General features: G+C 39.6%; 2 protein-coding genes across 4 annotated transcripts in view; one reads left to right on the top strand and one right to left on the bottom strand.

Moving 5' to 3' along the window:
* The window catches only part of DPY30 (dpy-30 histone methyltransferase complex regulatory subunit), a 12,734-nt gene extending 46 nt beyond the window's left edge, over positions 1-12,688 (bottom strand). Inside the window, exons 1-5 of one of the 2 annotated variants that reach the window (XM_047782334.1) lie at positions 12,450-12,688; positions 12,279-12,350; positions 12,145-12,192; positions 4,506-4,648; positions 1-291 (exon numbers count right to left, since the gene is read on the bottom strand). The exon at positions 1-291 is cut by the window's left edge and continues 46 nt beyond it. In XM_047782334.1, coding sequence (XP_047638290.1) covers positions 219-291; positions 4,506-4,648; positions 12,145-12,192; positions 12,279-12,314 — 300 coding nt within the window. In that variant the 5' untranslated portion in view covers positions 12,315-12,350; positions 12,450-12,688 and the 3' untranslated portion in view covers positions 1-218. The remainder of the gene's footprint in view (positions 292-4,505; positions 4,649-12,144; positions 12,193-12,278; positions 12,351-12,449) is intronic. The other variant, XM_047782333.1, reaches the window with a different exon arrangement.
* A 12,894-nt stretch (positions 12,689-25,582) lies between these two features.
* SPAST (spastin) lies at positions 25,583-100,778 on the top strand. 2 transcript variants are annotated; one of them, XM_047782331.1, is made up of 17 exons: positions 25,583-26,280; positions 46,754-46,840; positions 49,099-49,182; positions 58,064-58,159; positions 62,708-62,895; positions 64,763-64,896; positions 65,166-65,259; positions 80,785-80,859; positions 81,911-81,982; positions 83,588-83,663; positions 84,164-84,255; positions 84,685-84,764; positions 87,340-87,382; positions 89,464-89,543; positions 91,809-91,879; positions 94,085-94,125; positions 100,488-100,778. In XM_047782331.1, exons 1-17 carry the CDS (start codon positions 25,866-25,868, stop codon positions 100,608-100,610), a joined length of 1,851 nt encoding a protein of 616 aa, XP_047638287.1. In that variant the 5' UTR covers positions 25,583-25,865; the 3' UTR covers positions 100,611-100,778. The 2 variants fall into 2 exon arrangements, with proteins under 2 accessions (XP_047638287.1, XP_047638288.1); XM_047782332.1 differs by having other exon boundaries at positions 25,595-26,280; positions 46,757-46,840.
* The last annotated feature ends 14,957 nt before the right edge of the window (positions 100,779-115,735 follow it).

The following is a 115,735-nucleotide window of genomic DNA, read 5'->3' as shown; positions in this document are numbered from 1 at the left end:
AAAGACAATCTGAGAAAAATTGCACCGAATACACTCATTAAATAGTATGTAATTAAATCAATAAGGGACGTATGTTTTTCTCTGTAATTCTGGAAATAAGTTCTGCTGTCGTGAAGGTCTTATACTTCCAAAGGAGGGGACAATCATGGCAATTAAAGCTGCCTCTTAATCTTGTAAATCTACAGTAGAAACCAAATTGTTCTGTTCTTCCCAATGAGTCAGTTTCGATCTTCAAACTGTGCCTTGTTTTTTAAAAGATATGATGCTAGAAATTCAATGGGATTTGGTGGTCTGTAAGGGAAAAGAAATCCAAAATTTAGAAATTTATATTCGAGATATGCTTATTTAAATGTATTGTTCCATAAAGAAAACACAACTTTTTCAGTTTAATTTCCATTTTATACTCAAAGGCCATTTATAGTAAGTATGGTAAATGACACAGGCAAACAAATTAGACAACAACATAGTTTAAAGAGACAAATTTTTCTACGGCTTAAATCTGGTTATGAACTCAAGCTTCAAAAGTTCATTGACAACTGGATGATGACCCCAGGGGGAAAACTGATTTGAAGGAGTCACAAAGGTGGCTTCTGGGGTGCTCACAATATTCAGTTTCTTTTCTTTTCTTTCTTTCTTTTTTTTTTTTGTCTCTTTAGGGCTGCACCTGTGGCATATGGAAGTTCGAAGGCTAGGGGTCAAATGAGAGCTACAGCTGCCGGTCTACACCACAGCCACAGTAACGGCCAGATCTGAGCTGCATCTGCGACCTAAATCACAGTTCGTGGCAACACCAGATCCTTAACCCACTGAGCAATGTCAGGGATCAAACCTGCATCCTCAATGGATACCATCAGATTCTTAACCCACTGAGCCACAACAAGAACTCCAGTATTCAGTGTCTTTTTTTTTTTTGCCTTTTCTAGGGCCGCTCCTGCGGCATATTGAAATTCCCAGGCTAGGGGTCTAATCGGAGCTGTAGCCACCGGCCTACGCCAGAGCCACTGCAACGAGGGATCCAAGCCGAGTCTGTGATCTACACCACAGTTCACGGCAACGCCGGATCCTTAACCCACTGAGAAAGGCCAGGGATTGAACCAGAAACCTCATGGTTCCTAGTCGGATTCATTGACCACTGTGCCACAACGGGAACTCTGAGTATTCAGTTTCTTGATCTGAATGCAAAATATGTGAGTATCTGAAAATGCATCAAGCTATATCTATGATATATGTAATTTCTTTTCCCACAGCCACAGCAAGGTGGGATCTGAATCCGATCTGTGACCTACATCACAACTCAGGGCAACACCCGATCCCTGACCCACTGATCGAGGCCAGGGATTAAACCCACATCCTCATGGATACTAGTCAGATTTGTTTTTGCTGCACCACCATGGGAACTCCCATAATTTTCTAAGTATTATCCTTTGATAAGAGTACAAAACCAAGAAGTTCCCTGATGGCTCTGTAGGTTAAGGATCTGACATTGTCACAGCTGTGGCTATGGTTACTGCTATGGCTTGGGTTCAATACCTGGCCAGTGAACTTCCACGTGCCTTGGGTGTGGCCAAAAAAAAAAAAAAAAAGAGTATGGAAACAATATATGTTTGTTTTGAAAATGGATACCATGGCTAGATGAACTCCCCAAGGGACTAATTAAGGAAGCAATACTCATTTGGACAACAAGCTCTGCTATGTTTCTTATTAGAAAGTCACTGGTATTGTGACTTCAAATATTTAAATCATTAATAATTATAATGTTGCCACTACACAGCACACCTAAAAAGTTAAGCACTTTTTAAAATTAAAAGGTGGGGGGAAGGGGAGTTGGAGAAAGGTGGTCAAAAGGTATAAAATTCCACTTGAAAGTACTAGGGGTGTAATGTACAGCATGATGACTAAAGTTAACACTGCTGCATGATACATGGGAAAATTGTGAAAGAGTAGAACCTAAGGTTCTCATCACAAAAAGCAATTTTTTTCTCTTCTTTTTCGTGTATTTATGTGATAATAAATGTTAACTAAACCTGTGTAATAATCATTTCACCATATATGTAAATCAAACCATTATGTTGTATACCTTAAGCTTATATAGTGATGTATGTCGATTGTTTTCTCCAGAAAACTGGGAAAAAAAATTTTAATAAGATAAAGAGGTGTTGGGAGTTCCCACTGTGGTAAAGTGGGATTGGCAGCATCTTGGGAACGCTGGGATGTGGGTTCGATCCCCTGTTTGGCACAGTGGGTTAAGGATCCAGTGGTGCCACAGTTGCAGCTTAGGTTGCAACTGAAGATCGATCTGATTCCTGGCCCAGGAACTCCATGTGCCATGGGGTGGCAAAATAAATAAATATAAATATAAATAAATAAATAAATAGAGGTTCACTTCATATTTATCACTTTCACATATGTTATTCTTCTGATAAAACAAGTGTGAAGATGACAAGTTTATTTCTATAAACCCTACTATAAAAAGGAATATTTAGAATTGATTTACAATGATCTTAAAATGTCTCTTAGCACTTTAAACAGCCTTTTGAGCTAACCAGAAACAAAGCTCATCACATAATATTTATGATTAATTTGATGAATTATTTTGCTAGGACACCTTACTTAAAAAGTGTATTTACTCAACTATAATAGACAAAATAAAAATCTTTAAAAAAGTTATATTTACTGGAGTTCCCATCATGGCTCAGCAGAAATAAATCTGACTAGCATCCACGAGGATAAAGGTTCGATCCCTGGCCTTGCTCAGTGGGTTAAGGATCCAGCACTGCCGTGAGCTGTGATGTAGGTTGCAGATGTGGCTTGGAGCCGGCTTGCTGTTACTGTGGTGTAGGCCGGCAGTTACAGCTCCGATTTGACCCCTACCCTGGGAACCTCCACATGCTGCAGGTGCGGCTCTAGAAAGACCAAAGAATAAATAAATTGTATTTACTAACAGTACATTACTTAAAAACACCTTCAAATTTTTTTCTTCTATCATTTAAAGTAATATTTAGAATTTCTAATATATTGGCCTTCTTTAGAGAAGGGATTAAAAACATATAAAAGATGACCATATTTTAACTGACAGTAGAAGAGCCAAGACATATCTTGTAGTCATACATAAATCCTACTTTATAAATATAACAATCCAAAACAAATATTTAATGCTTATTTTGTTTTTAAATTTAAAACTAAGTAATATCCCTTCTCTAAATCAATAACTCACTCTTAGTGTAAGATAAGGCGTTTCCTTCAAGTTTCTTATGAAGTTATGTCAGTTTGCTACAGTGTTCTTTATCAGTCTTGGGGAAACCGTAATTTAAACCCAATAAACGCTGACTATGTAACTTACAAAAAATTTCCTATTAGATTTATTTATACAAAAAGAACTTAGGTAGAATTACTGGGGAAAGACATGTACAGAAGAGAGGAAAAACTGTAATCTTGCTAACAAAGAAATAAAAATTAAAACAACTTGGCCAAAAAAAAGTTTATAACACTCATGCTGTTGAGGCTGTGACGACACTGGAAGAATACAAATGAGAAACTTCTTTAGAGAAATATGATGCTATTTGTTAATCACCATAAAAATAGTCATGTCATTTGAACTAGCAAACCAACTCTTGTTTACTCATCCTAAGAAAGTAATTAAACAAAAGCAAAAGGGTATATGCTGCAGCACAATGGGATCTTGAGAGCACTGGGACACAGGTTTGATCCCTTGCCAGGCACCGAGGGTTTAGGATCTGCCGCTGCCACAGCTGTGCCTTAAGTTGCAACTGTGGCTTGGTTATGATCTCTAACCCAGGAACTCCATATGCCTTGGGGCAACCAATAAAGGGGGGGAAAAAAAAGCAAAAGCATATGAAAACAGATAAATTGCATGGTGATCGATAATAATAACAAGGGAAATTGGACCTATATGTTCAACAACAAGAAACTGGTTGAGTTAATTGTAGTATTATTCTAATTTTATTACAATCATACAGGCTCTGTAGAGATATGAAAAAAAAGTTTTATGTTATAATTTGAAGTAAAAAGGAGATATAAAATTACATGAATACCAGAGTTCCTGTTGTGGCACAGAGGAAACAATTCAACTAGGAACCATGAGGTTGTAGGTTCAATCCCTGGTCTAGCTCAGTGGGTTAAAGATCCAGCGTTGCCATGAGCTGTGGTGTAGGTTGCAGACACGGCTCAGATCTGGCATGGCTGTGGCTGTGGTGTAGGCCAGCAGCTGTAGCTCCAAGTAGACCCCTAGCCTGGGAACCTCCATATGCCACGGGTGCGGCCCTAAAAAGGAAAACAAAACAAAAACATGAATACCATGATCACAAACATGCATATAATCTAAGACTAGCAGACAAATAAGTGTCTGAATTGAGATTAATGCTGGCTTCTTTAAAAAAATTCTTTGTATGGTAAAAAAATAACTATACATAACTAATGATATTTCAACTAGAGAAGTTTTATTTTGCTTTTTCTCATAAGTCCATTTAAAGACACTACTACCTTACCTTTCCTTTGCAAGCACAGCAAGTCCTTGTAATAAGATAGGCACAACTGTCTGATCCAGATAGGCACGAGTTGGCAAAGACTGGAGGTCCACTTTCTGTTTTGATGACTTTTCTGCATTAATTTTCTCATTTTCTACTATCCTCTAGTGAATTAAAAAAAAAGCATGAATATTAAAAAATAACTAGACTATTTTGTATGCAAAACCAAAATTAATGGAAATATAACACTAATAGAAAAGGTAAATTGGGAGTTCCCGTTGTGTCTCAATGAGTTACAAACCTGACTAGTATCCATGAGGATGCGGGTTCGATCCCTGGCCTCGCCTAGGGGGTTAAGGATCTGGCATTGCCATTAAGTTGTGGGGTAGGTTGCAGAAGCAGCCTGGATCCGGTGTTGCTATGGCTGTGGTGTAGGCTAGCAACTGTATCTCTGATTCGACCCCTAACCTGGGAACTTCCATATGCTGCAAGTGCAGCCCTAAAAAGAAAAAAAAAAAAAAAAAGAAAGAAAAGGTAAATCAATGACTAGAAAGCTGGGATTGAACTGCAAATCTGCCAAAATAAAACCAGACCCATCTCTAAATTTCATCCCAGTATTATCTAAAGGCACCATAATATCTCATTCTTTTAATGTCATTTCTCCAGATCCTACACTTTTTCTCTTTCTTTCTGCCATTTTAGGAGTAAATACAAGTCCTTTTTTTCTTTTTTCATGAGAATACCTTTACACAGTGTGCATCAAAATATCTGGACACAACACTAAGTAGTGCTGAATCACTGCGAGAAAACTAGACCTGTTTAAATTCTTTCATCACAGATAGCATCCTCTCAGTTTGATACTAATATGACTTGAACACTTCTGGGGAGTTCCCTGGTGGTGCAGGAGGTTAAGGATCCAGTTGTCACTGCAGCAGCTCTGGTCACTGCTATGGTGCAGGTTGGCTCCAGGGCCAGGGAACTTTCACATGCTGCAGGTACAGCCAAAGCAAACAAACAAGCAAACAAATACTTCTGTAACACTTGCTAAACTCCCCTCTTAATAGAGAGCATGCTTCAGGCTCAGAGACTTCAACTGGCAAAATTTATTAGCAATGTTTCATATTCATTGATTTCATTTTTGTGGTTACCCTCTACTACAATGAGAGTATTTTCCCACTTACGTTACTTTCTTTTGGACACACCCACAGCATGCACAAGTTCTCAGGCCCACTGAACCCCAGCCACAGCTGTGCCACAAGTCACAAGTGTGACAATGCCAGATCCTTAACCACTAGGCCACGAGGGAACTCCTATGTTTTTAAACAAATGTAATTATGATTTTCAAAAGTAAACAAATTTAAGAAAAAAATATCAATAGTAGCCAAAAAAGCATAAATGATTGATACAGAAAAGATCATATTTAAATTACATTTAAATGATGTTTAGGAAATGATGACATATACCCCCTACTCCTAAGAGTCCCCCAAATTCTGGGCATTTCATATAGATTCATCTGACATCCAGAGTAGCAAAAACTACTTTACTGAAAAACTTTGCCACCTTCTGAAAATCTACCATTTTAGATTTTTTTTTTCTTTCTAGGGCTGCATCTGCAGCATATGGAAGTTCCCAGGCTACGAGTCGAACTGGAGCTGCAGATGCCAGACTATGCTACAGCTACAGCCACAGCAATGCCAGATCCAAGCTGAATCTGTGACCTACACCACAGCCCACAGCACCACCAGATCCTTAACCCACTGAGTGAGGCCAGGGATTGAACCCTCATCCTCATGATGTTAGTCAGGTTCTTAACCAGTTGAGCTACAATGAGAACTCCACCATTTTAGAAATTCTGAAATAACTGGCTCTCTCAAAGACAAAACACTACTACTAAAAGCACTTTCATTTAAATGAACTTTTCCCCAATTATACGCGAACTGGATATGAGTCAGTAATAAAAAAAAAAATTCTACACAATTTTTTAAAGAAAATTTTATTTTGTAAAAGGTGAGAAAAAAACTTTAGGCATATAACTACAACATATTTCCCGAAATACTTTCCAGAACTATGTCAGGTACTTCTAGTTTTGTTTATCTTTTCAATCTAATTTTTGGACTTAATAAAAATAATTATCTAGACGTATTTAATGTATGAAACAGCCATCTATTCGGCCATGAATTAAGAAATTTAGGAGTTCCCATCGTGTTGCAGTGGTTAACAAATCCGACTAGGAACCATGAGGTTGCGGGTTCGGTCCCTGCCCTTGCTCAGTGGGTTAACAATCCAGCGTTGCCGTGAGCTGTGGTGTAGGTTGCAGACGCGGCTCGGATCCCACGTTGCTGTGGCTCTGGCGTAGGCCGGAGGCTACAGCTCCGATTCTACCCCTAGCCTGGGAACCTCCATATGCTGCGGGAGCGGCCCAAGAAATAGCAACAACAACAACAACAACAACAAAAGACAAAAAAAAGACAAAAAGACAAAAAAAAGAAAGAAATTTATTATCCATCAGTTAATTGCAACAAATACCCATACACGATTAAAACTAGTGAGTTACATGACATTCCGGTGCCTTCCTTCACTAAGGAACAGCAATGCCTAAGCAACTGATAGATCCTATAATAAACTCCTTGACCAAATCCTCTCATTTATTTCATTTAGACACTTACTTTATATCCACTATGTGCAATTGCTATGCTTAATTTTACTTAGGTCAAAATCCTGAATTAATCTGAAAAAATATACAGTTAGCCCCTGAACAACACGGAGGTTTGGAGCACCAACCCTCTCTGCTCAGCCAAAAATCCACATATTACTTATGGTTGGCCTCTCTTACAGTCCTTTCCTCCATATCTGTACTTCAGTACCTACAGTTCCACATAAAAAACAAGATTAAGCTTTTAACAGTGCAGAACAGTGATCACAAAAAATGGGGGGAAAAAAATGAGATGAGGCCTATGACTGCCCCAGCTTACTGCATCCTACTTGGAGAACTTATACAATGAAACCCAGGGAGAAGGAACCCAAGCAGACCCTCTCAGTCTCCCTAAGTTGAGAAGACAGAGTTTAAAAGTGAAAGAGACCAACTGAACCAAAACTTGCAGGGCAGAGTACTGAAAAGGAGAGTTTCACAGAGAGGAGAGGTGCACAGAAACAGACTAAGAGATTGCCTTCCAGTCTTCAAGTGAATACTTCTCAGAGCATGATTGTGAAGAAACTACCCAAGGCCAGGGGAAAAAAAAACACTTGGGGAGTTTCCTCGTGGTACAGTGGGTTAAGGATCTGGCACCGTCCCTGCAGAGGCTCATGTTGCTGCTGTGGCACAGGTTCAATCCCTGGCACATGAACTTCCACATGCCACAGGCTCAGGCAAAAAAAAAAAAAAAAAAAGGGATCTGAGAATGGTTAACTCATTTGCTGGGTGGGAGGGTACCAAAAATACAAAGAAACTACCTACATATCTTTAAATCTTGTTCCAAAGCCTCCCTCTATGTAACTATGCTAATAAAAGCTAACATTGTCTTTTTTTTTTTTTTTTTTTAAGTGCTGCATCTTCAGTATATAGAAGTTCCCAGGCTAGAGGCTAAATCGGCAGGGTAGCCACTGGCCTCCACCACAGCCCTAGCAACACAGGATCCAAGCCGAGTCTGCGACCTATTCCACAGTTTGAGGCAATGCAAGATCCTTAACCCGTTGAACGAGGCCAGGGATCAAACTCATGTCCTTAGAATACTAGTTACCAGTGAGCCGCAACAGGAACTCATAAAAGCTAATATTAAAAAAAGAAAAAAGAAAAAAAAAACCTTGGAAAACGCAGGATACATAATCTGTGGAACTCACACAGGTCAGGAGTAGTTCATGTTCCTGTGACCCAGAGGGGGAAAACTCAAAATGAAATACACAAGAGGAAAAATTAAGCCTAAACTAAAGGCTCATCTGGTCCCTAAAAAAGCTTAAAGGCAAACCTCAAAAGGATCAAACTGTTTCCAAGTAATTTAACTGTCCTAGAACAAAGTTCAAAAATATCTGAAGATATACAAAAATAACCAGTACTCGACAAGATAAAGTCCACAATGCCCAGCCTCCAATAAAAATTACCAGATGGGGAGTTCCCTTGTGGCACAGTGGGTTAGGGATCTGGCATTGTCACTGCAGCAACTTAGGTCACTTCTGTGGCACAGGTTCGATCCCTGGCCTGGGAACCTCCACATGCCATGGGTGAGGAGGAAAAAAGAAAAAAAAACAAACAAGATAACCATAATCAAATTATTTAAAACCAGTAAGAAAATCTTTTTTTTTTTGTCTTTTTGCCTTTTCTAGGGCCGCTCCAGCGGCATGTGGAGGTTCCCAGAATAGGGGTCCAATCGGAGCTGTAGCTGCTGGCCTACGCCAGAGCCACAGCAACACGGGATCCGAGCCTCGTCTGCGACCTACACCACAGCTCACGGCAATGCCAGATCCTTAATTCACTGAGCGAGACCAGGGATCAAACCCGCAACCTCATGGTTCCTAGTAGGATTCGTTTCCATTGTGCCACGACGGGAACTCCAAGAAAATCTTAAAAGGCCAGGAATTGTGGCTCAGTGGGTTGAGAACCTGACTAGTATCTATGAGGATGTGGGTTTAATTCCTGGCCTCATTCAGTGGGTTAAGGATCCATCATTTCCAAGAGCTGCAGCATAGGTCACAGACATGGCCTGGACTGGCATTGCTGTGGTTGTGGCACAAGCTGGCCGCTGTAGCTCCCATTCGACCTTAGCCAGGCAACTTCCATGTGCTGCACCCGTGGCCCTAAAAAGAAAAAAAAAAAAATCTTCAAAGGACCAAGAGAAGACAACATGGAGAAGCAAAAATAAGAATGATAGCAGACTTTTCATAGGAAACAATATCAGCCAAAAGACAGTGGAGCAAATCTACACTCTGCAAAAATACCTCAAAAACAAGGTTAAATAATTACCTTTTAGACATTCAGAACCTTTAAGAATTCCTTATCAGCAAACCTCCACCACAAGAAATATTAAGGAAAGCCCCTCAGAAGGAAGGGAAATGATACCAGATGGGAAGCTGGATCTACACAAAAGAATGGGGAATCCAGAAAAACTATATGAATAAATATGAAACACTCCTTTCTCTTACTGTTTAAATCTCTTTAAAGAGAATTGATTTTTTGTTTTTTTAGGGCCACGCTCGCAGCATATGGAGATTCCCAGGCTAGGGGTTAAATCGGAGCTGCAGCTGCCAACCTACTTCACAGCCACAGCAATGCCAGATCCGAGCCTCGTCTGCAACCTACACCACAGCTCACAGCAACACCAGATCCTTAACCCACTGAGTGAGGCCAGGGGTCGAACCTGTGTCCTCATGGTTACTAGTCAGATTCATTTCCACTGAGCCATGAGGGGAATTCCAATAACTGACTTCTTTAAAGAAAAAAACAAAAGTAATCAATTGAAGGGTTATAACATATACAGAAGTACAGTATATGATAACAATAGCATAAAAGCCAGAAGAGAAGAAATGGAAGGATACTGTTGTAAGGGCCTTACACAATACATACGGTACCATTTGAAGATATTATATGATACCATTTGAAGGTAACTTGTGGGAAATTAAACTTTCATAGTATAAATCCTAAAAAAAAAAAAACCTAAAAATGTATAAGTCAATAAAATGGAACCATAAGAAATCAGCAGCAGCTGTAGAGTAGTGATTTCCAGACTTAGAGATATCACAAACAAATTAAAGATAAAATAATATAGAAGTTCTCTGGTGGCCTAGTGGGTTAAGGACCCAGCATTGCCACCACATGGCACAGGTTCAACCCCGGCCTAGAAACTATTGCATGACACAGGCACAGTCAAAAAAAAAAAAAAATATATATATATATATGCACACACACACACACATTGCAATAAATGAAGTCTTGCTAACTTTATTTTACCTAGTAAAAACTTAGAAATAAATAAGCATAATTTTTTACTTTACTATCAACATTAACACATAAAAGAATGGCATTTTAAAATTCTGAAAAGAAAACCAATTACCAAATAATGTATCATCAGCAAACAATCACTCCACTCTCATTTTTTTTTCTCACTTTACCATGGAAATTGGTCTGAGAGTTTGAGTAAAAGCATTCAGTATCACTGCTCTACTGTATCATGGCTCTGCCTCCATATATAAGCACCATCAAGGAAAGACTGTGCTGATGCCTAAAAAGAAGTCTCTTAAATGACTAAAACACTAAATGGCATAGAATATCCTCACCTGATTCAGCATAGCAGTTCAATTAAAACCTGCCTATGGGAGTTCCCGTCGTGGTTCAAGGGTTAATGAATCCAACTAGCATCCATGAGAGTTTGACCCCTGGCCTCGTTCAGTGGGTTAAAGGATCTGAAATCGCCATGAGCTGTGGTGTAGGCTGCAGACGCAGCTCGGATCCCACATTGCTTTGGCTCTGGCTACTGTGGCTCTGGTGTAGGCCAGCAGCTACAGCTCCTATTCAACCACTAGCCTGGGAACCTCCAAATGCTGCAAGTGTGGCCTTAAAAAGACCAAAACAAAACAAAACAAAACAAAACAAAAAAAAACTGCATATGTAAAGAGAGATTCGCTTAACAATGGTATCAAATCAATAAACATTCCCAGCAATTTTACAGGCAGAGTAGTCACTGCACATGCCAGCAAACTCTAGGACTTGGTCAAGATCAGCAATTTAATTTAATCCCACCTCAAAAATGTCAACCTGCCTAGGTTTAACACACAGCTCTAAACTTACCTCCTGGTGACCTTAGACAAGTTACTCAACTTCTCTGAGCCTTGTAATACAGGCTGAAAATGTTAAGTTACTTCGAAGTAGGCCTGGTACATAGTGAAAGGGCTAAATATGTATTAGCAGTTGTTACTATTATTACTCTGCTTGGAAATGCTCCTATTCTCATTTATCCAAACTTAATTACTGATAGTCATTTTTTTTTTTCCCCTTTGGTCATAAAACACACACATCTTTAGAAACTTTATTTTCTTAGTCAATCCCACCTAGGTCTAGTTAATTCAATTGTTTCAGCATCTATTCACTCATCTACAAAGTAACTTTTACTATTAGATAGCAACCTCTTAGCACATATATAAATAGGCTTTATAAAAGTAACCTTCTTTTGCACTTTTTTTGACATGTACTCTTTGAATTCAGACTAACCAACCATGTAAGGTAAAAAGAGTGTCTACTCTCTGTTATAGCCTCCAACACCTACAACTGACATCTGTAAAGATTCAACATTTACTAAAAGCTGACTTCGCCAGCACACAATTCTAAAAAAACAATGGGTTTCTTAATTCTGATGTGCGGTTTTTCCAATGCAATATTCCAACAGATGAACTAATGGCCCCCCAAAAAACAATTCTTACAGTCTCCTTTAGTAATGTATGTTTACTTCTCTAAATCATTTTCGAAGTCCAACCTCTCAACTCTGAGCTAATTTGTACGTCTGCACACCACGAAATAGAAGTACCACTAATAAAACGAGCTGCCCATAATATGATACTACTTGGTTCACGACGATAAAGTTTTCCTTTGTGCAAAGCAGCCCGGTAAAAATAGGTCCCAAGTCTTCTCCAGCTCATAAGAGACATAAAGATACGGCATAGGAACTGGGCAAGTTACCTCGACATTGTCCGTGAGACCGTACTCAGAATGGGGATTTTCTGCAACCTGGAAAACAAATCACAGGTCACAGAAACATCAGCCACTCTTTCTTTGCCGCACACGGCCACCCTGAATCCAGGGCCTCCTGGTACCTGCGTCTGTCCCTCCAGCATCTGCTCTGGCTCCATGACGGACCCTGCAAGTCACAGTCCCCGGATACCAGTCTTGGAAAACAAGAAAAACCGTAAATTACTCGGGAGATTTCAGACCAAGACTCCAGGATGCAGTCCAGCCCAGCCCCCGACCCCGACCCTCACCCCCACCTGGGCGCGGGAGCACCCGGCGCAGTAGGGGAGCAGGTGAGACAGTCCACAACTGAGTGCCCGCATCAGGTCCGGAAGCTCCGCGATAATCGCAAGAGCCTAGTAGAGGTGGGGGAAAGGGGAAAGGGGAAAGGGAGCTGATTACCCGCGCCCAAGACGTTCGTTCCTAAGAACCCGCACCGCACCACCAACTCCCAGCACAAACCGCTTCCGCCGTAAGTGACGGCAGTAGCACGACTGCGGCGCCTGCGCAGAACTCCCCAGCGGCCCCGAGCTGGGAGGTACCCGTACGGTTCTGAGTCTACCAAGCCCTCTGCTTTTAGTGGAGTCATGATCAAGGTGTGCCTCCGAGATCTGCGAAAGAATCGCTCCTCGACCTGCCTACCCAGAGCAAGCGCCACCCCAGCTGCAGATTCAGTAACCAGGCCAACTGGAAGGGGTTCGTCCGGCCAGCCCTCGGTGCTGCCTGAAAATTTCTACCAAAGCTCTGCCTCGAGAAGCCGAAACCACTTACTGGATAGTTCTTGCTAGAAAAATCACAAACCCAAATTCAACAGTCTACGAAAGAATATCAATGTTTTACTCTAAAGCCAAAGTTGAGGGAAGAAACAATGTTTAAGGGTTTCGTAGTAAGCTTTTATTCAAGTCCTTAAATATGTGAATAGGCACTGTTAGTGCTACTTTACATTTGTATCAAGGTTAGCAATGTGCAACTGGCTTTCCAAACTGTGATACTGTTGATACTATTGTATTTTTTTAACAATGGGTTTTTTGGTTCGTTTTGTCTCTTTGCTGTTGCTGAGGCGTGTGGAAGTTCCTGGGCCAGGGACCCCACGCCTGCCACAGCAGCAACGCCAGCTGCTGCAGTGACACTAGATCCTTAACCTGCAGGGCCACAAGGGAACTCCAATAGTATTGTTTTTGTAAAAATACAAAAGATAATTTGCCTCCCAGACACATTTGCAAGCAACAAACAGGATCTAGTAAATTGGATTGTTTTAATTCCAATAAGTTCCACTTATTTTATGTAAATATGTGATACATTGAAGTGCCTGCCTTAGAGTCAATAATCACATTTGTATCTGCACTTTATAACTTGAAAATTTTAAATTTCATATAAACTATTTGGTTACTAAATTATGGTATATCCATAAAATAGAATAAAGCATGACACTAGAAATATGGAAATATTTGTGATTATAACATTAACATGTTTTAAGGTAGAATACAAAGTCATTTTACTACTCTGTAAAGAGTACACGACTAAAAACCTAAAGTAAATAAAATTTGTTTAGGAGCTGGACTTGTAAGTACATTTTAGGTACATTTACAAAGTTTTATAATGTATACTTGATTAGTATTGTGATTGGAAATATCTACCATATGGCATTTTGGATTTTTCATGTAGTACTGATATGTTCTGAACATATGTAGAACTGATGCAAAAATGGAGGTGCTTATGTACAGGATGTAGAAACTGACTGGTACATATGTGAATTCAAAATGAGATTAAATGTTTTTCAAGAATGGTAAATGTAATCTAGTAAAACCAGAGAATAACTAGGAAAACTAAAGAGAATAGTTATGTATATTGTTTTTTTTGTTTGTTTGTTTGTTTTGTTTTTGCTATTTCTTGGGCCGCTCCCGCGGCATATGGAGGTTCCCAGGCTAGGGGTAGAATCGGAGCTGTAGCCACCGGCCTATGCCAGAGCCACAGCAACGCGGGATCCGAGCCACATCTGCAACCTACACCACAGCTCACGGCAATGCTGGATCCTTAACCCACTGAGCAAGGGCAGGGACCGATCCTGCAACCTCATGGTTCCTAGTTGGATTCATTAACCACTGCGCCACAACGGGAACTCCAGTTATGTACATTGTTATATATATCCAAATATCTCCCAATACTTAGTAAGCACTCAATAAAAACTGCCAGGGAGTTCCCTTTGTGGCTCAGTGGTAATGAACCCAGATAGTATCCATGAGGATGTGGGTTCCATCCCTGGCCTCACTCAGTAGATTAAGGATCCCACGTTGCTGTGGCTTTGGCATAGGCTCCAGCTGCAGCTCAGATTCAACCTCTACCCTGGGACCTTCCATATGCCCCAGACGCAGCCCTTAGAACAAAAAAAAAAAAAGGCACAAGTTCAACCCTAGGCCCAGCACAGTGGATACAGTGTTAAAGGATACAGTGTTGCTGCAGCTGCAACATAGGTCACAGCTGTGGCTTGGATTGCATCCATAGCCCAGGAACTTCCATATGCCATGGGTGTGGCCATTAAAAAAACAAACAAAAAAACCTTCCAAATTAAATAAACAACAAAAAATAACAAAACAAGAAGAAAAATTTAGGATAGGGATCTTATTTTATATATCTTTATGCTTCACATAGTGCCTGGTACATCATATTTACACAGCATATATTTAATTGATTCATATTCAAAATTGGATTTTAATTAAGTAACTGATACTACTGGGAAAAGGACAGAATATGAAAATGATTGCTGAAGGAAATAGCACAGAAAAATTAACTATAGGCCAGGTTTCTCTCAATCTAGAGAAAAGTTATTAGTGTGGTTTACAGAAAAAGCTTCACTAAAGTTTTTACATTTACAACATATTAATTGAAACATTCAGAGAACAGGCCATGGCAGCAGAGAGCAGGGCAAAAAGTAAAAATAAAAATAAATAAGTGCTGGAAATTGAAATAGCAAGAAAGTATACGAAATAACACATTCAAAATACTGCAAAAAGCTGGTTTGATATGAAATTTAAAATTCTAAAGAGGATGGCCCATCATTATAACAGAAATTTGCAATATGGAGAGTGTGACAAATTAAAAGAAAATTAAAAGAATGAGAACAACATTGAACTTTTTTTGGGGGGGTGTCTCTTTAGGCCCCCCCACCCCCAGCATATGGAGGTTCCCAGGCTAGGGGCCCAATCAGCCTACACCAGAGCCACGGCAACGCTGAATCCAAGCTGAGTGATGATGAGAACTCCAACACTGAACTCTTGTTTGGACTTGCAGTACCAAACTTCGTTGGGGACTCCTCTCATCTGCTTCCATTATGTCTTTGTTAGGTACTTCATCCTGCCTAAACACAGATTTTTGAGTTCTTCAAAGACAACATCTTATTATATTCATCTTTGTGTATTTGTTTCTTATATTTGATAAATATTTTTTTAAAAGAAAGAAATTTATAGGAAAAGCACCAGAGTGCTAGTCCCCAACCTTCCTTTCTTTCTTGAAGTTTAAGGGAGATAGTAGTTATAAAATTCTAGTTCTAGAATGTAGAAGAATAAAAAAAGCTACTTCACTCTCTTTTTACAGATGTGATGCAAATTCCATTTGTAAGACATCAACATTTTTAGACAGGCAGTACCTATTTAGGAATAATACAGCATTTATAGTAAAGAAAGACTATATTTGGAATTAGATAAATATTAAAACCTGGTTCCTATACTTGTTTGCCGTGTGTAAGTAACTCTTCTGGGCCTAACAATTCTTCATAGAATCAAATGAGATAAAATAGATGAAACCACTTTGTAAAGTGATGTTATATAAATGTAAGTGAAACATTCTGTTTTACCTACGTCCAAGAAGTTCATTACTAAAATATTGTTCTATTTAGAATAAATAAGCAATGAAGTCCTACTGTATAGCAAAGGAACTATTTCCAGTCTCTTGGGACAGAGCATGATGGGAGATAATATAAGAAAAGAATATATATATGAAAGGCTGGGTCATTTTGCTGTACAGTAAAAATTGGCACAACATTGTACATCAGCTATACTTTAATAAAAATTAAAAAAATGAAATTTCCATGAAGTTCCCATGGTGGGTAAGGACAGCAATCCATGAGGATGCAGGTTCAATCCATGGCCTTGCTCAGTGGGTTACGGATCCAGCATTGCCATGACCTGTGGTGTAGGTGACAGAGGTGACTCAGATCCTGCATGGTTGCGGCTGTTGCATAGGCTGACAGCTGCAGCTCCAATTCAATCCCTAACCTGGGAACTTCCATATCCTCTGAGTGCAACCCTAAAAAAATAAATAAGTAAATAAAAATTTAAAAATCCATAAAATGTTGTTCTACATTGTTGTTGTAGTTGCTGTCCGGGTTTTTTTTTTTTTTTCTTTTAAATAATTTGTAGGAAAGACTTTGCTATGGCTGTGGCACAGGCCAGCAGCTACAGCTCTGATTTGACCCTTAGCCTGGGAACCTCCATATGCCATGGGTGCGGCCCTAAAAAGATGAAAGACAAAATAATAATAAGAATAAGAATAATTTGTAAGAAAGAAAGTGCTCAGAGAAATAACATGATCCAGGGAGTTCCTGTTGTGGCTCAGCAAGTTAAGAACCCGACTGGTATCCATGAGGATTCAGGTTCTACACCCTGCCTCACTCAGTAAGTTAAGGATCCAGTCTTGCCTCAAGATGCAGTGTGTGTAGTTCGAAGATGTGGCTTGAATCCAGCGTTGCTATGGCTATGATGTAGGCCAGTGGCTGCGGTTCCGATTTGACCCCTAGCCTGGGAACTTCAATATGCGGCCTGAAAAGGAAAAAAAAAAAGATGATGTGCATGTGTGCGTGCGTGCACACACACACACACACACACACACACACACACACACAAATGGGTTTGCAGAAAAATACAAAGGATACTGAGTGTAAACGAACCTTACGAACACAGTTAGTGTGGAGGGACATCAATTACCTCACAAGACCTAGAACTATATTTTCCAAATTTGGTAAATTGCTTTCCAAGGAAGTATCTTTTGTTGCCCAAAATAGTTCCCCAGTCTTCACTACAAAACTCAATGCCCAGGCGTGCTTACCCCCATCCCCATCTCAGAAATGTTAGTGTACCAAGGAACATACCAAGTGGGCTTTTCAAAGACATGGATACACTATATTCTTGACTTTTATGATACACTTGGCTGAGCAATGAGAATAATAAAATGAAGGAAAAGGCTAACTTTAATATCATTTCCCATTTCCAAATTGTCAATTACTTTAGCCATTTCTCATGAGGGGCTACATTACTAAATGATTTTCTATTTATTTATTTATTTACTTACTTATTTTAGGACCTCACCCACAGCACATGGAAGTTCTCAGGCTAAGGACTGAACCAGAGCTGTAGCTGCTGGCCTATGCCACAGCCACAGCAATGCGGGATCCCAGCCAGCTTTTCAACCTACACCACAGCTCATGGCAACGCCAGATCCTTAACCCAATGATCAAGGCCAGGGATGGAACCTGCATCCTCACGAATCCTAGTCGGGTTCCTTAACCACTGAGCCACAAAGGGAACTCCTAAAAGTGTTAATTTTAAATGTTATGTCTTCTTTATACAATCCAAATGACTATCAGTGCTTAAATTTATAAATAGGTTGTGGCTTATGAATAGATACACCATATTACTTCGATTCTTTTAATTTTCAGATACCCAGAGCCATTCCATGTTAACTTATATTGAAACCATTTCTCTTCATTAAAAATTTTTTTTTTCTTTTTAGGGCCACACCCTCAGCACGTGGAAGTTCCAAGGCTAGGGGTCCAAGAGGAGCTGCAGCTGCCGGCCTCCACCAGTCAGAGCAATGCAACATGGCTGGAACTAGAGACTCTCATACTAAGTGAAGTAAGTCAGAAGGAGAAAGACCAACACCATTAGCATTAAAAGAAAATTCCTCCAGTTCACACTTTCCTCTACCCAAGTATTTATGGGGCATATGCAGAAAAAAGTTAACATAGCAGGCTGGAAACTGCTAGCCTTAGAAGGCCTGCTTGCAAAACTGGCTGGTGTCTAGGAATTTGAACAATAAACACTTCCCTACACTAGTATAAAACTTTCTGTAAATAATGAGAGTGGCTCATTATGCCTAAAATGATTGTGCAAACTATATGGTTTATGCTAAGTACCTGCTTTCATTGTAGAAGTCTGGTGTTTTGGTGTGTGTTAGTAAGAGGGTGCCTACATGATCAGGGGACAGAGGTTCTCATGAGTGTCCCTGATAGGCAACATTGCTCACATGTTGTCAGAACTCCTTGCTGGAGAAATTGTGCCCTTTTTGGCTCCACTGAGAGAAGATTTTTAAAAGCTGATGTAGGGAGTTCCCCCTGTGACTCAGGAGAAACAAATCCAACTAGCATCCATGAGGATGCAGGTTCGATCCCTGGCCTCACCCAGTGGGTTAACGATCTAGCATTGTCATGAGCTGTAGTGTGGGTCACAGAGGCAGCTCAGATTCTGCATTGCTATGGCTGTGGTGTAGGCCAACAGCTGTAGCTCTGATTCAACCCCTAGCCCAGGAACTTCCATATGTTGCAAGTGCAGCCTCAAAAAAAAAAAAAAAAAAAAAAAAAAAAAAAAAGCTGGAGTTCCTGTCGTGCCTCAGCGGAAACAAATCACAAATCTGAGTAGCATCCAAGAGGATGCAGGTTTGATCCCTGGCCTCGCTCAGTGGGTTAAGGATCCGGCATTGCTGTGAGCTGTGGTGTAAATGTCAGACTCAGATCATGTAGGCTGGCAGCTACAGCCCTGATTTAGCCCTTAGCTCGGGAATCTCCAAATGCGCAGGTGCGGCCCTAAAAGGACAAAAAAAAAAAAAAAAAAAAAAAAGCTGATGTAAAGTTTCCTCCAGACTTTGCCCCATGTACCTTTTCTTTTAGTATCCTTTTGCTGTAATAAATCGCAGCTGTATGGCTGTATTGTTTTTCTTTTCCATTTAATAAGGGGATACTGCTCTCCAACTTCTCAAAATCATCATTATTCATTTATATACATATACATTTTTTTGAATGCCATGCGCACACATGGAACTAATATGTGTTATGTGTCTGACTGCTATTGCTAGTTGCTATTTGAGTTTCTTAGCCATTGTATTAGACTATAAACTTGCTCTTATTCCCTACTATATCCTGACACCTTACTCATCACTTGGCATCTAGTTTGTGCTTAACATCTATTTGTTGAACAAATGAATGAATAATATATGCAATATTATACGCAAAACAGGCAAATGTTTAATTGTCCACAGCTATGTTTTTGCTTATAAACACAACTGTTGGATAATAATTCCCTAATTGTTACTCTTCTCTTCCCATTCCCTACCTCCAACCATGTCTTGTGTTTCTCTCTTTTAAATTTTGTTTGTTTTTTCAAAATCAATCATCTCTTCAATTAGGTCTAAGTGCACTTTTTTTGTTTTTTTTAGGACATATAAAAGTCCCCAGGCTAGGGACTGAATTGGAGCTGCAGCTGCCAGCCCGCACAACAGCCACAGCAACGAGGGAGCTGAGCTGTGTGTGCGACCCATACCACAGCTCACAGTAATGCTGGATGTCCAACATACTGAGCAAGGCCAAGGATGGAACCCAAGTCCTCATGGGTACTAGTGGGGTTCGTTACCGATGAGCCACGATGGGAACTCCCTAAGTGCACAATTTTATTTTACTTTTTTTTTAATTGAAAAGAAGTCCTTAGTAGTTAACACTGGTCCTTACTCCAAATAATTCAGCATCTTTGAACTGAAGGTTTAGGAGGTCCCGTCGTGGCTCAGTGGTTAACAAATCTGACTAGGAACCATGAGGTTGCAGGTTCGATCCCTGGCCTTGCTCAGTGGGTTGAGGATCCAGCGTTGCCATGAGCTGTGGTGTAGGTCACAGACGCCCCTTGGATCCCATGTTGCTGTGGCCCTGGTGTAGGCCGGTGGCTACAGCTCCGATTACACCCCTAGCCTGGGAACCTCCACATGCTGCGTGGGAGTGGCCCTAGAAAAGGCAAAAATAAATAAATAAATAAATAAATAAATAAATGGAAGGTTTAGATAGTTCCTTAGAGACTTCTGAGAGCTAAAAAAATACATATACTACATATATATATACATAAAACTATTTAGTGGTAGTTACTTTCTAAATAAATTAATGGGTTAAAGTGATAAAGTTACCAAATGTCCTGGATTAGTTGGGACAGTACCCAGCTCCTCCTTTTTGTCCTGGTGAAACTGGCCCAGATTCCATTCAAGATTAAGTAGTCTTGCAAGTTTTTGCCATCTCAAAACTCGGAGGCTGTCACACTGTGGGTTAAATAGCTGAGAAGGTTAGGATCTTCAGTTCAAAGAGATTACAAGGCTCGGGTAACATCCAGGCACTATTTTTCTTGAGACAAATTAAGAAAATTGTTAATTCAGAAAGTGGATTTGATGGGATATAATTCCAAAAGGCAGAAACGTGGACTGAGATAATAAAAAATTGAGGCAAAAGGGCCTGAATTCTGGAATGGCACTGTAAATATAAGAGACAAAAAGAAGCAACAGCTGGAGTTTCTGTAGAGGCTCTTCGGGACACAGACACTGTCTCCATGAGGATTCGGGTTCAATCCCTGGTCTCAATCGGTGGGCTAAGGATCCAGTGTTGCTGCAAACTGCAGCATAGGTTGAAGATGCAGCTCAGATCCGGCATTGCTGTGACTATGGCGTAGGCCTGCAGCTACAGCTCCAATTCAATCCCTAGCCTGGTAACTTCCATATGCTGAAGGTGCAGCCCCAAAAAGAAAAACAAAAACAAAAAAAAGTTATTGAACTCTCTTATATTGTAGGTGTTATATAGGAGGTTTTAGATGTCTTCTTTCATTTTGCAATTTAATTCTTATTTTATCCATTTTACAGATGAGTTAAACAACTTTGATCCATATCACACAAATAGTAAGTGGCAGAACCATAATACCATGATCTTTCTTTCTTTTTTTGTCTTTTAGTCTTTTTAGGGCCACAACCGAAGCATATGGATATTCCCATGCTAGGGGTCGAATTGGAGCTGTAGCTGCCAGTCTACACCACAGCCACAGCAATTTGAGATCCAAGCCTTGTCTGCGACCTACACCACAGCTCACGGCAACACCGGATCCTTAACCCACTGATTGAGGCCAGGGACCGAACCCAAGTCCTCATGGATGCTGGTTGGGTTTGTTAACCTCTGAGCCACGATGGGAACTCCCAAATTCCTTATTTTAAAGAATGGATACAATAATGTTTAAGGCAAGTAGTGATGATTGAACTGCAACAGTACAAGTTAACCTGCCTTGCTTAAAATGTGTGTTCAGTAAATTTCAGCTGGTAGTCATCATCAACATCATCATTGTTGCTGTCGTCACCTTAAATTTTTTCTTCCAAAGACCAAAAAAAAAAAAAAGGAGTTCCCGTCGTGGCGCAGTGGTTAACGAATCCGACTAGGAACCATGAGGTTGCGGGTTCGGTCCCTGCCCTTGCTCGGTGGGTTAAGGATCCGGCGTTGCCGTGAGCTGTGGTGTAGGTTGCAGACGCGGCTCGGATCCCGAGTTGCTGTGGCTCTGGCGTAGGCCGGTGGCTACAGCTCCGATTCAACCCCTAGCCTGGGAACCTCCATATGCTGCGGGAGTGGCCCAAGAAATAGCAACAACAACAACAACAAAAGACAAAATAATAATAATAATAATAATTTCTTCTTCTTCTTCTTCTTCTTTTTTTTTTTTTTTTTTGCTTTTTAGGGCTGAACCCCCGGCACTGGAGGCTCTCAGGCTAGGGGTCCAATTGAAGTCAGAGCTGCCAACCTACACCACAGCCACAGGAACACCAGATCCCAGCTGTGCCTGTGACCCACGCCACAGCTCATGGCAATGCTGGATCCTTAACCCATTGATCCAGGCCAGGGATCAAACCTGCATCCTCATGGACACTGGTCGGATTTGTGCTCTCTTGGAAGCCAGAAGCTATGTAAAGAAGTCTGGAAAACTCTGCTGGAGATACATACCCCAGCTAATAGGCACCATCAGCATCTGGATATGTGAATGAAGATAGCTAGGCCACTCAGCCCCAGTCAAGTCTGTAGCAGATTAAGACATTCACATGAATGAACCGGGGCAGAAGAACTACCCAGCCAAAGCCAACCCAAATTGCTGACTCACAGAACTGTGAGTAAATAAATACCTGTTATCTTTGTTTTGTTTTGTTTTTTAGGGTCGCACCCATGGCATATGGAGGTTCCCAGGCTAGGGGTTGAATCTGAGCTGTAGCTGCCAGCCTACACCACAGCCACAGCAACATCAGATGCCAGACTTATCTGCAACCTAGACCACAGCTCACAGCAATGTCGGATCCTTAACCCACTAACTGAAGCCAGGGATAAAACCTTCATCCTCATGGATACTAGTCAGGTTTGTTAAACACTGAGCCACGATGGGAACTCCAATACCTGTTATCTTAGGTCAGTAAGCTTTGGAGTGGTTCATTACACAGCAACAGATATCTACAACAATTACCATGTTTGATCTGTTTTTCAAATTGTTAATACTTATGAAATGAGTACCATAAGCAGGCATCAGTCTAAGTGCAGAAAGTGAGCCAATTTAAGAGTAATAAGATCTGGTGTTGCCGTGAGCTGTGGGGTAGGTCTCAGATGCGGCTCGATCTGGCGTGGCTGTGGCCCTGGCTAGGCCAGCAGCAATAGCTCCGATTAGACCCTTAGCCTGGGAACCTCCATATGCCGCGAGTATGGCCCTAGAAAGGACAAAAAAAAAAAAAAAAAATTCCAAAAAAAAAAAAAAGAGGTGTGTATCCTGTTGTGGCTCATCAGGTTAAGAACCTGACATTGTCTATGTGAGGATGCAGGTTTGATCCCTGGTCTCACTCTGTGGGTTAAGGATCTGGTGTTGCCATGGTTATGGTGTAGGCCTCAGCTGGAGCTCTGATTCGAGCCCTGGCCCAGGAAAGTGCCATATGCTGCAGTTTTGGCCACACACACACACAAAGAATACATATAGTATGAGTAGTATGATTATATTTGTAGAAGGTCAAAACGAGGCACCTATAATAACATATTTACATATGTTAATGTATGCAAACATACTAAAGTGAAAGAAAAATATAAGTACAAAATTCAGGATCGAGCCTTCCTTTGGAGGGGGGAAGAAAGAGTTTGAGGTTAGGGAGGGTCTCACAGAATGCCTCAAGGAACTGGTTGTATTAAAAGAAATGCTAGTTATTATTTTTCTTTAGATTACATATGTTATACAGCTATTCCTCAGTATCTTCAAGGGTAGGGTAGGTTCCAGAAACACCTCCTCCGGTACCAAAAGCTTGGGAGTTGTCTTGTGGCACAGTGGGTTAAGGATCTGGCATTATCATTACAGTGGCTTGGATTGCTGCTGCAGTGCTGGTTCAATCCCTGGCCCAGGAATTTTCACATGCCACGGGTGTGGCCATAAAAAAAAAAAAAAAAAGCCAGAGATGCTCAAGTCCATGCCATAATATTTCTGTATAACCTACACACATCCTACCATATAATTTAAATCATCTCTTGATTACTTGCAATACCTAATACAATATAAATGCTATGTGAATAGTTGCAGGCTATGTGGCAAATTAAAGTTTTGCTTTTGGGAACTTTCTGGAATTTTTTTTCAAATATTTCTATTTGCCATCAATTGAATTTGGATGCAGAACAATGGATATGGAGGGCTGATTGTGTACATCTTGTTTACACGATCTCTACATAAACTGAATACATTTCATACAACAACAAAAATACTATGGGGTTCAGAAGAGGGAAGACAGTGAGTTCCCATCATGGCTCAGTAGTTGACAAACCCCACTAGTATCCATGAGGATGCTGGTTCAATCCCTGGCCTCGCTCTGTGGGTTAAGGATACAGCGTTGCTGTGAGCTGTGGTGTAGGCTGAAGATGTGGGCCGGATCTGGCATTGCTGTGCCTGTGGAGTAGGCCAATGGCTACAGCTCCGATTAGACCCCTAGCCCAGGCAGCCCATATGCCATGGGTGTGGCCCTAAAAGGACAAAAAAAAAAAAAAAAAGAATGGTCTATTGTTTACTTAGCAATATGTCCACTGTAAGACAAAAAGAAAAAAAAAAGAATTTTAGAATAAGGAACTGGCAGAAAGTAAGTACAGAGGTAGGAAAGGGGGTAGGGAACAAGAGGAAGGAAACAGGAAGGTCACTTTTGCAGAATCTATTTGCAGGGGAGTAGTGGTGGGAAATAGATACAGTGTGGCCAGAATGTGGAGATTCTTGTAAGAATTTGTAAAACCCACACTGTAAAGAGTGGAGACTTTCTATAAACTAGGATTCCTTAGTTTTGGGCAAAAACAATTATGTCTAACTCAAGCAAAAAAGAGCAAGATAGGGAGACAGAGAGAGGAGGGAAGGAGAGATGGAGAGGGAGCAAGAGAAGCAGAAAAATCAATAAATAGACAGAATAGTTATTAGATGGGTTACCCAGTAAATGACCAGTCCAGGAATCTGGTAGTTTTGGGAATCTAAATGAAATGAACTGATAGAGCGGCTCTTGAGAGCACTCATTTCTTACGATGATTTTCTGTCCCAGTGTCTCCAACTAAGATTCCAGTTTCTAGGACAGTATGATTAACCTCTGTGATTTAGTAGGCGGCTTTCCGTGCTTGTAGCTCATTAGAAAACAGGCAGCGGAGGTAAGCAGTAGTTCTCCAAAGAAAGAGACGTCTAACAGTTTAAAAAAAGAAAAAGCAAGGGAAAAAACAAAAAGCCCAGTCTGGATTCCTCAGTAAACTATAGGACGATTACAGCCCCAAACCTAAGAATTTCTTTACTCAAACAATTCTTCGGATTAGGTATCTAAACATACACTAATTTAATTAAATCTCTGGAACCGATGATTTGATTCCAATGAGGTAACATCTTCGTTTTCGGTGACCTTAAGTTTTTATCCCTACAACAGCTCTCCTTTCAGATAATAATTCCCAGATTGGGACCCATTACTTCCGCAATGGAACTCATATCAATCATTCCTCGTGGAAGATTGGCAGAAAATGTTGAAAGAAATATAAGAAAACGAGGTCTCTGCAAGAGAGCCCTGCCGCAGCGGTCGATTTCCTGAGTCGATGTCCTAGGTGCCCTGCTAAGGAGCTCCCCGGGGCAGCGAAGTTGACTGGCCACCGGTCCCTTAGGACGACGTAGGCTGAAGTGCATATTGGGAAATGTAGTTCCCCGGGGAAGCGATAGCGAGGCAGGGGCCCGCACACGCGCACTAGGAGCTCAGGTCAACAAAGACGGAGGCGTTCGCGCAGGCGCCGAGAAAGACACGGGAGGGCGTGCGCGTGCACGCGCGACCGCCGCTCGGAGTTACCAAACCGCAGAGAGGACGGAGAAAGGGAGGGGCAGGAGCTACCGACCAAAGGAGGAGGAGAAGGGGTTGTGCTCCTGACCTAGCGAGGAGAAAGGGGCGGGGCCGTCCAGCTGCGCGCGGAGGTGCAGAGCTCCTGGGACCGGCGGGCGCGCGGGGGTCTGTGGCCCTTGCCCTCCCAGTAGCCGCCGCCGTCGCTTGACCGCCGTCGGTCTGCGGAAGGCGGGTTATGGCGGCGGCGGCAGTGGGAGCTGTGAATGAATTCTCCGGGTGGACGAGGGAAGAAGAAAGGCTCCGGCGGCCCCAGCAGCCCGGTGCCTCCCAGGCCTCCGCCCCCCTGCCTGGCCTCCTCCCGCCCCGCCCCCAGGCCAGCCCCTCCGCCCCAATCGCCGCATAAGCGGAACCTGTACTACTTCTCTTACCCGCTGTTCTTAGGCTTCGCGCTGCTGCGTTTGGTCGCTTTCCACTTGGGGCTCCTCTTCGTGTGGCTCTGCCAGCGCTTCTCCCGCGCCCTCATGGCCGCCAAGAGGAGCTCCCGGGCTGCGCCGGCCCCGGCCTCGGCCTCGCCCCCGGCGCCGGTGCCAGGCGGGGAGGTCGAACGAGTACGAGCCTTCCACAAACAGGCCTTCGAGTACATCTCCGTTGCCCTGCGCATCGACGAGGACGAGAAAGGTAACGGGGGTTGAGGGAAGGAGGCGGCGGCGCCGGGAATAAAGCGGTGGGGTCGCCGAGGGAGGGCATCACCTGCGTTCTTTTTCTGCGGGAACCGGCAGTGCCCCCCGGAATTGAGCTGCCCCGCGAGACTACTCCCCATGGTTAGCCCCTCATCCTCTGCGATTCTCAGTTAAAACCCTCTTCCCTTTTAGGCACCCTAGCCGTAGATTTTGTTTCATACAGACACTAGTCTGTCCTTACACTTCTGCATGACCCAGCCCCTATAAGACACCCAGACGTGCTGGTGACAGTGACAGTTGTCCTAGAGTGACCAAACAAATCCTTTCCAGCCCTGTAAACAGTGAGTGGCTTCCTCTGAGCCAGGTTTCCAAAAGGTTTTGATATCTAAGAAGCTGTGCCTTGTTACAGGCTTTTAGTGAAAGGAGAGTACTGTAGTGTCAGGAAAAAAGAACAAATGGTGAGTTAATTTTGAAAGGAACAGCTGCATATGATTACAGCCGAATTTGCACTATTTTTTAAAAGTTTCGTGTCAGTCATTTTATCAATATAATGACTTCCAAGTATTTTTCAATAAAGTTCTATTTTAGAGTAAAACTTTTGCCCAAGGTTGATTTGTTTGATCTCATCTAAATGAGTATTCCAGGGTAATCTCTAAATTTCTAAATTGAAAGTTGAGCGAATAGGTTTAACCTATACATACCATTTTACAATAAAATTTAAAGATTTATGTTACTGAATGAAAAAAGCAAGGATACTACATCCTTCAGATTTCTTTTATGCTAACGTTTTTTAGTCTTTCTATGTGCCGTGCACTGTGTCTTCTTAGCTTTGTATTAATCTGTTTAATCCTCACAGGTGAAGGTACTGTTAGTATCAGCATTTTACTTAACAAACCGAGACTCAAAAGATTAAAACAGGTCATTCCAAACCTATGCTAATTACTAATGAAAGAAGTTTTTATGAAAGATGACAAATGAAGTTAGGAGTCTTATAACATTTTGAAAATCCCTCTTTTCATTCCAGCTCCATTATGCTGAGATCTTTTCCCTCTAACTTCTCATTTGCATTGTCCATTATTTAGAAGACTGCCATCATCCCTTCCCAGAGAGGCACTGCTTTATTGCACTTTTCTATTATAATAGAGTCTTCTGAAATTTACTAATGTAAGTCAAAGCTGTTTTAGAATGCCTGCAAATACAAAGAAATTTTGTTAACACTGGGTTAAAAAGACACTAGACTCTTAGGTTTAAAGAAAAATCAGTTCCCTGTTAGGGGTAAAGAATTGAAGTGAAATTCAGGCCTTGGGTTTCATGCTGGTGACTTATCTTTGGGTATCACATATATGCCTGTATCGCTTATATTTAATTCCTATTAAAATACTTAAGTGTAAATTGGCCAGGAGGGAGTGGGAGGTGGGAAAAAAATAGATAAAATACTTAAATGTAAATTATTTCAGCAGCCTATGTACCACATATTTCACTCTCTTTCAGTTGATAATATTTCTGTTCAAAGGTTTTGTTTTATTTCTACATTAGTTTCCAAAGTGGACATCGGAACAGGCAGTTTTAGTTCTACAACTGATGCATTATATACAAAAATAAATTAGTTCAAACTGGAACAAATTAGTTATATTAATGTTCCTTTAAAAGTGAAGTAAAACTGATAGTAAAACTATGGTTCTATCTCACATTTTTCATTTAGCATATTGAAAATTTTTGTACTTTAGCCTTAATTTAGTAGTTGCAAGAGTTCATATTTAAAGTCTGTTTGCCTCTCAACCACCCTTGACAGTATTATTCCGGGAGAATTTCATTCTCTTTTTTCTCACTGCATCAAAATATTTGTGAATAAATAGCAATGAATTGGATAGGCAGTCTAAAAAGATTTCCTGACTCTGTGGTTAGCCCCTAAACCATTAAGGGGCTAGTAGTGTCATGCATTCCCTTTCCCTTAACGACTTAGCTGCTAAATGTACTGAAGGCCACTTTATTTCATCAGGTGAAATGGGCTATTTCAGACTGTAATGATATTAGTTAACTGAAACATTTGATGCCTTGAAATAATAAAGGCCAAATTAATTCATTTTAATAAAGTGGCTTATAAATGTGGTTTATATGGTGACTTTATTTTTGAACTTGATTCTTTTTTATGGCATACTCAATTTATATTTATAAAGGCCTAAATTTATCTCAATTCAAGCTATTTTGAGTAGAAAATAATAGAACAACAAATTCCATTTACCTAATGTAAGGCGATATGAAGTCTCTTCATTAAACCAAACGTTTATTGGCTATCAGTTAATTTGCAAAGCTCCGCATCTAGATGTTAACTTCAGAAATAATTAGCTCAAGACAATATTTGTTATATGATCTATAAATGTGTGTAAATTTTTATGTACATACATACAAAAAATAAGTGAATACTCTCTTAAATGTTGTTAAATACAAAAAGATGTCACAAGAGTTCCTGTTGTGGTTCAGTGGTACATATATCCTTCATTTTTTCCCCAATGAGTTAAATTACTTGTGGATATTTTCTCTATTTAAAAAAATTTTGGGGGGGGGATCATACCCATGGCATATGGAAGTTCCCAGGCCAGGGATCAAACCTGTGCCACAGCAGTGGCTGAAGTTACAGCAGTGACTGAAGTTGCAGCAGTGACAACACTGAATCACCAACCCTCTGCGGCACAAGGGAACTCCAGTGTTTTCTTTAATTGTTGAACATCTTTGGAAAATGATAACCTGTGATATCCATTGTATCTATGGAGAAACTAGAACTTAAAGAGCGAACTCACAGCAGCAGAACCAGGGACAGAGTTTGGATGAACAGACTCGTAATTTATTCTAAATAGGTTCTGTTTTATAATTCCAGGGGCTCTGTGGAATACTGGGGGGAGAAGAGGAGGCTGTAATAGTGATTTCTTTGGATTAATCAGAACATGATCTAACAGAGTTTGTGTGGCTCCTGCAGGTGGATGAGTCTGGGATCTCTCTGTGTCTCTCTTTTTTTTTTTTTTTTGGCCACGTCCACAGTGTGTAGAAGTTCCCAGGACCAGGTATTGAACCTGTGCCGTAGCAGCAGTCCAAGCCGCTGCGGTGAGAATGCCGGATCCTAAACCCACTGTGCCACAAGGGAACTTTTGTGCCTGGGATCTCTTGAGTAATAAAGTAGTGCAGGTTCTCTAGGTGTGGTTCAGTTACCTCAAATATGCAGGACTTGACAGGAAGAACCCAGGGTGTTGTGTGAAAGAGAGAGAGCCTGTTTTCCAGGATATGATAGAGCTGCAGCATTTGCCATCAAGGAGAGAAATTGTCTAAATAAACTCCCTTTATACTTATTTCTAGTCAATCTACATTTTAAAACAGAAGATTTTCTAAAGAAATTAATTGCCATATAATTTTACAATTTCATGTAATCCAACCCTGCACTTTATTTAAAACGCACACAAACTACTTGCTTTTTTTTCAGAAGATGAAGCTAGAAAGTAGAAATTACAAGTATCAGATTTGGTATACTTTCTTTTACACCTAAAAACTGCTAGACATCATTTTGAAAGAATTGATTTCAGACATTTTCTTGGCTTTAATTTCTGCTTTAAATGTTTCCATGATTATCCCGCATTGCTGTGGCTCTGGCGTAGGCCGGTGGCTACAGCTCCAATTTGACCCCTAGCCTGGGAACCTCCATATGCCGCGGGCGAGGCCCAAGAAATAGCAAAAAGACAAAATAAATAAATAAATAAATGTTTCCATGATTAGAACAAGGGAACAATTGGAGTTCCCATTCATGGCTCAGTGGGTTACAATCCTGATTAGTATCTATGAGGAAGCGGGTTCCTGCCCTTTCTCAGTGGGTTAAGGATCTGGCATTGCCCCAAGCTGTCATAGGTTATAGGTCATAGTCTTGGCTTGGATCCTGAGTTGCTGTGGTGTAGGCCAGCAGCTGTAGCTCTGATTAGACCCCTAGCCTGGAAATGTCCATAAGCTGCAGGTGTGGCCCTAAAAGGCAAGAAAAAGAAAAAAAGAACAAGGGAAGAACTGTTTTGATGCATGAATAGTCACACAATATTATACTTCTCTGAGAGAATAACATTACCTTTTATTAAATACACAGTATACATCTCACATTTGTCTTTAAGACTATTTAGTGACATTTACACTTAGACAAAAGGGCAGCCACTTTTGGGAACCTCATCCCTTGTTTTTAGTTGTTTTTTAATTGAAATTTATATTCTTCCTAATATAGAATACAGTTGAGCTCTATAAAGTTAACCTGGTAATGAGATTCCTAAGATTATTGTCAGTTATCCCGCTGACACTTAAGGGATGGTTAGTAAATTCGTATTAAATTATTAAAGAAGGATCTTCCTTAGCCTTTCCTGTCTTTTTTCTACTTTCTTATTCTTTGTGCTCCATCCAGTAGTACTGGTTATTTAAATTCTGGCAAAGTATAGCTTCCTGAATTTTCTACTAGTTTTACTTTCTCTTGAGCTGTATAATGTCAGTGAAGGTATAAATATCCTGACCTAGCCTTTTTTCCTCTCGCTTTGTGAATTATTAACAACTCTTCATGCTGGACATCCTATAGAATAAAACATTTTTGAGCACACTCACATCTCAGTGGTTTATTGTAAATGAAGAAAGAAAAATGTCAAAATCTATGATTTTGGGACTAATATCTTAGAGCTATTTAGGTATAGCATAGACATATTATACTTATTCACCTATCTTTTCTGTTCTTTTGTGGATATTTTGTGTTGCAGTAGAGAGGGAGAGAATTAACTGCTGTTCTTAAGTGGATTTTATCAGTGCCTTTTGATGAACCATCATCACTAGGAACACCGATGACTAAACAAGTGGGATCGACTACTTACAGAAACCAAAAGAACACACACTGGGAAAAAGTGGTGTATCAGGAAAATGGTGCTAGAAAGAACTTAAAGCATTTGGGCTTGTATTAGGTGATTTTTTTCCCCCTGGGCTGGGGACTGAACCCATATCACAGCTGTAACCAGAGCCATAGCAGTAACGATGATGTATCCTTAACCTGCTGAGCCACTAGGGAACTCCTATGATAGGTTATTTTGAGGAGAATTTAAGGAAGTAGGATTTTGTTCTGATTGGATGCTCTTAGAAATTATGATTAAGTATCTTAAATCTAATCCAGAAAAAGGGGAGACTAAAGTGAGGATAAAGCTGCAGTTAAGAAGTATGCATTGGGGGAGTTCCCGTTGTGGCGCAGTGGTTAACGAATCCGATAGGAACCATGAGGTCGAGGGTTCAGTCCCTGCCCTTGCTCAGTGGGTTAAGGATCTGGTGTTGTCGTGAGCTGTGGTGTAGGTTGCAGACTCAGCTTGGATCCCGTGTTGCTGTGGCTCTGGCGTAGGCTGGCAGCTACAGCTCCGATTCGACCCCTAGCGTGGGAACCTCCCACATGTCGTGGGAGCGGCCCAAGAAATAGCAAAAAGACAAAAAAAAAAAAAGGAAGCATGCATTGGCCTAAAGAGGGGGATATTTGATGTTCATGGCTTGGACAGTGTTGATTTTTTGTCCGTGTTTAGATATGATATGACATGATTTTAGAGTGGTCTTGTTTTTGTCTAGAATCCGTCGTGATCTTGGAGTGATCTAATTGTCTAATGTTGATGTTCTGTGAGATTGTTTATAGTCAACACGAAGGCCTGTTGTAATGTCAGGTCAGTTCCTTGTTATACCAAGGCCTAATTGATGGGACTAGGCCATCTCCTGGATGTCAGGGCTGCTGTTCTTTTTTTCAGCTTTGAGGGCCTAGTTTTATACTTTTTAAATAGCAGTGCCCCCTTGTTGAAATTGACATTTGAATTCTATACAGGATCTTGGGCAAGTTACTTATTACTACACTGAGGTAATGTTTGTAAATACCTAGTACCTGCACATAGTAGATCCTCAGAAAATAGGATTTTTTTTTTTTTTTTTTTTTTTGCCCCATGGCAAATGGAGCTCCTGGAACAGGGGTCAGATCTGAGCCACAGCCTTGAACTAAGCCTTAGCTGTGCAATGCTGGATCTGTAACTCACTGTGCTGGGCTGGGATTTGAACCCCTGTCTCAGTGCCCCCAAGATGCTGCTGATCCCTTTGAGCCACAGCGGGAGCTCAGAAACCATTATTATTAATTTTACAATTCTTTTAAGTTTATAGCCTCTGTAGAGTTTATATTAGAATATTGTTAAACTTTGATACATAGTTTTTATTACCCTCTTTAGGAATACAGCAGTCTAAATGAGATTTGAGCAAGGAGGAGAATTATCTCAAGAGTGATATTAAAATTTTTTTGCTAATTATGACCCTTAGTTCAGAAAAAAATAGTTGGAAGTCTCCCCTTAGCTTCACTTAGTTTCCTAGCTTTTTATTACAAAAGGAATCAAATTAGTTTTTCATGCTCATGTATGAATGCAAGCTCTTGGTAGAGAATTTGGAAAATACTGGAAATGCACAGAAGAAAGTTAAATTACCCACCAGCCATAGTAAATATAAGAGGCTTTTGGAGTTTCTGTCATGGCTCAATGGTTAATGAATCCAACTAGGAGCCATGAGGGTTCGGGTTCGATCCCTGGCCTTGCTCAGTGGGTTAAGGATCTGGCGTTGCTGTGAGCTGTGGTGTAGGTTGCAGATGTGGCTTGGATCCTGCGTGGCTGTGGTGTAGGCCGGTGGCTACAGCTCCAATTAGACCCCTAGCCTGGAAACCTCAACATGCTGTGGGAGCGGCCTTAGAAAAGGCAAAAAAGAGGAGTTCCCATCGTGACTCAGTGGTTAACGAATCTGACTAGGAACCATGAGGTTGCGGGTTCGATCCCTGGCCTTGCTCAGTGGGTGAAGGATCTGGCGTTGCCGTGAGCTGTGGTGTAGGTTGCAGACGCAGCTCGGATCCCGAGTTGCTGTGACTGTGATGTAGTTCGATTAGACCCCTAGCCTGGGAACCTCCATATGCCTCGGGAGCAGCCCTAGAAAAGTCAAAAAGACCAAAAAAAAAAAAGACTTTTAAGAAAATAAATTGAAATTCCTAAAGTTTAGAGAAAATGTTTAAAACTATAATGATTTCTTTACATGTGATTCAAAACCTTTCTAATTAAATGGGAAAAATAAATCTTTAGTTTAGAAATAAACCTTGACATTTGAACATGAAGCAAATATGGCCTTTTTGCTAAATTAAAACAGTGGAAAACATCCTGTTGGTATAGTGAACTAAGAGAGGCTTTATCATTGGGCTGTTAGGAGTCCATTGTTGTGGCTCAGTGGTAACAAATTGGACTAGTATCCATAGGATGTGGGTTTGATCCCTGGTCCCGCTCAGTAGGTTAAGGATCTGGCGTTGCAGTGAGCTTTGGTATAGGTTGCAGATGAGGCTCAGATCCAGCATTGCTGTGGTATAAACCGGCAGCTGCAGCTCCAATTAGACCCCTAGCCTGGGAACCTCCTTATGCCACAGGTGCAGCCCTAAAAAGACGAAAAACAAAAACAAAACCATGGGGCTCTTAGTCTGATGGTTTCTGTGGTTTATTAGGGATTAGCACACATTAAAAAACTACTGTAAGATTTTTAAAAATACCTATTACTCTGCTAGTTGTGACAAGTTGTAGGAAAATAGATATATTTATTCCCTGGAATTGTTAGTAGAATAATGCTTAAAAAGGACTAAATAGATAAGTAAAAACATTGGGCTTTATGAGGAAAAATAGAACTGTGCATACAGTTCTAGAGTAGAAGGATTTATATTTATCAACAAATTTACTAAGTATGATAAAAGTAATTTTTACATAGGTCTTCATTATTTAAAGTATTATCCCATAACCTATTTTTATCTTTGCCACAACTCAGAGTTACACAAAAGCGATGTCATCTTGTTTTTAGGTAAGGAAAACTGAAGCTCAGAGATGTCCTCACTTTCCTAAAGTCTTATAGCTATTAAATGAGGGAGCAAGGGTTTAAATCTCTGTCTTCTCTCTCTTTTTTTTAGGGCCGCACTCACACCATGTGGAAGTTCCCAGGCTAGGGCTACATTCAAGAGAGCTGCAGCTGCCGGCCTGTGGCACAGCCACAGCAACTCGGGATTCTAGCTGCCTCTGCAACCTACACCATAGTGCATGGCAATGCTGGATTCCTGACCCACTGAGCAAGGCCAGGGATTGAACCCGAATCCTCATGGATACTAGTTGGATTTGTTTCCACTGTACCACAGTGGGAACTCCCAAATCTTTGTCTTCTAACTCACATATTTCCAAACTGATATCCTCTCTCTTCCCAAACTACTCTTTTTTTTGTCTTTTTTTTTTTGCTATTTCTTTGGGCCGCTCCTGTGGCATATGGAGGTTCCCAGGCTAGGGGTCAAATTGGAGCTGTAGCCCCTGGCCTATGCCAGAGCCACAGCAATGCAGGATCCGAGCCGCGTCTGCAACCTACACCACAGCTCACGGCAACGCCGGATCGTTAACCCACTGAGCGAGGGCAGGGACCGAACCCGCAACCTCATGGTTCCTAGTCGGATTCGTTAACCACTACGCCACAACGGGAACTCCTTTTTTTTAATTTTATTTTTTAATTTTTTGTTTAATTTTATTTTTTTTGTCCTTTTAGGGCTGCACCAGTGGCATGTGGAGGTTCCCAAGCTAGGGGTCTAATCAGAGCTGTAGCTGCCAGCCTAAGCCACAGCCACAGCATTGGGGGATCTGAGCCATGTCTGCGACCCACACCACAGCTCACGGCAACACCGGATCCTTAACCCACTGATCGAGGCCAGGGATTGAACCTGAAACCTCATGGTTCCTAGTCAGATTTGCTTCCGCTGCACCATGATAGGAACACCCCTTATCTCTATTTAAAGATGGATATCATGGCGTTCCCGTCGTGGCTCCGTGGTTAACGAATCCGACTAGGAACCATGGGGTTGCGGGTTTGATCCCTGGCCTTGCTCAGTGGGTTAACGATCCGGTGTTGCCGTGAGCTGTGGTGTAGGTTGCAGACGCGGCTCTGATCCCGCATTGCTGTGGCTCTGGCATAGGCTGGCAGCTACAGCTCCGATTAGACCCCTAGCCTGGGAACCTCCATATGCCACGGGAGCGGCCCAAGAAATGGCAAAAAGACAAAAAAAAAAAGATGGATATCATCAGTATTTCTGTTGCTTGTACAGTAGCCCACACTCAAAAATTAAAATAATGCACAAATACACAAAGTGAAAATCTGTAATCTTATCTAGGGAGATGATTACTGATAAGTTCCTGACTTTGTCTAGTTATATAAATATTTATTAGAGGAAAAAGAATGGTATTACATAGAAACATTTTTCACTTAATGTTTGGGGACTCTCTTTCCATTTCCATATATTTAATCTTATTCTTTTTTCCAGTTTAAAAATATACTTTTATTAAAGTATATGTATATAGGAATTCCCTCTGTGGTGCAATGGGATAGGCAGCATCTATGCAGTGCTAGGTGGGGGTTCAATCCATTGCCCAAGACATTGGGTTAAAGGATCCTGCATTGCCACAGCTGCAGCATAGGTTGCAACTGTGGCTCGGATCTGATCCCTGGCCTGGGAATTCCATATGCTGTGGGGTGGCCAAAACCAAAACAAAATATGTATAAATAAAGTACATAGTTAGTGTATTGCTTAAAGAATTAGCAAACTGAATACAGCAGTTTGAAACCCCACCAGGTTAAAAAAATAGAATATCACTCCAAAAGTTTGCCTTTCTCATGCTCCCTTTTGCTCACTACCTTTCCCCACCTTTTACAAATATATTTACAAATCTAACTTTTTTTTTTTGTCTTTTTTAGGGCCACATCCATGGCATGTGGAGGTTCCCAGGCAAGGGGTCTAATTGGAGGTGTAGCCGCTGGCCTACGCCAGAGCCACAGCAACTCAGGATCCAAGCCGAGTCTGCAACCCTACGCCACAGCTCACAGCAATGCCAGATCCTTAACCCACTGAGCAAGGCAAGGGACCGAACCCGAAACCTCATGGTTCCTAGTCAAATTCATTAACCACTGAGCCATGATGGGAACTCCAATCCTAACTTCCTAACACCGTAAATCAGTTTTACCTTATCTTGAGCTTTATAAATGAAATTGTAAAGTGTATGTTCTTTTTGTGTATGTCTGCTTTTGCTTAACATTCTCCTTGTCATGTTAATCCTTGGGGTTACATGTGGCAGTAATTTGTTCATTTTCATGAACCAGGGGTCAGCAAACTGCCTGTAATAGGTTTTTTAGTATTTTTTTTTTATTGTGGTAAAACACAGATAACAAAATTTGCCATTTTATTTTATTTTATTTTTTTGTCTTTTTGTTGTTGTTGTTGTTGTTGCTATTTCTTGGGCCGCCCCCGCGGCATATGGAGGTTCCCAGGCTAGGGGTCGAATCGGAGCTGTAGCCACCGGCCTACGCCAGAGCCACAGCAACGCGGGATCCGAGCCGCGTCTGCAACCTACACCACAGCTCACGGCAACGCCGGATCGTTAACCCACTGAGCGAGGGCAGGGACCGAACCCGCAACCTCATGGTTCCTAGGCGGATTCGTTAACCACTGCGCCACGACGGGAACTCCAAAATTTGCCATTTTAATCATTAAAGAGTGCAGTTCAGTGACATTAAATACATTCACAGTATTGTGTATTCGTCACCGCTAACCCCCTTCTAGAGCTTTTCATCATCCCAGATAGAACCTCTGTACCCATTAAATGATAACTCCCCATTTCCCCCTATCCATTTCCCCCCCAGACCTTGATCAGCTCTGTTCTGCTTTCTCTATGAATTTGCCTCTTCTGGGTGCTACATATAAGTGGAATCAAATAATATCTGTCCTTTTCTGTATGACATTACACTTAGCATTTCAAGGTTTATCAGCCATATTGTAGCATATACAGATTTTGTTCCTTTTTAAGGCTAAATAATATTCTGTTTTATGTATGTACCACACTTGGCTTATCCGTTCATCTGTTGGTAGACATTGGATTGTTTCAATTTATTGTGAATAATACTGCTATAAACATTGGCCTTCTACTCATTTCTGAGTCCATCTTTCAATACTTTTGAGTCTAGCCTGGGAGTAAAATTGCGGGGTCATGTGGTAATTCTTATGTTTAATTTTTTGAGGGATTGCCAAACTGCTTTCAACTGCAGCTATACCATTTTTGCACTCCCAGCACCAGTGCACAAGGGTTTCCAATTTCTCCACATTTTCAGCAATTTTTTTAAAATAGCAGCCATCCTAATTAATGTGAAGTGGTATCACATCATAGTTTTGATTTGCATTTCCCTAATGACTTAGAATCTTGAGCATCTTTTCATGTGCTTGCTTATTGGTCATTTGCATATGTCCTTCTTTTTTTTTTTTTTTTTTTTTTGCTTTTTAGGGCCATAGTCAGCATATGGAAGTTCCCAGGCTAGGGTCAAATTGGAGCTTACAGCAGTGTGGGATCTTTGACCTACACCACATTTCACTGTGATGACGCTGGATTCCCAATCCACTGAACCGGGCCATGGATCAAACATGTATCCTCATGGATTCTAGTTGGATTCATTTCCACTGAACCACAGTGGGGACTGCCTCATTTGCATATCTTCTTTGAAAAAATGTCTATTCAAGTCCTTTGCTTATTTTTTCATTGGTTTGGATATTTTGTTTAACCATTTAGTAAATACTTAAGTGCTCTTTTTCAGGTATTCAACACTCATATAGGGATGTGATCCATTAAAACCTTAAGTACAAAAATAGGCAGCTGACTATGTTTGACCCTTGGGCCATTGTTTGTCCTAGATTATGTGTTTCACTTGTAGTTCAGATTACTGGCTAATAACTTCAGCTACAACTACAGCCACTGATTGTCAAGCTTTGGCCACCTGATTCTTGTCTTGATTTGATGTTGTCTGGTTGGTTGAGTTTGAATGTTATATATGCCCTTGTAGGTAAGAGGAAAATGTGTGAGGCAAACTAAGAACTGTTAAAGTATTTTGAAGGCCTTTTGTGTGATGAAGACCATTGTAAGGCTTGAGTTTTCTGCGATAATTTAGTCAAAAGGGTGATCATCAGAGGTTATGGGCTGTAATTTTCCCTACCTTAAGGGACTGAAGTGATTTGAGTATGATTTCAGCCTTTATGCAGCCTGGCCTAGTTTGTACTCTTCACTGATGCTGGGTCCCAACCAAAATCCTGGAATCTTTGACACTAATTATCCTGGGCATGTCCTGGAATCCATTTTTTGTTAGCTTTGTTCCATGAAAATGCTGTGCTTAGTTTCTTGGTCACTTTTACTTTCAGAATTGACAATTGTTTCAAGCAAAAGAGTGCCTCAAGGGAGTTCCCGTCGTCGCTCAGTGGTTAACGAATCCTACTAGGAACCATGAGGTTGCAGGTTCAATCCCCGGCCTTGCTCAGTGGGTTAAGGATCTGGTGTTGCCGTGAGCTGTGGTGTAGGTCGCAGACGCAGCTTGGATCCCACGTTGCTGTGGCTCTGGCGTAGGCCTGTGGCTACAGCTCTGATTCGACCCCTAGCCTGGGAACCTCCATATGCCGCAGGAGTGGCCCAGGAAATGGCAAAAAAGACCAAAAAAAAAAAAAAAAAGTGCCTCAAATGGTAGGCTCAACTCTGTTGGCTTTTCTCTTTTCCTTATTTTGGTAATTTTTGAAAATAGCCATTCTAATGGGTGTGAAATGGTGCCGCCTTCCTAATTTTGGTAATTTTCACTGTTTTGAAAACTCTTCTATCCCTTCAAACAGATATTTATAAAAATATTTTTCTAAACTTACTCTTGTAATAAGAATTTTAGTTTTGGTGTTATAATCCAAGTTATAGCAAATTTTCTTGTACATAAATGTTACACTATTGCTCTTTAAAAAAATCAGATTTATTGAAGTATAATTTACATACAGTAAAATTTACCCCTTTTAGGGATCTGTAGTCCAGTGAGTTTTTGACAAATAGGTGAGTAAACCATCACCACAAACAATATATTGAATGTTTTATTATCCCCACAGCTCTTTTGCCTCTTTGTAGTTAAGTCTTTTTACTTTCCCCTTAGCCCATGGCAATCATCAATCTCATATCCCTATAGCTTTTTTTTTTTGGTCTTTTTTAGGGTTCCACCCATTGCATACGGAAGTTCCCAGGCTAGGGGTTAATTGGAGCAGCTGCTGCCAGCCTATACCACAGCCACAGCAATGCCAGATCCAGGCTGCATCTATGATCTATGCTGCAGCTCTTGTGTCTGGTTCTTCTCACTTAGCATGTTTTGAGATTCTTCTGTGTTCCTACATGTGTCAGTAGTTTGCTATGTTTTATTGCTGAATAGTAGTCTGTGTATGATTGTTCCACAGTTTGTTAACCCATTCATTAAATGGTTGTCTAGTTTTTAGCTGTTTTGACTAAAGCTGGTGAACTTTTATGTACAGGTCTTTGATGATTTCATTTCTTGGGCTAAATACGTAGAAGAGGGGATTTCTGGGTCATGGGGAAATATATGTTAATGTCATAAAGAACTACCAAACTCTTTTCCAAAGTTGCTGCATCATTTTGTATTCATACCTCCAAAGATGTGAGAAATTCATTATAGTTTGTCTTGTAATTTTTCCATTCAGAATTAAAATGTAGTTTTAATATGTAGTTCCCTAACAGCTAATGATCTTAAAACATCTTTTCTTTTCTTTTTTTTCCTTTTTTTTGGCTGCAGCTATGTTATGTGGAAGGTCCTGGGCCAGGGATTGAACCCATGTCACAGTTGCAGTCTGCACCACAAGCTGCAGCAACATCTAGTCCTTAATCTGCTGCACCACAAGGGAACTTCCTTGAACATCTTTTCTTGCTCTTATTTGCCATTTTTGTTTCTTCTTTGGGAAAGTGTGTATTTTGATCTTTTATACCCTATTTTTAATAACTTTAAAAAATCATTATTTTGTAAGAGTTCTCTATATATATGGTCAGAAGACCTTTTTAGATGTGTTGTTTGGCGATTATTTTTCTCCCAGTCATTCTGTGGCTTGTCTTTCCATTGTCAACTCTGTCTTTTGAAGGGCAGACACTTCTAATTTTTATGAAGTGTGGTTTATCAGTTTCTTTTCCTCTTAAGGTTTGTGATTTTTTTTTTTCATGGCATATGGAGGTTCCCAGGCTAGGGGTCTAATCAGAGCTACAGCTGCTGGCCTACGCCACAGCTACAGCAGTGCAGGATCCAAGCCACGTCTGCAAACTACACCACAGCTCATGGCAATGCCGGATCCTTAACCCGATGAGTGAGGCCAGGGGTTGAACCCCCAACATTATGGTTCCTAGTCTGATTCGTTTCCACTGCACCACGACGGGAAATCCTGGTTTGTGATTTTTATATTCTAAGAAGTTTCTACTCAATCCAAGATCACAGAGAATTTTGTCTATGTTTTCTCCTATAAATTTTGTATTTTTAAGTTTTACATTTAACTCTGTGGTCCATCTCAAGTTAATTTTTGTACGTCGTGTGAAGTTTTTTTTCATGTGGACGTCTGTTATTTCAGCATCATCTTTTGAAAAAGCTGTTCTTTCTGCATTGAATTACCTTGTCATCTTTGTCAAAGTCATATCAGTGATGTATGTCTGGGTCTGTTTCTGAACTTTCTCTTCTGTTCCATTTACCTGTATGTCTGTCCTTTCTCCAGTATTATGCTTTTTTTCTAACTACTCAATGAATTTTATTACATTTATAGGTGTAGAGCAATCATCACAACCAAATTTTATAGCATTTCCATCCCAAACCCTCAGTGCATCCCCCCATCCCCAACCTGTCTCATTTGGAAAACATTAAGTTTTTCAAAGTCTGTGAGTCAGTATCTGTTCTGCAAAGAAGTTCATTGTGTCCTTTTTTTAGATTCCACATGTAAGTGGTAGCATTTGATGTTGGTGTCTCATTGACTGACTTCACTTAGCATGATAATTTCTTAGTCCATCCATGTTGCTGCAAATGCTGTTATTTCTTTCCTTTTAATGGCTGAGTCATATTCCATTGTGTATACGTACCACATCTTCTTTATCCACTCCTCTGTCGATGGACATTTAGGTTGTTTCCATGTCTTGGCTATTGTGAATAGTGCTGCAATGAACATTGGAGTACATGTGTCTTTTCGAGTCATGGTTTTCTCTGGATAGATGCCCAGGAGTGGGATTGCTGGATCAAATGGTAATTCTCTTTTTAGTTTTCTGAGGAGTCTCCATACTGCTTTCCACAGTGGTTGCACCAGCTTACATTCCCACCAACAGTGTAATAGGGTTCCTTTTTCTCCACACTCTCTCCGGCACTTACTGTTTGTAGACTTTTTGATAATGGCCATTCTGGCAGTGTAAGGTGATACCTCATCGTGGTTTTGATTTGCATTTCTCTAATGAGTGATGTTGAACATCTTTTCATGTGTTTTTGGGCCATCTGTATGTCATCTTTGGAGAATTGTCTGCTTAGATCTTCTGCCCAATTTTTGATGGGATTGTTTGTTGTTTTGGTATTGAGCTGTAGGATTTATTTACAAATTTTGGAGATTAATCCCTTGTCATTCGATTCATTGCAAATATTTTCTTCCATTCTGTGGGTTGGTTGTCTTTTCGTTTTGTTCAGGGTTTCCTTTGATGTGCAAAAATTTTTTAAGTTTAGTTAGGTCCTGCAACCTCATGGTTCCTAGTTGGATCCATTAACCACTGAGCCACAAGGGAACTCCTGTTTTTGTTTTTTTTTGTCATTACTCTAGGAGGTGGATCTGAGAAGATGTTGCTGTCGTTTATGTCAGGGAGTGTTTGGCCTATGTTTTCCTCTAAGAGGTTTATGGTATCTGGTCTTATAGCTAGGTCTTTAATACATTTTGAGTTTATTTTTGTATACAGTATTAGGAAGTGTTCTAATTTCATTCTTTTACATGTGGCTGTCTATTTTTCCCAGCACCACTTATTGAAGGGGCTGTATTTTCTCCATTGTGTATTCTTGCCTCCTTTGTCATAGATTAGGTGCGTGGGTTTAATTCTGGGATTTCTTTTTTTTTTTTTTGTCTTTTTGTCTTTTTCCAGGGCCGCACTCGTGGCACATGGAGGTTCTCAGGCTAGGGGTCCAATCGGAGCTGTAGCCACCGGCCTATGCCACAGCTATAACAATGTCAGATCTGAGCCACATCTGTGACCTGCACCACAGTCCACAGCAATGCCAGATCCTTAACCCACTGAGCGAGGCCAGGGATCGAACCCACAACCTCATGGTTCCTAGTTGGATTCCTTAACCACTGAGCCACAACGGTAACTCCCTAATTCTGGGATTTCTGTCCTGTTCCACTGATCTGTATTTCTGTCTTTGTCCCAGTACCATAGGTTTTAATGACTGTAGGTCTGGAGTATAGTCTGAAGTCAGGGAGCCTGATTTCCTCCAGTTCCGTTTTTCTCAGGGTGGCTTTGGCTATTCTGGGTCTTTTGTGCTTCCAAACAAATTTTGAAATATTTTATTCCAGTTCTATGAAAAATGTCCTTGGGAATTTGATAGGGATTACATTGAATCTGTAGCTTGCCTTGGGTAGTATAGTCATTTTGGTAATATTGACTCTTCCATTCCAACAGCATGGTACCATCTGTTTGTGTCGTCTTTGATTTCTTTCATCAGCATCTTAGAGTTTTCAGAGTACAGGTCATGTGTCTCTTTAGGTAGGTTTATTCCTAAGTATTTTATTCTTTTTGGTGCGATGGTAAACAGGATTGCTTCCCTAATGTCTCTTTCTGATCTTTCATTGTTAGTATATAGAAATGAATTGTGTATTAATTTTATATCTTGCAAATTTGCCAAATTTGTTGATGAACTTTAACAATTTTCTGGTAGAGTCTTTAGGATTCTCTAGGTATAGTATCATGTCATCTGCAAATAGTGATAGTTTTACTTCTTGCTTTCCAATTTGGAATCCTTTTATTTCTTTTACTTCTCTGATTGCCATGGCTAGGACTTCCAAAACTATGTTGAATAGTAGTGGCGAGAGCGGATATCCTTGTCTTGTTCCTGATCTCAGCGGGAATTTTTTCAGCTTTTCATCATTGAGAATGGTGTTAGCTGTGAGTTTGTCATACATAGCCTTTATTGTGTTGAGGTAGTTTCCCTCTGTGCCCACTTTCTGAATGGTTTTTATCAGAAATGTGTGTTGGTCTCTAGTATTAATGTAGTTAATCAACTATCTGTTAACCAAAGAATATGAGGTAATTGAGTAATTATTGAGCGTGTGAGTTTATTTGTAATCAGTCATTTCATTTGCCTCCATTAATGTGATAAAACTCCTTAAAAGATTTTGTTCGGATGTTACCAGGGAGAACTGTCATACATTGTTGTCAGGAGTGTCCCTTGGCATGAGCACTCTCAAAAAGCATTTTGTTGGAGTTCCTGTTGTGGTTCAGTGGATTAAGAACCCAATGTAGTGTCTGTGAAGATGCGGGTTCGATCCCTGCCCTTGCTCAGTGAGTTAAGGATCTGGTGTTGCTACAACCTTCAGTGTAGGTCACAGATGTGGCCTGGATCTGGTATTGCTGTGGCTGTGGCTTAGGCTGGCAGCTGCAGCTCTGATTCAACCTATAGCCTAGGAAGTTATCCACAACTTGGCTTTAAACAAGAAAAAAAAAAGGAGCATTTTGTTGATTTCTGGTAAATGGGAATATGTGATGAATTCATCAGTTGTACTTATGCATATACTCAAGAGGAACTGGTACATGTACATAAGGGGACAGGTACAAGAATGTTAATTGCAGCATTATTTGAAATTTTGAAAAACTGGAAACAACTACATATCTTTCAGTGGAAATAGTTGAATAAATTATGGGATGGTACATGATATTATACAGAAGTCAAACTGAATAAACTAGATCTCAATAAAGCAACATGGATCTTGGAGTTCCTGTCGTCGCGCAGTGGTTAAAGAACCCGACTGGGAACCATGAGGCTGCGGGTTTGATCCCTGGCCTTGCTCAGTGGGTTAACGATCCAGCATTGCCGTGAGCTGTGGTGTAGGTCGCAGACGAGGCTCAGATCCCGAGTTGCTGTGGCTGTGGTATAGGCCGGTGGCTACAGCTCTGATTCGACCCCTAGCCTGGGAACCTCCATATGCTGCAGGAGCAGCTCAAGAAATAGCAAAAAGACAAACAAAAAACAAAAAACATTTCAATAGATTCTTCATAGAAAACTGGAAAGTAAGCATCCAAATAATTTGAATTGGCTTACAACAAATTCTTAATAATTTTTTCATGTGTCATTGTTAAGTACTTATTCAGTATTTACTCTGGATCAAACTCTGCAAAATACTAATGGCACCGTATGTGGTAAGTAAGAAATTATCTTGTGCAAGGGGCTGAGTCTAGTTGATGACTTATTTGGAGAGTAGAGGGAGGAATAGGAGGTACACTCATAGGGGAACAGCATTTCCTAGTTGTGTGTTTTGTTTATAAGACTTCATTTGTTCTGTGCTATTAAGAGAGTCTTGATATTTTATTGGTTTTGAAATTTCAAATAATATTAAAGAATGACATGGGAATTTTTGTTTGATTAAATAGGAACATGAGTTGGGAGAAATGAAAAACAGTTCTTACGGATGATTTTCACCTTTGTTTTACTGTATTGTTGTATTAGCCACTTATGAGGCTTTGTAGATTCAAAGGACAAAGAAATAAAAAACAATGAAATTTGTGTGTAATTATTATCACTTTAGAGAAATATCCTATACATGTTTTGATTATGCTGAATTTTTAAGTCTTTTTAGAAGCTTAAATTTGGATCAAGAATAAACGTCATTATATGTTTCAAAGAAAATAGAAATGTGTTATTAAATGACCATGCTTGTAATCTCATATACCAGTTATCATGGTACAATCATCTGTTAAATAAAAACTAACTCTAGAAAGGAGCTACTCAACAATGGAACATATTGTATCTGATTTGAATACAATTAAACAGTGCTTTTTTCTCACTATTATTGAAATCATGTTAATTTTTATGTTTCATACATTCTAAAACCCATTTGTTTAAAATAAATTCTTTTTTTTTTTTTTGTCTTTTTGCTATTTCTTGGGCCGCTCCCGCGGCATATGGAGGTTCCCAAGCTAGGGGTCCAATCGGAGCTGTAGCCACCGGCCTACGCCAGAGCCACAGCAACGCGGGATCCGAGCCACGTCTGCAACCTACACCACAGCTCTCGGCAACGCCGGATCCTTAACCCACTGAGCAAGGGCAGGGACCGAACCCGCAACCTCATGGTTCCTAGTCGGATTCGTTAACCACTGCGCCACGACGGGAACTCCTAAATTCTTTTTTAATTTTCTTTTTTTTTTTTGGTCTTTTTAGGGCCACACTCATGGCATATGGAGATTCTCAGGCTAGGGGTCTAATTGGAGCTGTAGCAACTGGCCTACACCAGAGCCACAGCAACGCCAGATCCGAGCCGCATCTGTGACCCACACCACAGCTCATGGCAACGCCGGGTCCTTAACCCACTGAGTGAGCCCAGGGATTGAACATGCATCCTCATGGGTAGTAGTCAGGTTTGTTAACCACTCAGTCACATTGGAAACTCCTCATGTGGTAGTTCTGTATTTAGTTCTGAGGAACTTCCACACTGCTGTCCATGGTGGTTGTACCAGTTTACATTCACACCAACAGTGCAAGAGAGTCCCTTTTTCTCCACACCCTCTCCAGCATTTGTTATTTGATGACTTGTTAATGTTGGCCATTCTGAGCTGTGTGAGGTGGTACCTCATTATAGTTTTTGTTTTTTTGTCTTTTTTAGGGCCATACCCATGGCATATGGAGGTTCACAGGCCAGGAGTCCAAACAGAACTGGAAGTACCAGCCTATGCCACAGCCACAGCAACGCCAGATCCAAGCCACTTCTCTGACCTACACCACAGCTTGCACTAACACCAGATCCTTAACCCACCAAGTGAGGCCAGGGATCAAAACCGCATCCTCATGGACACTACATTGGGTTCTTAACCTGTGAGCCACAACTGGCACTTCTCATTGTAATTTTGATAAATTATTGAATAAAATTTATTTCTCTAATACAGCATTTTAGTGGCTGTAAGCATCAATACCATGAGATGATAAATAAAGGACTCACAGCTCTACAATTTTGAGACACAGGAGTTCCCTTGTGGAGCAGCAGGTTAAGGATTTGGCATTGTCACAGATCACTGCCATGGCCAGGGTTCAGTCTCTGGCCCAGGAGCTTTTGCACATCACAGTCACAAAATATATATGTATTTTGAGGAGCACTGAGGTCTATATCCCTCTCGTGCAGAGTAACATATACATTAAGATGCTAAAGGTACTCCGAAGTCACAAAATAGTAGTTTTCAGATTTATTTGATCACAACCCTTTTTTTCATTTATCTCCTAATGAGAGCATGCTTTGGAAAATGTTTATTCTCAGTGTATACTTGTGATTTATACAAATAATTATTTCTGTTTTAAAGTAGGACAAAAGGAGCAAGCTGTGGAATGGTATAAGAAAGGTATTGAAGAACTAGAAAAAGGAATTGCCGTTGTAGTTACAGGACAAGGTAAGGTTATATTTATTACATTTGTTTAGTAGCCGTCCCAAATTATATTCACATGATTTCTCTGACTTCAGATCCATTTATCCTAATAAAGGTATTTAATAGATTTTGTAATGTTATTGTTAATTTTTGTAGACTTACAGTTAATTAAAGCTTTATTACCTATGCTAAAAATGAAGTTATAACCAGAAACACTCAAACTTGATTACCTGTAGCAGTCAGACAGAAACCAGCATATTACTTGTGTCCTCCTTGGAACCACTGTGATATTTTAACCCTATTTTTGAGGCCTGGTTCTTTCCTCATTGTCAGGGCCGGGAAGGAGTGGTTAATCCAGACCCCCTTTTGCACTGTGGGTAATGCTTCTCTGCATGTTAGAATATGAGCTATAATGTCGTACTTTGATTCACACATGGCTTTTTAAAAGCAGAGCAGTTATTTCTCATCTTTACTTTTTCCTATCACATCAAATTAAAGATTAGAATCTAATATTATCTTTAAAAATACAGTGTTTCTTATGCACATTCTTTGTGCCCAAGCATCATTATATGTCCTTCATGTGTGATCTCTCTTAACTTTTATCATAACCCTACACTCTGAGGCTGCTACTGTTACCCTTAGTTTTCAGATGAAAAACCTAAGTTAGAAGAAGTAACTTGCCTGAGGTCTCATAGGCAGGACGTGGTAGAGTCAGGATTTGAACCCAGGCAGTCTGACTTCAGAGTCTGAATTCTTATACTGTGCTCTGAATATTGTATGGTATGTGGGTATCACTATTAAATAACTAAGTGCTTCAGCTTATTATAACTAAAATAAATTCAGGAGCAAAAATTATAATATGTGGGCTAAGAAACTTAGCTTTATGGACCAGTGCACCCAGTGGATGTTTTATCTGGCTGGCTGATTCTATTGCCTATTTCGGCTAATTTCCAGTAATTACAGTGTGTTCAATATTTAACATGCTTTTTTCTTTTTTGCTTTAACTGTTTCTCTAGCTACCGGTCTCCTGTATAAAGAGAGCACAGTAGAACAAGTAAATATGGAAGGTTGGGTCCTGGAGACTTCTATGCGTTTATGAGGAAGACTTTATGAATTATATACAAAATATATTTACTGTTCTTTGTCAAATGCATAGAAGAAGAGTTAAAAGAAAATGAGTTGGTTATAAGAAAAATAGTATTTCATTGAATCTAAAATGCCTTGGAGGATCTCCCATCGTGGCTCAGCAATTAATGAACTCGACTAGCATCCATGAGGACTCAGGTTCAATCCCTGGCCTTGCTCAGTGGGTTAAGGATCCGGTGTTACTGTGAGCTGTGGTGTAGGTCGCAGACTCAGCTTGGATCTCACGTTGCTGTGGCTCTGGTGTAGGCCACTTGCTACAGCTCCGACCCCTAGCGTGGGAACTCCGTATGCCACGGGTGTGGCCCTAAAAAGACAAAAAGACAAAAAAAAAAAAAAGCCTTTGATTGTACCACTAAGAAGAAAAGATGTTAATTAAACTATGACGCATTCTATTCTTTATCATGGAACTTGAATTTTAACCTTATTGAATATACTATCTTAATCTTATTTAGACATAGCTATAACAGAGGTATTAATACCTATGACCAAATTTGTGCATGCAGAGGAAGAGACAAACTGTGTTATGATTGCATCCTGGCTGATGGCATTTATAGGTTGGCAATGGTTGTAAAACATATCCCAATTTCAAAGTTTTTTAAATGTAGGGGAAAAAATATGTCTCAAAAGCCATGAAAACTATGAAATACCACAGTAGCTCTAAAACCATCCTAAGAAAATGTAACTGATATTTTAAAGTTATTATTTGAAAGTAATATTTTCCTTATTTCTTTTTATTTAATTTTTTTACTTTTTTGTCTTTTTTTTGGTCTTTTTCTAGGGCTGCACCCACAGCATATGGAGGTTCTGAGGCTAGGGGTCTAATCTGAACTATAGCTGTCGGCCTATGCCACAGCCACAGCAACTCGGGATCTGAGCCATGTCTTCGACCTACACCACAGCTCACAGCAATGCCGGATCCTCAACTCACTGAGTGCAGCCAGGGATCAAACCTGCAACCTCATGGTTCCTAGTCGGATTCGTTAACCACTGAGCCACAATGGGAACGCCAATATTTTCCTTATTTCTTTTTAAAGATTGTGACTCTCCATGAGATTAGTTGGTATGATTTATCTTAAAGCAGTATTAGTAGATAAAAGTAGATATTTTTATTTTTTTTTTCCTGCTTTTTCTTTCAGGTGAACAGTGTGAAAGAGCCAGACGCCTTCAAGCTAAAATGATGACTAATTTGGTTATGGCAAAGGACCGTTTACAGCTATTAGGTATCAATTAATGAATTGTATAACTGCAATGGGATATATTTGAAATCTGTCTTTAGTGAAACTTTAAAATGGAAATGGAAATAAGTCACTGGTCTTGAAAATGTATTCTAGGCTTTTTTTTTTTTTTTTTTTTTTTTAGGGCCACATCTGCGGCATATGGAGGTTCCCAGGCTAGGGGTCTAATTGGAGCTGTAGCTGCCAGCATACACCACAGCCTCAGCAATGCCAGATCCGAGCTGCGTCTGCCACCTACACCACAGCTCATGGCAATGCCAGATCCTTAAGTCACTGAGCAGCAAGTCCAGGGATTGAACCCACAACCTCATGGTTCCTAGTAAGATTTGTTTCTGCTGTGCCACGACGGGAACTCCTAGGCTTTTTTTTAACTTATGAAAATTTCTAACATGCAAAACTGAAGAGTATATTGAACTAATTATCCTTCACTCAGCTTTAATAATTATCAGCTCGTTATCAGAATTGATTTAAGACGGGCAAACTACAGCCCGTAGGCTAAATTCAGTTTACTATTTACTTTTATAAGTTGGCACAAAGCTATTCTCATTCCTTTATATATTATCTGGCTATTTCCATGCTACAGTGACAGATTGAATAGTTGATGCAGAGATCATACAGCCCTCAAAGCCTTTAAATGTATACCACTTAGACATACTTTAATATTTACTATCTGGCCTGTTTATATCCCAGCCCACTTCCCCTCACTTCATATACTATTTTGAAACAATTTCTTGACATCTTTTCATTTCATTTATAACTATTTCATATTGTATCTCTAAAAGATAAACATAATTTTAAAATAAAATTGCCAAAATACCATTATCACACCTAAAAAATAACTAGTAATTCTTTTAATACTAACATAAAAGTAATGGCCAACAAATGTTGTTTCCGAATTTATATAGAGTATATAATGTCCAGTCAGTATGTCATAATTTAACTAATTTTTAAATAATCGTTGGGAATCAGGATCTCAAGAAGATCCATACTATATGTCTCTTTTAATATTCAAGTCTGTTTTTCGTTTTCTTGAAATTTGTTTGTTGGTGAACCAGATCTTTGCCACATTGTGTTTCCTACAGTCTTTTGCTGCATGCATCTCTGTGGTGTCTTTTAATATGTCCTCCCTATAAACTGATAGTTGGATATAGCACTTATTTGGATCGAAAGTGCATTTTCACTGTTTAATGATAAGACTGCTTAATAGGTGGTTTTGTGTTTATCCATTAGCAGTTGTTGTGATGTTAGCAGCAGTGGATGACTTATGCCTAGTGACATTGTAGTTGTCATTTTTTCTGCATTCATCAGCTGGAAAAAGTCTGTAAAGAGAAACTTCTCATCTTCTATTTGATGGCATAGGTTTTAAAAACGTATTCTTAAAGTGTATCTACCTTAAAACAAAGTGGAACTAAAACCCACCCTTCTTGGGTGGTTCTACCGTAGCTTGATGTGGTAGAAGTAGTAGAAACTTGGTAAGCAGGCTGACTTTATTTATTTGTTGCTCTGTGGTTTTGATAAGTTATTTAGCATGTCTGAGTCATCTTTATTTCGTTTGTAATATGAAGCTAATATATAATTATAATCTCACCATATTTGTGAACATTGAATTGTTGAAAGAACCTAACCCATATTAAATACTCAAAAATACTCATTTTTCTTCATCTGCTTACCTGTGTGTAATCACGACCCCTGACTTGTGTACATGTATACACATGTATGTTTTAGTCATTTACTTGTTCATCCATTCATTCTTATATGGTCCATTGTGTTTATAAATTTTTTGCCCCATGTTGTTGAAAAGGAAACCCTTACTGTTTTCAGATAGCTAGCAAAGCAGTTTTTCCCTGGCTTCTGTGGCTGACAGTTTGCCTTCTTACTTCTTTTTTTTTTTTTTGTCTTTTTGCAATTTCTTGGGCTGCTCTCACAGCATATGGAGGTTCCCAGGCTGGGGGTCTAATCGGAGCTGTAGCCACCTGCCTACGCCAGAGCCACAGCAACTCGGGATCCGAGCCGCATCTGTGACCTACACTGCAGGTCACAGCAACGCCGGATCGTTAACCCACTGAGCAAGGGCAGGGACCGAACCCGCAACCTCATGGTTCCTAGTCGGATTTGTTAACCACTGCGCCACGACGGGAATTCCCCTTCTCACTTCTAATTGAAAGTTATTACTGTGTCAAATGAAATGACGTATTACCTCAAAGGTTGTACTAAAATAATTATCTAATTGTTCTAATTGGTTGTAAGTGCTTTAGCTATTACACCTTTTAGTATATGTACAATGTATCAATATATGTGCTGAAGATTATTTTTGATTATGGAACATTTTGTAACATGTTCCAAATTGAGTAATAGTTTTTAAATTTTATTTATTTATTTTTTAATGGCTGCACTTGCAGGATATGGAAATTCCCAGTCCAGGGGTCAAATTCAAGCTGCAGCTCCTTGCCTACACTATAGCTTGCGGCAACGCCAGATCCTTAACCCACTGAGCAAGGCCAGTGATCAAACCCACATTCTCAGGGGCACTGCTTTGGGTTCTTAACCCACTGAGCTGCATCAGGAACTATATAGTAGTTGATTATTATCTTTTTTTTTTTTTTTGCTTTTTAGGGATGTACCCACGGCACATGGAAGTTGCCAGGCTAGGGTTTGAATTGGAGCTACAGCTGCCAGTCTACATCATAGCCTCAGCAATGTGGGTTCACCCTTCTAATGTTTTATCACACAACTTCAAAGAAAAGATAAAAATCAAGAGTTTCCTTTCCCATCGTGGCTCCGTGGTTAACAAATTTGACTAGGAACCATGAGGTTGCGGGTTTGATCCCTGGCCTTGCTCAGTGGGTTAAGGATCCCACCTAGCCTGGCAACTTCTGTGTGCTGCAGCCCCAAAAAGCAACAAAACAAAACATTTGAAGCATCTCATGGATTTATAGACTTCTATTTATTTATTTATTTATTTTTGCTTTTTAGGGCCGCACCCAAGGCATATGGAGGTTCCCAGGCTAGGGGTCAAATCAGAGCTACAGCTTCTGGCCTGCGCCATAGCCACAGCAATGCAGCTTCCGAGCCGCATCTGTGACCTACACCACAGCTCACGACAATGCCAGATCCTTAACCCACTGAGTAAGGCCACGGATCACACCCACAGCTTCATGGTTAGTAGTCAGATTTGTTTCTGCTGCACCACAGCAGGAACTCCTAGACTTCTCTTTAAATGCAGCTTTGTAATTTCTTATTTGTGGTGTTAGCGGAGAGGACAAAAAGGGGATATATAATATAACATGAAACTAGGCATTGATGGAATTAATATTAGGATATTGTTGTCTGTTATCCTCAAAAGTGCTATGTCCATTTATGAAAGATTCTACTTTTAAAAAGAGAGGGGAGGAGTTCCCGTTGTGGTGCAGTGGTTAACGAATCCGACTAAGAACCATGAGGTTGCGGGTTTGGTCCCTGGCCTTGCTCAGTGGATTAAGGATCTGGCGTTGCCATGAGCTGTGGTGTAGGTCACAGACGCGGCTAGGATCCCACGTTGTTGTGGCTCTGGTGTAGGCTGGTGGCTACAGCTCCGACTGGACCCCTAGCCTGGGAACCTCCATATGCTGCAGGAGCAGCCCAAGAAATGGCAAAAAGACAAAAAAAGACAGAGGGGAGTTCCCGTTTTGGCACAGCAGAAATGAATCTGACTAGGAACCATGAGGTTGCAGGTTCGATCCCTGGCCTCGCTCAGTGGGTTAAGGATCTGGTGTTGCTTGAACTGTAGCGTAGGTTGCAGATGAGGCTCAGATCTGGCATTGCTGTGGCTGTGGCCTAGGCCAGTGGCTACAGCTCCAGTTCGAACCCTAGCCTGGGAACCTCCATATGCCACAGGTGAGGCTCTAAAAAGACAAATAAATAAATAAAAATAGAGGGTGGAGTAGAAGACATCATCAACATATTCTCGTATTCTGAGAATTCAGAATGTCTGGGAGTTATCTGTCAAAGACAGTAAAAAAGTGGCACAAATACATAGTAGAACATGTTTGAATATTATGTGCTGGTTAAAAAGTAGAGCTTTTCAGAGGTGGGATGCCTGATATGTATCTAATTAGAATGGAGATTGATACTGGGAGTTCCCCATGTAGACTAGTTTGAGAGGATACAGCCTCTCTGATAAAGATGGGAAGAGTTCATATATATTAAATGTCTTCGGTTTAGTGATAATGAACATTAAAGCAAAGCTTAAGTGTAAAACCTGCTATAGATAAAAAGATAATTTTGGGCAAGTTCCTATTGTAGCTTGGCAGATTACAAACCCGACTAGTATTCATGAAGACTCGGGTTTGATCCCTGGCTCTGTTCATTAGGTTAAGGGTCCAGTGTTGTTGTAAGCTGTGGTGTAGGTTACGGAAATGGTTTGGATCTGGCATATCTGTGGCTGTGGTGTAGGCTACAGCCAACACTTCTCTTTGACCTCTAGCCCAGGAACATCCATATGCTGCCAGTGCAGCCATGAAAAAAGAAAAAAAAGAAAAAGATAATTTTGGCATTAGCATCTTTGTATACTTGGCAGTTCCCCTTTTTTCTTTTAAATTTAGCTTCATTCAAATTCCAGTTATTAAGTCCTCACTCTTTATCAGATACAGTGCCAAGATATATAAACTGAATTTATTTCTTAACTTGGCAAATATTTTTTTGGGTGGTTACCATGTTCTAAGCGCTTAGGATGTAGACAAGGATCCCTGTGTCATACAGTTTATATTCCAGCAGGGGGAATACTGATAATAGGCAATAAACATAAAAAATAACTAAGTTATACCATATGTTAGAAGGTGATAAATATATGGAAAAAGGAAAATGTAAAACACGCAAAGGGGATTAAGAGTAGATGGGATTGCCGGGGCCGGGATTGACCTTGCTCCCTGAACTGCAAAGATGCTGCTGATTCGCATTGTGCCACAGTGGGAGCTCTTCCTAAAGTGTTTTAAGCAGACAAATTATATGGTAAGATTTTCCTTATAAGTAGATCACTGAGGTGGTTGTATGGGGATTGCATGTGAGGGGATCAGGAAGCAAGGTGACTTTTATTTTAAATCATTGGTTAATCCGCATGACCTTTAGTCATTCTATTTTTTTTTGCCTTTTTTTGCCTTTTCTAGGGCCGCTTCTGCGGCATATGGAGATTCCAGGCTAAGGGTCTAGTCGGAGCCTTACAGCAAGGCGGGATCCGAGCCGCATCTGCATCCTAAACCACAGTTCATGGCAACGCCAGATCCTTAACCCACTGAGCAAGGCCAGGGATCGAACCTGTAACCTCATGGTTCCTAGTCAGATTCGTTAACCACTGTGCCACGATGGGAACTCCGCCTTTAGTCATTCTAAAAGGGAGCATTAAACTAGGTGTATTTTCTTCCAAAAAAAAAAAAAAAAGAATTGGAACAAGTTCACATTAGCTGTGTCCTGCTGTTGTGTATTTTTGTTTTTGCGTGTATAAATCTACACATCCAAAAAACAAAGTTCTGTGATTTTTTATTTTTAGTTATTATGTATTAAAACTAAGGATTTAATTTGTTTTTTACTATATAATGAATGTTTATGTGAAATTTTGTTACATTTTATTGGAAAGAGTGTTAATTGATAAACAGGACATTTACAAATCGGATTTTTCTAATTTATGTCTTTTACAAACACAATGGTTTCTTTCTCAATATGGTGATTTGAAGAGTATTATCACTGAGAAAAATCAGATGACCTACCTGTTAACTAACAACAGCAACCAAAAAAAACGGGTTCCAAAGTATATTGTATCAGCCAGTTCTAGGACACAAAAGCTGTGCAATACTTTGTGCTTTGTGCAGAAAGGGTAGCTGCTATTTAACCTGTCCCAGAGGCCTATGTGGCTGTACTGTAAACCAAGCAGGGCGCCTGCTTGTCTGACCTTAGAAATAAAAGTTCAGGAGAGTTAGTATATATACTCGTGCTACGTTTTTGCATATATTTATTGACCTAATGCAGGAGAAAAGAATCAGTAATGATAACTTCGAGTATTTTAACAAAATAAATTTGGTCAGAATTGAGCCCCTCTTATGAATGAGGCATAGAGCAGGTACTTTATGTATTGTATTGTATTTATTTATTTATTTACTTACCTACTTAATTTTTAGGGCCACACCCGTGGCATATGGAGGTTCCCAGGCTAGAGATCAAATCGGAGCTATAGCTGCCAGCCTACGCCATAGCCACAGCAATGCAGAATCCTTAACCCACTGAGTGAGGCCAGGGATCAAAACCACAACCTCATGGTTCCTAGTTGGATTCATTTCCGCTACACCATGATGGGGAGTCATGTGTGTTATTTTATTTAATCCTTGAGACTTTCTGAAAGTTGACACTGAAGCAAGTTTATGTTAGTAAGTGGAGCAGGGTATTCACCAGCTAGCAATATGGATTGACTCTGCTGGGGAAAGAGAGTGCAGCAGTGGTGTGGAGTGGCAAGGAAACTCAACTTCTACACTCCTGGGCTTCAGGTGCTAGGCCTAGAGACCCAGATCTTGAAAGGATTTGTTGTCATTTGAAGTGAGGATATGGTTGAAACTATCCTTTAAAATGTTGGACTCGTTTAAAATTAGGTAATAGTAGTTTCCATTGTGGCTCAGCGGAAATGAATCTGACTAGTATCCATGAGGATGTGGGTTCAGTTTTTGGCCTCCGTCAATGGATTAAGGATCCAGTATGGCCGTGGTCTGTGGTGTAGGTCGCATACACAGCTCGGAACCTGTGTTGCTGTGGCTGTGGAGTAGGCCAGCATCTGTAGCTCTGATTAGACCCCTAACCTGTGAACTTCCGGATGCCTTGCAAAAAAATAAAGAAATAAACAAAAATAGGTAATATAAGGAGTACCCTGGTTTCTCAGTGGGTTAAGGATCCAGCATTGTCACTGCTGTGGCTCGGGTTACAGCTGTGGTGCAGATTTGATCTCTGACCTGGGAACTTCCATGTGCTATGGATGCGACCCAAAGAAAGAAGGTAATGTAAGCACATGCTACTGAATTTCAGAAGTTCAGGTATGAAAAACATCTATCATACTATGCTCATTTCCCCTCCCCAGGGGCAGCTGGTATTACAGTTTCTTTGGATCCTTTTTAGAGATAATTTTCACATGTACAAGTATACATGTTTGTCCATTTAAATAAGTGTTAGGGTGCTGTAGACACAGTTCTGCAGCATACTAATACCATTCGGCTTTGTTATGTCGGACATATGTTAGGGTAGCTGAGTACATGGCATTTACTAGATACTCCTTAGAGTTTCCTTCTGTGTTGTTTCTTCTTTTCTGAAATGTCCTTTCTACTTTTCAGATCCTTTCTCTGTAAAACCTTTTTAATGTTCTCTTTCTCCATCCTGCTCTTTCTACACAATGATTTTGATGTAGTAGATATTCTGAAAATATTTGATTTGATAGTAGTGATATGGAATTACCTCAGGTTATCAAACCTGAATAATGCATGTTTTGAAGATAGTTATTGTTCATTTCCATTGATATTTTAATGTCTCAGTTTTTACTAACTGTACTTTTTTAATGATTTTTATTTTTTCCATTGTAGTTGGTTTACAGTGTTCTATTAATTTTCTGCTGTATAGCAAAGTGACCCAGTCACACATACATATATACATTCTTTTTCTCACATTATCTTCCATCATGCTCTATCACAAGTGCTATACAGCAGGATACCATTGCTTATCCATTCCAAAGGCAATAGTTTGCATCTGTTAACCCCATATTCCCAGTCCATCCCACTCCCTCCCCCTCCCCCTTGGCAACCACAAGTCTGTTCTCCAAGTCCATGAGTTTCTTTTCTGTGGAAAGGTTTATTTGTGCCCTATATTAAATTCCAGATATAAGTGATATCATATGGTATTTGTCTTTTTCTGACTGACTTCACTTAGGATGAGAGTCTAGTTCCATCCATGTTGCTGCAAATGGCATTATTTTGTTCTTTTTTATGGATGAGTAGTATTGCATTGTGTATATATATCACATCTTCTTAATCTAATCATCTGTCGGTGGACATTTAGGTTGTTTCCATGTCTTGGCTATTGTGAATAGTGCTGCAATGTGTCTTTTTCAAGGGAAGTTTTGCCCAGATATATGCCCAAGAGTGGGCTTGCTGGGTCATATGGTAGTTCTATAATTAGTTTTCTGACGGTAACCTCAGAAAACTGAGGTACCTTCATACTGTTTTCCATAGTGGTTGTAACAATTTACATTCTCACCAACAGTGTAGGATTCCCTTTTCTCCACATCTTCTCCAGCATTTGTTATTTGTGGACTTATTAATGATGGCTATTCTGACTGGTGTGAGGTGGTGCCTCATAGTAGTTTTGATTTGCATTTATCTAATAATCAGTGATGTTGAGCACTTTTTCATGTACTTGTTGGCCATCTGTATATCCTCTTTGGAGAAATGTCTGTTCAGGTCTTTTGCCCATTTTTCAATTGGGTTGTTGGTTTTTTTCCTGTTGAATTTGTGTAAGTTCTTTGTATATTTTAGAGATGAAAGCTCTTATCAGTTGTGTTGTGTGAAACTATTTTCTCCCATTCCATAGGTTGTCTTTTTGTTTTTTTTATGATTTCCTTTGCTGTGAAAAAGCTTGTTAGTTTGATTAGGTCCCATTGGTTTATTTTTGCTTTTTTTTTCTGTTGCCTTGGGTAATTGTATTTTTAAAGATAATTTTATATAAATGCAAAACCCCTTCATCATGTAATGAATAACCTTGTAACACCTTGAATCATTTTTTATTTTCACATACACATTTTATTTTTTCATTATATATTTTTTCTTTTTGTTTATTTTGTTCTTTTTTACCCTTCTTTGTTGCATAGAGAAGCTGCAACCAGTTTTGCAATTTTCCAAGTCACAGATGGACGTCTATAATGATAGTACTAACTTGACATGCCGCAACGGACATCTCCAGTCAGGTGGGTTTAGGTTAACTAACATGTAAAATAATAAAGTTTGCATTCAAAGTAGAGTCCTACTTAACCTAAGTGTGTTGATTTGATTTAATAATGGTGGATTTGATTGGTTTTTGTTTTTGCAGGGCTGTATGGAAAGTGCAGTATCCCTTTCATTCGTGGTGTGTAAACATGTAACAGCAGTGTATAGCCATTCTCAACATGTTTTATTTGCATATTTTATAATCTCCAAAAATATGGGAGTTCCCGTCGTGGCGCAGTGGTTAATGAATCCGACTAGGAACCATGAGGTTGCGGGTTCGGTCCCTGCCCTTGCTCAGTGGGTTGACGATCCGGCGTTGCCGTGAGCTGTGGTGTAGGTCGCAGACGCGGCTCGGCTCGGATCCCACGTTGCTGTGGCTCTGGCTTAGGCTGGCAGCTACAGCTCCGATTGGACCCCTAGCCTGGGAACCTCCATATGCCGCGAGAGTGGCCCAAGAAATAGCAAAAAGACAAAAAAAAAAAAAAACAACAAAAAAACAAAACTAAAGCCAACTCCAAAAAAAAGTACAAAGAAAAAAAAATATGAAGGTTCATTTTCCTAGATTACTAGCATATTCTTTTCCTTCTATTTTATTTTGAGCTTTTTGGTTTTTTTCATGGGTAGCTATCCCAAGGTTTTTATGAAGGTGGTGTTTTTTGAGATAGAAATTTTAATTTTTCTTACATACCAATTTTTAGTGCATGTACATAATACATGAATGTTTTATCATAGTACCTGTTCAAAAAAATTTGAAGCTGAGTTCACACAGTGAGGAGAAACATTAGAATACTATTATTTACTGTGGTTTAGACTTGTTTTCTATGAACTTTGGGCATCGCATCAACTCTTAATTAAAGTAAATAATACTTTGGTCAAATTGTAACAGAAAAACCTTAGTTTAGACTATAAGACAACTGCTTTCTTTATTCATATGCAATAAAAACGTTTAAGGATTTTAATGAAGAAATAGCATGAGCAGATTTCTGTGTATGACAGAGGCAGTTGGTCATCAACTCTTTTTCTTGTGGCTTCACCTCTCCCTGAAGGAGTTCTCACTCTGGTTTGGTCTTTGGGTACCGAGCCCCACCTCAGTAGCGTATTCATTTTCCCATTCCTTCCTGTATCTGACTTCAAGCGCCTTTTCAAGTATGGAGATAAGTATTTTGTCTGTTTCTTTTAGCAAGGCTGTGAAGGACTGACATTTTCATAATGAACTTTTTGGAAAAAAAACAAATGTAAGCGTGCACCACATGTAAATAGTAAAGTTTCCAAAACACAAATTTGAGATCCTAATAATCCTACCAAGGTAAACAGCAAAATTTTCTAGCCCTGAAGAGCTGGTATGCCATTCCTTGATATCTTCTTCTTAAGTATTTTCTTCTACTTAATTCTGCATGTGAGAATTATCTACCATGTGGGGTTGAGTATGGGGAGCAACTTTCTCGTCTGGGACCCATTAAAAAAAAATCAAACTATCTTGTTTTATTTTTTGTTTCTAGGGCTGCACTTGCAGCATATGGAAGTTCCCAGGGTAGGGGTTGAATCTGAGCTGCAGCTGCTAGACTATACCACAGCCACAGCAACGCCAGATCCGAGCCACGTCTGTGACCTACGCCGCAGCTCACGGCAATGCTGGATCCTTAACCCACTGAGCAAGGCCAGGGATTGAACCCGCAACCTTGTGGATACCGGTTGAGTTCATTACTGCTGAGCTACTACAGGAACTCCCCAAACTATCTTATTTTAAATTTCTAGTTGTCTATTTTGTTCTTATTTTCTGGTTGGGGGGACATATTGCCTTTACAGTTAATTTATGCAGCACTGATGTGTGATACCCATTGAGCCTCAGTACATGAGCCAGCTTGTTTATACCTAGTTCATGAGTGTCCCTACTTAGGGAACATTCTGTGATACTTCACTTGGATGAGTACCTTCCACTCTCTTAGGAAATATATGCCAAAATCTACTTACTACTTCAATGTGTTATCTACATTGTCCTATTTTCAAGTCACAATTACTAGATGTGCAGAAAAATAGGAAAATGTGGCTCTTACTCAATAAAAAAAATCAATCCATAGAAACTCTTGACTCTGTCCACATGTTGAATTTAACAGATGAAGATTTCAAAGTATTTGCACAGATATATATGTGTGAAGAATTAAAAGAAAATATGTCATCTGTTAACAGACCTGCAGTCTTAGCAGAGAATCTGAACTACAGGATACAAACAATGGAAGTTTTTAACTTGAATATATAGTTTGTTGAAATAAAAAAAATTATTAGGTAGCCTCAATAGCTGGTTGGATATGTCAAATGAAATATTCAGTGACGCTGAACCGAGGTCAATAAAAATTACTAAATCAGATGACTCCACTATTCAGAAAGCACATTAGTGATTGCTTAGGGCCAGAGGTAATAGAAATGGAATACAGATGGATACAGGGAGACTTTGGGCTATGAAGGAAACATTTTGTATCTTGATCTTAGTAGCTTTTATTTTTTTTTTTTGGTCTTTTTAGGGCCACACTCGTGGCATATGGAGGTTCCCAGGCTAGGGGTCCAATTGGAGCTGTAGCCACCGGCCTACGCCAGAGCCGCAGCAACGTGGGATCCGAGCCATGTCTGCGACCTACACCACAGTTCACAGCAACGCCAGATCCTTAACCCACTGAGCAAGGCCAGGTATCGAACCCGCAACCTCATGGTTCCTAGTCGGATTCACTAACCACTGCAGCACGACGGGAACTCCTTAGTAGCTATTTTGCCAATATAGTTTACATTTTAAACACATGCAGTTTATTATTCATAGATTATATTCCAAATGTTAATTAAAAAATAAATAGTGGAAACAGTTAAGCTTATTGTCATTCCCTTGTTTGGATAACTTTCCTGCTGCTGCTTATAGGGTCATTTATCCATAGTTCCTTGAACATATAGTACAGAACTTTGCATTTATTTACTGGACATAATGTGTGATTAATTTACTCATAAGTTCCCTCATTTTTTTTTTCTTTTTTTTTGTCCAAAGACAAATCTGTGGCATATGGAAGTTCCTGGGCCAGGGATTGAATCCAAGGTGCAGATGTGATCTATACCACAGCTCCAGCAATGCTGTGTGCCTAACCCACTGCATCAAGCGGAAATTATACCCACAGTGCCACAAAGACAACACCAGATCTTAACCTGCTGCACCACAGCAGAAACTCCTCCCCCTCCTTTTTTTTTTTTTTTTTTTTTTTTGCGCTACACTCATGGCATGTGGAAGTGCCTGGTCCAGTGAACCCGGCAGCTGTGGTGACAACACTGGATCCTTAACCCAGTGCACCACAAGGGAACTCCTTAAATTCCCTTCTTTTGAGTTTCCTTAAGCCATCCATGTTAAGAGGTTTGATGACAAAATCAAATATAAGGTTTTTGTCTTTTCTCTAGGCTACCCTAATTTGGTGACTGATTTAATACGTATCTTCAGAGTAAACATTGTTATTAATGCACTGATGTTTTGTTATATAGTATGTGAGAATATTATTTAGAAGCAGTGAGATTTGAACATTCAGAAGTCTGTAATTCATGTAGAAGAGCACTGTGGGTAGGTCAGGTGACCTTTTAGACTTATTCAAAGGTGTTATATACATGTTTATTTACACATATGTAACTTAAAATACTTGGCATATTAAAAACTGCATCTTATTTTTGTCTTTTTTTTAGGGCCACACCCATTGCATATGGAAGTTCCCAGGCTAGGGGTCGAACTGGAGCTGCAGCTGCTGGTGTACACCACAGCCACCACAACCCGGGACCTAAGCTGTGTCTTCCGCCTACACCACAGCTCACAGCAGCACCAGATCCTCACCCACTGAGCAAGGCCAGGGGTCGAACCTGCATCCTCATGGATACTAGTTGGGTTCTTAACCTGCTGAGCCACTACCTACTTTCTTAATTTAAATCCAGAGATTTTAAACAAGTGGATTCTCAGTGATAGACGTTTATGTCATGCTCACGTATACTAATTGGGTTCGTTACCGCTGAGCCATGCCGGAATCTCCAAAAACCGTATTTTTACACCCTTTAAAATTAATTTTTAAAACTTTTTTTTGGCATACACTAGACTTTTATACTATTTTATAGTCTTAGAAGTTTGTACCCAAGTGCTATTTTTTTTCCCTAATGCCTTTGCTGCATTTTGTTTCTTAAATTTTTGGCAACTTTATTTGCATGGTAACATTTTTATATTCTCCTCATGTCCCCACAAATAAAGTTGTTTCTTTTTATTACAAGTACATATTCCTTATAAGAAAATTAGAATATACATCAGGAAAAGGAAAAAGCTCAATAACCGTCATCTTGTGCATACCCAGTAACAGGCCTTATGAACACTCTGGTATATATTATGATTGCAATCTTATTTTGAAATATTGCTGAGGTAAAAAAAAATTATCAGTCTCACAGATGTGTACTGGTCTTTATGTTACTTTTTATAATGTTTAGCTATAATTTTCTAACTATGATGATTTCATTTTTTTCCTTGCTAGAAAGTGGAGCTGTTCCTAAAAGAAAAGACCCCTTAACACACCCTAGTAATTCACTGCCTCGTTCAAAAGCGATTATGAAAACTGGATCCACAGGTCTTTCAGGCCACCACAGAGCACCTAGCTGCAGCGGTTTATCCATTGTTTCTGGAATGAGACAGGGGCCTGGTCCTACAACTGCCACTCATAAGGTATTTGGCGAAAGTAACTTTTTTTTTTTTTTGTCTATTTTCTAGGGCCGCACCTGCGGCATATGGAGGTTCCCAGGCTAGGGGTCTAATCGGAGCTGTAGCTGCCAGCCTACCCCAGAGCCACAGCAATACCAGATCCGAGCCACATCTGCGACCTACACCACAGCTTACGGCAATGCTGGATCCTTAACCCACTGAGCAAGGCCAGGGATCGAACCTGCAACCTCATGGTTCCTAGTTGGATTCGTTAACCACTGAGCCACAACGGGAACTCCGACAGTAACTTTAATTGCTGTGCTCTTGCAGATAGAAAATCTTGAAGGTGATATGTTTGCTTAAATTTATTACAAGTACATTATAATACCTTAGAGAATTGATGTCTCCACAACATTTAATATAGTTCTTCTATTTTTTAATTTTGATTTCTAAAAATCTATGTAGCAGTGGCACCTTACTGCTAAAAAGCAGATCTTTTAAATTCTTTTTGGGGAAGTTCCCGTCGTGGCGCAGTGGTTAACGAATCCGACTAGGAACCATGAGGTTGCGGGTTCGGTCCCTGCCCTTGCTCAGTGGGTTAACGATCCGGCGTTGCCGTGAGCTGTGGTGTAGGTTGTAGACGTGGCTCGGATCCCGCGTTGCTGTGGCTCTGGCGTAGGCCGGTGGCTACAGCTCCAATTCAACCCCTAGCCTGGGAACCTCCATATGCCGTGGGAGTGGCCCAAGAAATAGCAACAACAACAACAACAACAACAAAAATAATAAATAAATAAATAAATTCTTTTTGGTCCTAATTAGGCTTTTTAATAGTAATTTTGATTTTCTAGTCTGTTTTATATAATACTATATAGTTCATTTTAAATTTGTTATTATTTTAATTAAATTTACATAAAAATTTTATAGCATTAAATACATAAAGTTTTGTTACTGTTCTGTTTTTTTTTTTTTTTTTTTCCTTTTCAGTTGCTCCCATGGTGTAAGAAATTTTCTGAGCCAGGGATTGACTCCGAGCTGCAGCTGCAGTCTCTGCCACTCCAGGGGCAATGCTGGATCCTTAGCCCATTGCACCACAAGGGAACTCCAAGATTTGTTACAGTTCTAACAAGGATCAAAATTACATGACTGCGGAAGTTCACTTGTGGCACAATGGGCTAAGGATCTGACATGTTACTGCCATGAGTCTGGTGGCTGCTGTGGCATGGGTTTGATCCCTTTCACATGCTGTGAGTGTGGCCAAACAAATTACATGATGTCGTTGTCAGCAACATGTGGAAATTCATGGCCAGGAATCAAACCTGTGCCGTAGCAGCGACCTGAGCTGCTCCAGTGACAATATCACATCCTTATCCTTAACTTGCTGTGCTGTAAGGGAATTCTTTTTGTGTGTGTGTTTTTAGGAGGGCTGCACTTGCAGCATATGGAAGTTCTGGGCTAGGGGTTGAATCAGAGCTGTAGCCACCAGCCTGTGCAACAGCCACAGCCACACCAGATCCAAGCTGCATCTGTGATCTGCTCCACAATTGCAGCAATGCTGGATCCTTAACCCACTGAGCAAAGGCAGGAATTGAACCTGAATCCTCATGGATACTAGTCTGATTCTTAACCTGCTGAGCCACAATGGGAACTCTGAGCCCTTTTTTAGTAGTAACTAAACCTCTCTGGATAAAATCTTCTTTAAACTCAATTCATGCCAAATGTGGTTTTATAGTGAATGCCATTTTATCTTGGAGTAAAAATGAAACTTTTGGATTTTTGTAAACTTTTTTTTGCTACTTTTAAGCCTTTAATTCTGTGAACGTTAAGGTTAATTCACTTGTGAAAAGTATGAACATTATGTGTGTTTTCACATTAAAATTTTGTGTCTTTTAAGAGTACACCAAAAACAAATAGAACAAATAAACCTTCCACTCCTACAACTGCTCCCCGTAAAAAGAAAGACTTGAAGAATTTTAGGAATGTGGACAGCAACCTTGCTAACTTTATAATGAACGAAATTGTGGACAAGTAAGTTTTGTCATCTGAACTGTTTTATTTTATGGGGTTTAAAAATTTATCATGAGTGAAATAGATAATAAATACCTTGTCTGATTTATATGTTTAATTTTTATAATGATTTTTCAATTACTGTAAATGTAGAAAATCATTGCTTTACTGATTTCATTATAGTTTCACATTTAACATAAAAATTGCTACATTACATAGAACTTAGAGTTAATATTATAACAACTGAAGTATATTTCTGTTGTGGGGCTAACTAAAATTCTGTTTCTTAGTGGAACAGCTGTTAAATTTGATGATATAGCTGGTCAAGAATTGGCAAAACAAGCATTGCAAGAAATTGTCATTCTTCCTTCTCTGAGGCCTGAGGTAAGGACTTCATATTATCATTTTCCTACAGCATCATTCATTACTGAATCCATAGTGGCAGTGAAGAAATGTTTGAACTATACTAGAATGATTAATTCATATAACAGTAGATTTAATATTTTTTAAATGAAGAAACATTAGCAGTTGATGTTGACGAGTTATTTATGTTGGAGAGGAGAATAATTATAATGGTTCCTAATTCCCAATCCTTTTTGTTTGTTTGTTTGTTTAACCTTTTCAAATATTCTTTTTTTTTCTTTTTTTTTTTTGTCTTTTTGCCATTCCTAGGGCCGCTCCCTCGGCATATGGAAGTTCCCAGGCTAGGGGTTGAATCGGAGCTGTAGCCGCCGGCCTACACCAGAGCCACAGCAACTCGAGATCCTAGCCGAGTCTGCAACCTACACCACAGCTCATGGCAACGCTGGATCCTTAACCCACTGAGCAAGGCCAGGGACCGAACCTGAAACCTCATGGTTCATAGTCAGATTCATCAACCACTGAGCCACAATGGGAACTCCTCAAATATTCTTTATTGTTGGGGTTTTCTTCCCACTTACTTATTTATTTTGCTTTTTAGGGTCAAACCTGCAGCATATGGAGGTTCCCAGGCTAGGGGTCAAATCGGAGCTACTCTGCCGGCCTATACCACAGCCACAGTGACATGGGATCCGAGCTGCATCTGCGACCTACACCACAGCTCACAACAACGCCAGATCCTTAACGCAGTGAGCGAGGCCAGAGTTCAAACGTGCAACCTCATGGTTCATAGTCGAATTCGTTTCCGCTGAGCCACATAGGAACTCCTAAATTATTTTTATTTTTATTTCTTGTCTTTTTAGGCTGTACCTGCAGCATATGGAGGTTCCCAGGCTAGGGGTTGAATCAGAGCTACAGCTGCCACCCTACATCATAGCCACAGCAACTCGGTAACCTAGCCACATCTGCAACCTACACCACAGTTCATGGCAACACCAGATCCTTAACCCACTGAGCAAGGCCAGGGATTGAACCTGCATCCTCATGGATACTAGTTACGTTTATTACCACTGAGTCATGATGGGAACTCCTCCATTTTTTAAAAACTCGAGCTGTAGTTAATTTATAATGCCATGTTAATTTCTCCTGTACAGCAAAGTGATTCAGTTATACACACACACACATCCTTGTTTGTATATTCTTTTCCGTTATAGTTTATTATAGGACATTGAGAATATTTCTCTGTGCTATAGTATAGGATCTTATTGTTTATCTAGTCTATTTTTAATTAAATTTTATAGGAAAAGTAGGTAGTAGGAAATAATTTTTATATCAGGGTAAGAGATTTAAAATTAAGAGGCAGGAGTTCCCATCGTGGCGCAGTGGTTAACGAATCCGACTAGGAACCATGAGGTTGCGGGTTCGATCCCTGCCCTTGCTCAGTGGGTTAAGGATCCGGCGTTGTCGTGAGCTGTGGTGTAGGTTGCAGATGCGGCTCGGATCCCGCGTTGCTGTGGCTCTGGTGTAGGCCGGTGGCTACGGCTCCAATTCGACCCCTAGCCTGGGAACCTCCATATGCCTTGGGAGCGGCCCAAGAAATAGCAAAAAGACAAAAAAATAAAATAAAAAAAATAAAAAATTAAGAGGCAAAAATCATTCTGGAGAAAAGAAAAGAAAAATTAAGATAAAATTATTTAAAAGAATTATTTTAAAGGGTATTAAGTCATCAAAGTAAATAGAGAGCTGGTGAATGTTGAGACTTAAACCTCCATCCTTAAGGAAGTTAAGTAATCTTGCAGTTGATAATAAATTTTGATTTTCCATACTTAGCATTGTTTTGGATTTGCATAATTCACAGATTGCATATTTGGTGCTGTTCTGATAATGTTGTAAAACACAAATCTGAGGATCCATCCTTGATCAATTATTTCTCTTTTCCTTGAACCTTCAAATCTTAATGGACTCATTTACAAAATCTAGTGAAAATACATGTCATGTGATACATTGTAATGAATGCACTTTCTTTTTTCTCCCCCCCTTTTTTTTTTGCTTTTTAGGGCCACACCTGTGGCACATGGAGGTTCCCAGGGCTAGGGATCTGATCGGAGCTACAGCTGCCGGCCTACGCTATAGCTATAGCCACACCAGATCTGAGCCTCATCTGTGACCTACACTGCAGCTCATGGCAATGCTGGATCCTTAATCTACTGAGTGAGGCCAGGGATCAAACCCTAAAACTCATGGTTCCTAGTCGGATTTGTTTCCTCTGTGCCACGATGGGAACTCCAGTATGCACATCCAAGTGAATGTCTAAAGGTTGTGTGGCTCTATTTTTTTAGTTTCAGTCATTCTTTACTACTGTCATTGCATTTATAGCTCGTGAGTACCAACTATACTGGGAACTTACTATTTTTCAGGTCTGCTTTCTTTCTTTCTTTTTTTTTGGTCTTTTATCTTTTTAGGGCCATACCCGTGGCACATGGAGGTTCCCAGCCTAGGGGTCCAGTTGGAGCTGTAGCTGTTGTCATACACCACAGCCACAGCAACACCAGATCCAAGCTGAGTCTGTGACCTGTACCACAGCTCATGGCAACTCTGGATCCTTAACCCATTGAGCAAGGCCAGGGATCGAACCCGAAACCTCATGGTTCCCAGTTGGATTCATTTCCACTGTGCCACGATGAGAACTCCAGATCGGCTTTCTTTATTTGATTCCTTGCTCATTGTAAGCAGCAATATGTGTGCAATGACTGGTTTGATATATACTAATTGAGATTTTGCTAACGCAATAAAAAATTTGAGAATTATTAAAATAGAAATGATTTGTCCATATGTGATCTAGATTTATCTTCTGTACCATTTCAGGCCACACTTTGTGGAAACATATCATAGCTTACATTTTGGGCTTTTTACCTGGGGTTATGTAAGACTAGTGAATGTAGCAGAATGAGTATTGACAAAAAGATGCTTGTTGAAGAGATTCATGTAATTGTAGACCTGAAAAGGATTTTGTTGATATACTAGTCCTAAAACCTAAATTTCTTGCTCAGGATTATAGTTAAGTGGTAGATCTAGGAAATGAAATAAATAAAATACCCAAGATTAGACTGCCTCCTCAATGCTATAGCTACCATCTAATTCTTAAGTGTGGGTTTTAGTATTTATTAAATACTGTGCTTTTTTAGGGTATAAAAACATGTCTAGGAGTTCCCGTTGTGGCTCAGTGGTTAACGAATCCGACTAGGAACCATGAGGTTTCGGGTTCGGTCCCTGGCCTTGCTCAGTGGGTTAAGGATCCGGAGTTGCCATGAGCTGTGGTATGGGTCGCAGACATGGCTCGGATCCCGAGTTGCTGTAGCTCTGGTGTAGGCCGGTGGCTACAGCTCTACAGCTCCGACTCAACCTCTAGCCTAGGAACCTCCATATGCCGTGGGAGCGGCCCAAGAAATGGCAAAAAGACCAAAAAAAAAAAAAGTGTCTAAAATTGTAACGGTAGTAGGGAAATACCTGGACTGTACTAGAAGTCATTCAGCTTCTGCTTTACTCTTTTTTTTAATTTAATTTTGATTTTTTTTTTTACAGAATAAAATACATATATTTAAACACAGTTACATTCACACAGATTATTATATCATGGATCTTAAGAAACAGATTAGGAGTTCCTGTCGTGGCGCAGTGGTTAACGAATCCGACTAGGAACCATGAGGTTGCGGGTTCGGTCCCTGTCCTTGCTCAGTGGGTTAACGATCCGGCGGCCGTGACCTGTGGTGTAGGTTGCAGACGCAGCTCGGAGCCTGCGTTGCTGTGGCTCTGGCGTAGGCTGGTGGCTACAGCTCCGATTCGATCCCTAGCCTGGGAACCTCCATATGCCATGGCAGCGGCCCAAAGAAATAGCAAAAAGACAAAAAAATAAATAAATAAAAATAAAAAAATAATAAAAAATGTAAAAAAAAAAGAAAAAAAGAAACAGATTAAATGACTCCCTCTGGAGAAGTGGAATGGAAAATATGCTGAGACAAATAGGAAATTTATTCTATACTTTATCCCATTTTGTATGGCTTTCATCTTTACTATTTAGTATTATCTATTACATTTCAATTTTTCTTTTTTTTTGTCTTTTTTGTTGTTGTTGTTGTTGTTGTCGCTATTTCTTGGGCCACTCCCGCGGCATATGGAGGTTCCCAGGCTAGGGGTCGAATCGGAGCTGTAGCCACCAGCCTACGCCAGAGCCACAGCAACGCGGGATCCAAGCCGCGTCTGCAACCTACACCACAGGTCACGGCAACGCCGGATCGTTAACCCACTGAGCAAGGGCAGGGACCGAACCCGCAACCTCCTAGTCGGATTCGTTAACCACTGCGCCACGACGGGAACTCCAACAAGACATTATAGACCTTACATTGTACCATGAAGAGAAATGGTTATTAATAATACAACTGTAGAACTGTATTATTTAATTATGCAGTTGCATTATTTAATTATAATTATCATAAATTCTTTGATGGAGAGGAAATCAGAATCAGATCTAAGGAGACTTCAGCATTCCAAGAATGATGTGAAATGACCCCCTTCATGGTGGATTATGCACTTACTTACTATGCGATATATTTCTTCTCCAGAGATTCCTTGTTTGTATATCAATTGTAGATTTTTGGTTTGCAGTTATTCTGAAGTTTTGATATAAGTGTCTATATGTATATGAGATTGTTTTAAGTTGTTGTTCTCTTAATTGCAAGTTCATCTCCAGTGTTCTGCATTTGTGCCCACCTCTTCTCATGATTTCTGATTTTGGTGGTATAATTGTGCATGGATGATTTCATATCTTTGCTGTATATATACCTTTACTGGTGAGCCTTGTCATTTGTGGAATTTTTGTTTCCTGTTGCTGTCTTTTCTTTTCTGCCTAGAGAAGTTCCTTTAATATTTGTTGTAAGGCTGGTTTAGTATTGCTGAATTCTCACAACTTTTGCTTATCTGTGAAGGTTTTGCTTTGTCCTTCAAATCTGAATGAGAGCCTTGCTGGGTAAAGTAATCTTGGCTGGAGGTTTTTTCCTTTCATCACATTAAGTATATCATGCCACTCCCTTCTGGCCTGCAGAGTTTCTGCTGAAAAATCTGCCGATAACCTTATTGGGGTTCCCTTGTATGTTATTTGTTTCTTTTCCCTAACTGCTTTCAGTATTTTCTCTTTGTCTTTAATTTTGGTCAGTTTGATTAATATGTGTCTCAGGGTGTTCCTCCTTGGATTTATTTTATATGGTACTCGTTGTGCTTCCTGGATTTGAGTGAGTGATTCCTTCCCCATGTTAGGGAAGTTTTCAGCTATTATGTCTTGGAATATTTTTTCTGTCTCCTTCTCTCTCCTCCTTCTGGCACCCCTATAATACGGATGTTGGTGTGTTTAATGTTGTCCCAGAGTTCTCTGAGACTCTCTTCATTTGTTTTCAATCTTTTTTCTCTTTTCTGTTCTGCATCCGTCATTTCCACTAATCTGTCCTCCACCTCACTTATTCATTCTTCTGCCTCCTGTATTCTGTTGTTAGCTGCTTTTAGTGAATTTTTTATTTCAGTTATTGTATTTTGCATCTCTTCTTGTTTAAGTTTTATATCTTGTATTTCTTTGGTCTGCTTTACTGTTAACTTTTGGGAACATACCTGAAGTGGAAAATGAGGTGAAACAGAATATAAATTTACATTTAGGCATATTTCCATGGTAGGGCTATGATATTTGAAGAAGTTGGAATAATATGAAAATGCTAGTTGCAAGTTATTTCAAATACATTTGAATAGTTTAGCCTTGTGAGGGGCAAAAACTTTAGTAAATATACTAAATTGGGACTTGAGGTAGAGCCAGACCTCAGGGTTTGGACCATTTGCCTCTCTATCTTCATACCTGTCAACTGGAACTTTTAATGTATTTTTTTTTAAGTTTATATGATTTTTATTTATTTTTATTTTTATTTATTTATTTCTTGGTGGCCGTGTTTGGGGAATGAATATTTTTTCCATTATAATTGATTTAATTGAACAATTTTTTAATTCCTGATTCCTAAGACAGGGAATATGATTATCCTACCTAAGCTTTTCACAGTAGACACATAAAATGCATCATGGTGAGCCTGTGAATGGGTCAGACTTATTTCATAAATCACCTGCATTATGCAGCAAATCAGCTTCATTCTTATGTCCCCACAGTGGGGAGCTTGCATAGACCGTGATGGGGACATTGTCAGAGTGGACCGGCAAGTTGGGTAAGATAGGCATCATGATGAGCTTATTCATTCTTTAGTATGCTAGAATTTTTATTTCATAATAGAAATGCAGAATCATTATTAAGTCACAGAACTCTAAAAGTGACATTAAGGAGATACATAATGTTAAAAATATATTCTTGAGTTAATTTGTTATTAGATTTACTTCAAGTGTTTTAACCCTCGCTTATTCATGAAATCATGGACCTAGAAAGGACATTGAAGAAACTAGAAACTCCTGTCCATTCCCTGCTGTCAAAAGGGCTGTTTTATTTTGTTTATTTATTTATTTACTTGGTCTTTTTAGGGCCACACCTGAGGCATATGGAAGTTCTCAGGCTAGGGGATAAATTGGAGCTGCAGCTGCTAGCCTACACTGCAGCCACAGCAATGCTAGATCTGAGCCGTGTCTGCAACCTACATCATAGCTCCCCAACAGCAACTCTGGATCCCTAACCCGCTGAGCAGGGCCAGGGATTGAATCCACATCCTCATGTATGTTAGTTGTGTTCGTTACCACTGAGCCACAGCAGGAGCTCCAAAAGGATTATGTTTTAAGTTGTATTTTAAAAATAATTTTACTATACCTAGAGAATCCTAAAGACTCTACAGAAGGCTCATCAATGAATTTGGCAAAGTCACGGGGTACAAAATTAATACAAAGAAATCAACTGCATTTCTATATACTAACAGTGAAAGATCAGAAAGGGAAATTAGGGAAGCAATCCCATTCACCATCACATCCAAAATACCTAGGAGTAAACCTACTTAAAGAGACGAAAGACATGTACTCTGAAAACTATAAATGGTAAAAGAAATCAAAATGACACAAATAGATGGAAAGACATACCATGCTCTTGGATTGGAAGAGTCAGTATTATCAAAATGACTATACTACCCAAGGCAATCTACAGATTCAATGCAATTCCTATCAAATTACCAAGGACATTTTTCATAGAACTCGAACAAAATATTTTAAAGTTTGTTTGGTAGCCCAAAAGACCCGGAATAGCCAAAGATATCCTGAAAAAGAAAAATGGAGCTGGAGGAATGAGGCTCCCTTACTTCAGACTATACTACGAAGCTATAGTCATCAAAACTGTGTGGTACTGGCACAATGAGAAATATAGATCAGTGGAACAGGATAGAAAGCCCAGAATTAAACCCATGCACTTACAGTAAACTAATCTATGACAAAGGAGGCAAGAATATACAATGGAGAAAAGACAGCCTGTTCAATAAATGGTGCTGGGAAAACCAGACAGCCACATGTAAAAGAATGAAATTAGAATACTTCCTAATACTGTATACAAAAATAAACTCAAAATGGATTAAAGACCTAGATATAAGACCAGATACTATAAAACTCTTAGAGGAAAACATAGGCCATTCTCCAGCATAAACGACAGCAACATCTTCTCAGATCCACCTCTTAGAGTAATGACAGTAAAAATAATTTTTAATGTTTGGCCCAGCAACTTCCATGTGTCACGGGTGTGGCCATAAGAGAATAATTATACTTTTTAAAAATTGCAAATATTAATCTTTCAAAAAAATACAGGTTATATGGAAGAAAATAAAACACTCTTGGAGTTCATTTTGTGGCACAGTGGAAATGAATCCGACTAGGAACCATGAGGTTGCGGTTCAATCCCTGGCCTCGATCAGTGGGTTAAGGATCTGGCGCATTGCCATGAGCTGTGGTGTAGGTGGCAGACCCGGCTCAGATCTGGTGTTGCTGTGGCTCTGGCGTAGGCCAGCAGCAACAGCTCTGATTAGACCCCTAGCCTGGGAACCTCCATATGCCACCAGTGTGGCCCTAAAAAGACAAAAAAAAAAAGTTAAGATAAAACATACTATCTGACCCAAAGGCAATACTGCATTCCAAATATATCACAATGATCTGTCAACATTGTTTTCTCAAAAATTTTACAAGGAAAAAAAATGTATATATATTTTTGGTCTTTTTCTATTTCCTTGGGCCACTCCCGTGGCATATGGAGGTTTCCAGGCTAGGGGTCTAATTGGAGCTGTAGCCACCAGCCCACACCAGAGCCACGGCAATGTGGGATCCAAGTCGCGTCTGCGACCTACACCACAGCTGACAGCAACGCCAGATCCCCAATCCACTGAGCAAGGCCAGGGATCGAACCCGCAACCTCATGGTTCCTAGTCGGACTCCGTTAACCACTGAGCCACAGCAGGAACTCTGGAAAATATATTTTTTACCTTATTTCATAGACCTCTTTTTTATTCTGTCCAGCTTATTTCTCAGTATTATTTTGAGCTCTTGTGTTTATTTTTTTTCTCTTCTTAATAGTGCCATTTTCTTCCAGCTTAGTAGAAGAATATGACTCTTCTCCAGTTTAAAAAGTCTCTATCTACCTACTACTAAAACGTACATGAATTTCAAAATAAGATGTGTTCTTTCATTATACCAGCTTGAATATTTGCATTTAAAAGTTTTTTTGAACTCTTTAAGTGATAATCTTTAAAGCCAATGTTCTTTTTCATATAGAATCTGTATGTTGGTGTGGTATATCACTGCTGTAGGTTCAGTCAGTTTGTAGTTCTTATATGTTAGTCACTGTCAAGCTGAATAGTGTGTTGTTGTTGTTTTCCTTGTATGGGTTTTTTTTCCTCCTACAGTAAATAATTGTGTTACTTTTTCACTAGCTTAGTCTTCATCATACCAATTGATGGTTCATTTCAGTTTTCCACATGGTTGAGGCGATTAAAAATTCTGTTAGCTCATTTTTTTTTTTTTCCTTGGAACTCCTTTTCCTGGAACCACCGTTTTTTTTCCATTCAAGGCCACTTGTCAGAGTTCCCATTGTGGTGTAGTGGAAACGAATCTGACTAGTATCCATGAGGATGCCCCTTCGATCCCTGGCCTTGCTCAGTGGGTTGGGGATCTAGCGTTGCTGTGAGCTATGGTGTAGGTTGAGGATGAGGTTTGGATCTGGTGTTGCTGTGGCTGTGGCATAGGTCAGGAGCTGTAACTCCACTTCTACCCCTAGCCTGGAAACTTCTACATGTTGCAGGTATGGCCCTAAAAAGCAAAAAAAAAAAAAAAAAAAAAATTCTAAGACCACTTGTTCTTATTTCATAGCTGTTTCATAATCTTGCTTTACTGTTGTCATGAGACTTTCCTTTATCTTTATATCATATTGAATCCCTTTGTTTTGTGGATGCCTTATTTTCTTTATGATAGTTTATTTTCTTTCTATCATAAAGATACATCCTTCTATAAGTGCCTCAGAAGGGGTCATGTGAGACAATATTTTGAAATTTCACATATTTGAAAATATATTTACTCTCTTCCTTTGTTGATAATTTGATTAGATGTCATGATTTAGGTTGAAAACTATTTTCCTTTAGCATTTTGAAGGCATTGTCCTTTGTCTTCTAGCTTCCAGTGGTTACTTAGTATTAGAGGATCAGGAATCAGAAGAGTGTTGAACTTCATATTTTTACTTATTTTTTTATTTTTTGTCTTTTGTCTTTTTGTTGTTGTTGTTGTTGCTATTTCTTGGGCCACTCCCGCGGCATATGGAGGTTCCCAGGCTAGGGGTCGAATCGGAGCTGTAGCCACCGGCCTACGCCAGAGCCACAGCAACTCGGGATCCGAGCCGCGTCTGCGACCTACACCACAGCTCACGGCAACGCCGGATTGTTAACCCACTGAGCAAGGGCAGGGACCGAACCCGGAACCTCATGGTTCCTAGTCGGATTCGTTAACCACTGCGCCATGATGGGAACTCCTGAACTTCGTATTTTTATTTCTCAAAGCTTTTGGGATCTTTTCTTATCCCTATTTTCTGATATTTCATGATTTGCTTGATGTATTTTCTTTTTTTTCCTTTTCCCATAAAACACCTTCCTAAATACTCAATATTCAGTTTGGAAAAAGTTTTTATAATTCTTTGTTTTTTCCCCTTTATTTTCCTTGTTCCATCTTTCTAAAACTTTTTCAAGATGGTTCTTAAACCCTACTGAATTGGTCTTCTGATTTGTTTTTTTCATCTTCCCTCTTTTGTCTTAATTTCTTTGTCCTCTGTTGTACTTACTGGGAGTTTTCATTAAACTTATTTTCCAGCTAATTTCCCTGATATTTCAGGTACTATATCTTAGCTTCCAGAAACTCTTTCTTGTCCTCTGATTTATCTTCTTTTATAGCTTCCAGTTCTTGTTTCGTATAGGCATTATCTTCCTTTATGTCTCTAAGAATATTGATTATAAATTTTATGAAATTTTGTTTACTACATTCTTTGTTTCTTCCTCTTTTTAAAAAAAAAAAAACAAAAAAACTTTTTCCTGTTGAGAGCTTCTCTCAAATATCTGGTTATCCCGGTTTTCCATTCATAGTAAAGATGAACAATAAAAAGGTTGATTAGCACCTCTGTGCAGATAAGTAGAGCTTATTGACTAGTAGGAGCTGTTTGACCACAGAATGCTATTTGGTTTCTACAAATGTCTGTATCTGTAGTTTTTTTTTTTTTTTCCTGGAGTCTTTTAGGATCTTTAAAGGACTTTCTAGTCTCTTATTTGGAGACTGTAATCTTGACTGTTATGTCTAGAAACTGTTTAGAAGATGACTTAGTTTTTATTAGATTGAGCCAGTGAAATTACTGTTTATCGAGGTCCCAAATAGTTGACTGTCTTTTTCACAGATGACGTGATTGTCAGTGTAGAAAATCCCAAAGATTCAACAACAAATCTCCTGGAACTAATAAGTGATTATAGCAGAGTTGCAGGATACAAAGTTAATATACAAAAATTAATTGCTTTCTTACATACCAGCAATGAACAATTGGAATTTGAAATTTAAAAAGGTTGGCATTCCTGTTGTGGCTCAGTGGGTTAAGAATCTGGAAAGTTCGTATTGTGGCTGAGGGGTAACAAACCCAACTAGTATCCGTGAGGATGCAGGTTCCATCCCTGGCCTCGCTCAGTGGGTTAAGGACCCAGCATTGCCATGAGGTCACAGATGTGGCTCAGATCCTGCATTGCTGTGGCATAGGCCAGCAGCTATAGCTCCGATTTGACCCCTAGCCTGAGAACTTTCATATGCCACAGGTACAGCCCTAATGTACTCACTCTAACAAACAATGAAATGGTAATTCTATGAGGTGTTATTTGGTAAACATTTTGCAGTTTGAGATCATCATTTTGTACACTTTAAATATATACAATGTTATGTCAATTTATATCTCAATAAAGCTGAAAAAGAATTTTAAGCCTGAGGTAATCAAGATAATATGTCACTGGTGTAAGAAAGATCAACACAACAGATTAGATACCCCAGGAATAGATCAACACAAATATACTCAGCTGATTTTTGACAAAGGAGCAAAGGCAGTCGGATGGAGAAGATAGCCTTTTCCACAAATGGTGCTGTAGCAACTGAACATCACATGAGAAAAACATCTAGAGACACACTTTACATCTTTCACAGAAATTAATTCAAAATTAGTCACAGGCCTAACTGTAAAAGGCAAGCTAAGCTGTAAGCTCCTAGGCAGATAACATAGGAGAAAATCTAGTTGGATGACTTACTAAATACAACACTAGAAGAATGATCCGTGAAAGAAAAATTGATGTTGAACTTAATAAAATTTAAAAATTCTCTGTGAAAGACACTTGTAAGAAAATGAAAAAACAAGCCACAGACTGGGAGAAAATCTTTGCAAAACATATCGTAAAGAATTGGTATCTGGGAAGTTCCTGCTCAGTGGGTTAAGAATCCAGTTTTGTCACTGCTAGGATCACTGCTGTGGTGCGAGTTTGATCTGTAGTCTGGGAACTTCGACATACCAAGGGTGTAGCCACCTGCAAAAAGAATCAGTATCCAAAATATACAAAGAACTTGTAAAACTCAACAATAAAAAAATAAACAATCCAATTAAAATGTGGGCAAAAAGATTTGAATGGACACCTCATCAAAGAAGATGCAAAGATGAAATGCATTTGAAAAAAATACTGAACATGATTTATCATTAGGTAATTGCAAGTTAAATAATACGATTTCTCAGGATGACTAAAATTCAAAACTCTGACAATATCAGATGTTAGTGGCAATGTAGAGCAATAGGAACTCTTATTCATCGCTGGTGGAAAGTCAGAGTGGACAGCCACTTTGGAAGACAGTTTGACACTTTCTTACAAAACTAAACATGGTTTTTGCATGCTATCTAGCAATCACCGCTCCTTAGTATTTGCCCAAGTGAGACAAAAACTGATGTCAACACAAAAGCCGCACATGAGTATTTAAAGCCGTTTTATTTGTATTTGCTAAAACTGGAAGCAACGAAGATGTTATTCAGTAGTTAAGTGGATGAAGCAATGTTATGTCTGTATAATGTAATATTCAGCACTAAAGAGTGAGCTATCAATTGACAGAACAATGTAAATTGACTATAATGGAAAAATTTATTTATTTTTTGGCTATGGAAGTTCCCAGGCTAGGGACTGAACCTGCACCACAACAGTGACCTGAGCTACAGCAGTGACAAGGCTGGATCCTTAACCCACTGCACCACAAGGGAATGCCTATAACATAATTTTTCTTTTTTTTTTTTGTCTTTTTGCCATTTCTTGGGCCGCTCCCATGGCATATGGAGGTTCCCAGGCTAGGGGTCTAATCGGAGCTATAGCTGCTGGCCTATGCCAGAGCCACAGCAACTCGGGATCCAAGCCATGTCTGCGACCCATACCACAGCTCATGGCAACACCGGATCCTTAACCCAGTGAGCAAGGCCAGGGATCGAACCTGCAACCTCATGGTTCCTAGTCGGATTTATCAACCACTGAGCCACCATGGAACTCCCAACAAAAACAATTTTTAAAAAAGAAATGAGCTGTCAAGCCACCAAGATACATAAAGGAATATTAAATGCATATTACTAAATCAAAGAAGCCAATCTGAAAAGGCTAATATTGTATGATTCCAACTATGTGACTTTCTGGAATAACTATGGAGACAGTAAAAAGATCAGTGGTTGCCGAGGGTTCATGAGGAAAGAGGGAGGGATAAATAGATGGTACGGAAGTGGTACTTTAGGGTAGTGAAACTGTGATATATGAAACTGCATTGGTGGATATGGGACACAAATAGTGAACTCGAATGTAAACTGTGGACTTTAATGTATCAGTATGCATCAGCTGTATTACATGTACAGTGCTAATGCAGGTGTTAATAGTAGGGGAAACGGGGGAGGTGAGGAGTTATATGGAAACTCTTTGTACTTTTCATTAAATTGTTTGTAAACTTAAAACCACTCAAAACTTTTTTTTTAAGTTAATATCAACCAGTTCATATGGTTGAACATAAAGTACATATATCTTCACTCCTGAGCAAAGTCTTATTATCCTGGTGCTTCACCCTTGATTCTCCCATCATGCCTGGTATCTGTGAGTTTGGAGACTGTGGTTTAATTTCCTTAAAGAATAAAACTTCCCAGAGTTCTCACTGTGGCGCAGTGGGTTAAGAATCCAACTGCAGTGGCTCAGGTCACTACAGAGGCTCAGGTTCCATCCCCAGCCTGATGCATTGGGTTAAAGGATGGAGCATTGCTGCAGCTGCAGTGTAGGTCTCAGCTGCAGCTTGAATTCAGAACCTGGCCTGGGAACTTCCATATGCTGCAGGTGCAGCCATAAAATTTAAATGAATGAGTAAGTTAAACTTCCTCCTTTGGTTGTGGAAGAGGGGTACTTGCCAGAGTGCTCTTGGTAGGGGCAGGAGCATGGGTTCAGTTTTTAGTCATACAAACTTTTGAATCCCTTCTCTTCTTTTTGGCCGTCTCTCTTACTGCTCCTTTCTGTGGTACTTGATGCCTCCAGTTCCCGAGCTTTTCCAGGGCTTTTTATTTTTAATTAATTAACTACTTATTTTTTGCTTTTTGTGGCTGCACCTGTGGAAGTTCCCAGGCTAGGGGTCTAATCAGGGCTACAGCTCAGGGAAACACTGGATCCTTAACCTGGTGAGCAAGGCAAGGGATCAACCCGCATCCTCATAGATACTCATCATATTCTTAACCTGCTGAGCCACAGTGGGAACTCCTTAATTTTTATTTTTTATGGCCACATCTGTGGCCTGTGGAAGTTCCTAGGCCAGGCTATGAATCCAGGCCACAGCTACCACCTATGCTGAAGCTTCAGCAAATGCCGGATCCTTTAACCCATTGCGCCAGGTGGCACAGAGGATTGACCCGAACCATTGCTGTCATATTCTTAACCCACTCTGCCATGGTGGGAACTCCTTCTAGGGTTTATTTAGTGTGCTCCTTGTATCTGGGGATCCTTTCACAAACAGGTGTTTATGTTTTAGCTCCCTCAACTCTGTTAAATAATTTACCACATTTTGTCAATTCTCCATCTACAAAAACTTGTGTCCTCTGTTCTTTCCTGGATTTTTGTTTGTTTGTTTTAAAGGTTTATATCTTTTTTATTCATTTGCTTTTATTTTGGTGAGATTTCTAAAGCGAGTATAGAAGGAGACCTATGTTCAATGTCTTATTTATTCAATCTGCTTTTTTTTTTTTTTTTTTTTTTTTTGCTTTTTAGGGCCACACCCATGGCATATGGAGGTTCCCAGGCTAGGGGTCGAATCAGAGCTACAGCTGCTGGCCTACGCCAGAGCCAGAGCCACGCCAAATCCGAGCCATGTCTGTGACCTACACCACAGCTCAAGGCAACGCTGGATCCTTAACCCACTGAGTGAGGCCAGGAATCGAACCCAAAACTTCATGGTTACTAGTCGGATTCATTTCTGCTGCACCATAATGGGAATTCCCAGGTCTGCTTTTCATTTCTATCAATGAGGATTTGGTTTTACTTCATTTTATTTTCTTCTGTTTTTACTAATTATACTAATTTGTTGATTACATGTTCTCTTTTTTTTTTTTTTTTTGTCTTTATAGGGCCGTACTGGCGGCACATGGAGGTTCCCAGGCTAGGGGTCTAATTGGAACTGTAGCTGCCGGCCTATGCCACAGCCACAGCAACGCCAGATCTGAGCCGAGTCTTCAGCCTACACCACAGCTCACGGCAATGCCAGATCCTTAACCCACTGAGTGAGGCCAGGGATCAAACCCGTAACCTCATGGATCCCAGTTAGATTCGTTTCCTCTGCTCCACGAGAACTCCTGATTATGTGTTCTCTTTAGAGCTCTGGACAGCTCTCTTTGGAAGGATGCTGCTGTAAAATGGGTGCTTTTTAGATAACAAATAATAGTTTAACTGTCTGGGAAAAGTACCTCCAGAATCATAGTTGTGAGTTAAAGTATATATTTTTAAGTTGTTCACAGGGCTTAGAGCTCCTGCCAGAGGATTGTTACTCTTCGGTCCACCTGGAAATGGAAAAACAATGCTGGTAAGAATTCTTTTTAAATTTGCATGTTCTACTGAGATACTAGGGATATATCGAAAAAAAATTTTTTATTGCCCATAAAGTCTACTATTTACTTATTTATTGTCTTTTAGGACTGCACCCATGGCATATGGAAGTTCCCAGGCTAGGAGTCAGATGGGAGCTACAGCTGCCGGTCTACACCATAGCCACAGCCACGGCAGTGCAGGATCTGAACCGTGTCTGCAACCTACATACAGGTCATGGCAACACCAGATCCTTAACCCACTGAGAAAGGCCAAGGATCGAACCTGCACCCTCAAGGATACTAGTTGGGTTTGTCAACCGCTGAGCCATGACAGGAACTCTGAGTCTATTATTCATGACTTGCTTTTTGTTATAATATACCCTCTTAAGTTTTTTAGCTAGTTTTTAATGAAGAAGTAGGTGGAAAACCATATATGTTATCTTCAGTAATAATTTAGAGCTAGCTAAATTTAATAATGTAACTTTCACTATATTCCCAAGTTAAATAATAAATAGAAGAGCTTACTTTACTATATTGAGTATCTCCTGTGATTTTTTTTTTTACTATTTTAACAGCTTTATTTAAATAAAATAGCATAAGATGTCTTTTTTTTTTAATTGAGGCATAATTGACATACAACAAATATTTTTTTCCCATATCCTTTACCAAAAGTTTATGCCAGGATCTGGATACCCCTTTGTCCTGAATAGCTTTCCTAGAGGGAAAACATAGATAGGCAAAGAGTAATTTTTTCCCTTAGCTGTTTTTCTTTCTCTAACTAGTTGTCTTTCTCTAACTAGAGTAACACCATGTATTTTTTTTTAACCTCTGTCAGTTCTTTCTTAGAGTAAAAGAGTGTAAAAAGAAGCATAGCTCTTCCTAGACTTTTTCCTCATTGCTGGAAAGGAAACATTGATTACTATATGTTGGGAGTTGTGTCATACCTTATATTTTTACCAAAACTGTTCTAGTATTTAAATTGATCAAATGTGTTTATCTTTTTAAAGCAATTGAACTATGTAATATTTACCTTTGTGATTTTTAAAGGCTAAAGCAGTAGCTGCAGAATCTAATGCAACCTTCTTTAATATAAGTGCTGCAAGTCTAACTTCAAAATATGTGAGTATTCTCTTTCAAATATCATATTTTAAGTTACTGTCTAAATGTTAATATGTTAAGTATAAATAGTTATAACATTACACAAAAATGTTTTTTTCTGAGTTTTATATCTATTTTCTAGACATGATAAATATCACCTTTTTTTTTTTTTTTTTGTCTTTTTAAGGTTGCACCCTCAGTACATGGAAATTCCCAGGCTAGGGGTTGAATTGGAACTGCAGCTGCGGCCTACACCACAGCCACAGCAGCCCGGGATCTGAGCTGCATCTGTGACCTACATCACAGTTTATGGCAAAGCCAGATCATTAGCCCATTGAGCAAGGCCAGGGATTGAAGCTGCATCCTCGTGGATACTCGTCGGGTTAGTTGCCACTGAACCACCATGGGAACTCCCAAATATCACTCCTCAAAATACAAAGTTATGTGCATTTGTTAGACTCTTTTAAAATTAAAATTGTCCTGTCAAATGCTGTATTCATTTGCTAGGGCTTTGTATTAAAGTACCACAAACTGGATGACTTAAACAATAGAAATTTATTGTCTTATATTTTGGAGGCTAGAAATCCAAGATCAGGTATTGGCAGTATTCTCAATTTTAAAATTTTTTATTTATTTATTTTCAATTTTATAAATTAATTGAAAGTAACTATAAAATGATTCTCTTCCTGGTTAAATTTTGCTTCCAATGTGAAATTTTATACATAAAGTGGTTGTTAAAGTAGGTTTACCCACATTATGCACATACTATAACAGAAAACACTATCTTGGAACTTAGAAGATAGGAATTCCAATCTAAATTTCATATCTGAGCTGACTTTAAGAAAGTGTCACTTATAAAGGATTGATGTCATAAAGAGATGATCTCTTATAGTTCCTTCTGGCTCTGAGAATATTTTTGACGATTCTAAATCTAGAACCATTCCTTTTTTCCTTTTATTTAACTAGATTACCCCAAACCTCATGACCCTTTCGTTAGATGCTTTAGTGCATAGAATGGCTTTGGTATAGTGTCTCAGCCCCTGGGAATGTCTCAAGGAGCGCTCATAAAGCTCCTAGATCTAGAAATACTTTGGTACTTATTGCCAGTGATATTGTGAGAATATCTCTGTCAGTAAATATTGTGAGACAGTGATATTGTGAGAATAGGTTTTCAAGGTGTTCTTAGAGCAAGTTTTGTTTAGGAGAGCACGTTGCAGCTTACTGCTTCTGTGAATATACCCTGCAACCTAGGGCTTAAGGAATATGTGCTGCGTCTCTCTCTCTCCCCCTTAGTATTCCAGCTTCTCACTAGTTATAGCCCTAATAGCTCTTCCATTCTCAAGTCTTAGGGATGCAGAGTGAAGCACGACAGAGATATAGTTCATTTTTAAAAGTACTTACCAACTGTCTTAAATAATAAATAAGTGGTGTATTTTCTAAAATTATAAGGGACAATTCGGTAACATCCCTCCACCTCCTTTATCCCTCATTCCTTAAACCAAATCTTTGGTTGTTGCAAAGAAAGAAAATTAAATTCCTAGGTTCTAGACTTTCAATAGTATAATTTAAAAAGCTGGAATAACGTTGAATTTTATGGGTATAACACTGTATAATGCCTTGTTTTAGGTAGGAGAAGGAGAAAAATTGGTGAGAGCTCTTTTTGCTGTGGCTCGAGAACTTCAGCCTTCTATAATTTTTATAGGTAAGAACATGTTCTCCAACTAAGTTAGTTGAACAGTTGTAAAATTCCCCTCTCCAAATGTGAAAGCTGTGATAGGAAAGATTATTCAGAAGGAAGAAGTTTTAAAGAAGCACACGGTTAAAGACTATCTAATGAACTGAGTAGCATCCACTGTATTAATAACTTACAGTAAACTAGATTAATCTCAGGTGACTCATATAGCTTGGCCTTTGCCTTTTTTTTTTTTTTTTTTTTTCCTTGCCATGTCCAAAGCATGTGGAAGTTCCCTGGGCCAGGGTCAAACTGGTGCCACAGCAGCAACCCGAGCCGCTGCAGTGACAATGCTGGGTCCTTAACCTGCTGAGCCACATTGAGAACTCCCAGCTTGGCTTTTAATTAAAGTCGTATCCTTGTTTTATTATTTGTTTGTTTGTTTGTTTGTTTTTTGTTAAAGTATAGTTGACTTACAGTGTTCTCTCAATTTCTGCTATACTAAAGTCTTATCCTTGCATTTACTTTAGATGAAGTTGATAGCCTTTTGCGTGAAAGAAGAGAAGGAGAACATGATGCCAGTAGACGTCTAAAAACTGAATTTTTAATAGAATTTGATGGTGTAAGTATTGATTATGATTTTTTTTTTTGACTTTTTGTATTTTCTAGGGCCACACCCAAGGCATATGGAGGTTTCCAGGCTAGGGGTCTAATCGGAGCTGTAGCCACTGGCCTATGCCACAGCCACAGCCACAGCAATGCTGGATCCGAGCCGCGTCTGTGACCTACACCACACCTCATGGCAACACCGGGTCCTTAACCCACTGAGCGACGCAAGGGATCAAACCCACAACCTCGTGGTTCCTAGTCGGATTCGTTAACCACTGAACCATGATGGGAACTCCTGATTATGATATTTTTAAGGCAATAGATTTCAGTGTATGTATTTTCCTATTGAATGCCCCAAATTAGAAATAGTTGTCTTTATTATGTTTTTCTTTGTTTTTTTTTTTATTGTCTAAAAAGTACTGAAAAAAGTTTTGGCTTATAGGTACAATCTGCTGGAGATGACAGAGTGCTTGTAATGGGTGCAACTAACAGGCCACAAGAGCTTGATGAGGCTGTTCTCAGGTAGGGAGATTTACATAGAAACACACATTTATTTTATTTTATTTGTCTTTTTTAGGGCTGCACCTGTGGCATATGGAGGTTCCCAGGCTAGGGGTCGAATTGGAGCTGCAGCTGCTGGCCTACATCACACCAAGAGCAACGGGGGAATCCAAGCCATGTCTTCGACCTACACCTCAGTTCATGGCAATGTCAGATCCTTAACCCACTGGGCAAGGCCAGGGATTGAACCCAAGTCCTCATGGATACTAGTCAGGTTCGTTAATCACTGAGCCACGACGGGAACTCCAGAAACACACATGTTTATTACAGATGTGTTTATTCATATGTTCATCTCAAATTTCTCGTTTCCTTTGCTCTCAGTTTGAAGACTAAATTAATTATTTCCTCTCCGTGTCCATCCCATGGCCTCTTGTTACCAAATAAAGATTTTGAGGACAGGGCCAGCATGATACCCTGAAAACTATTTTTGACTTTATGGTTTTAGGCACATCGCTTATATCTTCTGGGTTGTATTAAAGTATCTTAAAACTCCAAATCTGATTTTTGTCCTCTTTTACTGGGGTTCATGAAAAGCTGATAAAAGGGAGCTCATGGGAGCTACATTCTTCTGTGTTTAAACAAATTTGTTCCTTTCCTATTGGAAGGACATTTTGACTCAGCATAAAGTTCTTAGGCCTCCTATTTTTTTTCCTGAGGAATTTGTAACATTGTCCTATTGTTTCTAGGATTGGATTGTTGCAAAGTGAAAATCTGAAGCCAGCCTGCTTTTATTCACATTAATATGTTACCTGGATTTTTTTTTTCTCTTTATTGGATACAGTTTTCAACTATTGAAATCTGCTTATTTGAAAAATACATTGATCTGTATTTTTTCTGGTATTTGGTGTTTGTTTAAATTGATAGTTTGAAACCTCCTTTGTTTGGGGCAAGTTATTTTGAATACCGCCTTTCTTTTTTTTTTCCCCCTAATATTTCCTTCTGCATGCAATTTATGCATTATGTTGCATATTTTGTCTTTCATATCTGTAATTTCCTTTCTAATCCCTTTAAACTCAGGTATTTTTTAGTTTGTTTTTTTTCTATTTTCATGTTTGTTAATCCTTATCTTTTCTTGGGCTAGTATCTAATCTCCTTCCTACTACTACTTTTTTTTTTTTTAAGGGCTGCACCCATGGCATATGGAGGTTCCCAGGCTAGTGGTCAAATCGGAGCTATAGCTGTTGTTGTCTATGCCACAGCCATGGCAACACCGGATTCTTAACTGGCTGAGCGAGGCCAAGGGATCAAACCCACAATCTCATGGTTCCTAGTCAGATTCATTTCCGCTGTGCTGATGGGAACTCCCTTCCTACTACTACTTTTGTAACCATTGTTTCTGTGGTCATTTTTGTTTTCTTTTTTATTGCTTTCTTTATCTCTGCAGTCCCATTTTTCATCTTCTGTTGTTTTATTTCCTTAAGCCCTTATATTTCATTGAGCTCTTTTATAGAAGCCTTTTTAAAAAATTAAATTATTTCATTTCATGGAAAGATATTGGGTCACAATTTTAATTTGCTCTGTGAACAAATCCTCTTATGTATGTTCTTCATCTTACGTGTTTTATGTTTATTCTATTTCTTTCCCTCTCTGTTGGCACTTTTGAAAAATCAGTCCTATGCTGCTGCCTGTTTTGCTCATCTTTTTTAATTGAATGAGAGAGTTTTCTTGGAAAACCTAGTTTTGGAAGGATAGTGTAGGAGAAGAGCCAGAAAAGTTAAGATTTCAAGCAAGGATCTTGAGTTGTTGTATGAATACCCTGGACAATGGGTAGTCTCCCTGACTCACAACAAAGCCCTACCTGTAAAAGAAGCGTATTTGTGTGTAAATAAGAGATTGGATTTATTTGGTCTTCTTCAGTGGAAGGAGATTGCTCACTGTAAGAAAGCTTGTCATCTTGCCAGACTGATGTCTTACAAAGATGATGTGTCTTTGAGTTTTCTTTGTTCAGCCTCACCTTCCTTGCCAGTCCCTTGCTACTCACTGGGTCACAGGATTTGCAGAGCAATTCCTCACATGCTTGTTTAAATGTGGGGAGGTTAGTTCTCTTACCTCTTAGAGTGCACTCTCTCCGTTCCTTCTGTGCTCTGACGGCCATGTCTAGAATCTGCAGTGGCAGGACCTATGTGTATTCATTCTCCTTTGTCAGCATAATTTTAACTGCCTGCCCTCTTCTTTATACATTTTAGTTCTGTAAATGTTACCTAGTTTGTTGATGATGGAGTTTACATTGCTATTTGTCTTGTCCTTATTGGTTTTAGTTATTTATAGTTTCAAGAAGACAGCAGAAATCTGTTTATTCAACTTTTTATATCAGATATTCTGTTTTAAAGTGTTAAAAGTATGTGTATATAAATGATTAATTCTGACAATACTAAATTAAGGGTTTTTAAACAAGTAATTCTAAAAATAACTTTTTACATTGTTGACTACTAAAATGTATTCAGATGCCTTGAGCATTATACTTAAAACTTTGTTCTTGCTGTCTGCTACTTAAACTGAATTATCTTTAAATTCAAAACTGTAATCCTTTTTTTAGGCGTTTCATCAAACGGGTATATGTGTCTTTGCCAAATGAGGAGGTATGTATCTATGTGGGTTTTGTTTTTTGTTTTTTGTTTTTTTAGGACAAACAGGAACTACCATCTTGACTGTATTAAGTCTTCCAATGCATGGTATAGCTACACTGGAAAAGTTTGGCAGTTTTTTAAAAAGATAAACATAAACTTAGTGTGTAAGACCCAACAATTCCATTCCTAAGAATCTACCCAAGAGATTTGAAAACATGTTTTGCACAAAGACATGTTCAAGAATCTTCTGGAGTTCCCATCATGGCGCAGTGGTTAACGAACCCAACTAGGAACCGTGAGGTTGCAGGTTCGATCCCTGGCCTTGCTCAGTGGATTAAGGGTCCAGCGTTGCCGTGAGCTGTGGTGTAGGTCTCACATGCGGCTCAGATCCTGCGTTGCTGTGGCTCTGGCGTAGGCCAGCGGCTACAGCTCTCATTAGATCCCTCGCCTGGGAACCTCCATATGCCACGGGTGCGGCCCCAGAAAAGACAAAAAAAAGAAAAAAAGGAATCTTCTTAAAATGTTTTTGGCTCTGCCTGCAGCATACGGAAGTTCCCAAGCCAGACATCGAACCTGTACCACAGTAGCAACCCAAGTCACTGCAGTGACAACCCCATTTCCTTATCCCACTGAGTCATAAGAGAACGCCTATAACAGCATTTTAAGTAGTAGCCAAGAACTGCAAAGAATGTAAAATAGTCATCAGGAGATCCCACTGTGGCTCAGAGGGTTAAGAACCCGACATAGTGTCTGTGAGAATATGGGTTCAATCCCTGGCCAGTGGGTTAAGGATCTGACATTGCCACAAGCTGTGTCATAGATCACAGGTGCAGCTTGGATCTGGTGTGAGTGTGGTATAGGTCTGTGGCTATAGCTCTGATTCAGCCCATAACCCGGGAACTTCTACATGTCATAGGTGTGGCTGTAAAAATAAAATAAAATAGTCACCAGTTGGTGACTAGATAAATGAAAGTGGTATATCCATTTAATGGAATACAGTTTAGCAATAAAAGGAATGAGTTACTTACATATACCGTAATATGGATGAACCTCAAAAATATTATACTAAGTGAAAGATGCCAGGTGCAAAAGATTACCTGTCATATGATTACATTTATATGAAATGTCCAGAAAAAGCAAATTTCTAGAAACAAAAAGTAGGTACTGGCTAAAGTTATTAGTGGAAGCAGGGGTTAACTGCAGAGAGGCACATGTTGACTTTTTGGAGTGATGGAAATGTTCTAAAATTGGATTTTGGTGGTGGTTGCATGACTCTAAATTATTAAATGTCATTAAATTATACACTGAAAACAGATGACGTTCCGTGCTATATGAATTCATACCTCTATAAAACTGGTTGTTTTTCTTTAAACTGTGGTTTTCCAGCTCAGACCTTTAACATTCTTTCTAGTGAGATCAGCTACTTGCTCAGTGCTTTATTTGAATTGCCTTTAACTCTTTCAGGTATTTTGTAAAAATTGTTTTTTGGAGTTCCCATTGTGGCTCAGTGGGTTAAGGACCCAACATAGTCTCCATGAGGATTCAGGTTTGATCTCTGGCCTCCCTCAGTGGGTTAAGGATCTGGTGTTGCCACAAGCTGTGGCATAGGTCACAGATGTGGCTTGGATCCCATGTTGCTATGACTGAGGCATAGGCTAGCAGCTGCAGCTCCAGTTCGACCTCTAGCCTGGGAACTTCCATATGCCACCGGTGTGGCCCTAAAGAGAAAAAAAAAAAGCTGTTTTAACAAATACAAGTGAGACTCTAAGGGGCAGAGTGGTTTGTATAAGATCATTCAGCTTCTAAATGAGAGTTGGGATTTGAACCTAATTCCTGGATATTTTAGTAAGCTAATTCTTAGGACTGCTAGTTCTTTTTTTTTTTATTTGAAAAAATTTTTTCTTTATTATAGTTGACTTAAAATATTGTGCCAATTTCTGTGTATAGCAATGTGACACAGTCATATATATATATATATATGTATATATATATATATATAAACATTCCTTTTCTCATACTGTCTTCCATCATGAGACTGGATAAAGTTCCCTTGTGTTGTACGGTAGTGATAATTCTTGAATATTTCTTTTCAGACACGACTACTTTTATTAAAAAATCTATTATGTAAACAAGGAAGCCCACTGACCCAAAAGGAACTGGCACAACTTGCTAGGTGAGTAATTTGGTTTGGTCTATCTTGCAGCTTTTTTTTTTTTTTAAAGAAGTCATTTTTGGTTTTGTTCAAAGTAAGCTCATGTATGAAGTGTATAAGTTATTTATCAGAAGACTTCTTGTTTCATTCTCTACTTCCTCTACCTTCTCTCTTATCTCATTTTTTTTATTTACATGGTGTCTAAATTTTAATTTCCAGATCTTCTAGAAGATTTGACCTAAATACACAATGATGATACTGTGTCTTTTTTTTTCTTTCCACTTCTTAAGGCCACACCTGGGCTATATGGAAGTTCTCAGGCTAGGGATGGAATCGGAGCTGCCAGCTGCTGGCCAATGCCACAGCCACAGCAACGCCAGATCTAAGCCACACCTGTGACCTACACCACAGCTCACAGCAACACCGGATCCTTGATCCACTTGAGCAAGGCCAGGGATCGAGCCTGAATCCTTATGGGTGCTAGTCGGGTTTGTAACCCGATGAGCCACAATAGGAACTCCCTGTATTCTTTTTTTTTTTTTGTCTTTTTTGTTGTTGTTGTTGTTGTTGTTGCTGTTGTTGCTATTTCTTGGGCCACTCCCGCGGCATATGGAGGTTCCCAGGCCAGGGGTCCAATTGGAGCTGCAGCCACCGGCTTACGCCAGAGCCACAGCAACGCGGGATCCGAGCCGTGTCCGCAACCTACACCACAGCTCACAGCAACGCTGGATTGTCAACCCACTGAGCAAGGGCAGGGACCGAACCCGCAACCTCATGGTTCCTAGTCGGATTTGTTAACCACTGCGCCACGACGGGAACTCATGTATTCTTTATATAAACTTATAAGTGGATTAAAGTCATTTTTAAAATTTAAATTATCTCATATCTGCCCACACCAACACAGATATTTTCATTTAAACTTGTTCTTTTGGCAGTTTCCATTGTGGTTCAGTGGGTTAAGAACCCAATTAGCATACATGAGGATGTAGGTTCAATCCCTGGCCTCCCTCAGTGGGTTGAGGATCCAGTGTTGCTGCAGCCCGAGGCATAGGTTGCAGATGCAATTCAGATCTGGCGTGGCTGTGGTGTAGGCTGCAGCCTACAGCTCCGATTCTACCTCTATCCTGGGACTGTCCATATGCCTTGGATGTGGTCCTAAAAAATAAATAAATACATAAATAAATAAATAAACAAACATGTTCTTTTGTATTGCATGAATTTGTTTTAGCTTTGATGTCTTCAACTTTTTTTGTGAGTACTGTATGTGAGTAGAAAGTGAATAATAGGAGATGCACTCACGAATTTTTAGTCATTGAAAAATCTCAAAGTAATTTAAAATATTCAATAACTGCGAAAAGCTAGTAATTTTAATAAAAAAGCTGATTCCCAAATACTTATGAAAAAAGAACAAACACTAGGAGTTTCCTGGTGGCTCAGTAGGTTAAAGAGCCAACATTGTCACTGCTGTGGCTTGGGTTTCTGCTGTGGCGTGATTTCACCCCTGGTCCTGGAACTTCTCTGCAGGCCACAGACATGGCCAGCAAAAAAAAAAAAAAAAAAAAAAAGAAGGAAAAGAAAGAAAAAAAAAGAAATACTTGGAAATGTTGAGATACTCTTTTGTCATTCCAATAAAGTGTTCTACTAATGTTTGTATAGGTGTTTAACATAATACATGATAAGTAAATGCTTCCTCCCCCCGCCCCCCCCCCGCCCCCGGTTATATTTTCCTCTTCTGCTTTGCCTCCCCAATTCTTAGTTCCCTTTGATAATCTCTTGGCTGCCCAGGATTCTCCATTGTGGCATCCCATTCAGGTGTGCCTCTTTTTGCCAGTGTCTCCTACCCTAGGCCTTTTCTTCACCCTGCCTGTCCTACCTGGAAAGAAATCTTCCTTGATTGGCCATCATTTCATCAAGGCAGTTCTCTTTGTTGAGATAAAAACTCTTTTGACTTACAGAGAAGTAATTGCATTTATGTGTCAATTACCCCGCAATGGCTTATAGATGTTACCTTTCCAGGAGACATATTTACAGTTTAATGGAGATTCCTGGAAATACAGTGTACTTTATCTAAGGAAAGTTCTAATGACAAAAATTTGAGGCATTACAGTGAACCAGAAGACTGTTTTATTCATTTTTAGGAAGTGGGCCTTTCTGTGCCCTTAAAATCAAAACACATACATGTCTGCTTGATGACAGAGGAAAACTGGGTTTTACTCACTTACTACGTAGAGATTTTATTTCTGCAGAGGTGAAAATAAGTTGCTCTTTCTTCCTTCTCATTCTCAGATTGACCGACGGATACTCAGGAAGTGATCTAACAGCTTTGGCAAAAGATGCAGCCCTGGGTCCTATCCGAGGTAAGAATACAAAAGCTTGGAACATTTGTAACTGTTTATTAGACTCCTTCAGAAGTTTTAAGAAGTCCCTAATTGAGAGATCTTTTTGATTAGTAGGAAAGCAATAAAAGCATGTCAGTGGAAAACTTAACATAAAACTCGATAGAAAGTTTCTAGACAGAGTTAGCAAACCTTTCTGAAAAAAGCCTAGTAGTAAACATTTTAGGCTCATGGGCCACATAATGCTCTCTGTTCTGTATTCTTGTTTATTTTTTTTTTATTAACAAAAAAGAAAGTGAAACTGTTCTTAGCTCACCGACCGTACGACAATCCATGGATCAGTGGATCATGAGCCTTGTTCTAGACAGCAGGTTTCACTTCTTGCTGGTAGGTTAGTAGCAGAAAACTAAAGAAAAAGAGAACTTTTTTTTTGTCTTTTTGCCATTTCTTGGGCCGCTCCCGAGGCATATGGAGTTTCCCAGGCTAGGGGTCTAATTGGAGCTGTAGCTGCCAGCCTACGCCAGAGCCACAGCAACAGGGAATCCGAGCCGCATCTGCAACCTACACCACAGCTCATGGCAACGCCGGATCCTTAGCCCACTGAGCAAGGCCAGGGATGGAACCCTCAACCTCATGGTTCCTAGTCGGATTTGTTAACCACTGCGCCACGACGGGAACTGCAAGATAACTTTTTTAAGCAAGTGAAAAAGAAAAGTAAAAGGGAAATGTTCTTACCTATTGGTTCTTTTCATTTCAGTATTCTTAAGGAAACATATAAATAAAAGTTTCTACTTTTATTATTATATGTTATATTTTGAAAAATTGCAGCAGAGTCTATCATTCATTGCTGTGGGTTTTTTTCTTGTTTTTTGTCTTTTTATGGCTGCACCTGTGGCATATAGATGTTCCCAGGCTGGGGGTCTAATCAGAGCTACAGCTTCTGGCCTACACCACAACCACTGCAACTCAGGATCCAATCCATGCCTGTGATCTCTGCCACAGCCCACAGCAATGCGGGATCCTTAACCCACTGAGCAAGGTCAGGGATCAGACCTGTGTCCTCATGGATGCTAGTGTGATTCATGAACTGCTGAGCCACAATGGGAGCTCCCTTCATTGCTGTGTTTTTAATTCAAGGTCATTTGTTGATTCTGATCATTTTTAGCTTATGTTAAATTAATATAGCACTCTAGAGTAGATGTTCTTAGCTACTTATCCACAGGCAGCATGGGCAGTAGAAGGGTCATGCTTTCAGGTATACATTCAGATTACTGGCTATGGTGGTAAAATAGAACCTGCAACATGCACCTTCCTGAACACAACTCCCATAGTGACACAGGGTACTGATTAAGAACTGCTGCTTTAGAGAATAATAAATGTAACCTTGAGAATATATTTTGAAACTCAGGGTCAAGCATTTTAGTTAAGCTTTCTTACTGCTGGAGGCATGAAATATAATTCAAATATTGGATTCAGAAACAGTAGCTAATGTATAAGTCATTGATTATCTTTTAGAACGTTATGACTATTATTCTGAAGCAGAGAGTTTTTGGCTTTAAAAAAAAACCCAAAAAACTGGAGTTCCCATTGTGGCTCGGCAGTTAACGCACCAGACTAGCATCCATGAGGACTCAGGTTCAATCCCTGGCCTCTCTCAGTGGTTTAAGGATCCAGCGTTGCAGTGAGTTGTGATGTAGTTGCAGACGTGGCTCGGATCCCACATTGCTGTGGCTCTGGTGTAGGCTGGTAGCTACAGCTCCGATTTGATGCCTAGCTTGGGAACCTCCATATGCCTCAGGTGTGGCCCTAGAAAGACAAAAAGGCAAAAAAAAACCTCTAATGCTTTTAGACTTTTCTTGTGACGCAGTGTAAGGATCTGTTGTTATCACTGCAGCAGCTTGGGTCTGATCCCTTGCCTGGGACCTTCCACATTCATAGGCATGACCAAAACAAAAACCAAGAAAAACTAATGCCTTTTTAAAAGAACAAGTTGCATTATTTTATTTTTTATTCTCAAATTTGTAAATTCTATTGTTCTTGAGCAATATATAAATAAATTGAATGCTTCCTAAGTAGGAATATTATTGTAAGCATTTGTAAACTGTACATGCTCTTAATATGATTTATATTCAAAGTATACTTTTAGGTTATTGCACTTCATTTTGCTCTTAGGCAGTTTAAGCTTGGAAATTTTTTTTTTAAGTGGTTGACTTTTATATTTTTCAGAACTGAAACCAGAACAAGTGAAGAATATGTCTGCCAGTGAGGTATACTATTTTACAATTATCTTTCTTTTGTTCTGATTTTCTATACTGTAAAACCTTTCTTTTGTCTGAATTTTTCTAGTTTATTTGATTAGAAACTAGAAAAAAATTAATTTTGCTTCATTTTCAAATATGGACAACTATCAAATTATAGTCTCTTATGGTGTTCCTTGGTAATGCACAAAAAATATTATACAGGGGGTTCCTGTCGAGGCTCAGCAGAAATAGTATACATGAGGACACAAGTTGATCTCTGGCCTCGCTCAGTGGGTTAAGGATCCAGCATTGCTGTGAACTGTGGTTTAGGTTGCAGATATAGCTCAGATCTGGTGTTGCTGTGGTTGTGCATAGGCCAGCGGCTACAGATGCAATTAGACCTCTAGCCTGGGAACCTCCCTATGCCGCGAGTGCAGCCCTAAAAAGACAAAAAAAAAGAATGCAACTGCAGTGGCTGGAGTCCCTGAGGAGGTACAGGTTTGATCTTTGGACCATTGCAGTGGGTTACAGGGCCTGGCATTGCTAGAGCTGCAGCATAGGTCACACCTGTTGCTTGGATTTAATCCCTGTCCCAGGAATTTCCATGATGTGGCCATAAAAAAATTTTTTTAAATAAGATTAATCATACAGTTATGATCATTTTACATACTCAATCCTACATTTTACAGGCAATTTTTTTCAAAAGAAATGCTTAGGTATCTCCTAAAGGGGCTACCATGTTTTTAAAAATGTAATAAATTACATTATAATGGAAATTATATTGCTTTTATAAGAAGTAGAGCATAAATATTATTGAGAAACTAACAAAATAGAACATCAAGGGGTTAACCTGTTATAGTCTATAAAATCCTCAAGTGTCTTATAATTTTATTTTGTTCAGTATTTACATAATGTGATTTGATAGAAAACAACTTAATGACTATGTGTGTGTCTGTGTGTGTATATGTATGTATGTATGTATGTATGTATTTTGCTAGTCGGGTTCATTAACCACTGAGCCATGATGGGAACTCCCGTGACGTTTTAAATGAGACTTGAATTGTGTAACTTATCTCAGAGCTCAGATAGCACCTAAAACATTATCCTGGAGACCTCATTCCTGAAATAGAACAAAGTAGAACCCCAGTGGAGTTCAAATGTGAACTGTGAAAAAACCCAAAAAACAAAACAAAACCCAGAGACATGCACTGGAGGTTGGAGGCTGGCTGGGGGTCTGCACATTGCAGAGTGTCCTACCAAAGTTTTCCAGCTGTTGAGAAGTCAGAACAGAGAGAGTGAGTGTTCGCAGTCTTTTTTCTTCAAGCTTCCAACTAAATTCGAGGTTCTCTCCAGGCATATTGTGCATGTTGATTCACCAACTACATTACTAAGAAAGCTCTCACAGTTCTTGAAACCATCCTTTCCATTTTCACAGTCTACCTGGTATGTGTTTGACATAAATGAAGCTTAGAAATAGAGAGTTTTACTTACATACTTTGGTATTTAGCTGCTATTATCTTAAAAATTCATTTTCTTCAGCTTTCTAAAAATAATAATTACTGAAGTGTTTTTTGTTTTTTGTTTTTTTGTTTTTTTTGTGGCTGTACCCACAGCATGTGGAAGTTACGGGCCAGGGATTGAACCTCTTACCTGTCATAGCAGCGACCCCAGCTGCTACACTGATAACACTGAATCCTTAACCCACTATGCCGCAAGAGAACTTCCTATTGAAGTATAGTTGCTTTACAGTGTTTCAGGAGTACAGCAAAGTGATTCAGTTATCCATATATATCTATACTTTTAAAAAAAAAAATAATAAAAAGGAGTTCCTGTCATAGCACAGCAGAAATGAATCCGACTAGGAACCATGAGGTTGCGGGTTCCACCCCTGGCCTTGCTCCGTGGGTTAAGGATCTGGCATTGCCGTGAGCTGCGATGTAGGTTGCAGACACGGCTCGGATCTGGCATTGCTATGGCTGTGGCATAGGCTGGCAGCTACAGCTCTGATTAGACCCCTAGCCTGGGAACCTCCATATGCCAGGGGTGCGGCTCTAAAAAGACAAATAAATAAATAAATAAAATTAAACTCCTAGGCCCTGGCATTTTCTATAAAGATCTATTGGGAAGGCCACTTAGACCTATAAATGGAATGAATGCTTTGATGCCCCTTCATTAGTACCTTATAATAATTTTATGAAAGTAAGTAGGTGCTGCTTAGGGAATATGAGAAATTCTTAGTAATCTATCCATAATTATCTCATGAGAAAGGAACCTGTTTTCCATTGATACCCACTCTGTTAACCTTTGTGTATGTTTTATCCATCCTGAGAATATAGGTACAACCAAACTTGAACAACATTTTTCTTCTTCACTCAACAAAGTCAACCTTAATATAGTTACTGTTTTACTCTGAGTAAATGAATTTTTAGTATGTTTTCGTATTTTAGTAACTCTTACAGACTCGTATTTTAAAACAAGGTATTTCTATTGCAATAGGGATGTATCGCCATGTAACAAAAATTTGCCCCAAACTTAGCAGCTTAAAATCACATTTGTTTAGGAATTCCCTAGTGGCATAGCAGGTTAAGGATCTGGTGTTGTCACTACTGTGGCGTGGGTTTAATCCCTGGCTCAGGAACTTCTGGATGCCATGGGAGTGGCCAAAAAATTTTGACATGTATTTATTATCTCACATTTTCACAGTCAGGACTTTGGGCATTCTTATTTGAGTCCTTTGCTTCAAACTCTCTCAGAGGGCTACCTACAGTGTTTCTTACAAAGCCGTGATCAAAATGTTGGCTCTTGTTGTAGTCATTGTAAGACTCAACACGGGAAAGATATGCTACCAAGCTCACATGGGTCTTTGCTAAATTCATTTCCTCTTCTATTGTTGGACTAAGAGCCTCAGTTTTGTCAGAATATATGGGCCCCTCCAATATATAGGTTTCCTTCATCAAAGCAAGTGAGCCAGGAATACGAAAGAAAGTGCCAGCAAGATGGAAGTCATAGTCTTCATAAGCTAATACTAGACGTGACATGTCATCACTTTTGTTGTATTCTGTTCTTTGGTTCAGTCTACACTCAAGGGGAAGTATTTACACGAGGGCATGTATATATAACAAGAGGTGGAATCATTAGTAGACATGTCGGAGCATTCCTACCACATTTTTAAATCATAAATTTACTTTTTGTGTAATGGATCATGTTTGGCCAGATAAATATGCCTTTTTTTTTTTTTTTGTCTTTTTAGGGCCGCACCTGCAGCATATGGAGGTTCCCAGGCTAGGGGTCAAATCACAGCTACAGCTGCCAGCCTACACCATAGCCACAGCAACATGGGATCCAAGCCACATCAGTGACCTACACCACAGCTCATGGCAACACCAGATCCTTAACCCACTGATCGAGGTCAGCCACTGAACCCATGTCATCATGGATCTCAGTCAGATTCGTTTACACCAGCCACAATGGAAACTCCCAAAAGCTTTATTTTATTTTTTTTTTTTTTTGGTCTTCTTTGGGGCTGCACTCCTGGCTTATGGAGCTTCCCAGGCTAGGGGTCAAATCAGACCTGTAGTCGCCGGCCTATGCCACAGCCATAGCAACGCCAGAGCTGAGACATGTCTGTGATCTACACCACAGCTCACAGCAACACTGGATCCTTTAACCCACTGAGAGAGGCCAGGGATCAAACCTGCGTCCTAATGGACGCTAGTCAGATTCATTTATGCTGAGCCACAGTGGGAACTCCTGCAAAAGTTTTTAAATTAAAAAAAATTTTTTTTTCTTTTTTTAGGGCTGCAGTATATGGAGGTTCCCAGGCTAGGGGTCGAATCGGAGCTGCAGCTGCTGGCCTATGCCACAGCAGTGTGGGATCCTAGCTGTGTCGGCCACCTTTGCCACAGCTTGCAGCAGTGCCGGATCCTTAACCCATTGAACAGGCCAGAGATCAAACCCACATCCTCATGGATACTAGTCAGGTTTATTACTGCTGAGCCACAACAGGAACTCCTAAAATTTTAATCGTATGACAAATATTATTCAGGCATATCACAGATAATACTTACATTATATTCATCATTCTGCATTTTGGGCTTTAGCAAGAGCCAGGGTATGTTTTACAGTTAAATAAGAAACATATAGGGTTCACACAGTGATTATGGTAATAATATATTCTTTTTCTTTTGGACAAAGATTTTTCACATTAGGCTACAAATTGCAAGTGTGGTTGATTATTTTGTTTGTTTTTGATTTTTTTTTTTTTTTTTTTGGCTTCACCATTGGCATATACGGAAGTTCCCAGTCCAGGGATCGGATCCATGCCACAGCAGTGACAATGATGGCTCCTTAACCCACTAGGCCACCAGGGAACTCCTGATTTTCTTAATATATGCTGTGTTGATATTAGAGTGTGAGGTGCTTAGATTGGGTTTTATAAGAGTAGTAAAAAGAATATAGATAAATATCAGTTTTTGAAGTTTTGTTTCCAGTTTTCCTTTAATTTCTTACTTGGAGGCAAAATGTATATACAAGTGACAATTTTTATTTTATTCATGTGTATGTGTGTGTGTGTTCACTACAACTTTATTAACAACAGGAAAAAAAGGCAGTGGGCTGGATTTGGCCCACAGACCATACCTTGCCCAAGTAACAATTTTTAATACTGATCATTTTGTGCCAAATTCCATTTTGCCTTTTATAAATCCTTAGGTAAAAATTAGGTATTTATTAACTCAGTATTGTTTTATTCTACATTCTCGAAGCCAATTAAAAATCTAAGAAAATAAGGAGTTCCCTGGTGGCCTAGTGGGTTAAGAATCTGGCATGACTGCTGTGGCTCAAATCACTGTTGTGGCAGGTGTTTGATCCCTGGCCTGGGAACTTCTGTATGCCATGGGCATGGCCAAAAACAAATCCAAGAAAGTAAGACCAAAGTAATACAAAAATATATTAAGGAATAGTAATATTAGAAAATTTCAGACATAAGCAGCAATATTTCCTTCGAAGTTCCATGTGCATTTTTTTTTTTTTTGCTTTTTCTAGGGCCACAGGTGTGGCATGTGGAAGTTCCCAGGCTAGGGGTCAAATTGGAGCTGCAGCTGCCAGCCTATGCCACAGCCACAGCAACACCAGATCTGAGCCATGTCTGCAACCTACACCACAGCTCATAGCAACTCTGGTTCCTTGACCCTCTGAGTGAGGCCAGGGATGGAACCCACATCCTCATGGATACTAATTGGGTTCGTTTCCTTTGAGCCACAACAGGAACACCCCATGTGCATCTTATAAACTCCTCTTTCCTTTCTGATTAAACCTAGCATGAATTTAACTAGGGTATGTTTGTGGTGAATGAGACTTGAGAATGTAAAATTCCATGAAATTATATGCAGGAAAAAATATTGGAAGGAGATAAGCCAAATAGTGGTCATATATCTTAATGGTGCAATTGTGAGTGATTTTTCTGATTATCTATATTTTGTCAAATTTTCTATAATGAATGTTTTATTTTTATAATGGGATATATTATTTAAAATTTTAATATCTAAAAAAGTAAACACATAAAATATGCATTTTGGTAGGATTTCTTATATAGCAAACTTGCCTAATATATAATAGTATGTAAGGAGTTCCCTTGTGGCAAAGTAGGTTAAATATCTGGCATTGGGAGTTCCCGTCGTGGCGCAGTGGTTAACGAATCCGACTAGGAACCATGAGGTTGCGGGTTCAGTCCCTGCCTTACTCAGTGGGTTAACGATCCGGCGTTGCCGTGAGCTTTGGTGTAGGTTGCAGACGCGGCTCGGATCCCGAGTTGCTGTGGCTCTGGCGTAGGCTGGCAGCTACAGCTCCAATTAGACCCCTAGCCTGGGAATCTCCATATGCCACAGGAGGCGGCCCAAGAAATGGCAAAAAAGACAAAAAAAAAAAAATCTGGCATTGTCACTGTGGTAGTTTTGGTTGCTCCTGTGGTGCAGGTTTGATACTTGACCTGGGAACTTCCACATGCTACAGGTGTGGCCAAAAAAAAACTTTTTAAAGATAAATATGTAAAGGAGTTCCTGCTGTGGCAAAGTGCGTTAGGAATCCTACTGCAATGGCTTAGGTCACTGCAGAGGTGCAGGTTTGATCCCCAGCCTGTCACAGTGGGTTAAAGGATCTTGCATTGCTACAGCTGTGACTTGGATTCAGTCTCTGGCCCCAGAACTTACATATGCCCTGGATGTGGCCTAAATAAATAAATAAATAAATAAAATGTAAAATAAGATGATTGGCATGATTTTCTAAGAATAATCTATGTATAACATTAATAGCATCATTGCTTTTATTCATCACTGGGTTAACTACTCTAGATATGTTCATTTGTATTGTCATGTGTTTTTTTATTAATCTAGATGAGAAATATTCGATTATCTGACTTCACTGAATCCTTAAAAAAGATAAAACGCAGCGTGAGCCCTCAGACCTTAGAAGCATACATACGTTGGAACAAGGACTTTGGAGACACCACTGTTTAAGCCTGCAGAATGTCGTACTTTCCAAGAGAGAAACTCACCATCTTCAATGAATAGTTAGCAGCTACAGAAACTCAACCCAAGTTTACACGACTTTTTAGAGTCCTAAAATTATTTGTGCACCCCAGAAGATGAACCATAAAATAAATAAAGTATACAGTACAAATGGAATATTTTGTTTAAGGCCTTCTTGCCTTGTTGGTTATTGTTACCCCAATGGGCACTGTAAGAGCACAACTAAAACTGATTCTGGTCTTTACCAATATAATCATAATGTAAATAATACTTTGTACGTTATGTTGCAGATGAAAGTATTCCAGAGACAGCGAAGAGTAGAAGACATTAGAGCCTTTGGTGGTTTGTCTTCTGACATCTTTTCTTAAAAGAGTAATTTTTCCTATTTTCCTTTCTTGCTGTTGTCATTACTATGGGTTATCGAAATGCCAAACACTTTCTTTTTTTTCTTTCTTTCTTTTTACAAATTGTGTGCCAAATGAAACTTTTTCCTGTGTAACAGTAGTAGGAAAAAGTATTTTGAAGGTTTTTTTCTTCTTCATAAATCTGCAGAGATTAAATAATGTTTTTTCCACTTTTTATTTTTCTATTAACTTTCTACCAAACAATTTAGAAAGCAATATATCACAAAAGAAATCTAGTGAAGTGGAGAAGTTTTGAGATTTCGAGACACTCTGTCATACAACATGTAGATCAATCCTCCTGTGACCTGCAGTATTTTTTTTCTAATATATTTGTCAAAAATCTATTGTCGACTGTTAACTTATTCCTAATGGAATTTATTTTCTGCTAGAATTAGTCTAATACTTAAGAAGGCCAATTTTAACTGCTTTAAAAGTGGTTCCTTTGCAAGAGAAGGGAAGTACCAGGAGCTAAGACATTTCTAATTTATTGCTTATTACTTTCTTACTGTTTACAGGATAATTACAAACCAGTGGATCTACCGTCTTGTATTCTTAATCATTATTAATCCCACTAATGAAACTTTAAAAAATTACTGACTTTTTATATATTGCGTACATTTTATAGGCTTCTTGTGCTCACTTTGTTAACTAAAAAGGTTTAGTCTGTTAATCTCCCTTTTGTTCCCCAAAAATGTACAGTAATTCCATTTCTTGTTTGTATGCCTGGGTTTTTATTATAAAAATGTCATTGTAGGAAGTAGAGACTCATATCATGGCCTTTTAAATATTGTAATAAAGGCAAATGGATATTTGCCGTTAGTTTACTGGTTAAAAGTTTGTTTACAGAAATTTTCTTTGGTGCTTTTATGTGAAATGTCATGGGTGGAAAGAATAATTTTATAAGTAGTAAGAAATATTTTTCATTTAGGAAAAGTATCTTTGGTTTTGAGAGAATATATTTAAGTTAAAAACTTGTCCCACTAGATAAGAATTTTATAATGAAGACATACATTCTTCTTAATTTTACTTTCTCATCTTAAAGATTTATCTCAACACAGATGTATGATCTCTTAAGGTCATATGCTATTTGTAGCCATAACTTAATCATGTCTCTTCTAATCCTAGAACTCCTTGAATAATAAAAATGAAGGTTGAGATAAATAGAAGAAAAAATTTAAGCCAGAGCCATGTATATTTTAGATCATGAGGAATACTTTTTGAGGTCTCAAACATTAAAGCATCAATTATAAAATATTGATGATTAAAGATGAAATATGATGAAAAAGATTAGGAACATCCCAAATTAAAACATTTTCAATAAAACTCATAATATTTCATTTTTTATTTTCATTTAGAAAAGAATTAACTTTACTGAAGCTTGGATAACTGGTCAATTGTATTAAAAGTCTGTGTGCTTCAAGCTCAACTCTAAAAATAGAAACTTCCAAATTATTGAAATGTAATCTGTAACAATTGAATGTAGCTCACTTTTATGGGGAAAGATTTTAGGTAACAAAGATTTCAAAAGATATAAAAGTCAAAATTAATATTGTCATAAACATTGAGAATTTTATTACTCTGAGTATCCATCCATGTATAGAAGTTACTTTAATTTCCTGGTCAAGTCTGAAGTTGAGCTTAGTGCTAGAGGACTAGTTTCAATGACTGACTATGACAGACTTTTATTTTAAACTGTGTTTCTTTCATAGAAGGGCCATAAAAATAGAATAATTATATAGTAGGAGGTTTAAGGGTTGGTTTGGTCTTGTTCGATAAAGATAGAGGTTGCTGAGGTTTTCTGAATTAATATTAGACTTAGACTGTGACCTTGTAGATTTTGCACTGAGCTCTGTGTCATATTCTTTCGTAAAAGGTAATGTTTAAACATTAAACGTTAGTGTGCTCTTCATGTTAATATGGCAGAGTTTTGTAAACTAAATTAAAGCTTATTGATGCACTGGACTTTGAGCCAACAGAAAGAATCAATACCGTCTTTTCAGATATCTTGAGGGTAAAAGGTTATTCCAAGACAGTCTGCCAATGAAGTTATTAGGTTTCGGGCATGCAGATATGCTTTGTGCTTGAGAATTGCAGGAAAAGCAGATACTAGAATTCTAATTTAAGTAAATATACAGCAGTCTTTGTTTATAGTGTAAAATTCATTATATTTTGTACAAAAACTAATTCTTTTGGTAGAATGAACCATTTACAGTTTGTTTTTTGGACTCTGAGTCAAAGGATTTCCCTTTAAATGCTTGTCTCAGTTTTACTCTGGTCTTTTGTACTTTTCTTCAGAAGAAATGAATTAAAAGGTTCAGCTGCATAAGTGGGTTTTTATCCTAATGGACTGGAAATAAATTATAAACTTTATTTTGCCTTTATTTATTTGAAACTTCAAAATTTCAGAGGTTGCAGTCTGGCATTGATGGAGTAGCTTATATTGGACTCTCTTGCCAAGAACAATTATAAACACTGAAACAAAGTGTTAAAAGCAGTCATTAGAAGACTAGAGAGTAATCAAAAATAGGCTAGAGTTCCGATGTGGCACAAGGGGATCATCAGCAGTGTCTGCAGCTCCAGGATGCAGGTTCAGTCCCCAGCCTGGCACAGTGGGCTGAAGGATCTGGTGTTGCCACAGCTATAGCATAGGTCACAACTGCGGCTTGGATATGATTCGTGGCCCAGGAACTAGCCCCGGGCACTCCACATGCTGCAGGGTGGCTAAAAAGGGTGGTGAGGGGAAGGCATATTTGTACTGTTAGAAAAGATCCAGATGAACTAGCTTTTATCCTGAGGGCAATTTTCAGTTTGTGTGGTGTGCTTGGAAATTGAATTCAAGCAGAGTGTGACAATATTGCTGGCCCAGAGAGTCATTTGGGGCTTCTAGTACAGCTTGAAATCAGGAGGGGATTTTTGAAAAGGAGAGAGCTTCAGAGATCTAAGTCCCAAAATCTGCCTGCAAATTCTTTTCAAATCCTTGGTAGATTCCAAAACTACACCTGTGCGGTGTGATACTTAAAGGAAACCAGAGAGTTCCCCTGTGGCACAGTGGGTTAAGGATCCAGCACTGCCGCAGCTGTGGTGCAGGTTGCAACTGCACCTTGGGTTTGCTCCCCGGCCCAGGGACTAACACATGCCGAGAGTGCAGCCAAAAGCAAAAAACTACAAAAACAAAGGAACCCAGCTGAAAGCAGTAGTTGAAGTTCAAGGAATTAAGCAGTGGTAGCAACTGCTGGAGGAATGCAGTTTGAAATTCAAATTCCACTAAGAGGGGTTTGGACAACGATTAGGGGCTGTACTTTAGGTATTGCCACAGTGGGAAGGAAGTCACTGATAAAAAGCTTAAAATCAAGGTTTCACAGCATCAAGATTGTCCATTAATGATTGAACAGCTAGCCAGAATAAAACCATTGTTTAGAAGAGAATCTAGAGTCTTCATATCATTCACAAAGTCCACACAATAAACAGCAAGCATACAAAGAACAATTACATGATCCATAATCAATATATAGAAGCAGATGCACACATGACCCTATATTGGAATTAACAAAAAATTATTATTTTTGGCTACATCCATGGCACGTGGAAATAACTGGGCCAGCAATAGAACCCAAGCCACTGCAGTGACAATGCCAAATATTTAACCTGCTAAGTCACGCAGGAACTCCCAGAAAATTATTTTTTCACATTTTAAAATAAAGAATTTACAGGTTTAAAAAAAAATGGTGGACGAACAGATTGGGATTCTTAGCAGAGAAATAGAATCGGAAAACCAAATGGAAAGTCTGGTGATTAAAAATTAAAATCTGCAATGAAACATACAGTATCCGAAATTTAAAAATTCACTGAATGGGCTTAACAGTAAATTGGACCCAGCAGAGGAAAGAAAACTGGAAGACAGGGAGTTCTGTCATGGCTCAGCGGTAACAAATCCAACTAGGATCCATGAGGACTTGAGTTTGATCCCTGGCCTCACTTGGTGGGTTAAGGATCCAGCATTGTGTGACCTGGATCTGTGATCTGTAGGTTGCAGATGCAGCTCGGATCCCACGTTGCTGTGGCTGTGGTGTAGGCTGGGAGTTACAGCTCCAATTAGACCCCTAGCCTGGGAACCTCCATATGCCGCAGGTGCAGCCCCAAAAAGAAAGAAAAAACTGGAAGACAACCAATATGATTATCAGACTGAAGCACAGAGAAAAGAAGCTGCAGGGATTTAAGACCTGTGGGACAGTATCAGTCTAATGTACATGGACTTTGAGGTCCAAAGCAGAGGAAAGGAAAGGTAGATAATGTGGCAAAAGAAGTATTTGAAGCAGTGATGTCTGAAAATTACCCCAAATTGTTGGAGGACGTCAACTTCCTGATCCAAGAAGTGAACTCCAAGCAGAATAAATGCAACAAAGATCACATCTGTGTCCATCATATTACAAAACACACACACACACACACATTAAAAAACCAAACCAAGCCAAACCAGAAAAATCTCAAAAGCAGCCCAAGAGGGGAAGTGATATTATTTTCAAATAAAGTGATGTTATTTCAGTAAAAGTGATGGCTAATTTCATCAAAAATAATGTAAGCCAGGAAATACCTGACTTGTATTCATGAAGATGCTGGTTCAGGTCCCTGCCCTCACTCAGTGGGTTAAGAATCTGGCGTTGCCATGAGTTGTGCAGCTGCAGCTCTGCTTCAACCTCCAAACCTCCGTGTGCCACAGGTTCAGCCCTAAAAAGAGAAAAGAAAGAAGGAAAGGAAGGAAGGAAGATGAAGGAAACTGAGCTAATAAATGTTTAAAAAAAAAAAAGAAAATGAATTCTTTAGGCTGATGGAAAATAATCCTCAATAGGAACCTGTATCTCCTGGAAGGAAATTATGAACATGGGAAATGATATATATGTCAGTAAATACAAAAGATAATATTTTCTTAATTTATCTAAATATTGGCTTAAAAAAATTTACAGGGAATTCCCTGGTGTCCTAGCACTTAAAGATCTGGTATTGTGACTGCTGTGGCTCAGGGTCACTGCTGTAGGGTGGGTTCATCCTTGGCCTAGGCACTTCCACATGCCCCAAGCACGGCCAAAAACGACAAACAAAAAAACCAACAAATTCTCCATCACCTTAGTTCAAGCTGCCACATTTTTAGGTGATTTTTATTTTTGTTTTTGTTTTCCAAAAAAACTAGCACCTCACTTCTTGGTATCAAAATTTTAGTCTGCTTTACTGCTTAAAAAAAAAAATGTCATAGATTTGAGTGGCTTAAACGACATCAAACGACAGAAATTTCTTTTCACAGTTCTGGAGGGTGGGATAGCCAAGACCAAGGTGCCAACCAATTTGGTTTCTGGTGAGAGCTCTCACTGGCTTGCAAATTGCTGTCCTTACATGACGGAGAGAGAGAGCAAGTTCTCTGGTTTCTTCTTAAAAGAACACTAATCCGTCACGAAGGGCCCACCTTCATGGCCTCATCTAACCCTAGTTATCTCCAAAGACCCTGTGTCCACATACCATCACTTTGAGGGTTTCAACATACAAATTTTAAAGGGACACAAGAATTCCCTGGTGGCCTAGCAGATAAGGTTTTGCACTGTCACTGCTGTGTGGCACAGTTTTGATCCCTGGTCCAGGAAATTTCACATGCCACCAGTGCAGGAAAAAAAATATAGACAAACTTTCAGTCTATAATATCCATTAAAGGAACCATGGCTCATTGGTGAAATGGCCAATTTCAGGCTTAGGGCAGAGAAAATATATGATAACCTGGAATATCTGTGCCAGAAAAGAAGAAAATGCTCAAAGAAGGGTGAGGATGTGAATTCCCGCTGTGGCTTAGTGGGTTATGAACCTGACTAGCATCCATGAGGATGCTGTTTCAATACCTGGCCTCGGTCAGTGGGTTAAGAATCTGGCATTATTGTGGCTGTGGCATAGGCCGGCAGCTGCAACTCCAATTCCACACCTAGCACAGGAACTTCCATATGCTGCTGGTGTGGCCCTAAAAAAGGGGGGGGGGGAGGATGAGGATGAATTATTTATTGGAGGGGCTCCTACTGGATAACTTCAAATGTTAAAGTAAATAATTATAGTGATAAATTATAACCTATCAGACAAAATAAGAAACCATGTGCCAATGTGAATATATACATAAACACATAAGTTGAGGTAGTTCCCGTTTTGGCACAGCAGGTTAACAATCCAGTGTTTTCTCTATGGCAGCGTGGGTTTGATTCGCTGGCTGTGCATAGTGGGTTAAGGATCAGAGTTGCTGCAGCTATGGCATAGGTAGCAGCTGCAGCTTGGATTTGATCCCTGGCTTCCACAGGCTGTGGGTGTGGCCAAAAAGAAAAAGAATAAATTGAAAGTGTAATGAAAATGAGATATTTACATGGTTTCAAAGTACACCCCCACAAACTATTATTACTTAGGAGGAAATAGTTACTTTATAGTGGAAAAACTTGACAGATACCATCTTAATCTAGTGATAAAAATTATCATCAATGGGCCAAATTTCACGTAATAGGGTCAATGGGAAAAATGCAGTATTGGAGTTCCCATCATGGCTCAGCAGATTAACTTATCTAGTATCCATGAGAACTCGGGTTCGATCCCTGGCCCCACTCAGTGGGTTAAGGATCCAGCGTTGCTGTGAACTGTGGTGTAGGTCACAGACACGGCTCGGATCCCACATTGCTGTGGCTGTGGCGTGGGCTAGTGGCTACAGCTCCGATTAGACCCCTAGCCTGGGAACCTCCATATGCTGAGATTGCAGCCCTAAAAAGACAAAAAAAAAAAAAAAAGCAGTATTACTTCTGTGATATATCCTGTCAAAGATGCATAAACTGAATCTATTCCAGGAACATTCTACAAAATAATTGGCATGTAATCCTCAAAAGTTACAAATTCATGAAAGTCAAGTATAAAAACCAATGAACTGTTCCAGACCAAATGAGATTAAATAGAATGACAACTAAAAGCAACTTGTGATTTAGCACTTGTTGCTTCTGCTATGAAATACCTTTTTGAAATACCTGACAAAACTTGAATGAAGTAAGGGTTAGGTAAGAGTAATGTGTAATTTTTTTGACTTTAAAAAAATTTTTTTATTATAATTGATTTACAATGTTCTGTCAATTTCTGCTATACAGCAAACTGACCATATACATATACATACATACATGATTGTACATATACAATCATACATACATATACATTCTTTTTCTCACGTTATCCTCCATCATGTTCCATCACAAGTGGTTAGATATATAGTGCTATATAGAAGGATCCCATTGCCCAACCACTCCAAATGCAAGATTTCATCTACTAACCCTAGATTCCCAATCCATTCCACTCCCTTCCCATCCCCTCTGGCAAAGTCTTTCCTCCATGTCCACAATTTTTTCTGTTTTGTAGATAGATCATGGTGCTATATTTTGGACTCCACATATAAGTTATATGGTGTCTGTCACTTTCTGACTTACTTCACTCAGTCTCTAGTTCCATCCATGTTGCTGCAAATGACATTATTTTGTCCTTTTTATGGCTGAGTAATATTCCATTTTATATATGTACCACCTCTTTCTAATCCATTCATTTGTTGACAGGCATTTAGGTTGTTTCCTTGTCTTGGCCATTGTGAATAGTGTTGCAATGAACATAGCGGTGCATGTACCTTTTTCAATGAAAGTTTTGTCTGGATATATGCCCAGGAGTGGGATTGCTGGATCATATGGTAATTCTATTTTTAATTTTTTGAGGAACTTCCATGCTGTTCCCCATAGTAGTTGCACCAATTCACATTCCCACCAACAGTGTAAGAGGGTTTCCTTTTCTCCACACCCTCTCCAGCATTTATTATTTGTAGACTTTTTGATGATGGCCACTCTGACTGGTGAAAGGTGGTACCCTCATTGTAGCTTGGATTGGATTTCTCTAATAATTAGTGATGTCAAGCAATTTTTTGTGTGCCTCCTGGCCACTGTATGTCCTTTTTGGAGAAATGTGTATTTAGGTATTCTGCCCATTTTTCACTTGTTTTTTGTTGTTGAGTTATATGAGTTGTTTGAGTATTTTGGATGTTAAACCTTTGTCGGTTGAGTCATTTGCAAAAATTTTCTCCCATACTGTGGTGGTCTTTTCATTTTTTTAATGGTTTCCTTTGCTGTGAAGACGCTTTTGAGTTTAATATTAACATGTAATTATTAATTTTCTTTTTTTCTCATCAGTTTTATTATTATTATTATTATTTTGGTCTTTTTAGGGCTGCTTACAAGGCATATGGAGGTTCCCAGGCTATGGGTCAAATTGGAGCTGTAGCCGCCGGCCTCCACCAAAGCCAGAGTGATGCCAGATCTGAGCTGCATTTGTGACCTACACCACAGCTCACGGCAACACCAGATCCTTAACCCACTGATCAAGGCCAGAGATGGAACTCGCGTCCTCCTGGATACTAGTTGGGTTAAAGTTCTGAGCCATGACAGGAACTCCCTGTAATTGTTAATTTTCTGACTTTGATGGTTGTTACTGTGGGTATGTAGAAGTATGTCCTTGTTGGTAAGGAATTCACATTAATGTGTCTGGGAGTGATGGCGCAGTATACTTAACATTTCAAGGAAAATAAATTTATTTTCTGCAGCTTTCTCATTGGTTTCAAAATTTTTTCAAATAATGTTTGGACATTTTCTGAAGTCTATTTTTCATTTTTATTTATTTACAATTTTGAATCTTTGGACAATCTTCCATTAAAAGATGCTGAAATAACCTTAAGTGGTTATTTTCTACTTTTATTTTTAACTTTTACAAGTGGAATTAATTAAATCTTCTCTTTTCTACTTTACTGACCCCCCCCCCAACTTTTCCGTATCTGAGGAACAATTAATTGAATCTCTGGTACAGATCTGTAGTCAAGGACATTGCCATTATATTACTATTATTGTTATTATTATTATTAATTTGGCCAAATCCATGGCCTGCCAGGGTCAGGGATCAAACCCAAATCACAGCAGTGATAACACTGAATTCTTAACCTGCTTGGCCACTGGGGAATTACTGTGGTCCAGGATGTTAGGACCTAACAAAATCCTGAGTTCTGTAGCAAGTTACTTATTTACTGTTAAAATTATAGTTGATTTATGCTGTTGTGCCAGTTTCTGCTGTATAGCATAGTGACTCAGTCATACATTTATATACATTCTTTTTCTATTATTTTCCATCATGTTCTATCCCTGTGAGAGAGACTGAAGATAATTCCCTGTGCTGTACACTTGTAGCACATTTTTTGCCTCTTTCCCTGAAGTTTAGGAAAAATATTTTCTTAAGCTCCTGAGTTTGGGCTCTAGATTAGGGTTTTTGTTTGTTTGTTTTGTTTTGTTTTTTAGGCTGCACCTGTGGCATATGGCTATTCCTAGAGGAGGGGTCAAATCGGAGCTGTAGCTACAGCCACAGCCATAGTAATGCCAAATCCTTAACCCACTGAGTGGGGTCAGGGATTGAACCTGCATACTCATGGATACTAGTTGGGTTCATAACCCACTAACCCACAACAGGAACTCCTAATTAGTATTTTTATTTAGCTTCTATAAAGTAAAGAATGGTCCAGTAAGTTTACAATGTGATTTTGACTTTCCTGAAAAAACTCTGAAGAAGAGGTCAGTTGTGGCTGAATAGAAAGAGAAAAATGCCAAAGGGGAAGGGTCCTTGCAAGGAGTTCAGTGTTAGTAGATGAAAAATAGTACATTTAGAATGAATAAGTAATGAGGTCCTGCTGTACAGCACAGGAAACTCTATCCAATCTTTTCTGATAGAACATTGTGGAATATAATATGAGAAAAAATATATATATGTGTGTGTGCGTCTATGTACGACTGGGTCACTTTGCTGTACAGCAGAAATTGGCACAGCATTATAAACTGACTATGCTTTAAAAAAATAAAATTTAAAAAAAGTTCAGTCGCTTATATGTTTAATCACATTTTCTATTTCTTCTTGGGTCATTTTCAGTACTTTGCATTTTTATAGAAATTAGTGTATTTCATTTAGGTTATCTAATTTGTTAGTATACAACTGTTTATAATATTCCCTGTAATCCTTCTTATTCTGTAGGATAAATGGTAATATCCCTTTCTTACTTTCCTGATTTTAGTAATTTGAGTCTTTTTTTCTTAGTCTAGGTAAAGTCTTACCAATTTTGTTGGAAATTGGTAAGAAAAGCTAAAACCACAAAAAAAGAGTTCTCTTGTGGTGCAGCAGGTTGGGGATCAGACATTGCCACTGCAGCGGTTGGGGTCACTGCTGCTGTGGCCCGGTGGTCCCTGGCCCAGGAACTTCCATGTGTTGTGGGTACAACAAAAAAGAAATTTTTCAAAGAACCAAGCTGCAGCATATGGAAGTTCCCAGGCTAAAGGTCCAATTGGAGCTGTAGCTGCCAGCCTATGCCACAGCCCAGAGCAACATGGGATCCGAACCACGTCTTTGACCTACACCACAGCTCATGGCAACTCCAGATCCTCAACGTACTGAGCGAGGCCAGGGATCAAACCCGAATCCTCACAGATCTTAGTCGGGTTTGTTACTGCGGAGCCATGATGAAACTCCCTTAATTAAATTTTTTTTTTTGTCTTTTTGCCATTTCTTTGTGCCACTCCCGTGGCATATGGAGGTTTCCAGGCTAGGGGTTGAATCGGAGCTGTAGCCACCGGCCTACGCCAGAGCCACAGCAACGCGGGATCCGAGCCGCGTCTGCAACCTACACCACAGCTCACGGCAACGCCGGATCGTTAACCCACTGAGCAAGGCCAGGGATCGAACCCTCAACCTCATGGTTCCTAGTCAGATTCGTTAACCACTGCGCCACAACAGGAACTCCCCTTAATTAAATTTTTATCATTATTTTTGTTGGCCAAGCTTATAGCATGTGGAAGTTTCCAGGCCAGGTATGAAATCTGAGCCACAGCAATGATGCAAGATGCTGCGATGACAACACTGAATCTTTAACCTGCTGTGCCACAAGAGAAAAAATTTTTGGTTTTGTTGATTTCTGTTTTTCTATTCTCTAGTTCATTTATTTCCTCTACAGGCTTTATTTCCTTCTCTTTGCTTGCTTTCAGTATTATTTGCTCTTTTCTATTTCTTAAAATGGAAGATTAGGTTATTGATCTGAGATCTTCAGGGTTTTCTCTTTTTTAATTTTTTATCTTTTCTAGGCCGCATCCATGGCATATGGAGGCTCCCAGGCTAGGGGTCTAAAAGGAGCTACAGCCGCCGGCCTACGCCACAGCCACAGCAATGGGGGATCCGAGCCACATCTGTGGCCTACATCACAGCTCACGGCAACGCCAGATTGTCAACACACTGAGCGAGGCCAGGGATGGAACCAGCAACCTAATGGTTTCTAGTCAGATTCGTTAACCACTGAGACACGACGGGAACTCCTAGATTTTCTCTTTTTATTTTTTAATTAATTAATTAATTTTTAACAGCCACACCTGTGGCATATGGAAGTTCCTGGGCCTAATCCGGGATGCAGCTGCAGCAACACTAAATCCTTCAACCCACTGCACCCACTGGGGATTGAACTCGAGCCTTTGCTGCCATCATCGGTCAGATTCTCAGGCCAGTGCACTACAATGGGAACTCCTCTTTTTATTTTTTGGCTGCACTTGTGGCATATGGAAGTTCCCTGGCCAGGGATCGAATCAAAGCCACAACTGCGACCCAGACTACAATTGCAGCAGTGCTGGATCCAACTACAATTGCAGCAATGCTGGAGAAAGGAAACTCCTCTTTCTTTTTTTTTTTTTTTTGTCTTTTTGCTATTTCTTTGGGCCACTCCCGTGGCATATGGAGGTTCCCAGGCTAGGGGTTGAATCGGAGCTGTAGCCACTGGCCTACGCCAGAGCCACAGCAACACAGGATCCGAGCCGCGTCTGCAACCTACACCACAGCTCACGGCAACGCCAGATAGTTAACCCACTGAGCAAGGGCAGGGACCAAACCCACAACCTCATGGTTCCTAGTCGGATTCGTTAACCACTGCGCCACGACGGGAACTCCTCTTTTTTTTAATGCAGGCATTTACAGCTATATATTTTCCTCTAGGGACAGATTTTCTTGTGTCCAATAAGCTTTGGAATGTTATGTTTTCATTTTCATTCATCTTAATGTATTTTCCAAGATCTCTTTTGATTTCTTCTTTGACCCACTGACTAAGGGTATGTTTTTAAATTTCCACCAGATGGGGACATGCCAAATTTCCTTATGTTCTGGATTTCTAATTTCACTCCAGTATATTTGGAGAACATACTTTCTATGATTTTAATCCTTTCAAATTTATTGAAATCTATTTTATGTCCTAATACATGTTCTATCCTGGAAATGCTTCATATTCACCAGAAAAAAAATGTGTATTTTGCTGTTGTTGGATGGTGTATTCTAGATATATTTCAGGTCTCCCAGGTATATACTGTTGTTTAAGTCTTGTTTCATTGTTGATATTCTGTTGAGTTTCCTACGATTTTATAACAATTACTCAATTCTCTGTATTAGATTCTTTTTCTTCTATTTTACTTTTTTACAGCTGCACTTGTGGCGTATGGAAGTTCCCAGGCTAGGGGTTGAATCAGAGCCACAGCTGCAGGCCTTCGCCACAGCTACAGCAACCTCAGATTCCAGCCACATCTGTGACCTACACCACAGCTGTGGCAACACCAAATCCTTAACCCACTGAGCAAGGCCAGCTATCCAACCTGTTTCCTCACAGATACTATGTTGGGTACTTAACCTACTGAGCCACAATGGGAACTCCTCTTTTTCTTCTTCTTAAAATAGCTTGAGAGATTTTTTTTTTTTTTGTCTTTTCTAGGGCCACACCCGAGGCACATGGAGGTTCCCAGGCTAGGGGTCAAATCAGAGCTGTAGTTGCTGGCCTACACCACAGCCAGAGCCACGCCAGATCCGAGCCACATCTTTGACATACACCACAGCTCACAGCAACGCTGGATCCTTAACCCACTGAGCGAGGCCAGGGATCGAACTGGCAACCTCATGGTTCCTAGTCAGATTCGTTAATCACTGAGCCATGATGGGAACTCTGAACTTGAGAGATTTCTTTTTGCTACCTCCACACCCTAATTCAGTAAGGAATTAGTTAAATATATTAAGGCATATGCCTATGATTGAATTCTTTAAGGCCACCAAAATTAAATTCTGGAAAAATTAAGACACAGGAAAAAAGTCTCAATATATCCTCACATGAAGTATGCAGACCATGAATAATATGTACTGTTTTATTCCAGTTTTTTTAAAATAAAAGACTGAAAAGAAGCTTCAAAAATCAAGAATGATTTGCTCAGGGTAAATGAAGCAATAATGTTCTAACTTGCTTTCTTGATTCTAATCTTGTCTAGAAGTAGTAAGTACAGGGTAACTGGTAAGGCTTTAAAACTAGGCTGCGCAGTACAGAATTCCAGCTCTGCCCTTGCCTAGGTGTATGATCTTGGCACACAATTTTCCAAGCAGGGCTAATAATAGTATTTGTATCAAAGGGTTGTTAAGAGAATTAAATGACCTGATACATTATAAGTTCTTAGTAACAGTGTCTACCCCATAAGTGCTTAATAAATGTTAGCTATTATCTTCCATCTACAATTCATTCTCCATACCACAGCCACAGTGACCTTTAAAAAATGTAAAAAGTCACTCCCTTGTTAAAACCCTCCCCTGGCTTCCTGTCTCACTTACTAAAAAAAGCCAAGCTCTTTACCCCTAATTAGAAATTCCTGGAGTTTCTCTTGTGGCTGGTGATAACAAACCTGACTAGTATCCATGAGAACAGTGGTTCCATCCCTGGCTCCATCAATGGGTAAAGAATCTGGTGTTGCCATAAGGTGTGGTGTAGGTCATAGATGCTGCTTGGATCTGGCATTGCTGTGGTTGTGGCTTAGGCTGGCAGCTGTAGCTCTGATTCAACCCCTATTGGGAACTTCCATATGCCCTGGGTGTGGCCCTAAAAAGACAAAATAAATAAATAAATAAATAAAATAAAAAATAAAAAAGAAATTCCTGGAGTTCCTGCTGAGGTGCAAAGGGATTGGTGGCATCTTGGAAGCACTGGAACGAAGGTTTGATTCCTGGCTGGGCACAGTGGGTTAAGGATCTGGTGTTGGTGCAGCTGCAGTTTAGTTGGGACTGCATTTGGGATGTGATCCCTGGCCAGGGAACTAACTCCACGTGCTGCGGGGCAGCCAAAAGAGAAAAAAATTCCTGCTTGATCTGGCCCGTTTACCATTTAGATCTTCTTTTCATTTCTTCTCAAGCACAAAGCTCCAGACAAACTGTCTTCTTTCAGCTCTTAAAAGACCCCTGCTTCTTTTACTTAGATATCTGGATTATTTATTCTGCCTGGAAAACACTTCACAAAGACTTTTGTCAGTTGGAAATCAAATTTAATCTTCTTAGATAAGTTTCCTCTGACTACTACACTATATTACAGACACAGTTACTCTTTATACCATTACTCTATTTTATTTTTCTTTTAAGGGTACACCTGCCAGGACATGGAAGTTCCTGGGCTAGGGGTCCAATCTCAGCTTCAGCTGCTGGCCTACAGCCACCCACACCAGATCTCAGCTGCATCTTTGTCCTACACAGCAAACTTGCAGCAAGGCTGGAGCCTTAACCCACTGAATGAGGCCAGGGAGCCAACCTGAATCCTCA

The sequence above is a fragment of the Phacochoerus africanus genome, chromosome 5, assembly GCF_016906955.1.
Source record: "Phacochoerus africanus isolate WHEZ1 chromosome 5, ROS_Pafr_v1, whole genome shotgun sequence".
Lineage (NCBI taxonomy): Eukaryota > Metazoa > Chordata > Mammalia > Artiodactyla > Suidae > Phacochoerus > Phacochoerus africanus.
The sequence above is the reverse complement of the archived record's forward strand: the minus strand, read 5'-3'. Positions and strand labels throughout refer to the sequence as shown.

Excerpts from the sequence above, each read along its gene's own strand:
- SPAST (XM_047782331.1), top strand. The coding sequence starts at position 25,866 with ATGAATTCTCCGGGTGGACGAGGGAAGAAGAAAGGCTCCGGCGGCCCC. Across the intron at positions 83,664-84,163 it reads GCCTTCTATAATTTTTATAG|ATGAAGTTGATAGCCTTTTG; the intron begins GTAAGAACATGT and ends CATTTACTTTAG. Across the intron at positions 87,383-89,463 it reads TGTCTTTGCCAAATGAGGAG|ACACGACTACTTTTATTAAA; the intron begins GTATGTATCTAT and ends ATTTCTTTTCAG.